Below are 144179 nucleotides of genomic sequence, written 5' to 3'. Positions count from 1 at the left end.
CCCATTAGGAAATCTGACACTGCTAAGTTTAGGAGCATGATGTTGAAACAGAGTCCAGTTGCACTTGAAGAAGCGTTTGCGTTTCGATTGGCTTCCACGATGTCTGCAGATGTTTTGATGATTACAATCAAGTTTCCCACCACCGCTGATATCATTATGATCCACAAAGCAACATAAAAGAATCTGTTTCCAATAAGTTCAGTTTGTGATGAAATACTTGAGCTTGTGACGAGGCATTCGTCTGTGAAGTCTTCACAATCAAATGTTCCATCAAAAACTTTATGATTTGGAAGAAATCTTTTGTTGTCATCGCAATAAAAATGTGTCAAAGATGAACAATTCAACTCATCGACCAAATTGTCACAATCCTTAACTAAGTTGCATCTGTAAGCATAATAAGGAAAGTAAAAAGTTAGTACGTTTTGAGTTCAATTTTTATTTATGTAAATGTAGAGAATTGGGTGATCAAGGTTTTACTGAACTTTGTTGTTGTCTTTTTTTTTCATTAACATGGATTAAGTTCTTAGTCTTTGAAATTTAACAAAAATGTGAAGGCGGAGTTTACCTAATTCCTTGCACAGACAAATACATGCACACGCGTCTGGCAAAGTCGTCTGGCAAAAAAATTAGCAAAGCAGTGACAACAAAGGAACGCATTTTACAAATATTCTGCTGATTCTTCGTATTTCATTTAACTTTTCGATTTTAATAGAACGATTTTTCTCAACCAGGAGTCCGCTGACCTCAAGGGGTCTGCAAAGTGTTTTGAGGGGGTCTGACAAATTTTTGAAACTTGCGGCATGGTGGATAAATTTCGGCATTGGTATGCTTGAATTGTGTAAATTATTAGGCTACAATGGTTTTCGCACTGCGTCGCGACACTCTGGAGCGTCGCTTGAAATTTAAAAAGGCATCACACAAAGGTTCAGTTTTCTAATTAAAAGAATAATTTTATTTCTAAATTTTATAAAGGAAACTGCTAAAACGAAACTCAATCTATTGCTTGTTTATAAAGCTATGTAGGCTATGTTCAACTTTATTCTTTTGAGGCAGCAAATTAGTGATCAATGTTTAATTTTGAAACGTAAACTTTAGTCAGCAGTGTAGGCTACTAGCACTCTCAGTTTTGCCATGACTGTGATCACAACGAAAAATGGATTACAGATGAAAAAAAAATCTTTGTGAAGATTGCAAAAAATCCAATATTGATAAAATTTGCAGAAAACATTAAATCAGCATAGGCTATAGATTACTGATTTTTGATTCTGTGTATAGGTACCAACATATAGCTTATAACATAACTTCGTCAATGTCATCAATCGTGATTGCGTCGTGACTTCAGCAAATTGTTCTGTGTCGTTTCGGAAGTTATGAAACATTTTTTTCCGTATGGAGATTCGATATATTAAAATTTCAAATATTTTTTTTTAAGTGTCCGCAACCGTTTCGAGGACACCAATAGGAGTCAACCAAGACAAAAAGGTTAAGAACCTTGGCAAAACAAAGTGCAGTTACTCACGAGTCACTGTATAGCCTTGTGGAGGACCTGTGGACAAGCAAGCAAGATTTCATTGTCAATCAGTGAATGTTTGAAATTAGGGACTTGGAATGTAAGAGGGTTAGAAAGCCGACATGTGTGATACAGGAAAGTGAAGAGTTGACCTGGATCTATTAGGAATTTCCAAAACTTTCTAGTTACAAACAGGAGAATTCGCAACCAGCATACCAACAAACTCAAAAAATTCAAGGTGATATACACCTAAGGAATCGAGCGCAGGAAAGAGCTCATGACATTTTATAATCCAATTTGTGAAAAAGTCTTTGCTGGAAAATAAATACACACCCAAGGTTTTCATGTGTTGTTAATGCAAGAATATGCCCTAAATGAGCATGCAAGCGATGAAAACAAAGAATTGATTTACGAAAATCTAAATGAAATAATAAAAAGCACTAACCGGGTTTAGGGGGGGGGGAGGCAGAGGGTGCAGGTGCCCCGAGCCCCCTTTTGAAGGGCCCAGACGTGGAAAAAATGTGATTTTGTGTTATTTTTATTTTCTTTCAGTCTTTGAAGTTTCTGCAAAACGCTATGCAGTGCTGGATTATTGCTACTGCAGACGTAGAGGTGGTTTTTCGCGCCGCCGGCGCAAAATTTTTTTTACACGGGGGCCCCCCGATCTAAAAGTGCCCCGGGCTCCCATCAGCTAAATCCGCCCGTGATCCAGCTGCGGAGCTGTTAAGCTTTTAAGCAGTGACTTAAACTTCGCGTTTGTTAGCATTTGCATCAGTGGCCTGGCTCCAGCTCTGGAGCTATTATCACTGTATTTGGTTCTGGTGTTGTATCGCATGCTCTTTAAAATGTGTATGTTTTTATTCGAAATTTTGCATTGTCTGGCTCTTGGTAAAGTTTTTGTTTTAATCATGCATGAAAAGTTTTCCAGAGCTTAGAGTTCCCAACATCTATTGCTGGTATGCAATCATCGTACACAACGAGCTATGTCAGAGTCAGCTTCTCACCTGTTGGAATAGTTCGCTTATTTTTATCATGGGAGCAGAAAAATTATATGAATCGAAAATTAATCTGACAACTTTTTATTTCACTTACCATTATGAGTAGGTCTGTCATGGCTTTTGTTTGCCACGTATAATAATTGACTTGTACATTGCCTAGGAGAATGATTGCTACAATACCTTATGCGTGGCCCTATAAATGATATTGTTATTAATATAAATTCCACATTGTATACATGACCATGCAATTACCATTTTATTCACCTGTCTCCTGTACAATGATCATGATAAACTGGTGAGGAAGAATTGTTTTCGTCACAATGCTTCAGAAGAGGACAAAACATTTCATCACTTTTGTCGAAGCAGATCACGTTTTTATCGCATGCTTCCAAGAAGGGTGGCCCACAATCAAAGCCACATTTGTCTTGCAGTTGTGGGTTTGGTTGACCATCACTCAAAAAGCATTTCCACCAATCGCAATAAGGTGATTCCTCTGAAATGGAAACACACATTGGAGGTAATTCGATGAATTTTATTTCAGTGATAAAAAATAAATTCTTTTTAAAGTTTTTCTTCCAGATAGTCTTAAAGACTGATGATAAGTTAGATATAATGTATTTTTTACATTCGAATAAAAAACAGCACTCTACCAAACGGGTTGTATCAGACGTTCACTCAAATGTTGTAATTTCATAAAATCAAAGAGTAGAAGTCCCGCATCATGTATAATAATCTTACGTTTTTCTTCGTAATAATGACCAAAACAATCGCGTTTCTTGAGACGCAAAATGAAGAGATTTTTAATTGTCAGCATTTTGTTTCAGTTTTGTGATAGAGTGAATGATAAATAAGCGACAGATGATTAATCAGATATCAAACGTTGGAATACTCAATGAAACAAAGGAATACAACTTTACTTCTTTGAAACATCATGATTGAAAACAATGGAGACTAACGATAATGTCATATAAACATTAGAATACCACAAATCTTAGTTACTGCCTAAAATTGCCCATTGGTGGTCATTTTGATTTTTATTACTGCAAAAACAAACTTTTATTACGTTGTTCCTTCTTCTGAGACTTGAACATTTCTAATGAATAGCAAATTGACTGGAACATGTTTGTATTCGCCTTTCATTGGCATGCTGATGTCGTTGGTATTACTGTAAAACGTGATTTTTTCCCTAACCAAATTTCTGTCTTGTGATTTATTTTAGATAAGTTGTAAACAATATTAGGTTAAATTTTGTTGTGCTGTCACAGCACAGTTGCACACAAACACTGCAAGAAAAGTTAACCTGATTTAACTTCAGTAGCAAAAGTAGATAACATTGTCCAGAAACATCTCACGCACATATGGGATAAAAGACTGCAATGATTTGACAGAAGGTTTATGTAACTGTGAGTTTGGTGATGTGTTTAAATATAAAGTTGTCAAGAAGGCGTTATGTATTGGCGCATCTCTAACAAGGTTGAACCATAGGCATACGAAGCCGAGCAACGTGATCAAGTTTAACATCTTCAAGTATATTAACATTTACATAAACATAAAACTACGCAACAAATTAAGTATCGAACGTTCTCGACATCACAAGATGTCCTCTTCAGGAATAATATACATACAACTTAACTACATCTGAAAAAAATACAATGGTTAACTAAATCTATAAACAGAAAAAGACAAAAACTGCACAGTACTTCTGACTAGCTCAAACTCAACGATAAGATGTTAAACTTGATCACGTTGCTCGGCTTCGTATGCCTATGGTTCAACAAGACAAACTCTATACCGAAGCTCTCTAACAAGGTGTAGACAGAAGCTCCGCTGTGAATGCAATACAGCAGAATAAACCCGAGAGTTATTTAAAGTTTTCTGTTTGATTTAAAGGTGTCAGTGTTACAATTTTATTTTCAACAACGTCATCATGATCTTGTTCACTTTGCAAAGTATCATGTTCCAACAAAGAATTTTAACTGTTTTCCTCTTCATTATGACTTCATTATGCATTTCCTGCAGAATCAGTATCATCTTTTTCTTGAGAAGCTGCAGTTGTATCAAATCGATATTAATTCCCACGTTGTTTAACGAAACAGTTTGATATACGAGATCCAGATTTTTCATAAATTTCTGCTGGGATCAATCTGTATCAGTCGGAAAGATAGGAAAATGTGGACGCCGATTCAAACATATGTGAGACAAGAGTGTGTAGTCTCACTGATCTATTCTCACTATACTAATTCGTTCCAACATGCACAAATTAGGATGGCGCCATCCGCAATCTGTGAGTGTGGCAAGAAGGAACATATCTCAGATCACACCATCAACAACTGCGCCATTTATAGTGCGCCAAATCATGCGCGCGAACAAAATGACCAATCAATCCAATGGCTCCTCAACACCTGCCCAAACATCAAGACGGAGTCCCCGCCACTGCTCAAAGGTGATAAAAAGCAGAGCTCCTCGGCTATTAAAGTGGCAAAGAAGAAAAGTTCAAATGAAAAAGAAACTACCATTTTTTTCAAGAATGTCAAAATGATAGTCTGTTGGAAAGGCATAAAGGCATATCACAGATAATATTTTGGAATACAATAGTTTGGAAAAAACTACCTTGATGGAGTTTTCTACTAACTGCCTGATTTATGAACTATTTGTCTCATACGAAAGAGTATGAAAAGTATGTAAAAAGCAGTTGCAGTTGGGTGCATTGTATGTTTGGGGTTTATTTAGGGTTTGTATGTTTACTCTAAGCACGGCTGCCATTCATTTACACTCAAAAATAAGGACAACAAGAAACAAAATTTTTTCGGTTCAACCGTCAGCAAATGTGTTGACTGTTGAATGATATACTGCCATATTTTTGTACCAGAAACAATACTTTCCAACAATTCTGTGTTTTTAAAAAACATTGTGTCCAGCTGCAGTCTAAGTTTAGTTTCACGTGCAGCAGAGATTTAACTGTCCCTTTTATAGGTATAATGAGCTGATAAGATTTAAAGTGAAAAAGAGCCAACTCGCGTACAGCTTTGTTTCGAGTTACAGATCTTCAAAAGGTATTTCCTTTTTGTCTCAGTTTTGTAAATTACAATACTTTGTAACGTCATACAACGTCACCGTTTGATCAACTCTTAAGTTTATGGAGAAACAACTGATTGAGCTTCACTTTTAGCAGCATGATCGTTGCTTACTTCACAATGTAAATATTAACGACTTGTTTTACCCTGATGCTGCGGGTTTGGTGTGGTAGTAGCGGTTTGTCACGAGCTTTCGGAACACAGTTCCCTAGTCATGTGCTATGACGATTCACCAAAAAAGGTGAAACTATAAAGCTAATCTGCTACAATATAAAAACAAACTTCATAAAATACGTCACGAAAACAGAAGGTTGTGGGCAGGGCCCACAAGAGGGGGGACAACCGGTGCATTGCACCGGGGCCCGGTGAGTTCAAGGGGGCCCGACAAAATTTCTAATGTCACGCGATAAAAAGATTGATTTCAACGATTTTGCATAAAATATTGTTTTTATATTAGTTCCGTATGTCGAATAGGGCCCCCTTTATGGGTAGCCTAGGCTATGCCCTTTTTTACAATTACAGAATTTTCAATTTTTTAAGTTTAGGGGGGCCCGACAAAATGTTTAAATTTGCGTGCTCACGTCGATTTTGCATAAAATATTGTTTTTTTTATGAATATTAGTTTTGTATTTTGAATGGGCTCCCTCATGGGTATGCCCTTTTTTAGAACAATAATATTTTTATTTTTTTGTGTTCAGAGGGCCAATAAAATGTTTAAATTTGCGTGTTAAGGTAAATTTTGTATAAAATGTTTTTTATATTTTGAAGTTGGTATTTCTTAATGTCATGAACAATAGCAATGCATTCATCCTAAGTTTGCTGCCCTAGTCTCTGCAGATTTCAAGGTCAGAAATGGTATTGTATGTTAATGTAAAGCTGTAAGCACACATATATTATGCAATGCTATGTCAGCCATGTCGGATAGTATTGCAAGTTTTATCTTCGAAATGGCTGATTTTACCCACTTGTTGCCATGGTTACAATCAGGTGTTGCCAGAGTTAGGAAGGGTTAGAGTTAGGAAAGGTTAGGGTTTTGATCTTTGCTCAGGACTAAAAAAAATATCCAAAATACAAGTTTTTGTTTTCAACAGCTATAAATTTTCCTCAAATTAGGGCAGAATTCCATATCTGACAATGCTATTGAGGCTATATTTACACTATGTAGTGTTTTAGCGTTTTATCTTTGTGTATAACTAGTGTGTACTTGTGAATTTAAAGTTATATTTACAATAGTGCATTGTTTGTGAAATAATGGAGTGTTGATACTTTAACTTAATTTATCCTTTGTAAGAACACGCACCGCAAATTTTGCTTGTGATAGGTGAGATATCACACGACATGTCGCGCTGGGGGGCCCGGCAGCAACATCTGCATCGGGGCCCGGCAGGGCTCTTGGAGGCCCTGGTTGTGGGTTTTATTCCATACAATACGATATAACGTTCCAAATGGACAACAGTATTTTACCAATAATTAACAAGGAAAAGCTTTAAGAATAATGTTTGTCAAGCCAACGATGTGCGTTTTGTATAAACAATATTTATTTTAAAGATAGCATTTTCTGTAAGAATTTGGTAAATAAATAAACTTTGCTATTCCATTGAAATTGTCAACGTCCTCAACTTACCAGGGCAGCCAACCCCACATTCATCCTCGCCACGATTGCAGTCGAAAAGTCCATCGCATTTTGTGGCGTTGATACGACCATGACCTCTCACACTAAAAGTGAAACGAGGTAGTGAATCAAACGATGTAAATAACTGAATCACAACATGAGCTCATACAAGTTAAATATATCCATGGATTGAAATGACGTCAATAAAGCTGTCTTCTGTTATAGAGGAAAGTGGAAATGTGTTATAGAAATTTCATTGCGAGATGGCATTGTTCCTAAGAAAAACATTTTAGAAGTATTTTCTTAATTGCTACTTTTCAATCATTTCCTTTTTAGTTTAAAAATTACGTGAATATCACATGTATATGCAACTGGTTAGCTCAAGACAGAAAATTAGTGTAAGGCTTTTATTTTGTTTTGAGTGGTACTATTCTAAATGTCAAACGGTGATGGCCACCAGAGGAGAAGCGATTAGTGCAACTTATCACAATAACCTCAAAACTGCTTTAGGTAGTCTGCATGAATATGAAAAATACTGTAGCCTATTTATACTGGGAACAAATAATCTGTTTCAAAACGTTGCTTATTCAGAATACACAAACTACGAATTAGTTTTGACATTAAATGATTACAAACGATCATAAAAGCATTCGACCATGTGCATGTCAATTTTCTCTAATGTGCAACATTCAGCGGCTGAGATATTAGTTATTTGTCAGGGCGGGCTTTTAAAATCCCGTCTTGTGTTTTTCGAGCGTCAACAGAACAAATGCCTGATTGGGATAAAGCAGGAGATTGATAAAGGAGAAAATGATACAAGCACCACATATCATGAATTGACGTCAGCAATTCAGCAAATGAGGTTACTTCAAATCAGCCACATATAACAAAAAGCATTTAAGCATTACCAAAAAAAAACTACTTTTTGCAACACTGACTTTATTGTTGTAGCCTACAGTAATTAAGATAAAAATAAGGACGCAAGTAGAAAATAAAGACATTTTTTGAAACAAGAAACAAGGAACGGTAGTATTTTCTTAAGACGTACAGTAAGTATAGTTCCTCAAATTAAGGAAAAATCTTAAAAATAAGGACGATAAAAAGGTGAGCCCCTAGACAGCCACTCTATCTGGCCCAGATATCGTAAGGATCTGGTTAGATTCGTACCCGATCTGGTAAGGATCTGGACCAGATGAACACCCAAACTTCAGTATTCAATTAGGTGTTCTGTGTTTTTTTATTGCAACAAAAAAGTATTCCTTAGTAAACATGTAAAAACATTTTTTGATGCAGAGTTTAGGCTCAAATCTGCTTGTTGCAAATACGTAGTAACCAGTTAGGCTACACAAATCAAATTTACCAGTTCAGTTGACACATCGGATGCTTGAAATCTAAAACAGGTGAAATACTTTTGGAAGAAGGCGACATCCTTAACAGATGGAAAGGACACACTGAAGAGTTATAGGGACCCAAAAATAATAACAAACTATTTAAATTCTCTGAACCACTTTCAGGACCAACCATTTTTAAAAGTGAAATCGCATTTGCTTTAACCCTTTGAAGGTTGGAGGGGGGGCTGTCAATTCAACTTTTTTGTATCAACAGTTGTATCTCTAAAACCTCTGAGGCTGCGAATACGAGATTTCTTGACTTTTCCTAACTTTTATTCACCTCTATTGAGCTGAAATTTTGAGCGAATAAAGGTTATAAATTGAGAGATATAAGGCATTTCTCAGCACATCCTCTGAAATATTTCATATTCTATTGTTCAAAATTTTCACACCAGCTGGATGAGCTTACGTAGAGCATCATCGACTTTATCGGGTAATCTTACTCCTAGTACTAGCCTTGTATTTAGCCGAGTTCACACTGAACTTACATTGAGAGACGCTGTTGCAACTACAATACATTGCATTGAAACCGCGTTTTTTGTCGCATGATCTTCCATTCGTTTCGTGGATTACATAATAGTATTTGATAAACGCCACCCTGCTTCTTCAGCTGGTCTACATTTGTTGATAAAGCGTAGCAGTTGCTGTTCTAGGAACCGAGGTCACAAGATCGTAATCCAAATTGGTGTGACGCGCGTTCACAAATCTCATTACTGCATGTAATTGATGAAGCATTGTTCTTTTAGTCAAGCAGCGAGCTTATGTTTGAGCGTGGGAAAAATTATTATTTTGCATGAAAAATATAGATTCAAATTGAGATTATGTAAAAAAAAATTAATCACAACATTACAATGCATGTTCTTCATTTCTCTACCAAAAAAAAATGTGTAAACTCACGCTACAATTGCTTTAATTGCAAATAATCCAAAAGTCATAAGTCACCTCAACATTTCAACGTATATGAGCATTGAGCAGTTCTAAAATTCACATAGTTTTAATTTTCGGATATGCTCAGCGTGAATAGTTTTACAAAGTGAATCCCAAATTTTGAAACCGTGCCTTAAAAAATAACAAGAGATATCACTCCTAAAGCATAAGAAGAATCGACAGCCTCCCCCCCAAACTGAGCAAGACTCCAGGAGCCCAACCTTCAAAGGGTTAAATAAAACAAAAACAAACAAAGCATTAGGCCCAGATGAAATAAGCACCGAAATGATAAAAGTACTAGATGACATTGGCATCGACGTACTCCACGCACTCTTCAACAAAATATATGACACAGGTGAAATTCCAACTTTGATATGACAAAATCTATTTGCATTACAATTCCGAAAAAAAACAGCAGGCACAAGAGAATGTTGAGAATATCGCACAATTGGTCTAATGTCCCATGTTATTAAACTACTGCTGAGAGCCATCATGTACAGAGTAAGAAGCAAATTACACCCAGAAATAAACGAATGCCAATATGGGCTTATGCCTGATAAAGGAACAAGGAATGCGGTCTTTATTCTGAAAGCCTCGCTCACAGATCAATCGAAATGCTAAAAGACCTGTAGGCTACTTGTGCTTTTGTTTGTCGTATCCTGGTAGTTGCAGATTTAAATTAAGTGGACGGGAAGGCAAGGAAGCCAATCTTCATGTCCACCTTCAGGCATGCCTTTAAGTGTCCTGCCAAAGACACAGCCGCATGCTCTTGAGAGGTGTCGAACCGGCACTCTTTCGATTGCCGTTCCAAGGTTCTCACCACTCGACTATGCAGCCGACTTGTGCTTTATCGACTATAAAAAAGCTTTTGATAAAGTTCAACACAATGAAATGTTATGCATGCTCGACCGAATCGGAAATGACGACAAAGATCTAAGAATTATCCAAAATTTACATTACGAACAATCAGCTGCTATCAAGATTAATGATGACTGTATATGCAGTGACAACACGCCCATTCAGAAAGGAGTAAGACAAGACTGTGTGCTACCACCCGACCTTTTCTCATGATACAGTGAAATAATTTTAAAACATATTGAAGATAAAAAAGGTATTAGCATTAGAGGAAACAACATAAACCACATAGTGTATGTTGATGACACCGTTTTGATAGCTCAGAAGTAAAACTGCAAAACATATTGGATATTGTGTGTACGAAGAGCAAATATTTGGCATGGAATTAAATAAAAAGAAAACTGAAACAACGGTCACAACTAGAAATGTAAATGCAAAAAAAACGAACCGTTTTTTTTTTTAAATGTGTTTTTTTTTTCAAAAAATACTTGGGCCAAAAAACCACTCGTTTTTTTTTGTTTTTTTTTATATTTTTCTGGAAAAGTTGCAAATTTTTTACAATTTGCAGCTTAGTTTCATTATAGTGCTCTTGAAAAACATTAAACTAGTAAAAATGGTTTTATGGTTGTGCTGAAATTACTAAGTGTTTGTGCTTGGCAGCAGCATAGCCAATGTTTTTTGCATAGTCCTACGTTGTTTCGCTTTCTTCTTCATTCTCAGGCGTGTTTGTGGCAGTACACCTGACAAACATTGAATTAATGCAATTTGATACATGACATAATGTAGATGAGTTAATTTCTTTTTACTTTTATGGAAGTTAGCCTACGATGTTAGTATACCGGGACTGGTCATTCTTGTACACACTCAATGGGTTGACGAAATTTTGGCAAAAACAAGATGGCAGTATTCAGAACACACATTACCTTGTTTGTGGTAATTTACTAATGCAAGCTATTGCCAATAGCTTGTTTAAACATGTTTTTTAACTGATAGCTTAGCAACGATGTATAACACTGGTCTACACGATTTTTGCTTTGTGAACTTTGAAAACTGATTTAGAGTAATTTTGGGGTGCTGAATCCGAATATGACCTCAGATTTATGCTATCACGTCAGGTTTGTGAGATATGATAACAGCATATTGTTACTTTTGTCAAAAGTGGAAGATTTGACGTTGCGTTTATTGCACATACATATTGTGCAAAATCCAGAAATCCAGGCCATGTGGTGCATAAGTAGCTGAAATACACCTACCAATTATAATTTTGATACCAATTTGTTTTCTAAACAACATTATTAACAAGGCAGTAATAACAAGCTAAAAAGGAGGCTATAAGTGTAACTGACCCCCTCCCCCGTCAATGTTTTGCATGAAACCACAAAGATTTAAGCAGGCCTATGGCAATGCTTGTTCAGTAACCATATTTAGGCTGTTTTGGCCTGTCTAACACTAACCTTTCGTTACAGCACTGCATATGTTGGTAGTAAACGCAACGCCAAATCTTCCACTTTTGACGAAAGTAGCAATTTGTTGTTATCATATTTCACAAACCTGACGTGATAGGATAAATCTGAGGTCAGATTTGGATTCAGCACCCCAAAATTACTCTAAATCAGTCTTCAAAGTTCATGGAGCAAAAAAAATTCTTTTTTTGTAGACCAGTGTAATGCTTTATAAATGTTGAAAGTGTTGAAACAGAAGTAGCCTATTCCTTTCATGTGTTGTAACTTCACTAACTTGTAAGGTCTTAGACACTTTGTCATTGATGCTTCCTGCAGATCATTTGTGACATAATGCAAGAGATCTTATCACTGATATTTTTAGCTGTCAAAAGTAAGTGCATTTGTCAGAAAAGGTTTAGGTTAATGTGTTAATGTTCCTTTCAAATGCCCACCACCCATGTTGACTATTGCTAGTAACTACCAACCCCGAATGAAGAAATTTTCCCTTTAAAGTGGAGTTTTTCATCACTGCTCAGTGTTCACATAGTCAAATATCTTGATAATACTTTTCCTGACAAGTATAAAGTTTTACCCATATTCTCGCAATGCAGGATATTACAAAACAAACATCAAAGATGAAAACTTATTTTATTTGGGAACTAGGCCTACTACTTTTTGAGATAAAAAGAAATTGACCTCTTGTCGTTACGCACCAATAAAACCATGATGCGTAACTTTAAAAATATTTTTTTTTTGGTAGAGGAAAGATTGACGAAAAGTTTGGCAAAAACAGAAAAGTGCTAAAGTCTCAAAGTCCTGTAAACTAGTTCAAATTGGATGGATTAAGTGCAACCATACTTCTTTTAAACATGTCTATGTCAGCACAATGGTGTGATTAAGGGAAAACAAACATGACGATGACATCACAAAGGAGTATTGAACCTCTTCAAGGAAAATAAAAAACATCAAAATGTTTCCATCTTTCACTACATTTAAATGTGATTTGGGCTAAGAGTTGGGACTTTAGCACTACACTGCTTTTGCCAAACTTTTCATCAATCTTTCCTCTACCCAAATAAAAAAAAAAAATTTAAAGTTACGTATCATGGTTGTATCGGTGCGTAACGACAAGAGGTTAATTTCTTTTTATCTCAAAAAGTAGTAGCCAAAACTTGTTTTAATGTTCATAAACAGATAGCCCACCCAGAAAACATGGGGTAGAGCTAAAAATTATCTAAATATGTTCAGCGGTTCTTGAGATATTGCCGTTTTACTATTGCTCCTTATCTATGAAGCCACGTAGTGGCTAAGGTTTTTTCACTTATAACTCGAGAACCGCTTGTGTGGTTTTCATCAAGTTTGCACCAAATGCACATCAACTGGAACAACCTCTTGATGTTGTACTGGAAAAGGTGTGGTGTGCTGGTTAAAAGTGCCTTTGTGAAGCAGAGAAACAGGACACTGACCAGTGACCACCTGGTCCTAACATGCCCATTAACCAAAATCCCAGGTGGCTTCGAAACTGTACACTAGTGTGGTACTGCATTTAACAACTGGCTGGACCAAATTACAGACAATACTTGAGATATGCCAACCATAGGACACTGTTACTACTATTTGAGACGATGAGAAATCTTTATGGCTCGTGTGTTGAGACTTGAGATCTACAAAATTGCAATGAAGCAATATACCAGACATATAGTCTGATTTGAAATAAGTTATACGAGTTATGAGACTGTTTGTTTGTTGAAAGAGATGCTATTGCAAAGAGTTTACCCTAATTGCTGCATATTGTGACATTTAGTGTCAAAATAGGTAAAAAACAAAAACAAATAAAAAACAAAAACAAAAACGATAAAAAACAAAGAAAACAAGCTCGTTTTTTTTAAAACAAAAAAAGTTTTTTTACATCTCTAGTCACAATAAAGAAAAAATAATCCGAAGCTCCTATCTGTAATTTATCAGTTAGCAGAGCAATTGTTAACACGTCCGAAAATTCAAATACCTCGATACTGTGGTGAATTGAGATGCAAGGAACGAAGCAAAACTCAACATAAGAACAGCCTAAGCAAAAAAAAAGCTTCTAACAAATGAAACCAGTTCTATGCAATAAAAATATCTCTTTTAAGACAAAGTTTACAATTTTAAAATGTTATACAGTATTTATCCTGTCAATCAATACAATTCTGAAACTTAGAATATCTCAACAAAAATAGCTGAAAAATTTAATGCCTTTGAGATGTCGTGCTTACGCGGAATGCAACGTATTTTAGAGCTTGCAAACAAGACAAACAAAGAAGTTTTACAATTGAACCAAACCAGATCTCTGTTTAAATATATTGAAACAAGACAATATAAATTTCTCGGCCATGCAATAAGAAAGCAAAAACTGGAGCATTTCTCTATAACTGGTAAAACTGTTGAAAAGCGGACACCAGGGAAACAAAGACAAGCTCTTCTGAAACAATTTAACAAAGCAGAAACAATCGTTTATACAACGTGTCATAGGCATACTTGGTTTAATTATGCATCCGAGGCCGTAGTTATCTGGCTCAGACAACTTCTTCTTTTTTAGTTTAGGCAAGGTAATGGAAGAAGTAATCAGTTACTTTAGTACAATAGATTTATGTTAATATCACTAATATTGTGTTTTGAATGAGAGTATTTTGTTAAAATATGCAGTTTTTCACCTAACTTGAAATCTAGATTAGCTAGAGCTATATGGTGTATTTAAGTTGGATAGGAAGTTATACATTCTGCATCTTTGATACTTAAATAAACTTTCTGCCGTTTGTGATTCATCAGATATGGACATTGGCGCCATTTCGCCCCATGGAGATAAATGAGAGGTCCTGAGCTAGGCTACCTCTAAACAATATTTTTAAAAATTATTTTACATGTGATGTTTTTTTATAACCGAATGGAACACTTTACACACCTGGCACCAACAAATCAAAAAAAGTTTTCAAGGACTACTCTAGTGTACGTGTTAAGAAGAGAATACTTACTGTATCAATAATTTCAAACATATTGTTGATGCTTTTGAAATTTTACAGAAGTTTCATCGTATATCTGATGTGCAGTTGTGGGCACGTAGAAAAAAATTAAACAAGTTGAACACAACAATAACATTTTGGTTGAGTGGGACTACACAGCACACGGCAATCTTCAGCTGATAACCGGAAAACATCACCTCACGATCTCTACTCAAGGAAATTATTGATTGCAACTTGCTAAACGTTTTTGAACATATTGTTGGTTTGAGAATTTTTTATGTATACCTCCAACGGTTGGCAAGTGGAAAATGTGGTTTTTGCACATTGAAATTTGTAAAGAACTGTTTGCGCTCCATTAGGATTCAAAACCGATTGAACAGCCTATGCATGTTGTACATCAATTCAGACGTTGCAAAATCTTTATCCTTTGATGCTGTCATCTGTAACTTTGCATTGCAAAAGGTCCGAAAAAAATTGAATTGAATGCCTTGAGTTATTTTTGTTGCCTGCATTGTGTGTTTGTTTAAAATTGTAACAACAGTTAAAATTTACAACAGTTACAATTGTACATTGTTTACAAATTTTCAAAAGAAATGCTTTGAAACATTGGTGCTTTCAGAAACGTAAGTTATTTCCAATATGCGTCAATTGACGCGTCTGGTCGCTCTAGGTAGCTAGAATTCCAAAGATGTAAGAATGCAATTCTACATGATCATTGCATAAGATTTTTTAAAAGAAAATGTTGAAGTAAATCCAATAAAATAAAAATGCGCTTTCATGCAATCATGGCAAAATCTTTTTAAAATAACTTATGTGCTATTGAACTTTTGATAACTTAATTATTGTAATAAGTGGATTTGAAAATTTGTAACAACAAAGTTTGAAAATCACTTTTGTACCCTTCACATTCAATTGTTGTATTTGGACAATCAGGAGTATTTTTGCAGCGCATTTCATCAGTTCCATTAGGACAGTCGTTAGAGCCATCACATATTTGATGAACATCAATGCATTTGGTTCCTAGCGCACATGGAACTTCGTTTTGGGAGCAATTGTTATCACGAAGCAAAGGATTACAAATCTCGCTGGTAAATTGTCTCTCACATAAACATTCATCCGATAAGTCAGCGCAATCAAACACAGTATCGCACACTTGCTGACGTTGTATAATTGTTCCATCAAGACAAGGCCAGCATTTGGAGATGTTCAAAATTGACTTCCCATCTTCATTGAACTTATAACAATCATCTGCATTGTTATAACAGACTGAAAGTCTTTTATTAAATTGTTTTGAGGTTGCCAGCATAGATTGTTGTGGAACAATGCATCGATACGGAACAGCTGTAGTATTTTGATTTCGGTGATTACTGTGGGTAAGAATACCATTGCACTTGAAACCAAATCCAATTTGTTTTTCATCAGATTTATCACGACAATCAACAAACCCATCACATAACCAAACTAAAGGAAAGCACAAAGATTCGTCATCGCAGGTAAAATGAGTGCGCCTGACTGGGTCCGGACAGTTGAGTTCATCGAAGCAATTGTAGCAATTTGCGAAACCATCACATCTCTGTTCTTTTGTAAAATGAAAATCGTAACTTCGACAAGAATTATTGAACAGACTTTCTGTGGAATTACGGCATCCATACTCATCTTTCCCATCTTCACATTCATAAGTTCCTGAACATTCCAAGTGGTTTGGAATAATTTCTCCAGTGAAGCATTTGAACCCACCAGTAGTCACCATTAAATGAACTAACACCAAACAGCTAGTTAATAACTCAAACATGATTATTCTATTCATGATCCCATAAAGAAGAATACAAGTTGACGATAATTGATGAAGCATTAACTGAATGCATTCTAGCATCATGCATGAACATTGCCATGAATAAATTATCTCGTGTGTAGTTTTTCGAAGCAAGTTTTGAGTTTATAGATTCATCAGAGCAAATGTATAAAAATATCTAATTGCAACCGATATGTTTATTTTGAACAGTGTTTTCCTATAGGCTACTTATTTTTTTCAATTTTGACTGTACTTCAACTTAGATTTTTTTTTGCGTAAATGAAAGTTTTAATCCTTTACTTGGTAGAAACAAAAATGTGATTTTATCTTATATCACGAGGCGTGATCGCAAAGCAATTTGACTGTTGTCAAATGGTTAAGTGGAGCAAAATTACAGGTTACTTGAAGTTTTTGACTCAGTCTTTATTAATATGGCATCATCAAGGCGTCAGTGCCGCAGCAAGTATTTTTAAATACACTTGTAACTTGATTTCAATTTTGGAAATTTTTCTCAATTTCTGCTCTATGTGAACTGAAACCTGTGACAATATCTCAACATAACTTTTCATTGTTTGGAAATAATAGTGCAGAAATGAAACAAAATCGTAGCAAATTGCCTTTTGAGTTTGTTATTTTTATTATTTTTAAACTTAAAGTTTTAAAATATCTCAAAAACTAAAGCCAATTTGATCAAAAAACAACATCGTTTTTGGATTCAACGCCTCAAATACACCTCAAAATCGATGAAACATTGCAGTTGACAAATCATCACGAAAAAATTACAATCCAGCCGAAAAAGCCATTTGTCTACCTTGCCATTCACAAACAGGCGAATTTCAAAGGGCGTAGGCAGTGTGGAGAAAATATCAGGCAAACAATGTTGGTCAAAAGCCAAACTGTATTCCCTTTCGATAGTTACAACTTTTTCAAAAACAATTAATTTAACCTTATAAAACATGTTTAGAAAGTCTTGAGCAACCAAAACGAACTTTGGTCTGTGCTTAGTCGTGCAAGAAAGAGCTGCAAAGATTTTGATTTCATTGACTTTAGCGAACGCTAGTAGCCTAATCGTGCATTTGAATTTCATAAAAATGCATCAACCTTAAATTATCATGAATGTTTTTTCTTTGTTATAACTGCATTCAGTGGCGTAGCGTCCAAAGCAACGGTTTTCGACCTTTTTTTAAGGCTTGAGACGAATTTAAACAAATATGAACAAGTCATAAAAGAATATTTTGCTATACAACACAACAACAAACAAAATAATTTAATGTAAGATTTGATTTTAGTTTTGACTTTCAATAAATTTTCCAAAACTAAAATAGGCTAATTTTGGAAGATGCAGTAGGCTACGTAAAAGCAGGTAAAGATGATGATTCCTTAATCGGTTGTGATATTTGGTTTCAATTTCAACTATTTTGCAAAAAAAGTGTTTCACACACGAAAGCTATGTTAAACAAAATACACAGACATTTTGCAGTAGCCTACATTGGATATCATATTGCAGTAAGATACTTTCGTGTTGGAACTCGACGACTCCAATAGTGAAGTAGATGATCACATTGAAATGCTTGTGTCAGGCTGTCAGCTTCACATCTGACTGCAAGTCTAGCAGCTCAAGTTGAAAATCATCTTGAGCCGTGGCTGCGTCTATTTCCAGACTGAGACGCTTGAAAAATGGTGTCCCACAGGGATTACTCCAGATCTACTTTTCTTTAACATCTACATCCACGACTTGCCGAGCACGGTCTCTGCAAAATACGCATAGCCTACACAGACAAACTGGCAATTCTCCACTCCATAATGTCGTGGGGAAAACCTTGAAAACGCTCTGAGCCCGGACATAAAAATTTGTTCTGCAAATCTCCAGAAATAGCGACTGAAACCCACAAAACAAAAACTGTTGAAGCAGTTTCCATCTATACAATCAAGTAGCTGGTCGTGAGCTGAATGTCCAGAACAATGGCAATCTTTGTCTTCTGCTCCATCCTAAAATACGTTTTGGATAACATTAGACAGATTGTTCACATAGGCACCGTCATCATTTGGTGTCACTGCTAAGAAGCTGCCATCGCGCGCTAAAACGCCAGCCAGTCCGGGAACGAAGGCTGAGACTTTACGTATGACAGCCCTAGCCCTTTTCTACTCTTCAGCAGAGTATACTAAGCGTGGGTGCGCATCAACTGTTTTCGCACGGACGTCGAGTTATTCCGCCCAACCATACACCAATGGGGAATGGCTTATTTCCTTTCCTGTGCTAAGGAACAGACCACACCATTCACAATTGTGCCATCGTCACGCCATCTAAAGGAGTGGAAGGTCTGTACATCTTGAATGATGAAGCCAAAGACCGGCTGCTTTCTCTAATAGCTTTCTAGTGTAGTCTGGAAACATCGTAAATGTAGAGTGGTAAAAAAATAGACCCTCAGCCAAGGGCTCCGAGAGGGGGAGAAGTCGGGCTACTTTCCCCCTTAGCATAACATTGTCAAGGAAAAACGAGTAGTTTTTCGTTTTGTCACTTTTGAGGGGGGCCATTTTTACTACTAAAATAAAAATTTATCAACCTAAAAGTAAACAAACTTTTGAATGAAATGCGTAGGCTATATAGTTACAAATATTTTTCGATCATTGTAGAAGATGCTGTTTTAGATTTTTCTCATCAAGAACAAACCATTCTCGTAGTAAGTCAGGTCATGTTAAACTGCTTCAACTTGTACAGTATGATGCTGTTAAGCGTGCTGATCTCTGTATCACTAAACGTGTTATGTTGTGCTAACTTGAAAACTAATGCTGCTTTGGCTAAGTGTGTACTACTTTTGCTTGACCAACTGTAGCCTACCTTGACATGAACAACTGCTTTAGCCAGGCATATGACAATGGATCCAACATATCTGGAAAAGTGTCCAATTAAGATTGAAGGAAGTAAGCCCTTCCTGCCTATTTTCTGCTTATGGATGTCATTGCTTGAATATAGGCTACTAGAGTTGGAGTTCATGGTGTGGAGTGTTGTCCAGATATTATATCGTTTTTAAGCAGCCTAATTGATTGACTAAGCTTAATTATGTGCAATTGCAGCCAAGCCAGATAGGAAATTCTAAAGAAAGTTATCCCATTTCCAAGCAGCCTACCTGAGCAGTTTCAAACCTGTGTTTCTCTGCATTATGTAGATTACAGTCCTAAGCGAAATTCACTCTACCAACCTATTTATGCAGCGATAAAGAACTGTTGAATGTTTTTCGGCCCCAGAAGCTCACACGACGTTGACGGATGGACAATAAGCTGATGAATTCAATGAAGTTAAAGGAAGATGTAATCAAAGTTGCAGAAAGCTGAAAAGAGTAGGCTACTCGCAAGCTTAAGTTGTTACAGGAACTATGAATTAAAAAAAAAGATTTTATTTTTTTGTGTACAGAACGCTCCAATAACCCCGCTTCACCAGCTCAATCATACAATCAAAATTTATTTTACCGTAGTCTACGCTATGCTGCAAAGCATTCGCTAACTGTTGGTATTTTATTCACAAATGTATCAAAAAACCCAATGATATTATCGATAAGCTTGAAGTCCTATGGAAATATCAATATCATCGTATGTCTGCGTGTAGGCCTAGTTGTGGGCATGTGGAACAAATTTAGACAAGTTGTAGCCTACAGCAATGACATTTTGGATGAGTTGATAGGCTACTTTTGAAAGAAAGCTACCCAGCAAACTTGAGCTGCAAACCGGAACGCATCACCCCATGATATGTACTTAAGGAAATCATTAACTGCAACTTTCGAAACACTTTTCCAAATATTTTTGTTGTTTGAAAATTTGTTACGTAAACCAGTAATCTCCAACGGTTGCGAGTTGAAAACGTGGTTTTAGCACACTGAAATTTGTAAGAATTGTTTACGCTCCATTATGACTCAAAACCGAACGACTCCGCCATGACTCAAAACCGTTTATTAATGTTGTGCATCAAATTAGACCTTGCAAAATCTCTATTATTTGATGCTGTGATCCGTAACTTTGCATTGCAAAAGGTTCGGAATGGATTGAATGCTTTGTTGAGCTATTTTCATTGCCTGCATTGTGTGTTTACAATTTTTCCTCCATCTGCTGTACAGTAGGCTATACTAAAATTACCAGTTATAACAATTTTTCGATTCACAACATGACGGGAACCAACGCAGACGCAGTGATGCAGACTTGTCAAGGGGAGGAGACCTAACCACCGACCTAAAGCGGCTCTTCCAGGATTCCACACAACAAACAGACAAGAATTTATCATCAGCAAACATAGCCTATAACTCTACTGCAATTTTTTCTAGAGAAAATATTGAGCAACAATGGCAATTTTGCTGCAAGTGTAGTCCAGTGATTTTTGTTGATTTTCATATTGAATACAGTTTTTTCATATAGATATATAATTTATTTAAAATGGAAACTTCAAAGAAATTTAATTTCACACTGAGGAAAGTAGGCAAGTTCAGCTTAAGACACATGATACAAATTCGTTACTTGTATTTTCGCTGAAAACTGTTTTCTTTGGGGCCCACTTTTCGTATTGTTTCCCGACCAGTCATGATTTCTCTAGGAGGCCCTGCCCTCAGTCCCAGAAGCTCACACAACGACAAACTGTGAAGAATTGATATTTAGAAAAATTGACAGTTTGCATATATATTTGTTTTCAAAACAAAATCTAAAAACGTTTTGACGTGATTTAGTGCACCGTTCAGCGTGTTTGAAAATCTGACTACCTCTAATGTCAGAAGTTCTTTGCTTCCTGCGTAAATCCGAGTCATCGGACGAAAAATCTGCTTCGTTTATTCTTAATTTTGAACTTTCTTAAAAGCGACACTTTATCTGTTTTGATCAAGCAACTAACTTGCGTGCATATCCTACGCTTCCCGGAAATGTCAAAAGTATTTTGGTTTCGTTTTGATAAATCACCATCGACAAGTGATCTTCACGCGACTTATTGCAAGTTAGCTTAATCGCTTTTCGCCTAGCCTAGATGACTTGAAAGACCTTAGTCATGTGTGTAAAAAGTTAATTTTGCTGAGAATCAAAAAATAGGATTTAATGCGGACAAGGTGAGCTGGTATGTTTTCTCTTCTCGTAGTTTTAAGTTACCATCTTCACCTAAACTCATGGTTTCGAATAAACTTGTTGGTTTTGAAGATACCAGTGATATTAAATATCTGGCTGTTCATATCAACTTGACATTAAAAGATGACCATGACTTAAATAGACAAACCAGACATCTTTTTGTGTTGAAAATAATCTAAGACCTAACTCGAAATAATTAATTTCCGTCAAAAATGAGTCATGTCAGCCGCGCTGCGTTTCCTTTCAGGCTATGCATGTCAGATTTAAAGTAATTTTTTTCGTGTCTCCATCAATCATTTGCATGTTGCATACAAAGATACCTTTCGTATGTTGCATGGCTTACCTCGCTATGGCCCGGTGCCCGGAAGAGGGCCCGGTACTTTACCATCTGACGGCTAAAGTGGCTGTTTTAACCTCTGATGGCAATTCCTTTAGATCGGATTATATTAAGACCTTGATAATGTTTGAAGTCGCGGGGAATCTTTTAAATCCGGGCCCCGGCCCGGGTCCAAAAGTACCACCTAAACCCTGGGTACTAAAGTACCCCTGTCAACGCCCCTGGCGGTCACTCCTGGACCGTTACACCAGCCCTGCGTCAAGAGCCTCTACAACTATGCGAAACTACTAGGACTAACCTATCAAGGCTTTGTCAGTCCGAGGATAAAGACACAAAACCAACCAACAGCATCGTCTGTTAACTGCAATATTGTGATGAATATTATTATTCATTTGCATCAGACAAGAGTGTCCACATTTGTTTCAGAAGAAAATTACACAAAACTAAAAGGCATTCAGTTGCACACAAACGGCAGCGACGCAAAAGTAGCTAGAAAACAATTTAGCGCAATCACAGGCGGATACAAGACATGCGATAGGTTCAGCAAAGCTTGACAAACCAACCTTATTATAACATGAAGGCAATGGCTTAATCACAAAGAACAAAACTCACATATATGGCACGTGGAGCATGTCCAGGGCCCGATTAACCATGAGGCACACGAGGCACAGGCCTCAGGCCCCCTGGCTTTGGGGGCCCCCAATTTTTTTACCTTAGTACCGTAGGCGTCAATACTTTTATAGGTTTCAAGCAGTGCCGTGTAAAGGGGGCCCGAACCTCGGGCCCACTATCTCAGGGGCCCACAAATAATATACTTTTGCGTTTCAGTAAAGTGTTTTTTGAGTTGCTAAAGTTCACTGCATGTACTTGTCCATTAAGAAGATGATTTAGGCCCTTATTATACTAAAACATCTCAAATTTGGGCTCTATTACACAAATTTTGGCCCTAACTACAATGAAACATCTCTAAAAACAAAGTTAAACTGCGATAACGTTAGTAACATGATCTGCAGAAATGTATTTAACATATAACAGGTTTGATGCAATTGAATATATGAATTCAAAAAGGGCCCAATTGCCACAAAGTGTTTTTGGCACAACTGTTTTGATTATTTTGGTCATTTACATTTGTGGTGAAACTTCGATAATGATTATATATATGTTTAAACATACTGGTAAGAAGCATCATACCTAAAAAGTTCACTCAGTGAGGATTCTGTGGAGAAACTATAAAGAAGTTGAAGTGCAATTGCTGTAGTTGGGCCCATTTCAAAATCAATGTAAAAATGATAGGGTATTTTTTATGTGTTTACCGATATGTTTGAAAAATTTGGCTGTTTTTTTTAAGTATCATTTAGTTTAGAAGACATTGAAAGAAATCGGAAAGCACAAATAGTGAAATAAAAAACTGGAGGGCCCTTTTTGTATTCACATAATTATTCAATTTCTTTTCATTGAAAGAAATCGGAAAGCACAAAAAGTAAAATAAAAAAAAATGGGGTTAGGCCCTTTGTGAATTTACAGATTCAATTTATTTTCACCAATAAAAGTGTTTTGTTTTAAAAAATTGTTAGGTGTAAGCAAAATAGTATTTCAGATCGTTTAATTATCATTTCATTTTTAACGTTTACATACAATAGGCTACCATAATTATAAATATCCTTGACTAGTGATGTTGCGAGCAGGAAAAACTTGTCCTGTACTTTTAGCAGAAACGTTCTTCTGTATTTACTTTTTCTGAATATATGCACATGAAATTGCTCTTATCTTCAAATACCTTATAAGCCTGGCATATCACATGCTGTACGGTACAAAACAAAAATCATTCTTAACACAAGGACATGTTTATTCTTGCCACTAACCCAGGCTACCATACCCTAAAAACTTTAATTAGACTTGAATGCCTGCATAAAATTATGAAAGCTTTGCCTTGGAATGAAATAATGTTGAATAAAAATAATTGAACACCTGATCCTCAAAACGCTTTACACTGCTTTTGTTTACAATTACAATGTTTTTACCTTGGTTGACAAAACAAGTAATGTTGCCAGATAAAAAATAAAAATGGGGAAAAACAATAATGCTACCAGATGACCAAATCTGAATGGAAATTAATAATTTCTACAGTTTTGGTTTTATCTGCGCGGTACCGGGCGGCAAAGTTCAAACAGTCAGAATTTTGTACGATGGTATTACCGCGTCGTGACCGATATGTTTGATATGTTCCATTGCCAGTATTTTTTTTATTAGAAATTGTTAACACTTTTGGCTTTCATTCCGAGCAAAGGTGTAGCTAAGAAATGATAGACCTGTGTTTGCGGTTACTTACCCTTGTGTTGTTTTCTAAACTGGTGAGAAAGTCTATTGAAACGAACCACATTTCCATGTCGGTGCAGTGAAAATATACACAATATTATAGGTCTGCTTGACGATAGAGGGCCCAAAATTATTCTGGCCCCGGAGCCCACAAAGGGTTTAACACAGCACTGGTTTCAAGGATCAATTAATAAACTCTGCTAGTTCAAATTCAAATGTAGCATATATTTTACTAGTGTTTCCATTATGAAATTGAAATGAGCTCAATTTCCAATCTGTTAGAGAGATTTTTCATCCAATAATTTTTGTAACAAGTATAAGAGTGTTCATACTTTTGGTTTGTTTTATTATCTTTATCCTGCATTGCGGGAAAGCGGACTTGAGCGCTATGCATCGGTTTACGCCTTCCGACGTACACCTGACCCACGCTGCAGCCGACTGCAATGTCTGTTTCCGGTTGTCTACTCTACTTATGACTTAAATTTGGTACTACCCATTACTCGAAATCGATCACTGGGTAGAAGCAATTATCGTAAAGTTTCTTGCCCAGAGAAACAACAGCAAGTGCGGATGGCTGGAGTCGAACATGCAGGCTCTCGACTGCGAGCCCAACGCGCTAACCACTCGGCCACTGCTGCTCAGGCATACTGTTAGAAAGTTGTAGGTAAATTGGCTAAATTAATATTTATGAAGTTATAGTTTTGCTTGAACTATTTGTTAGCCCATATTTCATCATTCGCAGAGACTACACGGTATTGCATTGAAAGCGATTGCCAACAGGGGCCCCTAAACTTAGCTGTGCCTCGGGCCCCCGTGAGCCTTAATCAGGCCCTGAGCATGTCATTGTAGTGTTTGAAATATTTTGATTTATCCAAAGTGTCAGGGGATATTAAAGCTTTAAGAGAATTGCAAGATTCATAACAACGTTGAACAAAAACAAAAAGTGATGTTTTTCAAACGTACTGTTTTGTTTGCTTCAAATATCATCTACTGGTCTGACTGGTCTTATGCAAATTCTTAATATTAGTAATAATCACATTTCCTCCATATACAAACGTATCACCAAAACAATCAAGTGACTTTTTGATGCATTTGAATGATGCAACAGCTGGTTCTTAATCAAACATTGACGTTTTAATTATTATTATTTGATATTCGAAATCGCAACATGCAACGTGATAATTTGGTGTACTATGACTACTATGGGGTCGTCGTACATTTTCCTTGGATATAAAATGTAGGTTTTCGTACCTGTTAACCGTACCTGTTAACCGTAACTTAACCGTACCTGTTACTGGCGTAGACCCTGTGGTCTCGCCCTCTGCTAATTCAGCAATTTCACATAGCAGCAGTGACGCTAGAAACCTGAGATTTCTTGACTTTCACTTTTTTTTTGCTTCAACTTTTAATCCCGATTATGTTGGTATCGGATAATTGTGAAGTTCACAACCTTTTGTCACAGCCAGTTATGAAATGCAAGAAATTTGCTGATATTCAATAGCTTGATTGACAGTTTACTATTAGCGTGCAGTTTCATTTTGTGTTTGTCGGCGGCGCTAAAATTCCATTCTATACCCAGGCAGCAAAATCCGTCATTTTTACATTGATTCAATGTCGATTTTGCTGTCTGGGTAGGGAGTCGCAATCTGACGCGATATGAGTCATTCTTTGCTGGCAGACAATAATTAGGAAGGTAATTTGTTATTTGCGCAAATTGCTTTGTAGTGCAAAAACTGCATGGAATACTGTTTGCACAGAAACGGAAAAAAAATTGTTGAAATTCTGTGTTCAACGAAAGAAGACTTTCAAAATAAAATCTGAACTGAGATAATTGACCAAGAAATGGCGAAAATAGGTCAAAAACCGAGTCTTTATCACCTTTTCTACCTAAAATACACAATCACGAATATATTTTGCGAAATAAATTGATTGAAGTGATAGATAAGGCTTTTGACCAACGGCATACTTTTTCCCGTTGTTATTTGATATAAGCCGAAGCCCGACGGAGTAATTAGCAGTAAGAGAGACGTAGATCTGATGGTCTCGGCTAGTAACTCTTGCCGCCAAAAGGAAGCAGTAACAGATACGGTTAAAGTGTGACTTTTCTCACCTATCTATTGCAAATAAAAAAGTTACATCATAGTAAATCCACCTAGAACGATTTTTAACAAAAGCATCTATTGTTCTGCAATGCGTATCATTGCGTTAATTTAGCATTTCTACGATGTCGCAACAAGCAAAAACACAACGGAACCAATGCACCTCTTTTTCATGTGTGTGCGATAAAATTAGGAATAGATGAAATCGTCAGTTTTGGTTTTGATCCAATTGGTTTTGACCAGTTACTGTGGCGATAGTAAATAATAACTACGAATATATTTTGCAAATATTTGTGCTGAATTTCCAGCTTGTTCTGAGGTTTTTATTAGTTGACTTAGCAATCTTCCGCTAATGCTAGCCTACACAAAAGCATGTCAAATCAAAGGTAAAGCCGCCCGAAAATTCGGGAGGGGTCAACAGCAGTGCTGTATTCGAGGGTATACGGCGGTATACGCAGTACGGTATACTCTCTGCTTTTTCGAGCAACTATAGTATGCCCTCTGGTTTTCTAAAAATAAATAATTTTGTATCTCTCGTCCAATTTTGATGTTGATAATTCATGTTATGGCAGAATAAAGATTAGTATTTTGCAAGTTGTTTATTATTTATCATTTTGACAAATCTGACAGTATAGCCTACCCTGTGCTTTTTTTACGAATACAGCACTGGTCAACAGGGTGTAGCGGACGCTATAAAGACTAAGCTATTTGCTCATATGAGGATGATGACACCCCTGGACTGTGGTGGTGAGCGGTGATTAAGGTACGAGACCGTCAGTCGCATCCAAAAGCCTTCACCTAATCATCAACGGTGGAACGTTTATTTCAAATAAAGCAAAAAATGTGGGAACTGGTAACACAGAAAACACAACCAGCAACTAAACCAAACGTTTTACATTGAGCCAAAATAAAAATGAATTAGAAACAGCCACTGAACAACTGAAAGAGCATGACGGCAAAGCCTCCAGCTCTCATTTGGAATGTAAAAGGCACGCGGGTCAATCAACGAATTCGAGCAATACGTGCGTGAACACGCAAAAACAACGCAATTGGAATGCAAAAAACAAAAAGGGGTTAGAAAAACCCTGCATCTCCCATCTAAAAACTTTCTGATAATTTGTTGGAGAAAATTTGGAACTTGTAGTTGGTTCGACGACCATGAAGTATTGTGGCCTTTGCCGCAGTAGGCTAATTATGGCGTTGCATAAGTCCTGCTAGGCTTCGTCTGGCCTACGCTGCACGTTTCAGGTGATGGCAACCTATTTAATTGTTTAAGTGCTTGTAACATGTACCATGTTTTTAACTGACAAATTTAAATTAATGGGACATTTGGCCGAAACTTATGAGAATTGCAATTTGCAGATGCACTTCAACTCTGCAAATTTAAAACCTAAATTCTGCTCTCAGGGAACTTAGGTCACGCTTCCTGTTAACAAATGCCACTCTCACGGAATTTAGCTCACCACAACCGTATTTCTGAAGCGACATAACTGTGTAACCGTTTTGCTTTCATAACTCTCACCATATTACTGATAAAAAGCACTGTATTATGAAATAAGCGGGGAATTGAAAGACACTCAGAGATAGACTTCCAAAGAGAACAAACTGAACGACTCTAGAACGAGTTAGGTAAAATTCACGACAGGAGAATGTCGCTTTTCTGACACCGGTCGATAAACTACATTAGTTAAAGTTAGACAAAATAATTATTTCTCAATTTCCCGAATATGAGTTTATAATTTTGACCTAACAATAAATACATTTAACTTGTTTAATTTTTGTAGGCAATCATACCCCTAGAGGCCTAGACAGAAAGCCTAAATTATCATTTTGTATAGACTCAGAGTCTCTCAATAACCAAATGGCTCAATAACAAAAAGACAGACCAATAACCAAAAAAAGTCTACATGCTCACACAAATAGTCATTCAAGAGCAATGAAGTGTATCTAAACAACAACTAAAGTAAACTATAACTCATGGAGCGTAAATGTTGTCGACTTCTCGTTCTCGAACACCCGGACTGGTTCAATACAAATAAAAAATCAAAATATTTTCAATATAGAAAACGTAGCCTACGAATGGAAACTTTCAATCTATTCTATAACTGTTTGCATGTCTTCATATGACATTACAAAATTTATGATGGTATAATGGAAGACTGTCTTCCATCCTATCATCCAAACCTTCCAATTCCATCCTTTTCCACCTTTGACATTTTCTATCTTCTATCCCAAAATCTGCCCCTGACTACTGATAGCAGCGAAAGTTTTACATGGCCAAATGCCGCATAACTTTAGTCAAAGAATTCATCTTCTTTTTTTAATAAACTTTGCTACAACTACTTACAAGTTTTTAGTCGGTTGCACATAACCAAGTGTTTCTTGAAGGATAGGCTACTGGTTATTTATTACTGGTAAGGTTTTGCAATCTATACAAGATTTACCTTGCTTTCAATTCTTTTTACAAGATAACGTAAACTAGTTTAATATAGAAAGGTTTTACAAAAGCATTTGCTTGTACTTTCTGAAACAAAATCTAAAAATAACAGATAGCCTAGGCTGCTTATAATTTAGTGCACGGTGCAGTGTATTTTAAAATATGGCTGCGTCTTATATCAGAGCTTCCCTTCTTCACGCGCAAATCCGAGTCATTGCACAAAGCATCTGCTTCGTCTATTCTTAACTTTGAACTTACTTTAAACAATATCTTAATTTCTTTGTTGTGATCAAACAAGAAAAAAACGCTTTGCTTTCAAAAACTCTATATCTTCCTACAAATCATCATTATAGCCTACTTGTTCATACTATCTAGATTTTAGTTTTCTGTTAATCAATCACCATAGAGAAGGCAAGGCAGTAACTTTCACACTGTTTCTCCGCAAGAGACATCAACCAAAATGTGAAAATAAAATCAAGATCGCGGAACCTCGTGCCCTTACATTTAACCTTTTGCTCATCAAAGGATGGTCAGATATGCCCCCTTGTAATTTTTTATTTGAAAGCCAATCTGATGGTGTAAAACTGGATAGTTAAATTTGTGAAATTAGCCTATATGTGTAAATGCACGATTTTGGTGTTTTGTTTTGGTTTTTGAATCTTTTTCCTCGGACTAACAGCCTTGATAGGTTATTCTAGGTAGTTTCGCATACTTGTACTGCAGAGGCTTTTGACGCAGGGGCGGTTACCCAGATTGGCAGAGTGAAGTTTTCCGATTGTTGAAGTGTTGTTGCCAGGAAATTATTTCATCCAATAGGTGCCGCTGAATGGAGAGCAGTCCTTAGAAATTGACACAACGCAAAAGAAGGAAGGTAGAACGAAAAAACAAATAAGCTACGGAAGGAAAAAATGCAAAAAAAATAATGGCATTGGAGATAAAGTTAGGTAGTGGATGTCGCTTCCATAACTCTTGATTTAATTATTGAAGAAGTATTTTTTGCAAGTTTTACTGAACAATTTGCAGCCTCTTTTGACGTGTTTTTTTATATTTTCCGTAAATTGTCGCATACCGTACCTTGATTCCTATAGATTTTTAACTTTTTTGAAATAATTGGGTATTTGCCTGTTGAGTATAAAGCGAATTGGAGCTTGAGCGTCGGGTGTTATATGAATGCATAGTTGATACATGTGTGGAGATAGAAAAGTTTTTGGCAGTTTTTTATTATAAACTTTGAGCAGAAATTTGCTTATTTCTAGTTTATGAGTGGAATTTACATTTAGTAGGCTATAGCCTACCATTATCTTGATAAAGTGGCATTAATTTCGTTTTCATTTCAAATGATCCTGTAATGATTTTAGTTATCTTATTTTCTAAGACGTAGATTCTATTCAAGCGTTTTGTCGGTGCGCAACTATAGGCTCTACGCATCCCCAGTTGATAATTTCATATTGCAGATGAGAGTGTAGGCTACAATGCTATAACAATTTTGAGAACTTTTCTCTGAATAAATTTTTTAAGTTTACTCAGTAGGCTACGCCTGAAGAAACGAATAGTTTTTTCGAAAAGGTTATCATTGTGCTTATTCTAGTTGAGTTTGTTATCTAATTGTGACTCCTAAATAGTGCGTATGGTCAACCTCGTTAATTATTGTTTCATTTCATTAATTTGCATATCGGAGAGTTTAGTATTTTTCTTGTTAAAAAACGTGCAATTAGTTTTACTCAAGTTGGTTGTTGTTACGGACAATCTCTGTACAAATCAAACGTCACATAAAACCGTTATGGTCTGCTTGATCTGGTGTCTTACGTCATGGAATATTTCTAAAAATGAACACAGATTTCATCATCTTTTGAAACACCTGTGAAATATTTCATCATTTTAAATCTTGAATTGCGAAATCTTGCGTAAGCCAATTACCTGGTATTGGAACTGCTTCATAATGCTTATCACTGTTACGCTTCATAATGCTTATCACTAGCTGGGTCAATCCTAAGCAGGACACACGGCCTAGCCACATTCGTCCACGAGAAGCTGAACTGGAAACTGGTTGAGCAATCCCCTTCAGACTCAGAGATCGTAAACATCTACAAGCCACCTCCCTCGCCATTCACTCCGACGGCCATCCCAGTGTACCCCCACCCCTGCCTCTATGCTGGCGATTTTAATTGCCAGCACGTCGACTGGGGATACCGCATCACCAGCCCTTCTGGTGCATGTCTGGCTAACTGGGCATCAAATAACAACTATGCCCAACTGTACAACCCCAAAGACGAAGCCAGCTTCACATCCGGGCGATGGGGCACTGGAACAAACCCAGACATGGCCTTTGCTAGCACTGGCAACGACAATCAGCTTCCGGACAGACGTGTGCTACAGAAGTTCCCTCGGTCCCAACACCGACCTTCTCTCATTACCGCAATACGGTACCGCTCAAGAAACCAATTCCGAGTGAACCAGTCAAGCGGTGGAACTTCCGTAAAACCGACTGGAATCGCTTTAGCCTCCTTAGCAACAAGTTCACAAATGAGTTACCTCCACCTAACTGTCACAATGTGGACGAGGCCTACCAGGACTTTTGCAACACCACCTTAACATGTGCCAAACAAGCCATCCCTCGAGGTCGTAGAAGTAACTACACTCCATGCTGGGATGCAGAGTGCGAGCGCCTCTACCAATCTTTTGTTAGCTTTCCAGATGGTCAAACAACACCCTTAGCCACTGTGGTGTAGCGCGTGTCGTCACGCACCACATCTCTCTTGCCGACAGCGCAGTGTGGGTTTGCCGATTGCCTGGCTTGGCTTCTCTTGGTTTCTTTCGTGTTGGTTCATTCTCTAGTTTTCAGTTAACAGTGTAGCAGTGCAATCGACAGTTTAAGTAGAGTCTTGTTTTAGTTTGTCATTTAATACTTTCTGTTAACATTCTTTAAAGCTAGTTTTCAATTGCAGGATATTCACGTTTTAAGTTTATTAAAGCCTACTTTACTGAAATGAGTTTGTTGGTTTCAATGTAGGTCATGTCAGCCACCAAGGCTTTTCTGGAAAGACTCGATGCAAAAAGAAAAGAACGCTGGACAGAGACTATCCAATCTATCGATCTCTCGCACTCAAGCCGTACAGCGTGGAGCACACTCAATAACCTTACGGGACGATCAAGACAATCACCCCGACAATGTCCCATTCCTGCTAATAAGATCGCATCGCAGGTAATAAAAAATGGGATATATAAGCCGTGTGATCGTAGCCTACCTCCGATCGGTTTGTTACCAAAGAAGTGAAAAAGCTTTGGAAGATCAACACACCCGACCAGGAGATCATTTCTAGCTCCTTCTCACGGAACGAATTTAATGCTGCCCTCAAGCACCTAAAACCAGGTAAGGCCCCTGGTCCAGATAGGATATGTCCAGAGCTCATCATGCACGCTGGTTATGTTCTAAAGTCCTGGTTATGCGATTTCCTGTCGTCCTGCCTGCGCCGCCTCAAGATTCCTAAAGTATGGTGAAGATCTCTGGTCGTCGTGATCCCTAAGCCAAACAAACCACTAGACGATGCAAAGAGCTATCGCCCCATTTCCTTGCTCTGCATCCCTTTCAAGATCCTTGAGAGACTGATCGACGCTCGTGTCGAACCAATAATTGACCACTGCTTCCCAAAGAACAAGCTGGATTCCGACACGGGAGGTCAACTGTAGACCAAGTCACACTACTAACTCAGGATATTGAGGAGAGTTTCTCGGCAAAAAAGAAAGCGGGGGCTGTCTTTATCGACCTAACAGCAGCCTATGACACTGTTTGGCACCGTGGCCTAGTCTACAAGCTACTCCGCCTACTCCCTGACAGGCACATGGTCAAAATGATCATGGAACTCATCCACAACAGGAGTTTTACCCTTACCACCGGAAGCGGAAAACCAAGTAGACTGCGGCGACTCAAAAACGATGTTCCACAGGGATCAGTCTTGGCTCCCCTCCTTTTCAATGTCTATATGCATGACCTACCATCAACAACATCTGACAAATATGCATATGCTGATGACTTGGCCATCTTGCACTCTGTGAAAGACTGGCAATCATTAGAAATGACGTTGAGCCAAGACATGACGACCATATCTGGATACCTTCACCAATGGAAACTGAAGCTCAGCGAAAGTAAAACTGTGACGGCAGCCTTCCATCTCAACAACAGGGAGGCAAAACGTGACCTGAAAGTGACCGTTAACGGCAAAATTTTGCCGCTCTGCCCAGAACCTACATACCTTGGGGTTACACTTGACAGGTCACTCACATACCGATGATACCGTCACCATTTACAGTCACTACGCAAAAAGCTGACATCTCGCGTCGCCCTGCTGAGACGTTTGGCAGGCACAACTTGGGGTGCAGGTGCTGACACCTTGCGCACTGCAACCCTGGCGTTGGTCCACTCCACTGCTGAATACTGCGCCCCTGCCTGGTGCCGCAGTGCCCACACCCGCCTCATCGACAGCCCAATCAACGACGCATTGCGAACTGTGACTGGATGCCTGCGCCCAACTCCAACAGAGTATTTACCAATCCTCGCAGGCATCCAACCTGCTGAGCTTCGCCGAAAGGGAGCCTTTATACACCTGGCTCGCCGGGCGGGGGATCCTAACCACTTGCTTCATGCAAAACTCAACATCCAACCTCAGGAATCTCCCCGGCAATTAAAGTCAAGACACCCCTTTGTGCCAGCTGCTGTTGAATTACTACATCCATTCAGCGATCATGCCATCAGCGCAGCACACTTCATGGAAGACAATTGGAATGCAGCGTGGTGTGCCACCGACACGAAACTACATCGTTTTATACCTCACCCGGTGGCGCGCCCCCCTGGTATGGACCTGCCTCGGCCGACTTGGGTCAAGCTCAACAGTATCTGAACCGGAGTCGGTCGCTTCCATTCCAACATGCACAAGTGGGGTTTGGCTCCCTCACCGGCCTGCGAATGCGGCGCGGAGGAACAAACTGCTGACCATGTCGTTCTTGAATGTCCGATCTATAAGGCACCAAATGGAACGCATGGTATAGCAACGCTGGACGAAGCTACACTCACCTGGCTCTCCATCACCTGCCCTGAAATTTGATTTGATCTAGTCTCAAACGAAAGAAGAAGAAGACTGTTACGTCACAGAAGCTGGTTAAGTGCATTTGAAATATCGCAATCAATTTGTCATTTTTAGAATTGCAGTTGGAAAGATTGGTCGCATATTAAAACTGTTTTGGCTTGTGCTTACCAACTAGACGAAATTTTCGTCTTTATCTCAGTAATTTGTGTTGTGGTGACAAGTTTTCTACTGCGTAGTGCATACGCGTTGCACTAATTTTCGACAGCCGGTGGCTATTTTTTGCTGAAATACAATTCTTGAAAAAGGACGTTTCAGAAGAGTATTTTTTCGTTTCGGTGTCATTGCATACAGACGAACTGATCCGGGAAATTTATGTTACAACTTTCCCACGAAGATATTATTGTTTACCGCTGTGACCAGTTGTCCACTGATTGTTATCAATAAGCCAAGTATATATTTTGCATAATTCTTTGTTTATCATCGGTTGGAAGTTGCTAGTAGTTTTTGAGCCTAATAAGGAACTGCATAATCAGCATAAAGTAGCCTACAGTTCTTAAGTTAGTTGCATCGAGAATATCGTTTAGGCTATTTAAACCGAAAAAAAAATGGCCAAGTAGGCTACACTGCCCTGAGAAATAGTAGGCCTGAGGAATATTTGAAAAAGAAGACTTGATTTCCCTGCCATGCAGGTATTGCTGGCTATGGGATAATGGTTATAAGAGTAGGCTACAAGCTTAATGCTTGCCTACAATTCTCCTTCCTGTCACAATCATAACTTGCAATCGTTTATTTTTTATTTCTTGAGTAAGTAGTGGGGTTAATCTGATTTTTCGTATCTTCATCTTGCGTTTGAGGCCGCCACAGATCACGTTGTTACATCCAGGCGCAGCAGCCAATGGATTGTGTATTCATCGAGCGTTGTTACAGTAGGTCTACATGTCTATCTTGTGGTCGGTATAGCCTACAGAACATTGATAAATAATGCGGTGTGGAGTTTGAAAATCTGAGCCACACGCACAAGATGGTGAATCGGCAAGGCCCCACTGGAACATGTTGCTGCTGAAACGGCCCACTCCAGTCCGCAGGCGATTGAGCTTCACCCATTCCTTCCAGGGTAGTTCTGCTCCAGATGGGGTGTTGGTATTTGGAAGGACTGTGAATTGGATTGGTCTCGCAACTTCTCTCCATTCACGGTTCCAAACTTCGGAAATGTGGAAGTTCGATTTGCAGATAGCTGCAGCATGTCGGGAGAACGGGCGTCGAGATTTCAAGCCTATAGGGGAGACCCGGGAGAGTTGAGCCGCAAGGAGGGTTGATCCACCCCCAAAAAATGCAATTTATAGTATTGAAATCTAATATTTGGGTTCCTCTGCGTGACATATGCAACATTACTGCCATTTTGACTCAATCATTTTTGTAGTTATATCTAGTATAGCTTGTTGAAGTAGCACAATGTTAAAATCAAATCTAATAGTGGATTGCTGAGTTACAAGTCTTTCATCTTATAGCCACAAAGTAGCAGCAGATAGTTTCCTTTTAAGATGTGTAATATATTGTCAATGTGATGCCTTTTTATCATGATAAGTATTATCAACTTTGCAGCGCTGTTTTAATAAAACTTTCAAGTTTTACCGAGCAAGGTGACATAAGGAGAGTTGAGCCATTGGTGTCTAGGAGAGTTGAGCCATGGCTTTTACGTAGTTTAGGTAGGCAATGGCTCAACTCTCCTCAATACTATTGGTTTACTTATTATCAAATCATTTTTTTGTTATTAGATTTATTAAAAGCTTGCAATTGACCAGAATAACGTGAATGATCAAAAGACTTGCTCACAGCAGGGGGCCAGAGGGCAATTGTGAACTCAAAACTTCCCTTTTGAAACGTGTGTGACGTCATGATAATTGGATATTAATGATAACAGTATTTATTATTATTATTGATTCAATTATTTTGCTGTCAAACAATTTCCAAAGGGGCACTTCCTTTTCTACACTAGCCTATCGCTTGGAGTGACCGCAAACGGCTGGAAAAGCGCTTGGGTTGCAATTTGAAATGGGTTAAACTACTTTTTAGACCAAAAAACTATCGGGGCCCGTCATTGATGGCGGATAATGTTACCGCAACACCACCATTTTGAATTAAATAGTGAAAAAAATAAATCTAACAAGTGACATTGTAACACTGTGTACTGAATAATATTGGATAATTTATTTTGTATTAGATCTTTTGTGTTTATATGGTTTTGGTAGGCAATGGCTCAACTCACATTGAGACTATGATCAACTCTCCTCGATCGGCGGGAGAGTTGAGCCAACTGACTTTTTTATTTCATCGACAAAATACACATATATGCAATGATGTTAGATTAGTTTCCTTTTTTGTGAATGAAGGTGAATGGTTACCCTTCAGTTTACCAAACGAATTATTTGTGTAACCTAAAAATTTCGATAGATATTTACTAAAGTAGAAAAATCGGCTCAACTCTCCTGGGTCTCCCCTACACTTAGCCTACGATCCTTCACAAGGTTAAATTCAAATGCGATTACACACCTATCGTAAAGGTGTCCTGGCATAGTTCTCGCTTGCTTTACCGATACGGTAGACTACTGAATTCTAACACAAAGTAGGCTAAATGGTCTCTCCACACACAACGGCTCCCGGAACGCGGCAGAAGCAATAATTAAGGGTGAAACATCTGGGTCTGCGGAACAGGGGTGCATTCCTAGCATTTTATTTGGGGGGGGTTCTATTAACACCTAGCTGTGTTGTTATAGACAAAGTATGTATAAGTAGGCTAATCGGTGTAGGTGAGCCAACAATCTTTACCATTTTTGAAAAGAAACACTGTTCAGTTTGTTTTTATTTCTGAACATCATATCAAAAAACAACCCTTGCTAAAACATAGTTTGAAGTAACAAAACTTGAAAACGTGGTCGAATCCGAAATAAAATTATAAGTTTGAAATTTGGCTTGGTTGCTACCCTGCAATCTCCGTTGCTTTTTCTTTACTGCGTAGGCTTACACTTGAAACTCGCATGGCATGAGCTAATTCCAATCTCTCAACTCAATTGTAGGCAGTGGCGTAACTACCCATTGGATCTTGTGGATAAATCCAGGGGCGGCACGTTGCTGGAGGGCGGCAAAATGTGATAACGTTTTAAACGAACAAGACAGTCACATTAGTTTATTCTCAAACAACTGACAATGAAATCTAAATTCTTATGAATAAGGAGAAAAATAGATGGCGAGAAATCTTGCAGAGCCTAATCGCAGTCATGAAGTGTCTTAGTAAACCAATAAATCTTCCTTTTCGTGGTCATCTGGAAGATTCTTAATTCAAGGAACTAGGGAAATTTTCTTGAAATTTTAAAACTCCTTGCAAATTACAATACAGTCATTTACGAGCACATTTTAGTACCAAACTCGCCCAAAAGAGCATGATAACATACCTTTCACCAGCTATCTAAAATCAATTAATTGAGCTTTTTGGTAAAAAGGTAGGCTATAAAAGATCTTATGTTGGAGGAGATAGACACTAAAGTAGTTCTCAATTTTACTTGACTGTACTCCTGATGACTCTCATATCGATAAAATCGTTTTTTATTGTTAAATACCTCAATATATAGTAGGCTATACCTCAAAATCGACAGCAATAACGAGGTAGGCTACAAATAAAGGAATCCTTTCTGAATTTTTTTCCACTGCAAGGAAAAAATGCAGACGAAATAACTAAGTCTATTCTCAATGAGCTTCAGCAAAATGGCTTAGACATAATGATGTGTAGAGGTCAAGCATACGACAATGCTTCCACCATGGCAGGACTCCGTACTGGAGTACAATGCCGAATAAAAAAATATTAATGTAGAGGCATTGTTTATCCTATGTGGAAACCACTCACATAGCCTTGCAGGAGTTCACGCAGTGAGATCGTCGGAAGTTTTTGAACCATTTTTTACTGTTGTGAAAAGGATTTATTTATTCTTTTCTGCTTCTACTCACAGATGGGAGGTGTTGCTTAAGTAGGCTACTATATATGCCAAATGTGGTAAAACGAGTGACTGACACACGATGAAGTGCGCACTATGAAGCTGTGAAAGCGCTTCAGCAATATTTCATTGATGTGGTGGGTGCATTAAACAAACTTTGTGATCAAAATGAAAATATTGATGCACGAGGACAAGGGGTATTTATGAGCCATAAGCTTTACCTCACTGTTGCCGATTTTATCGCAAGCTGTAAAAGAAGTTTTTTCAAAACTTAAGTTGATAAAATCTAACTTGAAATCGACTATGGGAGAAAGCAGGCGGCCTGCGCTAGCAATAGCCTACTGTTCATTGAAAGTGATTTAGTCGAGACTTTATCTATGTTGATGATTTAATTGCTGAATTTGCTTCAATGAAAGCTGGACGTATTGCATTTTGAACTTTCAATAAAAACTAAACAAACACTGCTTTAATTCTTCTGTTGTGTGGAATTTTTATCGGCTTTTATGACGGTGTTAAGGGAGAGGGGGCGGCACTTCGTGCAAAAATCCAAGGGTGGCATATTGCGTTGCTACGCCACTGATTGTAGGCTACTGATTTGCTACAATTCTAAGCACATTTGCAAAAAATTGACTGTAGGAAAGTGAGGAAATGCATCTCTTGAAATGAGAGCTTGTGTTTACAGCTTTGCAAGTTGCCAATAGGACAGTTATACTAAAATCTTATTTAGTTATTAACGAACAGTTTAAACAAATCGAAATACAGCAAAAGCATATTCCAAGTTGGTGCAAACGAAATTATACAAAACAAGCCAGGTCTTTGGTTTTATGGGCTAAGTTATAAGCACCACGACAGTCTTTGATCTTAGCCAGCAAACAGTTTTTGCACAGATCTGAGTTTATTTAATGTGGACAGCTTAGAGTGCTTATTAACCTGAATAGGCTATCCACAGCCGATCACGGCCGATCATAGCAGAAGATAATCTTTTAAAAGCGACAGATCTTCTACGAATTCCTTGGTGGTCATTTTGATGCAGAGACCTCTGAAACATGGCTCGATCCGTTTCTCTAATATTTCCCCTTTCTGAGAGGGCTGTAAAGTGTTTATACAATGCTGGGAAACTATTCCACAGAGCCTTGATAGCACGATGGGAGGACGCAGCATAATGCACACTGAAAATTTTATCTATTTTCCTAAGTTTTAAGGCACATGGATGGGAAAGGCTATTCAACGCAAGAGTGAAGGGTCACATCACACGCAGACATCTAGAATGTCAAAAGAGCCACAAAATTTGTTATGTCATTCTTGATTGCCCTATTTGCAAACGGAAAACGGAAAACGGCGATTGCTATCAACTTATATGTTCGTGTATTTTTGCAGTTCTATTGTGAGAAAGCTGTTAAAGTGTTACTTGTTCAGTCGATAAGTTGTTGTTCAGCCAGAAGAGCGGAAAAGTGAAACCTTGAACGAGCCCACCCTGAGCCCCCCCTAAATCAAGCATTTTCATATTTCGGGGGGCTGAGCTCCCCCGAGCCCCCCAGGAATGCAACCCTGCTGCAGAAGCCACATCATGGAGAGAAAATTAATAAACAACGCAAATTTCACGTCATCACAATTACAAACCAAGAGGGCAATTGACCCGCCGGAACAGATAAGTTTAAGTCCTAGAAATAACGTACGGCAGTTTTTCTTGTGAATCAGCTGATTGTAGTCATGTGACTATCATCACGTGATTGTGAGCGTTCTTCTCGAAACATTTTTGATACAAAGTATTCAAGAGAACGTTTCACCATCAGCAGCGTGGCCTAGCGGGTTGAGCGTTGGGGTTAGGATGGTAGTCATTTCGATTGCGCAAATTTGATTCCCACACCTGCCATTAGGCCTACTCTTTTTTATTCTGTAACGGAGTGCAGGAAGGATCTTATTGACTGCAATCACACAGATTCTTAAGAAAAATTTTCCTACCTTTTTTAACCGATGGGTTGTGGTGCACAGGTGGCAACTAGTTCGCGCGAAAAAACATCCAACGTTAAAGTGTCTACCGGCGTAATTTGTATGTAGCTGCAGCAGATTGGATGTTTTGACCGGTAGACACTTTACCATAAGACAATTTACCTTATGAACCAGTTGACTGCAGTTATTGTGACTCTATGGCTGAGTGCGAGAAAGGTCACACTGACTCAGGTTGTTCTAGAAATCAGCTATAGTGTTGATTCTTGCTTGGAACTTTGTTTGGTACGGTAATTAAAAGAAGAAGAAAATAATAACAAGGATTGTAATCGAACTCACATCATCGAAAATGATAACCTTCTTAACCATAACGCTCAAGCCGCTATTCCACGTTGTCGATGGCGAAAAGTTTACTTAATTTTCTTTTTATATGTAAAAACGCTCACAATATCACGTGCATCTGCTGCAGCGACCTACATGTTGCAAACAGGCGACCGACAATGCCTGACAATGGGTACGTAGAAGTACCGCACCCTGAAGATGAAGACTTGCAGTATTTTCATTTGTGCTTAGATAACCTTACAGTAGTTTATACACGTAACCATTACGCTGGCGGGCCCTTTTTTATAGAGATCAGTTCTAACTGAGCGAAAAACCCCTATTCTGTTGGTTTGGTACTGTATTTGGTATTTTTGGTCTTGTTTTTGCAAAATAACCTGGCAACGCTGCGCTGATTCGTTTGTTTTGTCTGGTCTCTTGGAAATAAACACTTTTTGAAAACAAATTCTTCTTGAGCTATGCAGATCGTATATCAGCATTCATTATGTATAGGCACCGTCGCTTGCATGGTGGTGTCAAGGTCTGTCTTGCTTTTCTGTTTGTAACAAACATGTATTTTTGTTTGAGATATGTCGAACTTTCAAACACTGTGAGAAGAATTGAAGCTAAGAGATTACATTGCAAAAAGATATTACCCCATGCAACTCGCCAAGCTAAAACCCAAAATCACACAAAAATTTTGGAAAAAATAGAAGTTAAACTTAATTATTCTCAGGTTGGTGTGATGCGTAGGCTACCCAATAGAAATGATTTTTTTAAATAAAATAAAGTAGGCTACATTCCGCCCATTACCTGTTAGTCCACCTATTTAATTCACTAAATCTAAAAGTTATGCCTAGTTACGCTTCCGACTCAAGATCAAGCGGTGCTGTTTCGACTTTTGGTGTGTGCGCTTGCCTTGAGCAACGTATTTTAGGACTACTTTCTATTCAGCAGCACCAAGTAAATGGAATAACTTTCTAGCAACAACATTTCAACAATTATCGCAAACTTACGGTAACTCTGTCAATCTCGAGGACCTAGCTATCCTCAGTGGTTCAAAGCCTCTTCGAGTATGCGAAACTGCCAGAATTAGGCTCTCAAAGAAGCTTTCCCAGTCTGGGGATAAAGATCCTATCAATTAGGATTCATGTACTGATTTGTGACCATCGACGTACGGTAGGTGTGTCCACTTAACAAATATTTTTCAATTGAAAATAATTCGACAAAAAAAAAAACAGTTGATTTATCAATAATGTTATCATACCATCTGCAAGTTTTATCCTTTACGTCAATTACGTGACTTGTTTTTTAGTTTTAAAATAACGTTTTTAGAAAAATTCCTTTTTTATAGAAAAGATAAATGAAAAATAGCATCCTGATTTTCAAGCAGCATAAAAATATAATATGTCAACAAGAAGCGCTTTTATCAGGGTCCGTTTGTTGTTGCTGTCATCGTATTATTTACCACGTGCTTTTTTACAAAACATTTTGTTCCAACATAACACAAACTTTTTAATTTTCACTGACAACATCATGATGTTTTTTTGCTTACAGAGAAAATATTATCCTTTCGTTTTCAATGAACCAAACAAGTGCAAAGATGAGAATCTACAGCCTCTACATGTCTTTCTGCTTATTGTGGTGAAGTCAACGATGTCCCAGTTTTTAAGCAGAAAAGCAATCAGACAGACTTGGGGGAATGAATCTAACATTGATGGCATTATTGTAAAAAGGTAACTAACAATATTACAATTTGTTTTGCAGTTTTATATACTGGAGAAAATATCCTCCTATCTGGAGAAAATATCCTCTATATCCTCCAAAACATTCTTTTATTTACATTCATGTTTTGGCTGAAGTTGCTTCTGTTACAAGCAATGTCAACAAAAATTTTAAAAATATGCTATAAAATATTAAATGGAAATTTTTTTGTTTTTACGTTTTGGATGACACAGATATATAAAGTTCCACCTATTTGGATCAGTACTGTCATCTCTGATATTTGGTGTTGTGGATGAAGGAATAAGGGAGGGCATGCTGAGTAAAATTTTGTATGCGGATGACCTGGTCATGACCAATGGTAGCATGAAGGGATTAGAAAAGAAGTTTGAGAAATGGAAGGAAGCATTTGAGACAGAGTAGCCTACTAAGTAAATCCCGAAAAAACAAAAGAGATAGTGAGCAGAGCAGAAAGCTTCGTTGTTAAGAGCAAAGTGGAGCCGTGTGCAATATCTGGTAAGAGAGTGACAAGAAATTCAATGCAAGGCGTGTAATAAGGAAAGGACTTGATTGATGGTCATGTTGAGAGTTACTATCATGGAGTTAAACAGTGACAAACTTCTGTTATTTGGGTGATCAAATACACAAAGGCAGTGAAGAACGGAAACGGCAATGGTAAGAGTAAAGTATGGACGAGAAAGGAGAAAAAGACGTACAAACTGGTAGATTTGCTAGAAATGAAGGAGAATAAATGACCAACTTGCAAGGGCAAATGGACGTGTGGGGCTGTGGGCATGTAACATTGTACCAAGGAGGGGAGGAAGTTTTCTTCAAAATGACTAGGCAGATTGGAAGAGGAAACGGGGACAACCAAAAAGAACACAGAGAGAAGAGGTGAAAACTGAGGCAGGACAAGGTTGGACTGAAGGGACAGAAGAAGATGGAGAATAGGAGCAATAACAATCGCTGCAACCTGAAAAAGAATCGTCCACACCCACTAGTGGGGACAAAACCGAGTTTGGATGATAATGACCTATTTGATTTATGTATGGACATTGGACACATCAGTGATGTGATTTTTATGCAACTCTAAATTTCTATGCTGGTCAACCTTGCGATAGACCAGTGTGAAAATTGATTGCCTTATTCGGTTATGCGGAATGGCCCGTTTCGGTGAGTTCGATTCGGTGAGTCCGATTCCCTATTCGGTGATTTTTTGAAATTTTTTTAAAAATTATTGGGTACTGTAGCCTAATTATCATTGCCGTTTTAGGGTTAGGAGTTAGGAACTCACCGAATCGGTCTCACCGAATTGGACTCACCGAATAGTAGCAGACCCTCGCTTATGAGCCTATTTAGATTTGAAAATTTTGTAGAAGGTTCAAGTTTAAAAATCTGGATCAAATCCATGAAGCTGAGTTTGCTATGTGAACAGTGAACACTGAACAGCCTACACTGATTTTTCTAAATGAAACTTCAGGATCTTTCTTCTTGCAAGAGGAAGCAACAAGCATACTCAGTCAAAGTTGCAGATAGAGTCGGAAGAGTTCCATGACATCATTCAGGGAGACTTCCACGATTCCTTTCGCAACCTCACAATCAAGGACATCATGTTTATGAGGTGGATGACAACGTATTGTCCGCAAGCCAAGTTTATATTCAAGGTGAGAACAGTGATACAAATGCTTGTCAAAACATGCAAGCATTAAAATATACTGTAGGTCGTTTCATGTCAATTCTACAAATGGGTTAAACAACACCATCTCTGTTTTCACGGAAACTTGCTTAAGTAAAACTCCTTGCTAGTACTTACAAGTGTTGCTTGTAAGTAAAAACTCCCAATCTAAAACTTTACCTCAGATGAACATCTATGACAGTGGTTCTTAACCTTTTGACTCTCCTCCTTTTGGACACGTTTTATTCCCCTCGATTTTGAACTATTGTAACGCTGAACCAATTTTGTTTTTGTTCATTTATTGATCATTGTACAATGTACATAGCCTACTGTATTAGTGAGATACTTGAAATTGCTTTTAAGCAACTAGATATTTAATGCGAGCTTTAGCTTCTTTAACTCATCTCTCAGCCTGTTCTTGGTCTTCACTGGGAACTACAAAATGTAGCTATACAAAGCTACATGGATCCAAGCACTGCTAGTATATTGAATGTCTTGAGACAAGTAGGCAAATAGGAAGATATCTCGAGTTTCAGTTGTTTGAAGTCTTACTTGGCTGTGGGGCATCAAGGCAAAAACTCCTCTTGTAATTCAAAAACATTTTTAATTCATTTTCTTGTTTTTACCTGTATCTAATCCGAAAATTATTTCATGATTTTTCCTACAAAGTGTCACAACTCATGGAATATTCATCTAATTAAGACAAGATTTTAGATTTAGTATATTATTGCTACCAACATCGTCTGTGTCAAGTTTCAACCAAATTAGAAATAAAGTCATTCCATTATAATTCAACAAATTTTGAAGAAATTTTACACCACCATCTCTTAGATTTTTATTATTTTTACATATTTAGTACATATTTTAGAATAATATTCATAAATGTTGGAATTTTTTTGATACCTTGTGTCGTTTTCAAGTTATCGCAATTTAAAATTTGACATTTTTGCCACTAGTGGCGCCATTGTGCGTGGGAATATTTTGGGAAAATGCTCTAACTAAAGTCACCATTTCTTGTCCAATTATGATGAACGAAGTGTCTATTCCCATGTTCTCATGGGTGAGGAATTCAATTATGCTATTAAAATATCAAAAAAACAATTGTTTGATATGAAAATCCTCATGTTATTTTTTAAAAGTTCCTCGAACTTGAAGCCCCCCCCTAGAGTGCATCAGTTGCCCCGATGTTGGAATTTTTGATCGGCCCTTGGTAATTTTGTTCCAAATAATGAAAAAACACAGGATGTGAAATATTTTGTCAATCGGAGTTGTTTAAGGGGGTCAACATCCAAGTCAAAGTTTGATGTTTAAAGCTATTTTGTGAATATCCGTCGGTCACGTTGTGGAGTTTCCCTGCAATCTGGCCATTGTACGTCACAATGGTTTATTGTCTTTGAACAATCAACAAACTAGTCGTTGTATAAAATAAACGTTGTTTGATAATTTGATTCGTTTGCTGTTTAGTTAGAGTTAGGGTTGCTTAATGGTTTGTCGAAGCTAGCTAGATAGAAGATAGATAGAAGCTAGAAGCTTGAGGATAGATAACAGCAACGTAAATTAACTTTTATGAGACAGTCTTAACTTTTACATCGATTCAGTTGAGAGAAGTGACCATAGTTGCACAAATTCAACGTTCGACAATGTTGAATCGTTGTATAAATGATGAATTTGGTATATAACTACGTTGGTGTGAACTTTTAAGTTTGCTTTGAAATATGTGCATGTCTGAGCTTAGTTAACGACTTTACTAAAACTTAATTTGGTCTATGTAACGCGTTCACAGGCCTGGAGCATAGTCAGTAGTCAAGTGCTTCACTGACGTCCAATTCTCTAATTTTAATGACATCACTTCAACATTTCCACCTCTTAGATTTGTTTTATGTACACACTGATTTACGATTTAAACAGCCTGAGAAGCTGCTCTTACACATAACCATAATATGGAAGTTACAGTGTAACTGTGTATTTATTCCATTTTTCTTTCCTTACCTTGCTGTACATACTGTGATAACGGATGCGTTAATTTTCCAAAATTTCGAGTTCACTGTCGACCCCTTTAATGAAGTTCAAATTCAATAAAATTTTGGCTATGACGTTTTTTGGTGAATAGGAACAAAACTACCAAGGGTCGAGTTGAATTTCCAATTTTTTTAAAATAAAGGGGCAACTGATGCACTCTACCCCCCACTCCCCCATGATTGCATAAATTTTTTTCTGATTGGCTCCATTTTGTAAAGTGATTGTTTATTTACCAAGAAATGAAAAATCTTTCACTGAACTTTTCTCTAAGTGCTTTTATCACATTAACTGTTAGCATTCCCATTGCAAGCTAATAATTATATTTAAGCTATTGTGAAGTTAGAAATAACAATTATGACTTCAGAGCCATTATGACTTCACAAAGACATAAAAATGATGTGATTAACCTCAATTTAAAATAAACAATATCACACCAAATCAGAAAAATCAATTTATTAAAATATAGAGCTTTTGCCACACAAGTGTGGCTTCTTCAGTATAATCTAATTCGAATAGAAACTATTAAAAATATTCAAATATAATTCTATTTGAATAAGATTGAAAATATTCAAATGTAATTCTATTTGAATATGATTATACTGAAGAAGCCACACTTGTGTGGCAAAAGCTCTATATTTTAATAAATTGATTTTTTTGATGTGGTGTGATTACTTATTTTAAATTAAGGTTAACCACATCATTTTTATGTCTTTGTGAAGTCATAATATTGTTATCCCTAACTTCACAATAGCTTAAATATAATTATTAGCTTGCAATGGGAATGCTAACAGTTAATGTGATAAAAGCACTTAGAGAAAAGTTCAGTGAAAGATTTTTCATTTCTTGGTAAATAAACAATCACTTTACAAAATGGAGCCAATCAGAAAAAAATTTATGCAATCATGGGGGAGTGGGGGGGGCTTAAAGTTTGAGGAACTTTTAAGAAATAACATGAGATTTTTCATATCAAACAATTGTTTTTTTGATATTTTAATAGCATAACTGAATTCCTCACCCATGAGAACATGGGAATAGACACTTTGTTCATCATAATTGGACAAGAAATGGTGACTTTAGAGCATTTTCCCAAAATATTCCCACGCACAATGGCGCCACTAGTGGCAAAAATGTCAAATTTTAAATTGCGATAACTTGAAAACGACACGAGGTATCAAAAAAATTCCAACAGATATGAATATTATTCTAAAATATGTACTAAATATGTAAAAATGAAGAAAATCTAAGAGATGGTGGTGTTAACCATTTGTTGAATTATAATGGAATGACTCAATAGTGTTGTTTGAATTGACATGGAATGACCCTATATTATACGCAGAGGTGGGCAGTGGCGCGCTACTTTTGTAGTGCCGCTAGTAGAGGTGCTACATTTTTCTAATGTAGCAGAGAGGCGCTACATTTCTTTCAGTCGCACTGCCGCTACCCGCTACTTTCCAATTTACAGTGAACAAAAATACCTCTTTTTGGAGTTTTAAGAAGCAATTCATGAAAAATTCAAGGCAGAAATCATTCGACTATTGCGAGAAACATCAAGCCACGTTGATACCGACAATAGTGACGACTCCGGAGATGAATTTTTTGGTGTGTTGGTGCCATCAGATGAAATAGCAGTACGTAAAGAAAACTCAATTGTACTTGAGAACTTTATTTCAGACTGAAGCAAGTCCTTAATCTTTCCCAGTACCGATTTAAAACGTTTGTTCATTAAGTATAATACCACGCACCATTCCTTCCATTGCTGCGGTGAGAGACTTTCTCCATTTAAAAAGATGTGCTGAAGCCAAAGCGGGCACAACTCAGCGACTCACAGTTTGAAATGCTCGTGTTTTTGAAAGATGCGCAACAATAAGTTTCAACTAGAACGTGTTTTCTACAACGACGTTGAAGTGGCAGTGTAAACGATTGATATCATCATTTGTTTTTAAAGCCATGTTGGCTTCACGAAGTGCTTCCTGTGTTTGAGACAAAAGTAACGGGAGAAGTAGCGGTAGCGCGCGCTACTTTTAAAACAGCGGATGCCCACCTCTGGTTATACTTATACAGTATCAGTCTTCTATTAAGCCAGTGGTGATATTTTACAGGGCAACCAGTGTGTTTATGAGTGCTTGAGGTTAATGGTGTATAAGCAAATGAATTGTAGTTGAATGTATGCTTCCACCATCATAGGTCACGTAACCACCCACCACGTCACAATTCGGTGCCACGTGTTGGTGGCCAGTTCGGAGGTACCAGAGTTTCCAATTGATTTATTTGTCAATTTCCATAAAAGGAAGTAAAGGAAGCATTTTTTACGTAGACCTATATGAAAAAGAGTCAGGTCGACAATGATTGTATTTAACTAACAATTAGTTGTAGAAACCATTCAGAATGGAAGACCGCTGTAAGAATATTGAAGAATCTTTTGTTTCTTGATTTTAAAACTTTACTTTAATTTGAAGTTTCTGCCATAATCTGTTAGGCTCGCTACGTGGTAGGCAGTTTGTTGAATGACATTACGAGCCGTGCATATCTTGCGTGGATTGCTTCCTGTGCCAGAATGCATTGTTTATTGACGCGCGTGTATGTGCTTCGTCGTCGTCGTTCGTATGAAGCAGAAAGTTTGTGGTCAGCCAAATGGAAGGACTTGGAGCCAACTTTTCGTCAGATCGTCGTGTGCGGAGGCCTGTTATTCCATTGGGAGGGGAATAGATGGGACACCCAAAGATGATGTGGTTGGCTGTTCCATCGCACTGACACGCAGCAGAGTTCCTCATGCTCTCATACAGAAACTGCAACAACTGCAGGTCACAGACAAAGAGGTCTGATATGTGTGACGCCTCCCTTGAGCATGTGCCCTTGTCATGACAGATATATTCACCGTATATCAGATATATATATAACACCGTAAGGGAAGGCATGACGCTGCTACAGCTAAATGTAGGCCTAACAACAGCCAAAATTCGGTCATTGTGTGTGCTTCAAAGACCTGCAATGCTGTTTTCATAACCACCGGGCACCGCTGTTATGCTATGCCCAGTCTACATAGCCGAGTGGTGAGAATTCTGGAACGACGTTCGAAAGGGCGCCGGTTCGACACCGCTCAAAAGCATGCGGCTGTGTCTTTAGCAGGACAATTAAAAGCATGCTTGAAGGTGGACACGATTCACGAAGATTGGCTTCCTTGCCTTTCGTCCACTTGATTTAAATCTTTAACCACTGGGCGTAAACCTGGATACTACAAAAGAAACTGCTGTTACGTTTCCATCTGAAAACAAGATTATGAGGACATTTGTCTCCCTCCTTAGTCTGAATCAGAGGTGTGAATTAGGGCCCAAAATATGAGCTTACTAGGAGCCAAAATAATTTTTTACTTTTTATGGACGGCTCTGGACAAAATTATCTCGGCTACAGGACCCAGGTGCAAACTAATTTATCAGTGTTGCACCAAAACGGAATCGGTAGCCTATCTTTTCGGCCTGTAAAGCCTTCATGATCTTTGTTGGTAATGTTCCTGTTATATAGCTTTGGTTCAAATCTTCGTGGTGTGTGCTTTGTGTGACACAGGTCATGTAGATGCCAAGTAGTCGATGTGGAATAATAATTATTCCACCTCTACTACCTGTCATCTACAATAGGCCTACATGAGCTCGTGTTTCCTACAAGCTCACCCGACCTAACCTCACATTGTTACTCATAAATATAATCTTTCTAAAAACTTTCATTTTTACCTTGGATATGATTTTGTTAACGCAGGGTGACGATGACGTGTTTGTCAATATCCATAACGTCGTTGACTACCTCCTCTCCCTCCATCCCAAGAAAGCAAAGAACTTGTTTGCGGGGAGTGTCCTCTACCCCTCCCCACGGATAGTCAACCCCTTGAGCAAGTATTATGTCTCATCCAACCTTTGGAACGAGAAGTACTATCCCCCCTACGTGTCTGGCGGGGGCTTTGTGATGTCATCACTGGTGTCGAAGAAGATATTCGAAGTGACCAAAGTGATTCCCATCATTCCCATTGATGACGCTTTCCTTGGGGTGTGCCTTAGGAAATTGCGAATCAAGCCTTCGAATCACAAGGGGTTTAAAAGTTGGGGGATAAAAAAAGGTCCGAAAGATCTTTGTGTCTACAATGAGGTGATGACATTCCACAAGTTAAACAGCGAAGAGCTCGTGCGGGTTTGGAAAGAACTCCACGACTCTGCCGCCGACTTTTCTGGGTGCGCTACTCATTTCAAAGTCGTGAGGGACAAACATAATAAACCAATAGTAACCTAGGTGCTACTTTTTAGTCTTCCCATCAGCGAAACTTGAAGTCTGTTCTTCAACGGTGTTTCTGAATTGTATCTTCAAACATAAATTACGTTTCAATGTTTTGTTTTAATATTTTACGCTTTTTGATAAAAGAATAATTTATTTTAGTCAAGAATATTATTTATATTTTTGTACGTAGCGATATAAATTATGTGACAACGTACCTTGCGTATGAATGACGCGTGTATGAACGTGGGGTTTTGTAGACAAATTTCTAAAGCGTTAAAGTATCTTCTCAGGCGCAGTTTATAATCTTTGCATGTTTCAACCTCGTGTGTACCTCAGCGCCGCTCTGTGTTCAATTACGATTTGTATTCATGAGGGATGGACTGAACTTGTGTAGGAAATTTCATTTCCACCAAAGAGCCACTTGAAGCAACGCGACTTCATTCAGCGACGAGGAATCAACCACGTCGCTCGATGCTTCTCAAATCCGTGGAAATTGTGTCAAAAGTAGCTTAGCCAGACAAAACAGTCTCCCATACCTTTCTAAACATGCCATGCAAGCTGCTTATTGCAATAATACGATGAAAAATGACGCTCTTTGAAAAAACACCAAGTCGTATTCTACCATTCCCGTACAATTTTGCATCTTCGTTCAATAGTTTTTTTATCCACTGCTGTCTCGTCGTGCTGTCCGCCCTATTTTAGTTCTTGTTGTCCGCCGTGCAAACGATGCCTTTAACAATCCTGCCACTGTGTAGCCCTAATCTTGCCTGCTTGCGATTACGTCAAACTTTTCCAACTGAATTTATATTATTTAATATTTATGCCAATATCCGGATAGTTGTCACTTAGAACAATGCACAGGGTAGGCTACCTAAGCTATAACCAGACAGCAAAATCGGTAACTTTTCGTAAAAATAACGGATTTTGCTGTCTGAGATATGCTGTGCGCGCAGTTGTTTACTCCGACACTGTTGTTTGTATGTTACCGTCGCTGCAGTAAATCAATTCTGTTTGACCACCTCCTTGTGCTGTTGGTTGAACATCTACGTCACCATAGAGGCATTGAAGAGACCAGCATGCTCGATCATTATATTGTAACTAAGCGATCGTGATATGTACAACGGAAGTGCAACAACGAAGCCTATATAATAATAATCTCGCCTGTAGTGACGGTGCATGCCGACAAGAAAACACAAAACCTCGTCAACAATACTTCACGTTGGCGACGTTATTTGAAGTCGAAATGAGAAATTCCTAACATACCGGTGGTTTCGAAGGCTGTGGACAGTGGTGAGCGCAACAGCCACTCATAATTTTACAATAGCCCAGTTAAACTTCGAACCATATCAAAAGTTAAAGGTAGAACATAGAAAAAACGAAAACATTTCCGATAGAAAATTAAATGAAGGTTTGGCCGTCAGCAACATGGCGCTACGGTTTGGTCGTTGGTCTTGGGGAAGTAGTCATTTCGATTCCCACCCCTGACATTATTCTTTTTTATTCTGCAATTACCAAACAAAGTTTCAAGCCAGGGTCACAATTGCACTATTGCTATTTGAGCATGTTATGATTGGTTGGCAGTGTCATTGGGATGTTACTGGGAATTGACCTGATTAAGTGGCTACCTAACAGGACGGATTAAGTACCGTACCACATTAAATCTAGATATCAAACGTGCTTTGATCTTTGAAGCGGGGCATCAGCAGAACTACGTGGAACAAAGCGCGACCAGCTCTGAGGACAAATGTCAATGTGACGCGACAAGTAACGGCCGAGCATTCAGGCGATGACGTAGCATGGGGTGGTAACCACAGAGATCATCGAGCGTTTACTTCTGTCATCAACAAAACTTTAATCATCATTCCCCATAACGTTCCACATGAGATGGAACGAGCTGTGCCAAGTGAACCATCCGAAGTATATTCGCTCGATGTTTGGCGCGCTCATCCATCGGGCCACACTAATAATGCAACCTGTATTGCATACGGACGATGCCGGAAAGAAGACAAAGTCTTGATTGTAAGAGCTTGGTATCAATATTCATGTCTGCGAGGAATTATCAAAAGTGTCAGTGGTCACAGCGATAATAGACTACGAAGCGCTAAACAAACATTACGACGCCCACATCTGCAACTCCGCCAGATCATCCTCCTCTTGTTTTTTCGCTGTAAAACAAAGAAGTGAAGTTAAAAACGTGAAGCTCAGAAATAGCCGGAAGCAAAATCAAACTGAGTGGAAGTTTGTGATGAAACAACAACATGAACATATGAAACAAGTGGCCCGCTGCCAATGGATGAAAAGTAACGCGCTACTCGGACAAAAGCAGTGCAGCTACCGCTACTTTTGTCTTAAACCGACACTGGAAAGCTTTATTCAAGTACCTTGTGAAGTCAAAATGACCTTGAAAACGAACGATATCACTTTTCAGTAGTAAGCACATTCATAACCACATTCGCTTACAATGCCATTCAACGTCATTACGGAAAACAAGTTCAAGGTAAATTTTAATCTTATTCTCCATAAAAAATTGGAGAGCAGCGGGTAGCGAAGGCACCACTGAAGCGAATGTAGCACCTCCCTGCTACATTAAGAAAAAAGTAGCGTCGCCACTACAATCGCTGCTCTAACAAAATAGTAGCGCGCTACTGCCCACCTATGGTAGATAGCCATAGCAAGGTTGCACTGACTGTGTTGTTAAAAACGGCCAACATCCAGTTAAGAATGTGACAATTATATTGAAGTGTAAAATTTTGACTCGAAAGCGAAGCAACGCATTGCCAAGAATTAAATGATTGAGAGCTAAAAAGTTAAGTGTTTAAAGGATCCTGGTTTTGCTTGGATGTGTACACTGTACATTTGTACAAGCACATAGCATCTGTAAAATATTCTAACTTTACACTTCCTCCAAAGTCTGGTGGTCTACATCTAGACAAGAATACACCTACACAAAGTCTTCCTTAGGGTACTTCCTTACGGCCACAAGAAGGCAGCAACACTTACTTTTGGATGGTTTGGCGGCAGGAAGAGCTGTTGTGGGGACATCAGGAAGTTGGTTGGCAGTCGGGATGTTGAGGATGCTCTCGTCCAGTTCCTCTTGCTCTAACTCTTCCAATTCTGCCATGAGTTCATCCTAATGGTGGAGAATAATAAAAACCAACTTTAGCAAAATCATCCAGTGAATCCACCATCAAGATCTACCTGTAGTGCGCTGAGTTTAGGTTATACCATCTTGCCATAAAAGCTTAGCAACTCCTCAATTAGATTCTCTGTTTTGGATATAACAAAACTACTTATAAGTTAAATGTAACTTAAAAACTTAAATGTACATTTGCTCCACGATTACCTCATCTACATCATCACTAGTGCTGATCCCAGTGGCAAGAGCGTTGGTAATCTCATCGGAAACTTCCTGTTGTTCAGTGATCTCATCCATCAGATCGGCAACATCATCAGGAGAGCTGAAAGGCAATTTTAACATATCATCCTGCTTCTATACAACTTAAGGCAAGGTATCACCACAAACTAATAAGGTTCTAATTATACAAAGGCTTCGACACTTCCAGGAGTAGTGTTGCCAGTTCCTTTCTCTTGGCCGCCTTTCCTTTAGCAACACCAATTTTTCACACCATGGGTAGTGGGTAGAGATGAATGGTGTTCATTAACAACAACTTAAGCCGGGAGTCGAACCAGGATTGCATGATTGGCAAACGAGCGCCTTATCGTCTGCGCCATCGCACCGCCTTCCGTAAAACTAATAAGATGGAATACAAAGTGAACAACTCAAGGCGGAACATGCAACACTGGTGGTTTTGCCGCTATTGCGTCCAATCGAGTTGCAAGAAAGCAATGATGGTGCATTTGTATTTTCAAAAACAAATTATTAAGTAGCCTGTATTAACTATTGTATGTTATGATTATCCACTTAACCAAAACATTTCAACAATAAACTACAAAAAGTGCTCAATGCCAAGCAAAAAATCCACGCAGAGCGAAATTTGTCCTCTCCACTTGACTATGCCCTTGGTCCTATACAGGGATGGATCCAGCCTCTAATTTTTGGGGGGGTGCTGCTGAAATCTATTTTCATTCAAGGAGGTCGATCAGTGTGGCACTGTCAAAATGTGTCTCTGCTGTATTTGGCATACTGATAAGCATTCATGTTGTTAATACAGATGTTTTTGTTGGGTGCAACCTAGTTCGTACCCTGAACAGTTCATACCCTCAGTTCGTACCCTGAACAGTTCATACCCTCAGTTCGTACCCGGAAAAGATCGAGAAAAAATTAAAAAAAGCCGAAGTCGCTGTTCGGAGTTTCCACAAACAAACTGAAAAGGTCGATTGAAAAAAATAGAACAAAGCCGAAGTCGCTGATCGCAGTTTCCGTTTTTCCGCAGTTTCCGCAAACATTTTAAAATTTCTGATAATGATCCTAAGAGTTTTCCGAACCGAAGTCACTGATCGCAGTTTCTGCAAACATTTTGAAATTTCCGGTAATGATCCTGAGTTTTTGTTTGTTTATGGAAACTGCGACCAGCGACTTCGGCTTTGTGCTACTTTTTCTCTCGGTCTTTTCAGAGGGAAAATTTTAAAATGTTTGCTGAAACTGCGATCAGCGACTTTGGCTTTTTTTAATTTTTTCTCTCAATCTTTTCAGGGTACGAACTGTTCAGGGTACGAACTAAGTTGCATCCTTTTTGTTTAATATTAATAAATAATAAAGACCTGAAAACGGAGAAAGTGTGCATGAAAAATCAAGTCTTAAAAACAAGCATGAATAAAAAACACTTATGGTATAACAAAATTCAAAAACGTGATGAAATTTTGGGAAATATTCTAAAGTTTAAAAACATGAGCAGTACAAAACACATGATTATTTCCATTGGTACACATTCCATAATCTACACAGCATCAATTCGTTACATGCTGAGATAAAATGCTATGATCTATCAAAATATAAAGTAATACTAGTAGATTTCAATACCATTAGTTTATTAAAATAATATCAGTTTGAAATTTGTGGGGGGGTGCGCACCCCCCCACACCCCCCCCCCCTTGGATCCATCCCTGGTCCTATATAATACAGTACCTTTAAGTATTACAGATTTATTATTTTTGCCTGCTTCTCAGTTCCTTCTGATGATCCAAACAAGGTGAAACATGCTGTTAAGGTTTTTAAAGTAGTAACTGGATTTGATGTAAAAACATTACAATACAATTAGATTAAGTTTAGCTTTTACTTTTCAATATAGTAGTTTCTTACAGGTTTCCATGCGCTTTTTTCAGCGCCTGAGCTCCAGTCTTCATTGTGTCAAGAACTTGTTTGTTAGACTGAGCATTCTGTAGGGCTTCCAACTGAAATTCTACGGTGGATAATGTCCCATCGATGTTTTGAAGTTGTTTTTCATATCTCTTCTTCCTCTTCAGTGCACCAATTGCCACTAATTGAACAAGAATTACTTTATTTGGTCTGCGCATGCAAAAAGGTTGCCCACCTATGTTTTAAAGGCTATTTGTGTAGTCAAAAACGTTTGCTATTGTGTTTAGTTTTTTATAACATTGTTAAATGTGCTGTTGCTAAGTTAAGTATGTTTTTGGTATTACTATACCAAAATCAATTTAAAAAAAATTATACCAAGAGGTTAGACTGTTATGCAAATGCCAGCATTTGATCAATGTAAAATAGCAGTACCGGTACCATGTTTCTGGTTAAAAACATAACATCTCTGGCTCTCTACTCAAATTGTATTATTATATATAATATAAAGGGCCAATTGCAATGAAGTTCAGCATAAAAAGGAACACAACCATATTAAGTTTTAAAAAATTGTTATAAGAACAAAAACTAATGGTACGTTGAACCCAAAGTGATGACATATCTTACATTATCTTAGTAGTACTACTAATTATTTTGCATATGATTTCCGCAAAAACTCGAATTCAAATAGAATCCACACTGATTCCGAAGTACTACCCCATCTAGGACTAGGTACACGTAAGCTACAACTTAAAGTAAAAGTATGGCAACACTTAACACATATCAAAATATCACATGCAGTAACTTACGTCTTTTATTTTTTGTTCCATGTTGCTTGGCCACTTTTATCTCATTCTCAATTTTTTTCTCAAGAAAATCTGATTTTTTTTGAAGCATCTCTGTAGTTTCACGCAACTTTTGAATGGCATCTTGTGCTGATGGCGGCTTTTCCTTTGTTCCACCAAATAATTTCATAAATCCAGACATTGCAAATATATATGCAACACTCTACTAAATACCAATTACTGCAATGAAGGTGAGTTAGTCAATGAGCCATGAAATGAAATATTTAATCAGTTATGATACCAGATGTACCACTATCCAGATTTTTTGTTGTCTAGTTCAGGCTTATGCATAGTGAATGAAAATTTAGATTACGGTAAGTGAAAGGAAGGCAATCTTCATGTCCACAAAACATTTTAGTTATACCATCAACTCCGCTTAATCGAACCATTTTTTGCTGGTTCCGAATCTAAATTGCCTTTCTGTACAATTTGCCTTGCTGAAACGGACCACCTTCTCAGGGCTGCGATTTTTGCTTTCTTGTCGAACAACCAAAAATTCTGCATTTGTTTGTCAAATAGTAATATCACGTCACAAGAGTCAGATAAGCGTTTGGCCGCAAATTACCGCACAAGTTGTGTGGATGTACGGCAGTGCCACGTGAGTTTTTAATCGCATGTTGATTGAGTGACTGCAAAGAAGTATCAAGCGCTAAGTTGTGTATATATATTATTTTTTTTGCTTCAAGAAGAGAACTGTTGTATATAAATGCAAAACTGAGAATTGCAAAAGAAAAAAGCCCTTAGGCTATACCGCTAACGTAACCTACTGGGTGATAGAGATTTTTCTTTGGCATCTTTTTAGTCTCGCAGTCTCACTTAGTACGTAAATAGTTATGTACGTACCCGGTCCCGCGTCACGCAAACACAGTTAGGAGCGAAATATGCAAGTTACCAAGAAACACAGCAATAATGAAGCAAAAAATGAAGTGCAGATAAAAGAAAACAGAACAATACCACGAGATGGCAAACAAGCCTCTTCATACATCATTGCAACAAACTAAATGCAATCACGTACGAATCACGAAACTAAATGCACACAAGAACGAATTAATTAATAACAGTGAAAGGAACAAACATTAGTATTAGTAACAAGACAAACATTAATGCCAGGGCATGCTTGCTATTAGATCTTGATTTTGCTGCCTCTGCATGACTTTAGACCGGAGATTTGCGTTATTTCTTTTTTTTAAAGATAAAAATGCCAATCGTGTTGGAACAGGCAGTCAAGTGCTTTTCGCAACAATGGTTTCGCCAGTGAAATTGGTGGGCCGCACATGCCAACAAATAGTTCATCTTGAATAGATTCGTCAGACAGCGGCCTTAATCGTGAGTCGTGCAGTGCGTAGCTGGAGCAGAAAGACTCGATGATACATTCATTGCAACAGCGCACCAGGTACTTCAAGCAGAAGTGCATGAGCTTACTTAAATCCTGGTAAAATATTTCCTTTGTGAGGACATTCCACCACAAATTTTCAATCAAAGGAAACTCTTTGGATAGGCTACTAGGCGCTGATGAAGAGTGCGGTATAGCGAAATGAGGCATTCCTGGTTAAAATCCGCACCCGCAGGCTCTAGAAGATGGCACAATGCACAAACCACAGAGCTCATCACTTGTAGGTGTTGAAGAGCGTGTTGCTGTTGCAATAAGTATCTCACAGAGTCAATTTTGTTAATTGGCTCATACAGAGAAATGCAAACTGGCATAGACGTCCACAACTAAAAGTTGCCTACTTTGGTTATAATATTTTATCTATAAAAGAAACATGTTGGGTCGAAAAGCACGAAACGTGTATGGCGAAATATTTAATGCTAGGCGTTAGAACTTCAATCAAAGCATTTTTCCGCAGTGTCCAAAATGTTCTTCTGGAAGAGAACTCCTTTCCATAAAAATAGCGGCTTTTCATCTGTATTTCTGAACATCTGGTTGGAAATTAGGCTGTTTTCTAGATGTGACAAACTTTCGTAACAAGTATCCAACAGTCATTTTAGCAGAGCAATATTGTTAATTGACTTATACGACAAAATACAAACTGGCATAGACGTTCACAATTAAAAGTAGCCGAGGTTATTTCATCTATAAAAGAAACCCGTTGTGTCGAATAGCACAAACCGTGTGTGGCGAAATATTTGATGCCAGGCATTAGAACTTCGATCAAAGCATTCTCCCGCACTGTTCAAAATGGCGGAGTTTCTCGTGTGAAGCGTCTCTTTTAGGCTTTGCCTTGAAGTACCTGGCACAAGAAAATTTACGTAAGTCGGCACTCTTATAATTGCATCACGATATGCCCCCCCTAATTGTTTCTCGACCTGACGACGTTTAGTCCTCTCTCAGTATTTTCCCTTTTTTTTCCGCAAGGCACGTCGTTTGTTGAATATTGACGGCGCATGTCGAGCGACGTCGTCAAAAAAAGCAAAAATTGCAGCCCTGCACCCTCTTACCAAAAATAGGCTTTGCAGTTAACCGGAACATTTTTTTCATTTTTACAACATGTGCAAATTGTGCACTAATGTTTTCCACATGTAGGTAAAACGTAGCAAAAGCTATTCATAAATTGAAACAAGCCATTTGAAACGTAGCATAAAATTTAAAATTTTGCACCAATTAAAGTGAAGTCGAAAACGAAACTTTTAGTTAGAAATGATGCTGATTTTGTGACTTTTGCTTTGCAATAAAACCAAATGAAATCTACCACCACACAACCTGCAACTGCTACAATTTTTCTAACTGGTTAAAAAATTTAAATTTAGATTTGTGTTTATTCTACTTTATTTTGTGTAATTTCAACAACACAGAGAGTTACAAGCAGGATTTCCAGCTGCCCTAGATTGAGCTATGGTAACAAAACGTAAACGTCATACCGTACTGCAATACGCAAAATAGAAAAATTTGTTCTTTCCGTTTAATCGGACCAGTTTGGCTTGGTTGCTATGTGGTTCGATTTAGTGAAATTTGTTCTTTTGACGTGAAATTTGATCGGACGAGTTTGGCTTGGTTCTTATGTGGTTTGATTAAGTGCATGACTGTATATATGTACATTTTGTAAAATGTGCAACTGCCAAACAAATGAGAAATGATATGTGATTATAACATAACAAAATGATTACAAACCAAAAAATGTTTACTTAGGGTTGTCTGCATTATTTTGACTTGTTAATTTTGCAGTGTAAAAAAGAACTTTTATAATCTATTGGGCTACAACTTGTTGAATTTTTTGGCTGCTTCAACAACAAAAATTCAAAAAAGTTCAAGAAACCTCAATTATACTAAGTTTGTTTCATCCTATAACACGACTTAAAGTGGATTTTGAGCTCTGACAAGTGCAGAAAATTTTGTTCATGCGGCAACACTTTGGGCAATCCTAGCCTAAACTAATCAGAGGGCAGAAGCTTTGTCAGTATAAAGATAAAGATTCAAACCAACCATAAGTAAACTGACAGGCTATAAGTATAATATGTTTTCCACCCCAATAGCTGTTTTTTGGTTTTTAAAAAAAACAAAAAAAAAACAGCTCAGTTGGTTCAGTGCCTTACTTAGGCCTATACAATAGCCTAGCCTGGCTATATTTACAATAGCGTCGTCACATAAGGAATTCTGCCCTAATTTCAGAAAAGTTTAAAGCTGTTGAAAACAAAAACTTGTATTTTGGAAATTGTTTTTAGTCCAGGGAAAAGATCAAAACCCCAATCTTATTCCTAACTGTGACCCTTACCTTAACCCTTCCTAACTTTAATCTTAACTCTGGCACTGGGTTTTTTTTTTCGCTGAGACATTTCGGTCATTTGTCCGAAATGACTTGGAAAAATTCGGTCATTTTTTATTTATTTTGTTCATTTTTAGTCATTTTTGGTCATATATAGTCAATTGACTATATATTTTTTCGGACATTTTGACCGAATTGACTATATTTTTTTCGGACATTTTGCTAAAAAATCGGTCAATGACCGATAAATGACTGAAAAAAAAAACCCAGCTCTGGCAACATTTGATTGTAACCACGGCAACAAGTGGGTAAAAATATCCACTTTCAACAAAAAAATTTCAAGATCAAGCGATGTTCGTTTGACTGTCCAGGGGTCGATCTTAACTTTTTTTTTCACTAGCTCACTGGCAAGCAAATTTTTGCAGTATTTCAGAGTGACGTCGCCAATCGCCATTTTGTAAACCAAAACTTTTCACCGGCGAATATTTTCACTAGCCAATCGGACTAGTACTGCAACATTTGTACTAGTCCGCGCAAATTTTCACTAGTCATTGGCTAGCGTTAAGATCGAACCCTGCTGTCGAAGTGTGCACTTGAGCAAAGCATTTTAGGATGGAATAACTCACAGACAATAGGCTAACACTTCAACAATCGGAAACTTTGTCAATTTTGGTAACTGACCCTGTGTCAGTGGTTTAAAACCTCTACAAATATGTGAAGCAGAAATTGAGTTTTCAATAAAGTTTTCTCAGTTTGAGGATACAAATCTCTCAATCGTTGCACGTTTTTTGTCTAAAAGAAGATCAAAAACAGTGCATATTCAATCAATTGCTGTTATTAAAATTCTTCAATAAAGTGAACTACTAAGTTCTTATTTCAATTCATAATCAAGAAGAATGAAACTTTCTACCTTTTTCACAATTACAAGAAGCCTAGGTCGAAGACGGATGCAATGCAACCTAGTTCGTACCCTGAACAGTTCGTACCCTGAAAAGATCGAGAGAAAAAATTGAAAAAAGCGGAATTCGCTGATCGCAGTTTCCGCAAATATTTACTCTAACTCCGCAATTTCCGCTCACCCCAACCATAGACTAATCTATGCTCTAACCCAAACCTTCACTGATCGCAGTTTCCGCAAACATTTTTCCGTAGTTTCCGCTAACCCTTACCTTAACTCTAACTAACCATAGAGTAGTCTATGCTCTAACCATAACCCTCGCTGACTGCAGTTTCCGCTAACATTTTTCCGCAATTTCCGCTAACCTTTACCTTAACTCTGACCATAGAGCAATCTATGCTCTAACCCTAACCCTGGCTCAGTAGCGTAGCCAGGAATTTCGAATGGGGGGGGGGGTTTGACCACACAGCTGTGGGGGGCCTCCCCCAGAAAATCTTGAAAAATTACTTTGAATTTGGTGCATTCTGAGAGCATTTTCAACAAAAATGTGGGTACGAATATTCCTGTAAAATGGTGCTGTCTGGTAGCATAGTCAAAGGATAAGATCATGTTTTCTTTGGCATTTTTCGGAAATAAAGCTAAGTCTCTGTGTTTTCTTGTTGCTAATTCCTGGCTGAGACGTTTGAATGTTTGGTATTGGCAAAACTCGCTCTTTTAATGCAATTTTGTTTAAAACTAGGCAATTTTTTATTAGACTGAAAGCATCATCCTCAATATCGTGACGTCACACGCGTGCCAAAGGGGGGGGGTTGTAACCCCCAAAACCCCCCTGGGCTACGCCACTGCCCTGGTTGATCGCAGTTTCCTGAAATATTTTTCCGCAGTTTCATTTTTTCGAAGTTTCCGCTAACCCCAACCCTCGAGTTTGTTTGCGGAAACTCCGATCAGCGAGTTCGGCTTTGTGCTATTAAAGTGCCCCTGACAGGTTGGACCCAAGTATAGTAACTTTTCTAAGCATTTTCTTGCGCAGAATTATGCTTAGCAAAATTTTTAATCTTAACCTTAAAACTCGACTGGTTAGGGCGAAATTTATACAAAACGACAGTTCCGCAGCGCCACCACAGGCGAAACTCCATATTTCACTGTTCTGGGACGACTTTGGTGGTGTTACGTCATCCTGGGTGGGCGTCGTTAGCGACGGATAAAACAAATGCTTTCTAGATGTAATTGGTGGATCACAGTTTAGTCGGAATTGGTACAAGCGGTTGCTTTTTTCGAAGATTTATTGTTTTTTGCAGTTTAATAAAACTGTACAGGATACGTTCCTACAAAACCTAAAATATACTTGAAGTGAAAAATGAAGAAATCGTACGAATCATCATTCATATTTAATTCATCATCATTCATCACTATTCATAAATAAATAAAAGTTCTTTCTCTCTCTCATAATGTGCCTTCAGTAGGCCATTGAAATCAGGTGTAACGGCAATCTGGACTTGAAAATTGTTTCGGATTCGCCAAACAATGCATGACGGCAGCACAATCCGATTGTTGCTTCCGAGAGCACCACCTTGTAGTATCCACTCCAATACATGCCTGTAAGCGACTAATTACTGATAGGCTACTGCCTGCAAGGAAATAAAATCACTTGGTTTGGTGTGCATTCTTTAGCGTTTAGGGTATTTTTAGCCTAATGTGGCACCCTTACTCTTTTGATAGGTCTCCGTTTTCTCCTTTCGGTTTATTGCTTTTTCTCCAGTTCTTCCTGCTCCTCATAAAAAAAAGTCCTCAGAACCTCAGAAGTGTGCCTCGAAATCGGTTAAATTGGTAACACAGCTAGATGCGTCTTTCTTCAGAAGTTCTTTCGTCTGTGGCACTTTATGGAAACATACACATTCATTGGGCTGGGACATAGACTCGCACTTGTGGCAAACGCACCACCTACAGTTCCCAGCACGCCACTCATTGCTGAGAAGATCCAAATCGGGTTGGTGGTGTTAACAAAATCATCTCCATTGAAGTGAAGAAAACATATACGACTAGTTTTGTATGGTCCATCCCACTTTCGAACACTTGAAGAAAACTTTGACTATTTTCATCTCAGCACCTTGTTTAGTTTGAAAGCATGAAAAGATAGCACACGTCTTTGTCACTGACTCTGTTACATAAACAGCAATTTCCAGGCATTACCTCAACCATAAATTAAGGGTACTGTCTGCGAGATACTGCTGTTACACTGCAAATGGCAATAGCCAGATTAGGACAAATAAAAATTATCGAAATTGTAGCCCTGCAAGAGTTTAGAAAAACTGCAATTTCAATTGAATTGAGATGCTGTTTGATAAAAATAAACTCAATCTATTTGATCTAAACCTGATAGTAATAATAAGTTGACTTTTTTATTTCGGTAATTCTCATTTTGCACATGCTTTAGAACAATAGAGCCCCACACATTGACGATTTGGAGCAGTCGTACCATACTTTACCAACTCACCACAGAGAAAGAATGTATCCTTCCCACCCATGGTGACGTCACAGCGAGGTTGCCGTTTTTATTTTCGCAATTAAATGAGTGCCAGATTTGCCGAAAGTGAACGAAAGTTTGCAAGCGTGTAACTTAGTAGCCTGTTGATATTTTTTACGATTTGATGGTCAGGGAAGTTTGTTAGTGTCATCTCTTTGGTATCTTAGGTAAATTTAGCAAATTTATTTTCCTGTCAGAGGAACTTTAAACTGCGATCAACGATTTCGGTTTTTTTTTTACTCTTTCTCTCGATCTTTTCAGGGTACGAACCGTTCAGGGTACGAACTAGGTTGCACCCGTCGAAGACATTGCCCCGGGATTGACGTCATCAGTTAAGTTTAACTACTATTGTGAAAACAATAGAGGGTATAAAGCGGAGTGGAACTGGTAGGCCTAAAGCGGAGTGGATTGATTGAATCTTTATCCTCGGACTGGGAAAGCTTTTTGTAGAGCTTAATCCTTGCGGTTTCGCATACTTGTAGAGGCTTTGAATCACTGACGTAGGCCCGGTCACCGAGATTGACAGAGTGAAGTTTCCGATTGTTGAAGTCTTGTTGCCTGGGAACTATTCCATCCGTTAGATGCCGCTGAATGGAGAGCAGTCCTTAACGTGCGTTGCTCAAGCGCACACCCCGAGAGTCGAACCAGCACCGCTTGATCTTGAAGCTTCTTCGTTCCAGAAGTGACGCGATATTGATCGATTTCCTTCTATTGATTGTAGGAATTACTTTCAAACTGAAAAAGCTTCTTTGAGAGTTTTGAAAACTTAATCCTGGCAATTTTGCATCAAATTTCATAGGCTTCTACCAAGATAAGTAAGTCCCTAGGCTTAAAAGATTATTAGCACCTCAAGGGGTCGTCATCATCAATTATTCAGTCGATTTTGACTCTTGGTTACTCTATAAATCTTCTCTTTCCAAAGTTCTCGATTATTCACAACCTCCTTTAGCTCTTTCATCCTCATCCCGCTGGCATTTGTCTCTATATCGAAGCATCTTGTTTTGAGACGGCCCTTTCCTCTGTTAACCAAACTAAGCATGGATGGATGGTCATTTCATTTTTGTTTGGATGCGACTCGCCGAAACGTACATAAAACAAAAACGTACAGTGTGCATCCAATGAGAGAGTGCGAAAGACCGTAGCCTACGGTAGCCCTGAAGGCATAGGAGGTCGTCGAGTCTGCACTCATTCAAATAGTTATACGAAAGAAAGTATTGCGCTTTTAAATACTGTAGCAAATTGACATAAAAAAGAAGGAAGAACAGAAAAAAAACAAATAGCCTACAGATACAGACGCAAAAAAATTAGAACAATGGACATAAAGTCAGGTAGTGGATGTTGTTTCTATAGTTCTAGATTATTGAAGAAGCGTTTTTTGCACATTTTACTGAAAATTTTGTAGCCTAGACCTTTTTTATGTTTTTTTTCTTCATATTTTGAGGTAAGCTGTCCCATACCTTGATTCCCATGCATTTTAAACTTTTTTGAAATAATTGGGTAGGCTATTTACCTGTTTAGTATAAACCGAATTGGAGCTTGAGCGTCGGGTGTTGTACGAATGAATAGCTGATAGCCTACATGTGTAAAGAAAGTTTTGAAGTTTTCCGGTAGTTTGCTATTATAAAATTTGAACATAAATTTGTTTATTTCTAGTTTAAGTAAAATTAACAGTATTTCATTTTCTTAATAGAGTGGCAGTAATTTTGCCACCACTGAATGATAGCCTATGTTTTTTTCTAGTGATTTACTTCTCCTTGTGTGGCCAAATAAGTTAGCTTCTGCTTGACTATTCTAGCTTCTAGTAATAGGGTATGTCCTGAAGGATTAAAATTTCCAAATTACAGAGAACAAGAGCGAAGCTTTTTTCCAACACATTGTGAACGAGAAGCGATCACTTTTGATCTCCACTAAATTTACTATAGCTTTCTCATTTCTGTTTGGATTTTAGGCAATCATTGTTGGAAATCACAATTGGTCATAGCATATCTACCCCAAGTCCCAAACTACTAGCTCCATTCAGGGATAACGTAAACTTCACAAAAATGTAACCTACCAATTCTCAGCAATTAAGCTGTGGAGTCAATTAGATGTTTTGGATCCGAATTCACAACCTATGGTTTGAAAAACATAAGTAGCCTCCCGTACTTGATGAAATCCTGCGTACGGTACGCCACTGCCCAAGGCCTTCAGAAATACAAAAAATACTGTAGTTTACTGAAAAAAGTGAAGACCTAAAACAATGGTCACGCTACGCTACTGCCGCCCTTTGAGTCCATGAAGAAGTTTCAATGGACTGCGCAACATTTTTGAATCCATTGACTGACAAATTGTGTAGTCGGCTAATTTGCTTTCAAATGTCACCGTTGTCTTTGCTTCGATATTTGTCGGCAATATTCGAAACCATGTGGTTTCAAATTGAACGGTTAGCAAGGCTGAGATGTGAAGTTTTGGCCCATCTCTGCAGAGCTATCGCTGAACTAACACATGAAATTTCACCAAAACTGTATATTCGCGCTACATGGCAACAAACAGTACACCAATAAATAGCCTATACAAACTGTCCAAGGTCAAGTACATGGTAGTTACAACTTACAATTTCAACGATAAGTAACAATAACCCAATAAACAGATCGAACACAACTCACTGATATATTCAACATCTGGTGCAATCTGGCAGATGCAAATATCGATATCTTAACTAACGATTAAAAAGCGTAAAGTTCTCATCTGATAAAGTCGTCGCAAAATTAGTTTCTGATCAGAGCCCGTGACAAGTCAACATGGGGATGACACCGGGATATCTAAAGAAAGAGATACGAAGGCTCAGAGCGATTGCTGATTCTCATGACACTAGAAGGGCGGTAGTTGGTACCGCGTTAAACATGCGTTTTTTTTTAAATTGCAGAAATTTTTGTAGTGCAGCTGGTACACTCAGCTACACAAGATAGTTAGCAAGTGTTATGTAGAACATATTTAAAGAATACTTGTTTGAAAAGACAGTTGAAAGGTTACCATTTAGCTGTTTTTTTTACGGCTAGGTGTAAAGCAAGTATACGGGTAGTTGAATTAACAAGTGATTATGACCATTCATTGAATATCCATACCTGGTTGTAAGCGCAATGCAGGTTGTCATAACAAAGTTTATTAAATTACGATATGTGCCAATTGCCATTTTACCATAAACAGAGATTATTTAAGATAAATAAAAGCCCTTCTATTGTCAGACGTAATAAAAGCCTTCATATCCCCTTCTCTAGATATCCCTGGGATGACAGTCCAGCAAAAGCGGCAACGACACAGGTTCGAAGTTGTTGTGAAGATTTGTCTTTTAAAATACTATTGTTACCAACATCATAGTCACACATGAATAGTGCTAGCAGCGATCTTCTTGATCGCAGTTGATGACAATTGATAAACTAAACTATATGATTCCTAATGTAATTTGTTTTCCGTCTGGCTGTATGTTTTCCACACTATTGCTTTTAATCGTTGCGTGTTTCTGGATGCTTATAGTTAGTTGTTTAGTTACGGTAGTTACTTTCAAAAACTAGATGAAATTGATGCGATGTTGTTTCACGTATTCCTTTGTGTGTGCAGAGAAAGTACAAAACAAAGACGGCTTACATAACGACGATATTGATTTTAAAAACACTTTAACCAACTCATGTGTACTTTCAAATATTCTGCGCTTGTACTAAGATTTAACTCATTATTGGATAAAAGGAAAGATTCTGTAGCGTGAATCGAACAGACAATCTCGTGACAACCGCAGCCAATCAACAAAAGCCGCCGTGGCAACGTACACGAGAGTTTCACTTTCAAAGCAACCGCTGACTTCACACTTCGGCCACCCGATATGGCCGAGATGTGTTCAGAGCAAGAATAAAGTTTCCATCCGTTCCTGTTTCAACCCCTACACATCAGCATAAACCCATAAAATGGGGTTTTCCATCTGGGATACAACTGGAAATTGGGGCCTGCTCTAAAATTTATGGATTATAATAATTTGCTTGGATAACAAGCTCAGACAAAAACAACTTCAATGGTTAGCAAGTTTAGGGTGCTGTGTCAGGGGGCGAATGATCAAACCCACCTGGACACAGGTGGGTTGTGAACACCAAAGTTGGCACAAATCGCGCGAGGACGATAACGCGACAACATGCTTCATTAATAAAATAAATTGAATTGGGAATATATTCGTCTGATGTGTAACTTTGCAACCGCAGTCGTGTCCAACCATAGTCGTGTCCAACCATAGTCGTGTACAACCCCAGTCGTGTCCAACCACAGTTGTGTCCAACCACAGTCGTGTCCAACCACAGTCGTGTCCAACCATAGTCGTGTCCAACCACAGTCGTGTCCAACCACAGTCGTGTCCAACCACAGTCGTGTCCAATGATGTGGGAACAAATGGTTTGTTGTTGACAGAAAATTGTGATAAAACGTCATCTATTAGTAAAGCTGCTTCTGGAGCGACAGAAATAAATGGAAATCCGATGGAGGTGAGCGCATGGGAGTGTCGCCGCATGGTGGGGTTAGTCTGTCTTTAAGTTGACGTAAATGTAGCGAATGAACTTGAGGGAAGCAAAGAAGGAAATGGTGCCGAGAGTGAGGAAGAAAGCGAAGCATAAGAGAAGAGAGTAACTAAAGAATTCCACAGTCTGAACCACTCCTGACATGTTGGAACGGCGGATGTAGAAAAAGGTCGCATATCTACAACAAGAAATATTCAAATTATTGTCTCTGACGCTATTTTACATTCAAGTACCTTCCCCAATGCTCATAAAAGTGCACATACGGAGAGTTGAACCCTCGCCGCTTGATCTTTCATAAACCGATTGCAATTCCACACAAACTAACAACTCACATGAAAACAAAGAATCCAGTTGATCCTGCGCTAAAGACGGACCTCCACCACCACCTGTGACGTCACAAACAGATTGAGGGTTAGGCAGTGCGTGACGTCATAATACCATTATAGTGTTGCCATAACATACGTCACCATGGTTTCTCACGGAAGACTGTTCAGTGCCAAGGTACAAAGGTGAATCTAACTGAGGTCTAGAAAAACTACTGTTTTTAAAAGTGCAATTTCAATGGTAATCAGCAGTCGATTGTAGCAAGAATTGACAGCGATAGACACCGTGTTTCGCCCATGAGGCTGGGATCTTTTAAAAAAAAAACATTAGTGGTGCGATACTGACGATACGATACATTAGTGGTGGAATTAGTGGTGCGATACTGACGAGCCCAGCCTCATGGGTGAAACACGTGTCTATCGCTGTCAATTCTTGCTACAAATCGGCTGCCGAGAAACATATTGTTGATTGGATGGTCTAAATGGCTAGCGTGGAAGCTACACCGTTATGGTTGGCGAATCGCAGCTGCTCGCTGTACTAGTGAGTGCTCAGCCTTGTGCTGATAGCCGGGAAGAACGCTCCTTTTTTCACACAGTGCAATTTCAATGTTAATTTGATGTGTGGCAGCCCCCATTCCATTCTGGTCACTCCTTAAAGCTAAGAACGCCTGCGGATAATTTCACCTGTAATCCTCACTACTCAATTGGAAGTAGGTGAGCGCAACAGCGACGCAAGCGGACACGGAGAGCTCTATGAAGAAGACAAGCATCAGAATCCCGTACAACGTGTAGACCTCGCGCCCCCACACGGTGGCGAAGATGTAGTACAGTTCCACAGATACAGCGCTAGAAATGAATGGTTAAATTTTAATGAAAATCGTTATTTTGGATCAAATTGTCAGGAAAATCTAACGGGAACATTCAAACATAGTTACAACGTAACCACTAACCAATGCAACACGATTGTGACCATCCTGTTGAGGTGATGCAACCGCGATATCCATTTGTACGTAATAAATCTGTCTTACGTCACAATGCTACTTCTACCCTAAAGACGTACCCACCATAACACACCCACCTGAATGGGAGGAACCCCCCGAATACGATGTGGCAGATGGTGTGGCGGTACCACGGTTGTGGGGGGATTTCACGGGCTATGTTCTTCGTGCGGCAGGGGGCGTCAAAATCCCCAGTCGTATTCTTGCCTATGATACCCCCGACCACGGTGAGGGGAAGTCCCACCTGAAAAATAATGTTTCCAATTTAAATTGAAAGAATACATCATATTTGTGAAGCAATACGGGAATCCCATTTCAGGCCACACTTGACCTTCTGTTTCTTTTAATGTTCATACTTATGTTTTATGTGCCCAACAACTACACATGAACTGAGGAGCTAAGTTTAAAAATAAGGACAAATCGGCAGTGCCTCACCAAGGTCCAAATGAAAGCGAGGAGGAGAATGGTGGTGAAAGGGAGAGCCTGGGTTGATCCGTTCCACCAGTGTACGGAGTTGACGATGCTCCACATGAAGAAGCAGGGAACTAAAAGAATGATGCGAGTCAACATCGCACACATAGAAATCTGTGTGACTTGCACAATCACTGGCGGCTCATCCCTAACTTTTATTGCATTGAAATTGGCCTAAGAAATATATTAGAGAGTGAAAACGAATTAACAGAACATGTCACCTGTGAAGAGTGATGAGGTGAGGACGATATTGGCCACCCAGTTGTTCCCCTGGAACTTCCTGTAATAAGAACTCGACACGTAGCCTGCTATGCATGACGTCAGCGCGTACAGCAGGATACCAGCTGTGTTTATCGAACCGTGACGATGGGTTTTGAATAATCCAAGTAGAGCCATCATGATGATGCCTGGAGGAAGATCACAAGGCAGTTGAGGAGGAAAATTTACAAAAAGATGATGGTACAGGAAGACAAAATAATGCTCGCAAGTGACTTCAATAAGTCACAAAAATCAAAATATTGAAAGATCATTTCTTTTTCAACTAAACAGGCAAATACCAGCACTTGGAGAAGACATGCCAGATAGGCATTAGGCAAACAACAACGCCATGGTGAAAAGAGCGTAATTTTGAAGTTTTATACCAGGGCTACTCAACTGGTGAACCGCGGTCCGAATCCGGACCTTCTGGATGTTGATGGTGGACCTCGGGCCTTTGGAAGAATAACCTCATTGACACGTTTTAGGGCCTCTTTAAACAAATTTATCCTGGGAGGAAGCAATTTTTTGGTAGCCTACTGATAGTTAACTTTTGTGGTTGCGTGTCAAATAACTTATTCACTGGATGGCTAAAATATTCAACTTGTCAACTGGAACTTTGTGAACATTAGATGAGTAACCCCGTTTTATATTAAAGAGTGATAACAAGTTGTATATACCTGTGCCAATAGCAAGTAACTGTGTCCCCACTCCTATGATAGAGCAAAACAAGGACTTCATCTTCGGGAATCGGAACACATCAGTGTGAATAATCTTCCACCCATTATCATCATCACTAAAATCTTCATCATCATCAGATCTGAAAACATTAATTCAAACAAGTATTACACAAAGCGTTTATGTCAACGTTTTTAACCTTGACACAAATGTGCTCAGCTACACTAACACTGTCTACTTTGTAAAGTATGGTACTGAAAGCAAGGCATATCTGCAACGGATACATCACCATTACCAGGCCTGGAAATTCACGGCGGACACGGCGGTCATGTCCGCCGTCACAGCATGTGATGTCCGCGGAAAGTACCATCTAGATCGGTCATATTTGTCCGCCGAGAAATAACACAGGAACTAGCGATACAAATCGTCATTGCATAGCACAACAATTGTTGTAAGAATATAATTTCCGCGCATTCTAGCGCGCATCTAGAAAATGTGAATACTGTATCCCTCACCCAGACAACAAAATCTATCATTCTTATATTAATTCAATGGAAACGCAGACGTTGAATCAATGCAAAAATGATAGATTTTGTGGTTTGGGTAGCTTCCATTCAAGCAGAAAAACGTTCGATTTTTACGTTGCTTTAACAATTGATGACATTGAATCAGGGTAACAAAGGTGGATTCTTCGCTAGGAATCGATGGGAGTACGGGTACTTCCACACTAATCAGCGCAACTTTGTTCAAGTTTTACGTCACAATGTCTGGCTTTGATCTCCGAGTGATACTGATAAGGCAAGGTTGGTTACAAAATTAGATTATACGAGTAGGTTATTACAGTAAGATGCAGCAAAATTTGTTAAGTTTTGGTATTACTGTAAGTAAGAAAAAGCCCAGGGAAAATTCACTTTCGCTCACATGACACGCAAAAATAAACTTAAAGAAAAAAGCCTAGTGAAACTTGCAGAAAATAGTAGCGTTAGTGTAAAAGTTTTTCCGACTGGTGCCTTGAGCAGTGTGACGCAAGAAGCCACACGACCTCGTTCGGTGGAAGTTAATCATTTATGCGGCGTATTGAGCAGCTACACGGCGCTTTGACACTTCAAGCGCACGTCGTTGGTATGGTGAAAGCCTTTCGGAGTGACTTCGCTGAAATTTTAAAAAGCCTTCTAAACCGTAGCTATAGTTCTCAAATGGCGAAAAATTTTCAAGATAAAGTGATTAAGCATGACGATCGACGCTAAAACTGGTGTGTCCGCCGTGAGACTTAATTTGTCCGCCGAGATAGCTGCTCAGACCGGACACGTTTGTCCGCCGTCAACAAAAACGAATTTCGAGGCCTGCATTACCATCACCATCACCATTAAGTTCCTTCCTCTCGTCGAGGTTTGGAGGCAATGAGGCGTCAAGTTTCTCTGTTGTGAGATTTTTCTACTGCAGTTTTGTAATTAAGTGCTGACCAGTCTTCATACCGACCAGTCTTCATACCAGACCGATGGATACAGCGTTAGCGTTACTGGTACATAAAAACACATTGTTATTAACTTATTACTATCTGTCTTGTTGTTTCGGTGGAACCACTCTATCACTACTCACTAGCCATCACATCAAATCGAAGAATCGACGTTATTACAACGTTGGTTCTTTAACGAGCTTGTTGTACAAACTTGTTGTATCTTGAGAAGTCGCTGCGTAAAATCCGAGCAAGGATGACAACCACAAACGCCATCAGAAGAGAGACAAGGATGATAGAGTTGATGATGGACAACCAGTGGATCTCCAACGTCTTCGGGAAGAAACTGAAAATAATTATATATATTTATTTAAATAAAGAATTTATTCTTAGTCACGGCTGTAGTCCTGCGATGAAGGTTAAAATCTTTCCCGATAGTGCAGTTGGATGAATTGAATCCGTACTTTGCAAACGAAGAAACGGAGTATGTTTACCTTTAAATTAGGTCTATCTCACCACACACGCAGCACCGTCTTGCGCACGCCAGTTACGGAGCAAGTTTTTAGTTGGATCAAAACAGCAACTAGATAAGCAACTTGATCAATAAAAATTTTTAAAAAGGAGCACTCAATGAATCGAATATGAAATTACAGAAATTTATTAAACTCGGCAAAGTCTAGTGCAGCAAATTTTGATTTGACATTTAGATGTTGTACCATTTTTTTGTTTGCATTAGTGATATATTTCAAAGATACTTCATTACGCTGCACCCACACAACCAGTACCACGGCAAAAAAAAACATACAAGAAAATATTTATTTTACCTGTAATCTTTAAGCAGAGAGCCACGCTTGGAAGGATCAATATTGGAAGATTTCCAAACAACGCTGTATGTGTAGGTGACTTGCAACGGTGGCTCTTTACTTAGTGAGATGGGATCATGATCATGAGTAGTGACATTTGCTGACACAATCTGAATGAAAATTTGAGAAATAACTAGGGATTAATTTGAGATTAACTAAAAATAACGTATTCTGTGTTGGTTGTACCAGGTTACATCTTCTTGAAAAAAAATTCTGATGATTTGTTTTCTTTTTCTTGGGCACTACAAGTTGACCAATATCTTATTGTGCAGTGTGCACCCTATTCTTGCATTACTGAAGTACAAGTGTCACAATGATACAAAAAAAATCTACAAGTACCGTACCATACATAATATTATATAAAATATATGAAACTCAAGAATTAAGCTTTCAAAGAGGCTTTCATCATCATCATCATAATCCATCGTCGGTTTGTTCCCCACTAGTGGGGGTGGCCGATTGTTTCCGCGCAGCAATTGTTTTAATCCCTTTTCTCCATTTCACCCTGTCCCTTGCATCTTCCTCCTTCAGTCCGACTTTTTTAAATTCATCCTTCACTTGTTGTTTCCACGTTCTTCTTGGACGACCGCGTTTCCTCTTCCCATCCACCTTTAGATCTAGTGCCTTTCTAAGAAAACTTCCTTCCTCCCTCCTTATCACATGTCCATACCATCTTACTCCATTTGCCCTTGCCAGTTGGTCTATGGTCTCTCTCATCTCTAGCATATCCAACAATTCTTCAGTCCTTTTTTCCCTTCTCGTTTTCACCCCACACATTGCTCTCACCATTGACCTTTCCGTTCTTCTCAGGATTGCCAGTTCACTCTCTCTCAATATCCATGTCTCGCTACCATATAGCATTGCAGGCCGCACACAGCTCCGATATACTTTCCCTTTCATCCTTAGTGAGAATTTTCTGCCATACAACATTTCCCCACATTCCCTGAACTTTGCCCAGCCCAATCTTGCCCTTGTTGTCACCGCTGCTTCACATCCACCACTTCCATTTATCCGATCACCCAGATAACAGAAGTCTGTCACTGTTTCGATGCCATGGCAGAACTCATCATCATGGCCTTCCACTTCATTCCTTCCTTTACTGCATTTCCCACAAACAAAACACTTCGCCAATCTTGTTGCGGCTCTCTTGACATTAGCACATCTTGCATGTACCCACTTTCCACATTCCTTGCATTGCATTGAATTTCTCATCACTCTCTTGCCACATATTCCACAGGGATCTACTTTGCTCTCAACAACTGTTCCTTCTGCTCCACTCACCATCACTTTTGTTTTTTCAAGATTCACCTTCATACCCTTGGTTTCAAATGCTTCTTTCCATTTCTCAAACTTTCTCTCCATTCCCTCCATACTATTACTTGTCAAGACCAGGTCGTCTGCATACAAAATTTCACTCAATAAGCCCTCCCTCACTCCTTCAGTTACAACGTCAACCACAATAGCAAATATCAGAGGTGACAAAACTGATCCTTGGTGTACACCAACCTTCACAAAAAACTCGTTTGAATAATTTGATCCAACTCTCACTTTTCTCAGTCTTAAATGACGTGTAACCGATGGTTTTACTTAGAACTTGCTTAGGTTTTAATTAACATTATATAGGATTTGAGTTAGGATTTCGATGCAATAAAACAACTGATACATTTAAGCATTGTACAAACTAAGTTTATACTAAGAAATATGATACCTTATCATCATTGTATGAGAATAGAAAAGTGATGTGCGTGAACAGAGACAACTCATGGACATGTGGGACAGCTAAGAAACTGTGCTCAGTAAAGCGGCCAAGAAAACTTCTTATTGGGATTTCATCAGCCACCATTTCAAAATAATACAGTTCCTCCACTGCTTCTCTCATTTGAGCAAGGTCTTTCTCATTCATTGTGACTTTACATAGCTCCTCATTGGCAACATCCTCCTTGAATTTGATGTTATAAAGGGAATACGCCATCCGATCACCATCCAACACCTCTCCAAGAGTAAGAGACTTGTGCTCAATCTTATCCGGTCGACATACCGGTAATGAATAGTAATGGTAAGTCTCATGAGGATTAAAATATGGACCAACTTTGTTCACAAACACGTCCACTTTGTCACCTTTCTGGTACGCCTTCAATGCTACTGCCACTGACAAGCAGCATATGAGCATCACACAAAGGTATCTCATTTTGAAACAGCTTAAAAATACAACAAAAGTAGAAGCCTGTAACATAGAGCCATTTGTATCAAATTTTACACAGATTGAAATTTCATGCATTGCAAAGTTATTTAGCATAGAACACACTGTGGGCCTACCTAAATTATACTCTTGTCTTAGCTTTGGAAAATCATACACATTCACATATTTGTTTGTGATGCGTTAAAAATTTTGAACTGAGAATGTTTTGTGCAAACACAAACTTGAAAGTAGTGTAGGTGTAGAGATGCTGGGTCTCTCACCTGAAATTAGGTAAATATCTGTCCAAAAACTATTCCTTAAGAAAAAATCTACTTTATGGCAGTCATGAACATTTTTATCTTTAAAATTAACATAAAATTTTTAAATTAATTTTTTAATTAGCATATAATTATAAGGTCTCATAATTATCGCTCTATTGGCGTAACTTTATATCAAAGCATGCTTGATAACTTTCCTGAGTACAATTGGATTTCCGCAAGATGATGATGTTGTTTTTGATTGTTTGTTTTTGTCATTGTTTCGTATCGCCAATTTGTATATATATAACTGTTTTGTAAGTCAATTCAATTCAATTTATTTTTCTTTGTCAGAATGCAAAAGAAATGATATTGTGAAAAAGAAATATTATACAGTAACAAAACTACCGGTAACAAAAGGAAAAGGCTCGTAGGCTAGAAGGCCTGTTGCGTTGCGCTTGAAATGGCTTTGCGCTTTGGTCATGGTAACACGTTTTAACGTTCGTGTTTAGTCACTTCGACCTTTTCTATGTTCGTGTTTAGTCACTTCGACCTTTTCTATGTTCGTGTTTAGTCACTTCGACTCTGTCAATCTTGGTGACGGGCCCTGCGTCAGTGATTCAGCTCCTCTACATTCTACAAGTATGCAAAACTGCCAGGTTTAATCTCTGCAAGAAGCTTTCCCAGTCTGAGGATAAAAATTGAATTAATTAATCAATCAAGTCTTGATAACGCCACGTTTGTTTTAATTATATATAAGCTGATGTTTAAAAAAACGTCTTCCTCTCCATAAAGCTGTGTTTTTCTTTGAGGATTTTTATCAATTTTTCAACTTCCTATACACCCTTATGGATTTGAAACTAAACTGTCTCAAAATTCCCAACTTAAATTATATTTCGTCTATTTTGTATTTCTCAACATGGGAAAAGATTTTATTTGGCAACACTTCAAGCTTCATTTCTTCTATTAGTTCATTTGATAGATCTCTGGTTTGGCAACGTTCTAGCACTCTAACGCAACCTTGTGATTCAATAACGGAAGAATTCTCAGAAAGAAGCCCTTTTTATTGTGGATCATTGCAAAATCCTGCCGGCAAAAATACAATGTCCGAGATTAATTTGGTATGAACAACAGGAAGCAGTGAGGATAAAGTTATCAAAAAATCTAATAACTTTTGAACGAACAGAACATCGTTATCATCAATTCATTTGTTGTTTTTTTTTCACTTCCTTTGATTGATTGAATTTTTATCCTCGGCTTGGTTTTGAATCGTATCCTCGGACTGACAAAGTCTTGATTGGTTATTCCTGGTAGTTTTGCATACTTATAGAGGCACTTGACGCGGGTCTGCTACTATTCGGTGAGTCCGATTTGGTGAGTTCCTAACCTCTAACCATAAAACGGCAATGATAATTAGGCTACGGTACCCGATAATTTAAAAAAAAAATGAAAAAATCCCCTATTAAGGGATTGGACTCACCGAAACGGGCCATTCCACTTGACGCAGGGTGGGTTACCGAGATCAGCAGAGTGAAGTTCTCCGATTGTTGTTGTTGCCAGGAAATTATTCCATTCACTAGGTGCCGCTGAAGGGAGAGCAGTTCTGAAATGCGTTGCTCAAGCGCACACCCAGAGCACCGCGTGGTCTTGAGCCGGGCGCATAACCACTGAGCTAACGTTGCGGACAAGAGTGATGAGCTAACACATCAGAGTTTTCTCCTCAAGACCATCAACACTTTTGATAACCCACCAAGGTCGATCAACATAGCAAAGGTCTTGTCTTTAACTGATTGTCCTGGTTTGATATCATGCACGTTGCAACGTCCGCGTTTCGTCGTTTCTACCTTTTTCTAGACCTCTGCTATGTTCGGCATATATTGTTTTTCGTTGTGAAGGTCAGAAATAACAAACTGAGCCGAAGTTACCTACGGGACGTTCCAATAAGGCTTAAAGATTTTGTGGTATTTTTTCAAATGAAAATAACCTGCACCACTCACACTAAAACGATTCTCCTATTATTGTATTTATCTAATTCTAAAGTTTCAACAATAATTTGTCGGTGACAAAGCGCAAATCTATATGCAGGATTGCCATCGACCCCAAAATAAAGACAACCTAAAAAATTAATTTTCATACGAAACGAAACAAACGTTTTTGCACAAACCACAATAGCTTAAAAAACATGAGACTGTTTTTACATACCAGACAAAACTAAATTCTTATTTTACTGTTTGGTGGCTGAAGTGGCTATTTTACCACCAGAGAGCTGAAGTGGGCCCGATACCAGGAAGGGGGCCCGGTACTTTATCATCTGAAGTGGATGTTTTACCTCTGATGGCAATTCCTTTAGATCTGATAATGGTGTAAGTCGCGGGGAATCTTTTAAATCCGGGCCCCCTAAATATTCCGGGACGGATCTAAAAGTACCACCTAGACCCCCTGTCAACACCCCTGGTGATACCACTCATTGATATATTCCCAAAAAAAGATAGAAGATTTGTAATTGTTTAAAATAAAATAAAAATAATGACTTAAATCAAAAACAAGGACATTTCTTAGAAAAAGAACAATTAATTTTTCCAAGATATTGCCATTTAAAATAAGGACAGATCTTAGAAATAAAGACGGTATGGCAACCCTGTGTATATGTGAGGGGTCACCCCGATAGCTTAGTTGGTTAAAAGCCACACTTGCTGCATGAAAAACAGTCAAGATCAAGGAAGCGGCGTTGGTTCGGCCTTCGTGGTCTGCGTTTGAACTCCATTCAGCGGCACCACGTGGATGGAATAATTTCTCAACAAAAACATTTCAACAAGCGGAACTTCACTCTGTCAATCTCGGAAACTGGCTTTGTGTCAGTAGTTAAAAGCCTCTACAAGAATGCAAGACTGCTAAGTATAACATTTCAGAGACTTTCTGAGTACGAGGAAGAAGATTCAAATATAAACCAAGCTCGGCGCGATCGCGGTAATGGATGTTTATAACAAACCTTTAAGACAATTAGGGCACCTTGGGACACAGCGGCCGGGGTTGACCAGCCCAGCATGCGGCCTCCACCAACATGATTGTCAGAATAGCGCAACAGCGTCGACTATGACACTTACAATAAACAGGCTTGACAAAACAAACCCAACTTATTCTACCAGCACCAAATAGCTTGATATGAAAAGGTTCCATGTAAGTCTAACTACAATTCCGCTGCAACGCTGATAAATTTGAATAAATGTTTTTACTTTTGCTAAATGTCGTCTATTTGAATAAGAAATCTACAATCAAAGATCCCACAAGCTGGGCTATGATCTTGAGATTTGGACAAGTTCGCGGAAGACTTTGGTCAAAACAAATGATACATAAACAAATAACCAAAGTTGCCAACAGAGGGCAGTGTGGAAACATCAAAATAAAATCTAATTAAAAAAGGGCCAGATCAACTGAAAAGTAACCAGAAAAAAAACAGTAACTTCACTAGGTTAAAATTCAAAAACATTCCTTTGCATCTTTTAAACGTTCTGGTACTGCTTCGAGGAAAATAAACGAACTGAATGAATGAGTAATTGAGTATGGTCGATTCAATGGTCGCCGAAATAATGCTTTTTAATCTCATCGATTTTTTTACACCATTTCATCGCATTGTTCGACTTATCAATGAGGTGGTATGTTCGATTCGGCGTGTGGATGTAAAATATCCGGAAAGATTTCGGCTCGGTTCTAAGTTCTTGGGACCAGGGGATCTCCCCTTTCACCTCTTTTGAATTGGGATCAATATAAAGAAGCCTTGGGCCTTCGGTAAGGAGAAACTCACGGAGCTTGATGGAAAATCCTCGCTTCTTTTCAAGTTGTCCTGAAAGTCAAAGGTTTATTTGCATTAGGCTTTCACCATTTAACGTTTAATTTGAAACAATTTAATTTTAATTTAAAAAATTTTGAAACAGTCTAAGTTTTGACTCACAAAGACATTGAATAGAGTCAAAATTTTCAGGGTTGAGAAAAACCCGGGTTTTTTTGGGTTTTATTAAAAAACGATGTAAAAAAGGTAGATTCATGCTTATTTCACCTCAAAACTACTTTTTACCAATGAAGTGCCTTTCACTCACAGTACATGCTTGCATAATTCAATAAAATAATGCACTACTACTAGAGGTGTTGCTGCTTGAATGTTGCATCATCCATTAATTTCAAGATCAAGTTGGATGTTGTATCATCCACTGATTTCTATACCAAGTTAATGCTACCTTAGTAGAAATCACATTATTGCATTATTCGCTTTAGATTTGAAGGCAAGGAGCATTTATGCCATCATGTTTAAATATTTTTTATCATTTATACTGTATATATATAATAATATATAGTAATGGATGAGCGATTGCGTGGCCATTTAGGCAAATGCTCTGAAACAGCCATGCGTTAGAATCATAGGCGCCTAACTATTTTTTTGGCCGTGGGGGGCGAAAGCGTGTTTCATCAGCAGCAACGTATTTTCAGCAAAATGTCACGCAGATGGATGACGTAATTATGTCGTCACACTAGGATTGCTTTAATTGCCACACTCAGAGTTATCGCTACGTTCGACCTACCGTTAATTCTTATAAACAAAACTCGACAAAAACACATGCCATGCGTCTGCGTTGGCTAGCGGTTGATGGACTGCGACTCTTCAAGCTAAGCACAGCATAAAGTTTAGCAACAAACTAGATTCATTAGCATGAAACAAGAGACGAAAAGGTTTACTAAAAGGTATACTGTAAATGGAATGAAAATACTAACTTGATTATACGCTTGAAAATATACCTGTTGAAAGCAAAATCATTCATGTTTACATCAATTCAACAGCACGTCACCTTGAATAAATTTAAAAGTTGCTGACATCCGTAAACAGCCCTTGAAAAATAGTTACGGAGAGACGTTTGATTAAGTTTTCGACTTGACATTGCTCCCTTTTCACTACAATATCGCAGCTTATCGCTGACCAGCTTTCAAGTTTCAATTCGCTGTAATACGCCCGTTTTCGTGTTGCAGATGAAACAAAAGATGCGCATATTCCCCGCCTTTGATCTGGTTTCCATGGCAACGGTCGTGTGTGTGCCATGCAGTTTGCGCGAGTCCGTTGTTGTGTTGATTATGCCGCGTGTGCGCAATTCGGTTTGTACCAGCCCTTGTTACGTTGGTTAGTGGTAAATTCAAGTTCATTTTCACAGCAAGCGATTCACTGCCGCGACAATTCTCTGCAGAGGTTTCGACTTTCGAAAGCGACATTGAGTCTGTTTGCAAGCGCATTAAGCTAAACCAGGGGTGGGCGAACTACGGCCGGCGGGCCGCATGCGGCCCGCGAGACCATTTTATGCGGCCCGCTGGCACTTGCAGAAACTACTACTCACCACTTATTGTTTTAATTAAACAGGTTACATGACAAAATATTATTCCCTTTACGAGTGTGTTTTTCTCATCACTTTCAGTGCGTAAACACACACACGTCAGTCGCGCATGTATTACAACATGCTCTCACGCATTGTTTGATCATAAAATACAAATACGGTAGCGGCTACGGTAGGCCTACCAGTACTTCTACTTTCCTCCAAATAGCTTTTCATTGTTATTTAAGACGCACAGTTTAATGTTTTCTACTTCGACAGGATTTTTGTTAAAAAATAAAAGATTTATATTTTTACTCTGTTAAAATAATGAGTGCTGTTAAGAAGCGAAAGATTGAAGACGAAAGTCGTGTTTTCAATAAGGAATGGACTGTTAAATACTATTTTATCGAAATTGGGAATAAAGCAGTTTGCTTGTTGTGCCGTGAGCCCGTGGCTGTTTTCAAGGAGTACAATTTAAAAAGACACAACCAAACCAAAAGTTTGTGAAAAACTGTAAACAGTTGCACAAAATCTCATTAACTTTTGTGATGATGATTGCATAGCTTTAAACGTAACTGAGTGTGAAATAAAAAAATTGTGTTTAATATGAATTATTGAATATGCGTTTATTTACACACCGGGTAAATTTTCCTACTTTGTAATGAGAGTGTGCGGCCCCCCGGCTGCAACATTTTTTCAAATGTGGCCCTCAGTACAAAAAAGTTTGCCCACCCCTGAGCTAAACACACGCTGCGTCAACGTAGCAAATTATGTTGTTTTTGGGTGCATTCAACATCTGATGACATTGAATCGACGCAAAATGGTAGATTTTTGCTATGTCCCAGGCAGCAAAATCAGTCATTTTTACATTGTCTGATCTGTTTACACGATCTGTTTACACGTCTGCAGACGTTAAATCAATGTAAAAATGACAGATTTTTTTGTCTGGGGTGGGATTGTAGCATCGCTACTCGTTCTAGTTATTATTTATCGCGAAACTGTTGCGGTTTGCATTTAAAAATGTTTTCCTGCTGCCGATCGCTGGTTCATCTATCTTATGTATCAATGCAGCATAAAAAGTTGCTCCCACGCAGAAATATGCGTGGGGGCCTGGCCCCCACGGCTTAGGCGCCTATGGTTAGAATCCAGAATCTGTAATTGGTAAATAGCCTACTTTTTAAAAATAGCCTCCTAAATTGCATTTTACATCATATATACAGACTACAGTAGAGGGGTCTGCTACTATTCGGCGAGTCCAATTCGGCTAGTCCAATTCGGCGATTTTTTGTAATTTTTTTTTAAATTATCGGGTACCGTAGCCTAATTATCATTGCCGCTTTTACATCGTTTTAATGTCGTGAAACGTTGAAATAAGATCTTAACCCTAACCTCTAACCCCAACCCCTAAAACGGCAATAATAATTAGGCTACGGTACCCGATAATTTAAAAAAAAAAATCACTGAATAGGGAACTCGCCGAAAAGGGCTCTCGCCGAATCGGACTAGCCGAATTGGACTCGTCGAATCGGACTTGCCGAAACGGGCCATTCCGACAGTAGAGTAGTACTTTCACCAGTTTAACTATAAGGCCTTCTGGCATAAATGAGTTTTAGTGCAGTATACACAAAGTGGCATTACTTGATTTTTGTGTACTGTACAATATCCACTGCGTTTTCAGTTTATTCTTGAAAATTTACTTCACAATCACATCCTTAAGTCCTAATTTAAAGTTTGTTTTAAGTGCCTTGTAGTGTTTTTGTTCATTTTTTTTAATTTTTTAATAAAAACTGCACAAATATGATGCTCTGGGTTTTTTTATGGGTTTTTTTGGGGTTTTTTAAGTGTTTTTTTTTTTAAAAACCCACCCGGGTTTTTTTGGGTTGGGTAAAATACCGACAACCCTGAAAATTTTACCATGTTGAGAATCCTGATGAATTTTACTTTTTAGATACAAAAAAGTTTTTTGATAAAAAAATTATTTCTATCAGGAGTGTCCCCTTAAAGCAGGCCTCGAAATTCACGGCGGACACCGCGGACATGTCCGCCGTCACAGCATGTAATGTCCGCGGCAAGTAACATCTAGATCGGTCATATTTGTCCGCCGAGAAATAACACAAGATCTAGCGATACAAATCGTCATTGCATAGCACGAACAATTGTTCCGAGAATATAATTTCCTGCGCATTCTAGCGCGCATCTAGAAAATGTGAATACTGTATCCCTTAGCTTTCATTCAAGGAGGAAAACTTTCGATATTTACGTTGCTTCAACGATTGATGACATTGAATCAGCGTAACAAATGTGAATTCTTCGCTAAGAATCGATGGGAGTAAGGGCGCTTCTACACGAATCAGCGCAACTTAGTTCAAGTTTTACGTCACAATGTCTGACTTTGATCTCCGAGTAATATTGATAAGGCAAGGTTGGTTACAAAATTAGATTATACGAGTAGGCTATTACAGCAAGATGCAGCAAAACTTGTTAAGTTTTGGTATTACAGTAAGAAAGAAAAGGCCCAGGGAAAATTCACTTTCGCTCACATGACACGCAAAAATAAACTTAAAGAAAAGAGCCTGTGAAACTTTGCACAGCAGAAAATAGTAGCGTTAGTATAGAAGCTTTCCGACTCGTGCCCAGAGCATTGTGACGCAAGAAGCCACACGACCTCGTTCGGTAGAAGTTAATCAGTTATGCAACGTATTGAGTAGTTACACGGCGCTTTGACTCTTCAAGCGCACGCAGTTCGTCTGATGAAAGCCTTTCAGAGTGACTTTGCTGAAATTTTTAAAAGCCTTCAAAACCATAGCTATAGTTCTCAAATGGCGAAGAATTATCAAGATAAAGTGATTAAGCATGACGATCGACGCTAAAACTGGTGTGTCCGCCGTGAGACTTAATTTGTCCGCCGAGATAGCTGCTCAGACCGGACACGTTTGTCCGCCATCAACAAAAACGAATTTCGAGGCCTGTTAAAGGCATGCCTGGAGGTGGACAGGAAGATTGGCTTCCTTGCCTTCCCGTCCGCGTATTTGTAATCTGCAAGTCGCTGCAGCAGATGGAGTGTTTTGACCGGTAAACACCTTAAAGATACGACACCTTTCCCTATGAACCAGCTGACTGCAGTCCTTGTGACCTTTCTAGCAGTCAAACGAAGAATTGGTTGTTGCTTTGAAGTTTGTTTGGTAATTTAAAAAAATAATGGCAGCGGTGGGAATCGAACCAACGTCATGATGTTCCAAACTATTCTGTAGATGCCGAGTCGCTCGTTGAATTCACTTCATATCAGAACATTTCGAGAAAGACGCTTAGAATATCACGTGATTGCTGCAGCGGCCTGCAGATTATAAATGCGCTTCCCGTCCGCTTGATCGAAATCTGCAACCACGACGTAATATCCCACATGATGAACGAACAAGATATACAAGTTAGGCAAGAGAAGTGCATAGAAAGACGAAATTAACTTTTTGGATTTCGACACGGATTGCAATCCAGGAGACCATCCCCTTTACGGGCTGTCCCATATAAACCGACCTCTAATGGCCCTACCGTGTTTGAGAATAAGCTTCCCCTCGGCGTAATAATCCCACTCGGAAGAATGTTGCCTCCTCATCCACTTCTCTCTCTCCTCCTTCGGCATGGATGCTGAGAGTCCGAACCCATTGATATCATCCGGGTCACTTGTAGATAAACTCTCTCCCTGTTAATTTACAATGATACAAAGAACTCCTGTAATGGGCTTGTCGTCATTGCGATTATAAAGGAACCATCGGTTTGAGCGATACGGTCAGCCAGCATGCGGTTCCTTACTTAGCTGCAATGCCGAGTGAAAACCAAGCCTAATATCATCAGGTTGTGGCCAGGTGGGCATCAAACCCACATCCAACAGCACAACCATGGGACGCCACACTATCCACCAAGCCAGAGAAATACAGCACTATATTGAAGTAGCACAGTGTAGCAGCTGTAAGATCAAGGCAGACAATTAAGAGCAGGGCGACTCCTAACAAGCAAACAATAAAATGAAAAGGATTTAATTGAACAAAGAAAAACGTAGCGCAGTGTCACACAGAATATGCGATGCACAGCCAGGCCTCGAAATTCACGGCGGACATGTCCGCCGTCACAACATGTGATGTCCGCGGGAAGTACCATCTATATCGGACATATTTGTCCGCCGAGAAATAACAGAGGAACTAGCGATGCAAATCGTCATTGCAAAGCACGAACAATTGTTGCGAGAATATAATTTCCCGCGCATTCTAGCGCGCATCCAAAAAATGTGAATACTGTATCCGTTAGCTTCCATTCAACCAGGAAAACTTTCGATTTTTACGTTGCTTCAACGATTGATGACATTGAATCAGCGTAACAAAGGTGAATTCTTCGCTAAGAATCGATGGGAGTACCGGTACTTCTACATGAATCAGCGCAACTTAGTTCAAGTTTTATGGCACAAACTCACAATATCTGGCTTTGATCTCTGAGTAATATTGGTAAGGCAAGGTTGGTTACAAAATTAGATTATAGGAGTAGGCTATTACAGCAAGATGCAGCAAAATTTGTTAAGCTTTGGTATTACAGTAAGAAAGAAAAAAGCCTCTGAAACTTTGCACAGCAGAAAATAGTAGCGTTAGTGTAGAAGTTTTTCGGCTCGTGCCAGAGCATTGTGACGCAAGAAGCTACGCGACCTCGTTCGGTGATTAAAACCTTTCAAAGTGACTTCGCTGAAATTTTAAAAAGCCTTCTAGACCGTAGCTATAGTTCTCAAACAGCGAAGAATTATCAAGATAAAGTGATTAAGCATGACGATCGACGCTAAAACTGGTATGTCCGCCGTGAAACTTAATTTGTCCGCCGAGATAGCTGCTCAGACCGGACACGTTTGTCCGCTGTCATCAAAAACGAATTTCGAGGCCTGACAGCCAAAGTGATCATGCAGGAAATCTTCATATCACTGAACTAAATTTTAGTAGAATATAATGATGAAAAACTCACTGTAGTCTTTCGTTCTTGAGAGGTTTGAAGCTTGAACTCAGTGACAAGGGATTGGTCAAACCCCTCGGCTAGTTCTGTTAGACTTTCGTCATCAGAACTGTTGTCTGCAAGGTGTCGCATCACGTCAGGGGCCTCGGCCATGTGCAAGTTGTCCCAATTCACCCCAGTAAAAAAAGGATGAGACATTAGCGCCTCATAACCCCCGCATGAGACGCAACCTATCCGCTGTAGAGGATCCAACTTTAACAATTTGCTAATGAGGTCTTTAGCGTCTTCATGGATGTCATCAGGAAACTCATATTTGAGATTTAAAATCTGCTGAAATGTTAAATACTCGTTGGGAGCTTGGAAAGGATACTTGCCAGTGAGCATTTGGAATATGATGCAGCCGAGCGCCCACAGGTCCGAGCTTGTACCGGCTTGTTTGTCCTTCAGTAACTCAGGGGACACATACTGAGCTGTACCAACAAATGATGATTGTCTAGGTGCCCCTGGACAGTCCCCATCGTCAGTCGGAAGCTCCTTGGCAGTCCCAAAGTCTGTTATTTGAACTTGCATTTCATCGTTAAATAAAATATTTTCTGGTTTCAAGTCGCGATGAACGATGTTCAGTGAATGTAAGTGCTTGAGAGCTGATACAATTTGAGCAGTGTAGAATCTCGCACATTCAACATCAAATTTACCTGTAAACGAAACACAAGCGCGTTTAATGGATCAGGATCAGTAAATTACTTGGGGTTCAGTAGCTATTAGTAGAGCTACTAGTTGGGTTCAAAAGGACTACTTCATTGCAACTTAATATTTATCAAATATATACATTTCTATTTGTCAATGATCACGTCACACTGCACAAAATCATCGATGAACATAAAAGTTGAAACATTTAATTTCTGTACTTGAAACCCGTCAATAATTACATTTGGAAATAATTATAATCTGAAAATTTCAGAACAATGTACGTAATGCAATTCAAAATTTTGATAGTGTAGGCAAATTGTAATATAAACTGTGTAATTGATTCAACTGTAGTACAAGTGTAGTAGTGGTACTAATATTGCAGGGGAAGATCACAGGTTCTTGTTGTAGACTTATAATGTAAGAACCTTATAGAAAACTAACCATGAAATGTAACATATTAAAGTCATCATAGTGCAGTATGACGACTCTTCTACCCAGGTAGCCAAAGCTAACAACAACAAAATATAATAAAGATTTCTAATAACCAAGTAGCTGAGACCAAGATACTCTGCAAGTTCAGAGCGCAGATTACATCTCGAGTTGCAGAGAAGCTTCTAGAAAGGCTCATGGTTTAGACAATGATCAAATGTGGAAATACAACAAAAACTACAGACCTCACCAGTACAAGATTTAATGAACATTAGATCATAAAAACATAGTCATATTTATTGAAGTTGATGGTAGATCCGGCAGTCATCAGATTAAAACTGGACAATTGCTTGGTCCAATTATGAAATTTCTTACCTAATTGTTTTATCTTTGATAGCAATTCCCCTTTTCTTGCTACGCTTAATCCAAAATAAAGTCGTTCCGTGTCTTGAAATGTAAAATATAGTTTCACAAAGAACGGATGGTTGAGTCTACTCAACACTTTCTTCTCTCGTTCCACCTATAGGCAAAATAAAAATTACTGAAAAGTTAAGCTAGTTGATTTTATCTTTTTGCAATGATGCAATAATTTTTGAAAGATTGTGAAGTTTACCAAATTTTACTAAACCTGACTGATTTAAGCATAGGTGATATGCAACTAAGCATTCTGGTACCTGTGGCACTTTCTTTTCTTTCATAATGTGACGTTTTTCTAATATTTTTATAGCATATTCTATGCCCGTTTCTTTATCACAAGCAAGTCGTACTGTTGAGTATGACCCTACTCCGAGTGTCGGGCCAAATTTGAAGTCTTCTGGTTTCTTCTTCTTGACTGGAGACTTCTTTTGTAATACTTCAACTCCTTCACCATTTGTTGCCATCGCAAATATTTCACCAGATTCAACACTCTCTGGTCGATAGACAATCAATATTATGCTAATTGGGGTGAAACACATTCAAGAATTGGAGCTGGTATACAAATCCCCCCCCCCCCTGGTAACTCATGACAAAGAGGAATTGACCAAAACATGTGGATTGAAGTGTGTGAACAGTAAAGCAAAGGTAAAGTAGTTTCACCCTATATGTTTGGTCGAGTCCTGCCTTTGTCATGACTTACCACTTGTATAGTTGTATACCTTGTATACCTATTGTGGGGGAACTTGTATACCAGCTCCCAAGAATCTTGAATCTAAACCAGAACATTAGATGCATTGCAATTCAAAGGCAAAAAAATTACCATACCGTACATCAAATATTATATATATTGCAAAAGATCACTTAAAAAAGCAAAGCATCGTTATAGCCAGGGCTTTGGAGCAGGCATAAATTGCTTCAGCTACGGAGCTCATTGATACTACTGCTCCGGCTCCATTACGTCAAAACTGAGGCTTAAGGATAAACGCTCAATTTGGAATGTCTAGCGTAGGGGAGGGCAACATACGGCCCGCGACAGGATTTTGAGCGGCCCGCAGACAGTTTCCGGTCTTTACATGATAATGTGGTCCGCGGCCACACTCTGCCACACCCCCCTACTCGGATCACAGTGATGTTTTGTATCGTACTGCTGTATGGTGGTTGAAACAACAAGAAGCAACAAAGGAACACATGGTCTTCGAGCAGTTATACTTTTTTGCTTGCTATTATTAAGTGTCTTTGTTGAAACACATCTACATGCTCTGGAGGGGCGTCACATTGATATTTTTTTGAAGGAAGTGGCTATTTTTTCACACTTAATGCCATGGTTACAATCAGGTGTTGCCAGAGTTAGGATTAAATTTAGGAAGGGTTAAGGTAAGGTTTAGAGTTTGGAATAAGATTAGGGTTTTGATTTTTGCCCAGGACTAAAAAAAATGTCCAAAATACAAGTTTCTGCTTTCAACAGCTTTAAACTTTTCTCAAATTAGGGCAGAATTCCTTATCTGGCAATAGTATTGAGGCTATTATTACACTATATAGTGTAAATATAGCCACAGCCTTTTTTGAACATCACATAGTCAATTTCACCACTCTTGTTAATTTATATAAATGATAAATATTTGTTTATCCCTACGTAATTCTGCTGAACTTGATCATATCTGTAACGTGATTGGCAGCATACAAAATGTCCGGACAGTTAACTTACTCATTTTATTTTTCGTCATTAACGTGTCTAGGACAAAAAAGATCATACTAACTAGGCCTACAGTACAACAGTCGATATAGGCCACCAGCACATCAATGAACAGGAAAGGTGACAAAAACTTAAAAGGTTTAAAACGTGCCTGAGTAGTAAATCATGTAGTAGGCTGTACTGTAGTTTTCAAGGCAAGAAAACCCAAAAAACAAACCACAAAAAACAGCATATGGTAGGCTACTGGTATATTAGTAAATGATAGCCTAATGAAAAGTGTTGGATTAAATTTGCCAGTTCCAATATTGGGTGGATGAGCGGCCATCATAAATAATACTGGGATAGAGAAAGAAAACCAGACATAAAATTAACCCATCCTCAGGCAAAAGCCTGTATTGATGTTGCCACATATTATCTTCCTTTGTATCTATACTACCATGTTTACTACAAGTCAGCAGTTGTGAAATAACGACAACTGAGCTAGCACCATTTCAGCAAGTGGCTGAAGTTGGTACGGTAAATGATGAAACTGAAAAATTAATAACTGTGCAAGCGGAAACTTAACATGTCACAAGTCAGAAAGTTTAGCAAGCGATGACCAAGAAAGTGTAACGTGAGCACGTAAATCTCAATTGCTGAGTGGTCTGACGTCCTATACTTCCGTATATCAATCATTCAATGTACCACTGTACCAACACCAACATAAAACAGCAAAAAATCTTACTGCACTGAGTTTCTGACGGAATTGTGAAAACAGAAAATTTGCTATCAAAACTAAAGTTGCCACATATTTTTTTATATTCCAGCTCAATCCCCTTCAAAAACTTATGTATATCGTGCAAAACTATCGTGTTTTACTACAGAATAAGATTATTATGTTGCTTTTGATCTGCGTTCTTTCTTCTCTGTGCTGTGCATTGAAACAAAAAATTAGTGTATATTGGGTTGAAAGTCAGGTCAGGCTTCAGAAACTTTGGCCGTATCAGTGTCTGAGACACTAAAATATGGCGAAGTAAACTCTTGGGTATGCAAAATCTTAGAGATTTTTATATTTATTTATTTGCATCAGACTCAAGATGGTCCATGGTTGTTGAGGTGTTGCGACCGTGCCATATTTTAAACTGATTGTCTTGCTTTGGTATCATGCACGTTATAACGTCCGCATTCTGTCGCTTCCACCTTTTTCTAGACCTCTGCTATGTTTGTCATTTTCTTTTTTTTTCATTGTGAAGGTCAGAAATAAAAACAAACTGAACTGAACAGTCCAAGATGGTTACAATCAAGCATAAAAAGTAGAAACATAGCAGATACTCAACTTCGAACTTTTGCGTAAGGTATGCGTATTTTGCGGAGACCGTGGCAAGTCGTTGGTGGAGATGTTAAAGGAAAGTGGAGCCTGGACTGATCCCTGTGGGCCGCCATATTTCTGAGACACCAAAATATGACGAAGGAAACTATTGGGTTAGTTTTTACTGTTGGGCATCTGGCAACACTTGTTTTGAGTATTTTAACTTGAGTTTTGTTTCACAGTGTTCTTGTTTTAACTTTCAATTCAACCAACCCAAGTAATCAGGACTAAAGGGAAATGAATATGGAAATCGAAACTCCCGAATCACCTACATGGAATGGAAGATGGAATCACATCCAGAAAGTTTTAGAAAGATCAAGCCCATTTGCACACCCTGATTTTGAGCCGAGTGCTGAAGTGAGTTTATCGAAAAAATATGTATCGCAGCTCATCTATTTTTGAATTAACCACTTGTTTATTTCTAAAAGCTAAAATGGTAACCTTATGAGATAATTCACCTTATGAGATAATTCACCTTTTCTCTCATAGTTTGGGTTTCTAAAATTACTCATAAGGATCATGAATCATTCATTGCGCCTCTATATGGTTGCATTGACATTGTCTGCTGTGTAAAAACTAAAGTGCTGAGGAGAAACACATTCTGCAATGGATACAGCGCTATATAAAAACAAGCATTACAATTATGGCTGTGGCTATATTTACATAGTGTAAATATATGCATTTCCCGCAATGCATTTACAGAGTGTAAACATAACCTCAATAGCGTTGCCAGATATGGAATTCTGCCCTAATTTGAGAAAAGTTTAAGGAAGTGGCTATTTTGCCACACTTAATGCCACACATATAGCCAAAGTTTAAAGCTGTTAAAAACAAAAACTTGTATTTTGGAAATATTAGTCCTGGGCAAATATCAAAACCCCTATCTTAACCCAGGGATATCTATAACTACGGGATTGGAAACTCTGTCCAGTGCTATAGATCAATAGGGTTATCACATTACTATGACTACAGAAAGATTAACAAAATCAAAATACCGACTAAAAGATATACGAAATTCGGTTTTACAATAATAATACAAAATGTACACTCACATTAAAACTTAATTGATGTATAAAAGTACATTTACACTGCTAGAAAAAAACGATGAATCCAAAAAGATAAATGAATGCAACGAGTCCAAAAACCGCCTACTGTTGTTCTTTAGCATTTTTCATACTGCAAATCGGATCAGAAGTAAATGAGGAGTGTTCAGCAATCAGTGTAATATGCTGTTGTATCATCAACTTGTTCACAGACCAATCCAATATGAAACCAATCCGTTTACGATGTCATCAGAACTAAAACCAACAGTCATTCTTGAAATTTTTTAAGCAGCAAACAAAATAAGCAGTGGCTATTTGACCGGCGCCGGTCTTTGAATCTGAAACACTATTTGACCGGTCATGACGTCACTATATAAGCACTTCTTTCTTTTTCTCTTTCAAAGCAAAAGACGAGAAGAGTGCCTATATAAGTTGTAAATTCAACAATTATGTTCAACTGATTGGGTGGCGCGTAGGATACGTCTCGGCCTGGTGTTCCAGAAGAGAATAAGTTCGATACTACGCGGAAGCGTTTTTTTTTTTCATTTTTAACTAAATTTTGACCCGAAGTGACTCAATCGTTAGGCTGCTGCATTTTTGTGGTCAATTTTTAATTTCAGAAGCCTACAGCCCAATTTTTTATGTCTTTTCAACTATGAGTAATAAAGTCAAGAGTTTTTTAATTTTCTTGAATTTGAGAATTTCTCTGGATAATTTTCCATTCGTCATAAGAGGATGTGACCGTGTTTGCCGAACGATGCCAAAAAGTAATGCGCCATTTGCATTTTTTTAATGAAATTTGAAAATAGATATTCATTTAGGGGGTGGAGCTATCAATCATCGAGATAATTTTATTTCCAAGTATTTTATAGCTGTCATAATTTATAGCGATATTATGAGCAGTTTAAAAAATTAAAAAAAAATTTTTGAGGGAGGCAATAGAAAGATCATATTTTATTGATTAATAAATCCCATTGTAAACCTAACAAATGTAACAATGACTTATGACAAGTAACAAATAAAACGATCGCAACAACAACAAGGAAAAAACTCGTAGCCACGTGTTGCATAATCTTCACGTAGCTTGCTTGATGTCACGCGAGTATCATGCTTGTGACAAAAACAATCATTTTTTTCGCAATACTGCATTGGTTCACCTCTTAGTTTACGTTGACTTGAAGCGAAAACCAATGATAAAAAAAAGGTTTAAACGTCCGTTCAAATTACATTTATTTGCAGTAAGTAATGTAACCTAAAAAACAAAAACAAACAGACAAAAAATCCTAACTCTGGCAACACCTGATTGTAACCAAGTGGGTACAAATAGCCACTTCCTATAATTATTATGGAAGTGGCTATTTTTCCACAATCAGGTGTTGCCAGAGTTAGGATTAAAGTTAGGAAGGGTTAAGATAAGGGTTAGAGTTTGGAATAAGATTAGGGTTTTGATCTTCCCAGGACTAAAAAAAACTTCCAAAACACAAGTTTTTGTTTTGAACAGCTTTAAATTTCTCTCAAATTAGGGCAGAATTCCTTAACTGGCAACACTATTAAGGCTATTATTACACTATATAGTGTGAATATAGCCACAGCTTAAAATATGTTGCTCAAGCGCACACTTTAAGAGTGAAACTCTTGTTCTTGAGTCAGGCACTTAACCACTGAACTAAAGAGGCTCACTTCCAATGAAATTAAATAGCCTATTTCTTTAACTCTTAAATTCTAATTTAAACTTGCCCTGACTTATAAGTATTTTGACATGACTTATGTATGATTAGGCTTGGATTTTAACAATATGAACTGACTTACAGATACTTGTCTTAGGAGTGATTTATGGGGTACCTTGACGTCTTAGCAAAACTTACAGATGGCCTGTTGCCATCTAGTATCCAACAGATTCATCCACACAGCTAGGTTGTGATGACAGTGGATTTATTGATATTGCATTTTTATAGATACTGGACTTTATGTTGAACAATTGCAAGATTCTTGTGATTGGTGCTGGCGGATTGGGCTGTGAACTCTTGAAAGATTTAACATTGGTTGGTTTCCGGCACATCCATGTAATTGACATGGACACTATCGACCTATCCAACCTCAACCGTCAGTTTCTTTTCAGGTTTAGTTTCAAATTTTTATTTTTTACCAGTGCTTCTCAATTTTTTATGAGTGCGATGCACTTAAACCTGCAATCCTGCATTGCTCATTGAACTATTGAAATTTTAGGTTACATCGAAGTCATTCTTCTATTCAACAAATTTTTTCATGTAAGCAACCATCCATGAAGTTACCATTGTCTTATTTATTGGTAAAGCAAACCAACTGGACACCAATAAAATAGTCTTGAAATTACTTTTTAAACATTGAATTTGCAACAAAAGCAGAAGTGTGATTTCAACATTTGTCAGTGGATGCAAGATATCTGCATCATTTTGCAGTTATTTCAACATTGCTGAAATGCAAATTGTCTAATTAGACCAATAGTGTTAGATATTGTTTGCAAACTTTTGAGATAGTGATGTCTGGTTTCAGACAATCGGATGTTGGCAAAGCAAAAGCAACTGTTGCTGCTAACTTTGTGAACAAAAGAGTTCGGGGAGCTGAAGTTATCCCGTATCCTTTTTTAATATTTTTTTATATTTCTATTGCTTACTGTTGTACACTTATTTCAACAACAAATCCTGCATTCTGTCTTCCTTTACTTGTTATACGGACCTGGTCCGTCGGACCAGTATGATGGCTGCACGGTACGTATCACTTTGAATGACAACCAAAGTAATGGGTTTTGTGAAGCCTATTTGGTAAAGTGTTGCATAGTTTTCCAGTACCACCAGAATATGTTTCTTAACCCAGTGGTGTGCAAATTTGCAACACTGCTGGGCCAAATATACATAACCAGCTTGATCCACGAGCCACAACTTTATTCGACATATACTATGTAGTGACTGGCAATGGCCTGAAAAAAGCAATTTTCTTGCATATAAAAATCTATATTTTTACTGGCACATTTACTTCTACACTAACTTTGAAATTGATTTAATGAGAGATGTGCATCTGCAATATTTTTCCAACCAAAATACATCATATTATACTGTATATCTCAACGTTATTCAACGCCACGGTTTACCCCACTCCTACCTACCTTAACCCTTGCATTGCCATCAGACACTGTGGAAAGATACAAGATTACGATTCTTCATTTTATAAACGTAAGTGACCAAGTCTCCATTTTTGTTCATTTTTAATATTGAAGTATTATTTTCTTTCTACATGACAATTCAATACACCAGAACTTGTCAGCGCATGCTAATAGCAAACAACCATATCATTATATTCATGGTTTGTGCCAATCAAGCCGCATTTACTGAGGTTATTTACTTACTAGCTAAAGTGCTCAGAAAAATGCTTACTTTTTATACAAAAAACTGTAATCAAAATGATTTGTTTGGTTTCGTGGTGAAAGTAACTTTAAAAATACTTACTTGGTGTTTGCAAATTTCAATGCTGGCCATATGCCATCAATGCCCATATCAAAACTGATTTTTGATGTGCTGAGACAAAATTACTAAGAACACATCTAGATAAAAGTTGTTGTGTATGTTGATAGTGATGCGTGTTTTGGAATATTGACAGTTTGACACAAATAAAAAATTACATAAATCAAAGAAAAATTATGAAGTGCGATAAATGTTGACAGATAATTTTTAATATCATGAGTTGAAACTTTAGTACGTGTATTTATGTATACCTCATCGTTTTCTACATATTCGCGCTAGCAATGAAAAATAAATCGAACTGAATTACGATTGTGAGTTTTACAGAAAAAAAAAACTTGCAAAAGTAACTCTAGATTTCAAAACAGAATGTTTTGTATGGCGTAGGTTTATAAATTTTCATTAGTTTAGTCAGAAATTCTTGTTATTCCAGACCACAAAACACAATTTATTGTCCCAGTTTATTTATTGCAATTGGTAATGCTGTTAAGCACCTGCTTCAAAATACGAGTAAGTGACCAAACGTCGTACAGCGACAATAACCTTGAAGATAGTTGCAACAATTTTTTTACAGAATTTCACATCATCGTGTGCGGGCTCGATAACATCGTAGCTAGGAGATGGATCAACGGAATGCTCGTGAGTTCGTACTAATCCCGTATATGCGACTATGCACCTGCTATCTCGTACCTGCTATCCCGTACCGTACATGCTAGTATATACCTGCTACCACATATCTATACACTATTGCACTTGCCAACCACATAATTGCAATTACACACTTGCTACATACCACATACCGGTTGTTATACATGTTTCTTATACCACTACATATTTACTACCACACTTTGTAACAAAGTCCTTAACCTACGCTGCTTGTTGTATTGCAAGCAAGTGATCGCAAGATCCAACTATGTGGTCGCAAGATAACCTGCTGGATGTTGTCGCAACTGGCAGGAAATCAAATACGGTTGCTATCAAACTGATCTTCAAGCCTCATCTCTCCAATCGTGGACTTGTTTTGCAGCTCAGTTTGCTCGAGTATGACGATGATGGGACATTAGATCAGAGCTCCATCATCCCTCTTGTTGATGGAGGAACGGAGGGATTTAAAGGGAATGTCCGTGTCATCCTCCCCGGGATGACAGCATGCATGGAGTGCACCCTCGATCTCTACCCCCCTCAGGTGGCAAGACATTGCTTCGTCGTCTGTCGCACTGAAGACGAAGAAGTGATTTAAAAAGAAAACCTCTTGATATTTTATGAAGTTACTTTTTGGAAACAAACAAAAGAGAATTTGTTCGTAGTAAACGTTTCACTAATTTGCAAATTGTACTTGGGGTCAACAGACTCTGAGATATGTATTCTGTAAATAATATTCTTGTATTTTTTTTAATAAAGTTTTTGTAGTTTTGTTCCAGTTGCCAATCAATGTTTTCTAAGAAAATGGTCAAACCACTTTACCGTAAGAAAACAACTTTTCATTCCCAGGTTAACTATCCGATGTGCACAATCGCCCATACCCCCCGCCAGCCCGAGCACTGCGTGGAGTATGTCAAGATGTTCGCTTGGGAGAAGGAAAAGCCTTTTGGAGGTGAGCACTGCATCTTGCCACTGTTAGCGCCGACGAATGATTACAAGCGTGACCGTTTAAACTTTACAGCTTGTTGCACTCTTTCGATATTGAGGTTCGCTTCTGGCTGGTATCGACCATTGGATCGTGGTTCGATTCCTGGCTCAGAAACTCGGCTTTTTCCACTTGGAGCTGCATGTTGGTCCTTGTCGAATCCTCTATAAACAGAAACAATCTCTTGATCGTGATCACAGCTTGCGTCACAATGACATGAGTCATGTCTGGTTATGTTTCAGATCTTCCAATAGACGGCGACGATCCCGAGCATATCAAGTGGATTTGCAGGGCTGCCAGAGAGAGGGCTCAGGAGTTTGGTATTCAGGTGATTAACAGGGTGTCGATGGCTTTAAAGTTTCAATTATTGGAAACTACATCCACAACAATCCTCAGCACAGCCGCAGCTGCCTATGATGTCATCTAATTGGCTTGTAACGCGTGCGCTACAAGGATCGCTGGAGTCACTTAAAGTGGCTGCTAATCTGACATCAGCCAAAGATGTTTTTTCTTGCCCTGTGGTACATGACCTTATTCATAATGTAATGTTCAAATCATACCGATGAAGGGTCGCTTTTTAAAAAATGAACATTTGCGATCTAGTTTGTTCACTTTGCGACTTTTAAGGTGATCACCTTGTTGATTTCAGGGCGTCACCTACCGACTGACGCAGGGGGTGGTGAAACACATCATTCCGGCCGTGGCTTCCACCAACGCCACCATCGCCGCCGCGTGTTCAAATGAAGTATTTAAACTCGCCACAAGGTGGGGATATTGAACACATGATATCATTTGTTCATCGCTGCCGCCGCTTCCACATTTCTTGACGTTGCAACAATTGTCGTTCCTTCCTTCAATCACATTATTGCAAACAATGGTCGCTCGATCTTCGTTCCCGCGGCCGGGTTATGACGTTCATCAGATCCAATTTACATTGGAAGAAGTTAATGGGAATTCTTTGATTAAAAACGTTACAATACAATGAACCTCGGAGCTCCATTGCCGGTGGTGGTAGAATTGCCACTTGCGGAATTTATGGACCAGATTTGTACCTAGATTCTAGTTCTTTGCGGCTCCGTTTTAATTCGCGCCAGAAGTTCTTTGCAAGTCTATGAGACTCATTATTGTTTTGTTAGACTCGTTTATAATGGAACTGATTTGAGAGACCCCAGCAGGGTCTGCTACTATTCGGTGAGTCCGATTCGGTGAGTCTGATTCGGTGAGTTCCTAACTTCTAACCCCTAACCCTAAAACGGCAATGATAATTAGGTTACGGTACCCGATAATTTAAAAAAAATCCCCCGCTAAGGGATCGGACTCACCGAATCGGGCCATTCCGACCCCAGCAAGTGCGAAGACTAATCGATCATAGTCATGTTTAGTTGCAGCATTCCTCTGAACAACTACATGGTATTCAACGACGCAGACGGAGTGTACACGTACACATTCGAAGCTGAGCGGAACGAGTCGTGTGTGGCGTGCAGCCAGAAACCCCGCACCATGCACTTCGCCCCCACCACCCAACTACGGGAGCTGATCGGCCACCTGTGCGAGGACGGGACTTTGTGAGTATCTTCCTGTTGTTGAGGGAGACACAAGCGACACGAGCTCAACGTGACGTCATCGGCCACGTTGCTTAGTTGGTTGGTTTTGAATCTGGATCCTCGGACTGACAAGGCCTTGATTGGTTATACCTGGTAGTTTCGCATACTTGTAGAGGCTCTTGAAACAGGGCCGGAGTTGCCATCATGGTAGTTTCTGTGGATCATCTAACGATGCCGCTTGCATCCACCAGGCAAATGAAAAGTCCGGGAGTCACTGCGGTGGTAGGAGGAAGGAACAAGACTCTTTACATGAAGTCAATTCCCTCGATCGAACAGGCGACCAGACCTAACCTGTCCAAGACACTAGCCGGTAAGTAGGCGTTGATTTATTTTGCTCAGTAATTTGTAGGTTGTTAGCGCCTTCACCATATAAGTTAAACTTTTGGTTTGTGATTCTACGTTGTCTAATAGGGTGGAGTAATTTTTTTTCTTATTAAAAACCAGATCTTAAAACTCGCGTTTGGGCCTAAATGCAACTTTCAAGGTGGTTTCGTCATCTACCACCTGTACCCAGGTGGCTAAATGGCCCGAAAGGCCGTAACTTTCGAAATTGGGAAAATTTTCATAATTTAAGAAGCGGTTATGCTACAAAGCTGATTTTTGGCGTAAAAGGCTCAGAGGGGCTTGTGTATATCTGCTACAATCTGCTGTGTCTTCCCTCAGATCTCGGCTTGGAATCCGGCCAGGAGATTGTCGTCGCTGACGTCACAACGCCCAATTCTCTCATATTTAAAATCCTCTTCGACACAAATGACGACAAAGAGCTCACCACGTGATGTTTGTTGCTTTACCGACCTTCTCTGTGGAATTGAAGACTGCCGCTAGACGACGCTATCGAGCTAATTGATCCCCACGTTCCAGTTTTGTTTGTTTTTTCTCCAACGAAGAGCTTGTTGTTGAGTTGGTGAATGAAAGATTTGCGTGGTCGTTGGTGTGGGTCGATTTCTGATCCGTGTTCGAGCTGGCATGGGTGTTCGATTGGGCATCGGTGTTCGAGTGGGCATCGGTGTTCGAGTGGGCATCGGTGTTCGAGTGGGCAACTGGGCATCGGTGTTTGAGTGGGCATCGGTGTTTGAGTGGGCATCGGTGTTTGAGTGGGCATCGGTGCTCGAGTGGGGATCGGTGTTCGAGTGAGCATCGGTGTTCGAGCGGGCATCGGTGTGACACCCGCCCAGAGCACACGGCCATGGCCACTTAAAGACGCTTTCTAGCCACAATCCTCCAAGCAACCAACAATGTGAGAAATATTGAGAGTTCACTCGAATATCATAATTTCATTTAAACACAATATTATGGGCACAGTTTTCACAATTTTTCTACCTAAATTGCTTATCTGTAGTCATTTTGACTTTTTCTGCTGCAAAGTAAAAACAAACTTTTATCACGTTATTTCCTTGTTTGCGACGAACATTTTCAGTGAATAACAAATTGACTGGTAATTTGTTTGGCCTTTCATTGGCTTGTTGGTGCTAGTGGTAGCCTACTACTGTAGGTACTTTAGAATGAGATTTTTTTATGCTAACCAAGTGTTTTGCGGTTTTAGACAAATTGTCCACACTCACAATCTCAGGTGTAACTTTTTATTAGCCGACTTAATGCTGCAGAACTGAAAACGCAAGAAAATTCAACCTGATTCGGTTTCTGTCCAAGATCACGCAAAAGTATCACATTATTCTGCTTGATAAAAACATGGGATGAAAACTTGTAATTATTCGACAGTGGGCTTCTGTGACCGCGCATTTGGCGATGTGTTTGAGTACACCCAATCGTAGTGCATTGGCAAGGCTACAAGCAAACTACTTTTGTACAAACTTACGTTTATACACTGAAGCTCTGCTGTAAAACAATACAGTGGGATAAACCCCAAGAGTCGTTTAAAGCCATTCCGTTCGATTTTGAGTAATTTTTATCGTGCTTTTCAATCACTTCTCGTTCCAACTGCGGTGTCCAAATAAAACAACGCGTCATTCAATTGTTCTTGATAAATTCTGACGTTGTGCTTAGAAAGACGACAACGCCATTTATGACACCGAAAGAAATGCGAGTGAGTTCATAGTAAAAAAGTAGCCAACCATACTAAATTGGCAAGTTAAACTTGAACTCGCCAATGCAGAGTGGTAGGCTACTTTTTTCATTATTTTTATCACACTACGCAATTACGTATTCTTCTGGGTCATTGTTGAAATCACGGAAAACTTTAATACAAAGTTCAGTAACGGCGTTTTATTTTATTTTGGAATTCAATTCACTTTTATTTTTCATTGCGAAGAACGTCAAAGTAAACACACGAGTTTGGCACCAACAAAACGGACGGCAAAACTAAAGATTTAAAACATGCATCTGTAAAACAGTTAAAATCACTATTTTAAATTTGCACTGCCACTAAACCTAGGAGAGAAAGAGAAAAACAACAAATTTTGGTTTTTGTAAAATTAGTATAAATATAGGCCCACGGTTTCAATTAGCATTTGCAAGGAATTAAATTAAAAGAGGGAATGTTTTATAAAAGTTATTTAAATACGTAAGAATGAATACACAAGGAACAATTTGCGATAAAAGTTACTGCTGATCTGAGTGGGCATTGTGACATATTTCCTGCTTGATTATTGGAGAAATTTTAGTCCCTCAAAACACCTTAAAAAACATAATTTGTTCACACCGACTAATTAGACTATAATACTTATAGTTCTTCCCTATGTGCAGTTTCGTTTGGCATCTCTAATTATTACCCGACTTTTCTAAAAATTTTGCTGGTTTGCCTACCTTCTTTTAGCCAATGTAAAAAAGTGATAACGTGGTCAAAATTTTTTGATAAAAAACCTTTTCTCCATACATTTTGAGACCACCTTAATAGGCACGCTTCAAGCTAAATAAAAATTTTAAGTGTTGGAAGTGAAAGTAGTTTAGGTCGGTGGTTCTCAACATTTTGTCTTGATGGACCCTGTTGAGTGTTGATGCCTTCAAAGCGGTCGCGGACCCCTAAGAAATGTTATCTGTAATTTTTGTATATCGCGAATTTACTGAACTCGCCACGCACTGATGACAATTGATAACGTTGACAAAGTTATGTTGTGAGCTTTGTGTTGACACACAAAATCAGTAATCCATATGCTGATTGTTTTTCTATTAATTTCAGGTGACTATCAATGAAGCAGCTGATCTGCCATATCAAACCAATATTTCTTTAAACAAACAAAACATAGAAAAAAGAATATCTTTTCCTATGCGCATTCTATAATTTACACCATAGTCATCACCTTCACAAGACGAAGCTCAGATACGGAAGTAGATTATCAATCTTTGTTGTTAGAGACTCCGGGGCCGAGAGTTTACCCTTTTACCACCCCGGTTCTCATTGTTTTACAAGATTGCACTGCGAGACTTTTAGAGGGAAACAGTCTTTATCAATCATCACATAGCAATCACAAATATTCTCAGCATCAATTAAATCTATAAAAGTGCAACAAATCATGGATTGTAGCAGTGGCAAAAACTCATCATCCAGATTTTTTTTGTTTTAATTTTTGTGTTGTAACATATTTACTTGTTTGTGTTTTTCGTAGGCTACAGTCATCAACAAATGCGAAACAACATTCCTTAATTTTTTGGAGACAGTTTTGGCTAAAACGACTTATTGTTCAATCATTGAAAACCTGATTAGGCCTACAAAGCATCAATACTTGAAATGCAGTGCAAATATTTACAATGGTCAACTTAGCACTTGTTGAATGTTGCTGAACTGACAATCGAAAGGTTCCAAGTTCGAAACCAGTTGGTAGCTTTAACTGTGGTGTCGGTGATCGAGACACATGTAGATGCACTTCATACGAATGAATATCAACACTGAAGTAAAAGTAGCATAGTTTCAAACAAATTGCTTAGGCAGATAATAGAATTGAAAAATATTAGTAACATGAAAAGGTAAGTAAGATGTTGCTCTATATTGCAATGCTGGAGGTTTGTACATGTGAAATTTATTACTGTACTTTTAAAACGGCGGCAATAATTATGTTTTTATTATGTTGATCCACACGATTGTGTCCTCAAACGTGCAAATTGTAAATGTCATTGTATCTAGCGTCCAACACAAAGAGTTCAAGCGGGAAAGGATTGTTGGATTCTTGTTTGGCTTCATATGAACAAACAAACTACGTCCAACACGAGCTATGTTTTGCTGCATTTATTCGTGACAGAATGTTTTGAGTGAACTCACATAAGCAAATTGAAGCCAGGGTGAAGACAATGCATGTATTTATTTACTTCATTTCACTGGAGGTTCATTCTTAAATGCTAGTGTTTTTGATTTTTCTTTTTTTGTATTGGTTGTAAGGTTCAGTCGTCCCGCATGGCTTCATCAACTGGCACACCTCCAGTTGCTTTAGATATGTGGAGCCAACTGATTCTTTCAACTAGTTCATCTATTTCAAACTGTTAGGGTTGGTGCATGGACTTCTAAATAGTAGCATCTGGACTGGAAACTCAGTGGGCAACAGGAGGCCAAACAGTTGGTACAACAGTGGGCCAACAGGGTTAGTTACTTGGCTGTAATAAAGCGTTATTAACGTTAATAACGCTAACTATTAACGTTATTATTGTTAATAACGCCATAAAGCGTTATTCATCGGTCATCAATTGTCAGTATATTTAAACAAAGTGTTTAATTTTGAATGCAGGTGATCAACATTGAAGCTCATGTGATTTGTTTCCGATAAGTCTTCTTTTGGCTTGTGCTCAACAGACGGTGTTGATGTTGCCTTGTTTCTGGCCATAAACTTATGAACTTTGCCTTTGGTCCATTTGGATGCGAATCAATGACGGAATCTCCTTTACCTTTCTTGCTAGAAACAACGAGTATATCCACGGATTCACTGCGCTGTTGATCGGAATAAGAAAAATGGCAGTTATTGGGTAAGCCATGCCCGGTATTTCAACTCCACCAAACGACAGGAAGGACATAATGCAAATAGGAATCCAACACAAGAAGTCGGTGATTACAATGCGCATGATTGTTCCCGATAAGTCTTTGCTTCTTTTAGCGTGCGCTTGAGAAACGGGGTTGATATTGCTTGGTTGGGCTGTTATAATAATAATCAGAAAAGATTGAATACTGCTTCGTGCATAAATGTAGTTTAAAGCAGTGATGAGCAACCTTTTTGTGACTGTGGACCATAAAATTTTTTTAGAAATATCTGTGGACCATAGCCTTTTTTTTATATCAGATTTATAATTGTAGCTTAAGTTTAGAAAAACAACATATTTATAAGTAATAAATTTAACCAAACAATTATAAGCAACAATATTGACCAAATATCATAAAATGTTACGTCAGTGACTGCCTTATTCTTGATGTTTGTCACACATTAAGTCATACTTACAAGTAAAAGTTTGATTCAATCTTAATCTTACTGTACCACGCTTATTAATATCAAGTCGGTTTCTTTTTTTACAAAAAATGTCATTAATCACAGAAAATCCAGCCTCAACTAGCCATGTTGTTGGAAAGGATATGATGAAAGATTGTACAATTTCGTAAATCTATGGATTGGAGTTCATTATTTCAGTATAACCAAAAACACCTTCTATTTTTATTTTTGTAATATGCTGAACATTTTCTTTCATGTCTAACAGCTCTTCACATATTTTTGGATCAATATTTTCATTTGGTTCAAAGTTTGAAAGATCAAGAACCCATTCTGGGATATCTTTTTCCAGAATGTCTTTAAACCGTCTCTGACAGTCTTCATGGAGACTTTCTAAATGGTGGTAACAAGCGTTTATACAATTTTCTGAAGGATTACTGATTTCTAAATTCTTGAATAAAAATGTGTTTTTCTTTTGAAACAGATTTTTCCAATACATCAACTTATTCATAATTTTATTCACTTGTTGATTTATTCATATCAGTTTGTATCCTCTGTGGATCCTTCTCTGGTATCATGGGCCAATCCTATAGATGTTTGCTGGTACATCCCTTCATTTTCTTTGAATTTTTATTCATGAAGCCCTTTATTTTCTGGATGGTTTTCACTAAGTCCGATTTTCTTCCTTGTATTGTCAGATTAAGTTGATTGATAGCTTCGAAAATATCACTAAGATAGATTTTTTTTTATAACAATATGGAAATAACTTTACCGAAAGCGTGTGTGTCTTGAATTATTTTATCTGTGGACCACCGAAAATTCTCTGTGGACCACTTGTGGTCCACCTGGACCACGTTGCTCTTCACTGGTTTAAACAACAAGTAGGCTAAACAAAAACCGGCATAAGCATGGCATACAACACGATGGTTATAAGTAGGAAAATTGCTTGTGAAGTTAAAACAATAATAATTAATTAATTACAACAATCAACGATAATAGTAGTAAGTCTGGGTTCGATTCCAGGCGGTTCACACCGAAAACCTTAAAACTGTATTAGGCTAATTGTTTTTTTTTTCTTACGTGAAGCAATGCAAACAAGTCGGTGATATTGTGGGTAGCCTACACTCAGTAGCGTATTTAGGGGGGAGGACAAGGGGCGATGGCCCCCCCTAATGATCAGGTAAAAAAAATATATAAGTTACAAATTTTGTAAAAAAAAGTTGTAGCAGAAGACATAATTGCTTGGATGATTCATCCTAGCGCGAGGGGGGGGGTATAGGCTACTTTTTGCGATACAATTTGCCAATATTATTCTGAGTTTCCAAATCAACTTCTAGTTTAATCTTGATTACAGTAAGTTAAAAATATTTAATTAAGCAAGCAATCGCTAGTATACACTGCATACAGTGGCGGCTCGTCTAATGGTGCTGCAGCACCACAAATAAGCTCCTGCAAGGACCTAAGTTACACATAGGCTAGGCTACGTTGAATTCTGCAATGGTGAATGTTAGAAGCTACGTAATTGTGTTGCAAGACCTGAGGGGCGATAATAGGCTTTTTCACCAACTTTTTCGCAAGGCTTGCTCAGTTTTTGGCGAAGAAATCCGAATGCCCCGGAGAGCACCTAGACAATAACATCAACTAACATTCCAGCTGAAACTGGGGAGATCTATTTTAAACAAACAGTTTTTCTTCCTTTTCTTGACAATTGCATGGCACTAATTCACGAGAGATTCAATGAGCACTGCTCGCTAGCTTTTAAAGTCAGCACATTTCTGCCGTCATTGATTCATGAAGATGAGGACTGCCGATCGACGAGATTTTCGACTTCTACCATGAAATGCTGGATGTTGAACCAATCCCCATAAACATTGGCTCGTGAAAAACACGTGAAATTCTGGGGGAACTCGTGTAATACTGGGGTACGTTTTTTTTACACCTCTTTAACACGTGATTAACACGAGATTTTTTACACATGTCATCAATTGCAATAATGCTTTATATCATATTTGAAGTAAGTTTTTCAACTCTAGAATATCAATTGATACGTTTTATGTTAATATCTTTGAAAAATTTCTGCAGTTGCATATTCACTTGTTTCTGCATACTCACGTGTTTTTAACGAGTTATACACGTGTTTTTTACACGCCAGTACCAAGTTTGTTTCATCTTGTTTTTCTCGTTTAAAATAATTTTTCAACTCTAGTAGGCTATTTGATACGTATTATGTTAATATCTTTAAAAAATTTCTCCAATTGCATACTCATTTTTTTCTGCATACTCACGTGTTTTTAACGTGTTATACACGTGTTTTTTACACGTCAGTACCAAGTTTGTTTCATCTTGTTTTTCTCGTTTAAAATAATTTTTCTACTCTAGTAGGCTATTTGATACGTTTTATGTTAATACTTTTAAAAAATTTCTCCAATTGCGTATCCATTTTTTTCTGCATACTCACGTGTTTTTAACGTGTTATACACGTGTTTTTTACACGCCAGTACCAAGTTTGTTTCATCTTGTTTTTCTCGTTTAAAGTAATTTTTCAACTCTAGTAGGCTTTTTGATACGTTTTATGTTAATATGTTTAAAAAAATTCTCCGATTGCGTATTCATTTTTTTCTGCATACTCACGTGTTTTTAACGTGTTATACACGTGTTTTTTACACGCCAGTAGCAAGTTCGTTTCATCTTGTTTTTCTCGTTTAAAGTAATTTTTAAACTCTAGTAGGCTATTTCCTATATGATGCGTTTTATGTTAATATCTTTAAAAAATCTCTGCAGTTGCATATTCACTTTTTTTTGTATACTCACGTGTTTTTAACGCGTTATACACGTGTTTTTACACGCCAGTACCAAGTTTGTTTTATCTTGTTTTTTTCGTTTAAAGTAATATTTCAACTCTAGTAGGCTATTTGATGTGTTTTACGTTAGTATCTTTAAAAAAATTCGGCAGTTGCATATTCACTTTTTTTGTATACTCACATGTTTTTATCGTGTTATACACGTGTTTTTTACACGCCAGAAGCAGGTTTGTTTCATGTTGTTTTTCTTGTTTAAAGTAATTTTTCAACTCTAGTAGGGTATTTGATGCGTTTTACGTTAATATCTTCAAAAAATCTCTGCAGTTGCATATTCACTTTTTTTTGTATACTAACGTGTTTTTAACGTGTTATACACGTGTTTTTGCACGCCAGTACCAAGTTTGTTTTATCTTGTTTTTTTCGTTTAAAGTAATATTTCAACTCTAGTAGGCTATTTGATGTGTTTTATGTTAATATCTTTAAAAAAATTCGGCAGTTGCATATTCACTTTTTTTGTATACTCACGTGTTTTTAACGTGTTATACACGTGTTTTTTTCACGCTAGTAGCAAGTTTGTTTCATGTTGTTTTTCTCGTTTAAAATAAATTTTCAACTCTAGTAGGCTATTTGTTGTGTTTTATGTTAATATCTTTACAATAGGAATTGTGCAACTCAGGAATACAGTATTATGTAATTTTCATTAAAACCGAATTTCTCCCCTTTATTTTTCGTAAACCTTATATCGCGGTTACCAGCGGTCACCTGATTAAATATCCCTGTGAGTCTGTGACATAAAAAAATGGCACAGAATTTCACTAAGTATTTGCTTATCAGCTTAGGAGAGGACTTTTTAGAGTGACTGTTAAGTAGGGTACAAGGTTTGTGTTAATTAATCTTCCATTTATATTTAGAAATCATTAACTGATTTAAATCTACCGAAAAGCGCCTGAAGATAAAAGGTTCAATCTTTCTTTTTACCAAAAGATTGTGCACGAATCGCGATGAACATACCGAAATGGTGCAGTGCTGTTCAGAAAGGTAGCGAAAAGCTGTGCCTGTTTTTTGTCATCTATCGAAGTATGGTACCTACCTACAGGCTACAGGGCTTGCTGTGTAGACAGTGCATTTATTTCTATTGTACGAATAATTTTACTCGATTGGCCTATCATTTAATGTGCAGTCTTGAGAAACAACACTGATTGAAAATGCTTTACTGTCTATGTTAAGTAAGTCCAGTCTATTTTGTGCTTCTGTAGATTAAATATATGAAGACTATGACTGAGAGCATTTTCAGTCGTAGACTTTATATCAAGAGGTGAAGTTGATCTTGTCCTAGAGAAATGGATATTTCATGATAATGATGTTTTGGAATGTTATTGGCCTGAGCTTCCGGTTACAAGGTTCGCCAGTTATGCCTACAAAATTCAGATGTCAATCCAAATTGGAAAAAGTATCATGTACGAATTATGTACAAAACAGGTAAACATTAATATTAAATAATTTATACTACCCATTAAGTTATAATACATACCGTACGGCACCTAAATAAAAGTTGGAAACAATCAGAGGTAGGGTTTTGCCAGTAGAGTACCCAATGGCCGGCTACATTATACATATATATAATTATGGTGACTTAAGAGTTAAGAGTTGGAATTCACTGGCCTTATGATTCTCTCTCACTAATTTACATTGCCAAGTGTCAAGGTTGTTTCATTCAACAATCAACATGTACCTATATGTATATAATATGTTTTCCAATATATGGAGTTTTGCAGCACAGCTGCTTGTCTTAATTAGCTGTCAATTTTTGGCAGTGGCTATTTGACCGGCTCCGGTCTTTGAATCTGAAACACTATTTGACCGGTCATGACGTCACTACATAAGCGCTTTTTTCTTTTTCTCTTTCAAAGCAACAGACGAGAAGCGCCGATATAAGTTCTAACTTCAACACGTATTCTTCAACTCAGTCCGTAGCGCGTGCGATACGTCTCCGGCTGCCAATCTAGAGGGGATGAGTTCGATACTATCCGGAAGCATTCTTTTTTTTTTATCTAAATTTTGACCTGAAGCGCATTTATGTGGTCAATTTTTAATTTGAGTAGCCTACAGTCCAAGTTACCGGTAGTTAATAGTTCTCAAGTATAGTTCTCAAGTTAGTTATATACAATACTTCTTTTAAAAGAAATGATAATGGTAAAACCATTTTTTAAAGAAGTACGGTATTGTATATAACTAACTTGAGAGAAAAATGTAGGGTCGTTCGGCAACACACGTTCACTTATGACGATCGGAAAATTACCAAGAGAAATTCTCAAATTCCAGCAAATTAAAAAAACTCTAACATTATTACTCACATTTGAAAAGACATAAAAAATGGGCTGTAGGCTACTCAAATTAAAAATTGACCACAAAAATGCACTTCGGGTCAAAATTTAGATAAAAAAAAAAGAATGCTTCCGGATAGTATCGAACTCATCCCCTCTAGATTGGCAGCCGGAGACGTATCGCACGCGCCACGGACTGAGTTGAAGAATACGTGGTGAAGTTAGAACTTATATCGGCGCTTCTCGTCTGTTGCTTTGAAAGAGAAAAAGAAAAAAGCGCTTATGTAGTGACGTCATGACCGGTCAAATAGTGTTTCAGATTCAAAGACCGGAGCCGGTCAAATAGCCACTGCCTCAATTTTTTGATATGTAATTTCCATTTAACCGCTTTAGCAGGTTGTTAGGTATTATTCCATATGCAATATGCATGAGATCTTATTCTTCAGTGTATCGTTTTTACTAAGCTTGATCACTGTTATGGGAAGATGACATGTTAACATTTTGCAACACATAATTTGGCTAAAGCACTGATAAAGTTACAACATGCTGAAAATACTTCGAGACCAGCATGTGCCCCAGTTGGAGCGCGATACATTGGACAGTCCAGAATAACATAGTCGTCAGTTTGTTTTTGTGTGCGACACTTGTAGGTGTAGAGTGAGCCAAGCATATCACTAAATATATTTTGTTTAAGCAAGGGAAGCAATAAGGCTCGCGGGGGGTTAGAGCGTGCCAAAAGCACGCATATTTTAGGGGAGTCCGGGGCGTGCTCCCCCGTAAAAAATTTGCAAAATTACACTCAAATTATGGATTATAGCGCTTTCTGGAAACACTTTCAGGGTAATAGTTGTATGAAATTTGTAGGCAGATAAACAGCTATTAACTTATTAAAGGTAGCTGTTACACACGAATGGGCAAAAACTGCGGCTAAAATTAGAGAACACAAAAAACTCAGCTACACAAAAACCCAACAGAGTAAGCGATTCTGAAATTGCTTCGACAGATTAGTTTAAAGAAGCGTAAATCGCATCAACTTTGCGCGATTTACGATTTGCAAAATTTATTGGTGTCTTTCTGTGTGTCTAAAACAAATCCTGGGGGTGTTAATAGCCAGATGTCTTGGAAAACGATTTAAATTTCTACAAATTATATTATATTTTCAACAAAGGGTTCAACTTCGGAATCCAAACTTTGAAAATTTGGGGGGGGGGGCATGGCCCCTTTTGCCCCCCTGGCTACGCTTCTGCAGTAATGATGACAAACGAAAGAAACGCCCCAGTACAGTGCCGGTCTTAGGGTATTTCGGGCCCTGTGCGGAATATGCTTTGCGGGCCCCAATGACAATGATCCAATTCAGTAGCGTAGCTAGGTATTTTGAAAGGGGAGGAGGAGGGGTGGTTTTACGGTCGGCGGGCAAAGCCTGGCAGCGTAATTGCCGAAGGCGACACCCAGCGGCGGGGGATCTGGGAGTCCTCCCCCAGAAAAATTTGAAAAATTACGTTGAATTTGGGGCATTCTTTGAGCATGGTCAACAAAAATTTGGGTATGAATATTACTGTAAAAAGGTGTGTAATTTCCATTTAACCGCTTTAGCAGATTGTTATTATTCCATATGCAATATGCATGAGATCTTATTTTCCAGTGTATTGTTTTTCCTAATCTTGATCACTGTTATCGGAAGATGACCTGTTAATATTTTGCAACAGATGATTTGGCCAAAGCACTGATAAAGTTACAACATGCTGAAAATACTTCTGATTTGGTTTCAACAGCAGCTAGTGAAGAAGAAGTAAATGATAGTAGACAACCTAAATCGAAAAGAAGAAAGCGGTATAACAATGCATTCATTTTTACCTGATATTTGTTCATTTCATTTTGATTTTAACTGCTCAAAACTAATTTTACCCTTAACTTAATTATCATACATGGGTGCATGCCAGTACTTCGCATTATAGTAACTTATTGCATTGAAGTCACAGTTACACTAACGTGGCAGTTGTATATAACGTTTTTGTAACATTGTTGTATAAATTGTATCTAATGTAAGTACATTTTGGCTTGTTACATTGTACCTGACAACACCGTGATGCAAATATAAGCTAATCCTTTAAGATACCGTACACCCATGCATTTCTACGTTTATTGCATGATGATTGGTTGTATATATGCAAAATATGTTGATGTTGACGAGATATCAGTAGGTAATGTACCAATAAGCAAGGGCAAGCATGACATCTAGCTGAAGTAACTGTTTTCAAATTATAAATGCAGGAATTGCCGGTTGTCTATGAGGATTGCTTATACAGATGAAAGCGACTCACCGGAGTCAGAAAATATCATTACTGTAAGTAAACAAATACTTTAATCACTTATTAATTATGATAATCCCAAAATTTGACGATTTTTAGATGTTGTTTTTTAGAGAAATTGAGCGGTTTCTAAAAGTAATATGATTTTAAAAAAATATTGCAATCTCATTTTTAAGGTTAATAGCACGGATTAAGGTGTTCAATCAGAACTTTTCGAACGTTGCCTAAATATGCTGTCGTCATCCAGGATTTTGAGACCAGCATGTGCCCTAGTTAGAACGTGATAGATTGGACAGTCCTGAATAACATAGTTGTCAGTTTGTTTTCGTGTGCGACACTTGAGGGTGTAGAAGGAGCCAAGCATATCACTAAATATATTTTGTTAATGTTCACTCTGACGGTCACTAAATCTTCCATAGGTTTCTACTCCTGTACGAGCAGCTGAGGTTGCTACAACCTTGCAGCAACTGCCACAAGTTCCGGAATTTCCACAATCTTCCTCTGTGAGGGCACCACAGCAATCAAGTCCAGAGCGCGAACAATCAGTCCTTGATTTTCACTTGGATGACAATCAGTTGAATGTTGCAATCGACACTACGCCTGAAGTGACCAAGAACATATCTTGTGACGAATTTGTTGCGCTGCAAAGTGAAGGTTTGCACCTGGTTAAATTAAAATCTTGAAACTTGTTCGATTAACTTCGCTCAACAATTGCTCAGCTGCATCGGTGTGATGATATAGTTTTAGCTATAATTCTTCACTTCGTTTATTTATGTTTACTCTCTTTTTTATCCTTCGTAACTCCCATCTTTACTCACAAGCAGCGCATTTTGAAAATTCAGTTTCTCGAATTTTGGAAGATCTGTTGAGTCTCTCACGTGAGCGCCCCTACAAGAGCATTGTTCTTAATTGGCAGTATTATTTACCACTCGCTTTTCTTGTTTGGCAGCTGCTTAAATCACAACTGCCCTAGCGTGGGAGCTATTCTTTTTGTATTGTCAAAGCAAAGCACCTTTGCTAACACCAAATCACGTTAAAGCAACTATTTATTTTTCACACAGTTCGACGAATTGGAATTGCTCAACTGGAAATTATGGGAATTTTAATTCTGTCAACGAATAATTGGATATAATAATGACAAACGAAAGAAGCGCACTAGCTCAACAAATAGAGGAACCCCCTTCGGACATTCCATCTTTTCCCATCAACAGCCTGGAGGATTTTGATCAGCTTGAACACAACCTGGGAAACAGCACTGTTCAAAATAAACTGGTAATTTTTTTTTTACTGTTAACATGGCTGTGGAATCGGTATCACAACTCCGACTCTCCTCATAGAATAGACATACAAGAAATACTGGTTATTTTCACCCTCTTTAAAACAGTTTTGTAATGTCGGTACTGCTGCAGATTTCTTGAAAGTTTCAACCAGCATTGACTGCAGCAAAACAACGATTCATTGATTTGCAGCAAAACAACAAAATATACATTTCCCAAAGTTTTTGACACTCTGACAATGGATAATTTTAAAATTCCTCGCAATGTAGAGCATTCCTCAATTTTATATAGGGGTAGGAGTCAGTGCAATTTTTAAAACTCCGACTCCTTTGGCTAAACTATAAACATTGTTACGGCTCTGACTCCACGGCCCTGACTGTTAACAATGAAATTTAACAGCTTGCAGTATGAGTGCGCTCTACGTTTATTCTATGGAATATAACCGTGAAGTCTAAGTTTTATATGATAAATGTTGTTTTGCAGATTTCTTATTTGAGTCGGTATTTTTCGACGGACTACAAAAAGAACGTAAAGCAACTTCTTTCTGGAGTATTTACGGATAAGCTTATGACGAAGTTTAATTGGATGGGTCAACGCGGTTCCAAGCGCCCAATTAAAGATTGCAAACTTATTTTTGTAATTTATGGTATGTAGCCTAAACTTTAGATTTTGCACGTATACCCTGCTTAATGAACGTATGTTGCAATCTATTTTTAATATATTTGATCCGTGAAGAATTCTGTATATCTATTGCTAGCCTATTGCTTTTGTGACTAAGCACTAACTCTTTTTTGCTTACAGCATCAGTTCGAACATACAGTTACACAAAAGACACAACCATGGGCGATGTTAAAGCTGTTGTGCAAGAATTCCTCAAATCAGCTGAAAAGAGAATAAGAAGACAGTCAGTTGCAAGGACATCTTCATCCAGCACGGTTCGCCCAACTGATGATGTGTGAAACAGCTGTACTGTCTTCAGTTATATCTGTGTTTTTTGGCATGTGTGATTTTGGTACCAAATAAATTGCCATATTAAACACGGGTTTGATGTGTAAAACACGGGTTTAGAAGTCGTGTAAAACACGGGTTAGAAGTCGTGTAAAAACACGGGTTGCGTTTGTGCAAACACCCGTGTAAAACACGGGTTTAGAAGTCGTGTAAAACACGGGTTAGATGCCGTGTAAAACACGGGTTTAGAAGTCGTGTAAAACACGGGTTAGATGCCGTGTAAAACACGGGTTTAGAATTCGTGTAAAACACGGGTTAGAAGTCGTGTAAAACACGGGTTTAGAAGTCGTGTAAAACACGGGTTAGATGCCGTGTAAAACACGGGTTTAGAAGTCGTGAAAAACACGGGTTGCGTTTGTGCAAACACCCGTGTAATACACGGGTGCACATCACGGGTTTTACACGAGAAACTGGGGTAAAAAAACACGTATCTTTCTCGTGTTTTTCACGAGCCAATGTTTATGGGGAAGCAATTGCTTTGCAGCTACCATTGAGTTGCGAAGATGGAGAGCTAATTGGCTTGCAGTTTCTGTGGATAAACGACCTGCGACTCTTCTGGATGCGTGTCAAGCTGCTGAACAACTCGACACTAATCCGATTACCCATAAATTATTTCGAATCTTTGCTACGCTTCCAATTACAACTGCCTCCAATGAGCCATGTTTCAGTTCACTAAAGTAGCCTACCTGAAAAATTATTACCACACGACCATGGCCGAGCCACGTTTGGATGGTCTAGCTCAGATGTATTTAAACAAGGATATTGTACTCGAGTATAATGCAGTTATTGATATAGTTTCCAAGCGCAGCCATCGCATGGAACTGTAAATTGTCGTTGCAAATCGCTGAGAATTTTTAAAAGGTATTCGAGGTCGGAAGGACTAGCTTATTGTTTATGTTCTGAAGTGATGATATCTTTTGTTGGTTCATTGATTGGAACAGTAACTTACTTCTACGGATTCGCTCTTGATTCTGGACTCCCCTACCTGACAGTATTCTGACGGTTTCATCTAACCTCCTCCCCCCGTTCTGACGCATCATATGACATTTTGGTATACCCCACCCCTATTAAAAGGGTCAAAAAATCTAATTTTAACCCAAATAGAAAAAATTTGAACCGATTAACAGCCATCCATTTTTACCAAATTTGAGCTTTCTGTGTAGGCTACTACCATTGAGACTACCCCGTCTGTACTACTCCGAGACCCCCATTGGCATCCAGCCGCCAAGTCAGCCGCTACGCGGCTGACTGACACAATGTCTTGGCACCCCCCTAAGAAACTTTCTAAATACGCCACTGCCTACATTGTAAACATGATCAAATGAAAAAAGAGACAGTTGTGTAACCAAAGCAGTTGTACGGCAACAATCAATAGCATCATTATTGCTATTACCGGCTTGGTTAGTGGTTAGTGCGTCCGCCTCTGAGTCGGTAGGTATGGGTTCGATACCCTGTCGGGTCATATCAAAAACTTTTTAAAAGTGGTACTGAATCTAATTCCTGCTTGGAACTGAGCAATGTGGTGGATTCGGGTAAATGTACTCAGTTACGCCTCTATACGGCTGCATTGACACTGTCTGCTTTGTAAAGCGCTGAGGAGCAACGCATTCTGCGATGGATACAGCGATATATAAAAACAAGCATAATTATTTTTATTTACTAGGCAGTGGCGCCGCCAGACCTTCAACATTGGGGGGGCAAAATATTGACAGTGCAAGACAATAGCATAGTCAAAAATTTTGAAAGGGGGGGTGTTGACAGCCGACGGGCGAAGCCCGATGGCGTGTTCGCCGAAGGCGACACTTAGTGGCGGGGGGTCTGGGGGGCATCCCCCAAAAAATTTTGAAAAATTACTTTCAGTTTGGTGCTTTCTGAGAGCATTTTCAACAAAATTGTGGGTATGAATATTCCTGTAAAATGGTGCTGTCCGGTGGCATAGCAAAAGGATAAGATCATGTTTTCTTCGGCATTTTTCGGAAATAAAGCTAAGTCTCTGTTTTCTTGTTGCTAATTTCAGACTGAGATATGTGAACGTTTGGTATTAGCAAAACTTGCTCTTTTAATGCAGTTTCGTTTAAAATTAGGCAAACTTTGTTTTAGAGACATAGGTTTGATTGCTTTTTTTTGCGAGATTATTACAGTTTTATTATTTATCAATTTTCTCCTTGGTTGATTCAAAAAACGATCTTATTCTGGTAAGTCACTAACTTTTATGCTCTGAAGTCAACCCAAAGTTTAGAAAATGTAACGTCATAGACGTCATACATCTTGGTGAGTGTCAAACAAAAAGCTTTGAGAGAATGAAGTTACTTTATTTCTGATATATTCAAGTTTTGTATAACGAATTGTTGTTTAGACGTTAATTTAGATCGAACAAGCAATCTCAGCAGTTACAGATGTCTTGCATCCTTGCACAGTTTGATGAGAAATTACGTCATAGGCTAAAACTTTTCTTGTAAACAATGATTAACATCCGTAAATTCAATTTGAAAGGTTGAAACCACCGAACCCCCCTCCCTTGGCTACGCCACTGGTGCAAGACAGTGGTATATTATTTAATGTCTCTTGTTTTCTACCAGGGCTGGAAAAAATGTTTAGCTTCCCGGGAATCTGTTTTTTAGAGAAAAAATTTCCCGCAGCTTACAATCACGATAATGAGAACCTTATATTTTACTGATCTCCGGAGCTGACGTAAACCTTAAAAGTTATGTCGACATATTCTTGATGCCCCCCTTATCGAAAATTGTTCTTTGTATTACCGCTTTGAAGGAGGATTACGACTATGAACAAAAGAATAAATTTTAAACTTCATTTTGAATTGATAAGACATGACGTAATGTCTTCCAACCTTAGTTATATATTTTTTCATTACGTAACGTCTTGTAGGAATAAATTGAAAATCAGTATGATCACTCAAAATGAAAGCAATGGGACTACGAATCCTCACTAAACCAATCAATCAATGGTGTTGTTGCATTGAAGATGACAACCTTATATTTTACTGATCTCCGGAGCTGACGTAAACCTTAAGGCGTAGATCTATTGACTCAGTGCAAACCCTTTGAAGGTTGGGGGGGGGGGGCTGTCAATTCAACTTTTTTGTATCAACAGTTGTATCTCTAAAACCACTGAGGTTGCGACTATGAGACTTCTTGACTTTTCCTAACTTTTATTCACCTCGTGAAGAAAGGGGCGTTCTTCCCGGCTATCAGCACAACGCCCCTTTCTTCACAATGTCCTCTGCCCTGGCGCCTGCTGGTTTTGTTGGCTCTTTTCTTTCCACAAAGATAAGAGTTAAACTGACTGGTAAAGCGGTGGTCGAATACCTTTGTGGCTTGCCCATCAATGGGACACTGTAAATCAACTCGACTTATTCGTAAAAAGGGAAACACAGATCCTTTAACTATGAAAACTGCTGTTGAAAAAGCAATACAAACCGGAAAAAATAGACCTGTAGCAAGAGAATTTGACATACCAAGCCAAACATTGAAAAACTGGTTTGACACATACAAAAGAGCCCAAGCAAATAATGATCTTAAAGGCAATCTACGTTTTCAACCTCATTAGGTAAAGGTAAAGGGGGTTCCCACACTTGATTCAAGTGTCGGGTATGAGAAGATAAGGTTCTCATTGTACTAAGCCTTCGGCACTAAGGAGAGTAGGGTGGCCAGTTCCTTTCTCTCGGCCGCCTTTACTTCAGCAACTACGCTCACCCAATTTATTACACCCTGGGTAGAGGTGAGCGGTGTTTTCAACAACCAGCTGAAGCCGGGAGTCGAACCAGGTTTGCATAATTGGAAAGCCAACGCCTTATCCGTTGCGCCATCCCACCGCATTATGGTGTCAAAAAGATTTTGAATGATGAAGTTGAGAAACATTTAGAAAACTTTAATAATGCACTACAGTAAATATAATCAATAACAAAGTGAATATCAAGTTTATAATATGCATTTACACAGATAATAAATTGTGTCCCATTGTTAGAAATTGCCTGTCCCAATGGTGGAGCCAGATTCAACAATGGGACGTTTTGAGTAACCTTGAATAACTGCACGTTATTTCTAAACTACTGGAGATAATGAAATCAAACCAAGTGTTATTTGACAAAAAATGCATTGGCATTAGTGTTGTAAAAAAGCACTGAATTTCGTTACAAAATTAAAAAAAATTAGCAAAACGCAAAATTTGTCCCATTGATGGAGGTTCTCCCCTAATGTCTTCCAACCTTATCACATTTTTTTCATTACGTAATATTTACCACCACCAAACCACTTTTGACGATCGAATTTGTTAATTTATTATTCGGTAAAATGTTTAGATGATGTCACGTCATTAGGCTACGCCGATTTGAGATATAATTTCATTCATGACGTCGTATGGATGAAAAACTTTTACAAGTTTTATACTCTGCTGAGATTAAAGAAGAAACATAAATGATAAATATTGGAGAAATTGAGTCTCCTTTACAACTTAAGAATCGAACAACTCAAAACTGCTGAAACAAAACGTTTTGTTTAAGTGAAAGAATCACTGCAAGCAACCAATGCCAAAATGCGCGCGGAAGAAGTCATGGGAGTGTGAGGTATCAAAAATTTAACAGGTTGTTATTTTTCTACATCAATGTGACGTTAGTTAAAACTTTAAAAAGTCTATATCTTTGCTTCTGTAGAAAATCTTTTTATCTACTGTACAATTTAGTCATCAAAGTTTTCCATACTTTTTTTTAAAGAGAGAGCTTTTACCTCCCCCCCCCCCCCTTTGCAACTTGAGTTGACTTACTTGAGGTTGAGATCCAAATATTAAAAAAATAATATTAATATGTATTATAGAGAAATAAAACATAGTAACTTTAGCGGGTTTAGCATACTTTATTTCACACAAAATATAACATAATTAAATAAAATAAACTCAAACGTTTTCGACACGTACGTGTGTCCTCATCAGGAATTAAATCTGAAATACATAAAATGAAAAAATCGTAAGATAAATTTGACTATGCACTGTAACTGTAACGACACTCTGGACTGAAAGCACAAACTGAACAAATGATACGAGAATGATTGCGAGTAAATTATGCGGTGGGAAACAGATCACGTGAGGTGTAGACTACAGGCATTGGACAAAACAATTAGAACACACACAAAAGGAACGATGAGCCACAGGCGAATAACTGCCGGTTGAGAGATGGATTGTTACGTTTGATTCTTAAGGCTTCCATGATCTTAGTCTGAAAATCAGATCTGCCTCGAGAGATGATTTTAAATTGGTCAGTTTCAACCGGCAGTTATTCGCCTGTGGCTCATCGTTCCTTTTGTGTGTGTTCTAATTGTTTTGTCCAATGCCTGTAGTCTACACCTCACGTGATCTGTTTCCCACCGCATAATTTACTCGCAATCATTCTCGTATCATTTGTTCAGTTTGTGCTTTCAGTCCAGAGTGTCGTTACAGTTACAGTGCATAGTCAAATTTATCTTACGATTTTTCATTTTATGTAGTGCAGATTTAATTCCTGATGAGGACACACGTACGTGTCGAAAACGTTTGAGTGTATTTTATTTAATTATGTTATATTTTGTGTGAAATAAAGTATGCTAAACCCGCTAAAGTTACTATGTTTTATTTCTCTATGGTTCAACAAAGCAAACTCTCTACCAAAGCTTTAATATGTATTAATAAAAATTTTTTTTAAAAAGATGATGCCCAAAACATTGGGGGGCAGCTGCCCCGCCTGCCCCCCTGCCGGCGCCACTGTTACTAGGGCAAACACATTACCTTGGTTCTTTTCGTAACTCGCAGAATAATAAAGTAGCATATAAACAATGAACATGTAGAAGAATGCTGCAAAATTCATTATTAAGATCCCAAACGAGAAGATGAATGCCGGTTCGTTTGAAGCTCCATAATATCTGTTGAACATGAAAATAGAAATGAAAAAACAACAAAAACAAACCAACAACAAACAATGAAATATTTTTTATATTAGTTTTTTTGATGCAATCTCATCGCACGATGTAAAATAGATCTTCCAGATGAAGCATTCCAAAGCTTATTTTTAGTGCAGGCCCTTAGGGGCAAAATTGAGCATCTTTAGGCTAAACGTGTTACACGTTGTTTTTTTGTAGTTGATGAATCTAACTTCAATTTTAGTGGGTGCCGCAACTTTTTGGGTCACGTGATCACTCCCAAATCGGAGATTCCCCCCAAATCAATTTTGAGCTCTTTTCACGGCATTTTTATGCAATTAGATACGTTATTTTTTTATATTTGGACTGACTGCCACTACAAAATACACGAGATAAAAATCACGCAATATTATGTTATTAATGACGTCATTGCGACGTCATAACATTAATTTTTGCTTGTTTTTTTCTTATTGTAGTCGCTTTTAAAAATAAAGCTTACTTTTCTAGCAACAGTATATTACAGGTACGCTGCAAAAGTCATTTCAACACAAATAGTGAATTTTGACTGTGGCGGAAAAGAGTTCAACACCCCCCTTATGAAGACGCCTTTTACCCAGTTAAGAGTTATTGATGTAACGTTAATTAATCTTACTTTGGCAATTAAAATGTTTATAGGCATTAAGTATTATTATTTCACATTTTTATGTGCTTGTTTTTGCAATGAAAGTGAAAAAACATGTTTTGTTTTTCAATGTTTGCTTGTGTAGCCTATACTAGGTCCTTCAGGGGCAGGACCGATTATACACTTTTCAAAAAAGTTTGTAACTTATAAGCTTTAACCTCACAAAAGTAATTTCGATTGTCAAGATATTTATACAGTCAATAAACATTGACCTTGGCCGTATTCTCTAAAAATTTTGTTTTATTTTGATACAAGCTGAAGAAATGAGAGCAAAAAAGAAAAAAATGTAACTGAATAAACAACAAGAAATAACCGAGACAGCTACTTTATCTGGCCCAGATCTGGTAAAAATCTGAACCAGATTAAGTGGCTGTCTGGGAAGCAACGATCGAAAACTAACAGTAATGGTAATTCATTTATAACTTGTCACGCCAGCGTCGAAGCCAGACAAGAGCATTGTCAGTAATGTTTCTTAGATCATTGTCGTCACAGGAAGCAGGGGCAGTTGGTGAGAAATCTGAGGATGTGTTTCATCGTCTGATTGTCCAAGCCACAATCATACATTGGGTCGGAAGTGTCATCTTCCATCGAAAAAGATTGGTTTTGCTTCTCCGACTCTGCAGCGGGCTCTATTCAAGCAACACTACTCTCTTCTCTCAAGGAAGGGAACTTGTTGGAGGCTTTTGGGAGGACTTGGGATAGCAGGATGTTGTGTCCCATCAAACTCGGATGACAGTTGTTTAGTTTCCAATGCAGCTTCTGCTCTTGCGTGTTTCAATGGGCTAACTTTGACGAAGCTTTTGCGTGACTTGAACTTAGTCTTAGTAGGTTTGTGTTCATAGAGAGGGTGGCGTTGGTCGGATATCTGTTCTCTTTCTGTTTTTGTTGTAACCTCTTCGGATATATGGTGGAGCTATGGTGGCTAGTCTATAGAGGTCAGTAGTTGGTGTTGAACGGGATGTGCAGTTATCATTCTATATGCTTCGTTTGGTTCAGAGTCAATCACTTTGGTATGGCTTGATCTGGACCATAGGCTACTGCATGGAGCGCACTATTCTGCAGTTAAACTAGTAGAGAGCCAGTGCTGTCTGTTTCAGTATGTGCTCATCTGCTTCCTACTTTAAGTTTCCAAGCTTTTGCAAAACGTTGTAGCGAGCAGCTAATAAAAGTAAAGGTAATGAATTTCACTTTGTGTTTGGATGTATCCAGTAAAGATTGATGGCAGATTTTCATTTTTGTATTTAAACATGATTTTTGCGATTTTATCTTTATGGGTGAGGTGTACGGGTAGTACACTGTAATGTACACAATGCTTCTGATAGAGCGGAGCTGCTGTAGTTGTTCGTTCGCTGAATGTTGTGGCTCGTATAATTCTGTGTTGCAAGACCAAGATTCGATTCAATTGTTTTTTTTGATACTGAACTACAACTGATGATTCCATAGCTAACTTAATAATGGAATGAGCCATTAGAGTTAGACTGAGTAACGCTTTGTTGTGAGAAATGCATTGCATAGCCTATATTTTTCTCGACAAAAAAACAACTTTTCACCACGAAAGATCAATTGAATGGAACGTAGCAATTAAAACCAAGAAACGAGATAAAAATCAAAATAATTATATTTTTGTGACATTTCTGTAACATACTCATAGCATAAAAAGTGTTTAAAGTATTGCCACTCACCTTGGCAAGCAAACTCCATCTGTGCTGTAATATCCAAATGATCCAAATGTGGTTTGGGAAGACTCCTCACAATAATATGGAACAACCAAAGATTTGTTGAATATATTGCAAAAAGTAGAGATGGACAAGGATATGACTTCTTCTGGAATGGCTTGTCTTTTACCAGGAAGCTTGTTTGCAGTTTCAATCAAATTTATTAGTTGCCTTTCGCTAACAGACTGTGGTATGTAAGGTTGATCTATGATTATTTCAGTTGCCAGATTGTTGGAGATTGATGGGAAAATGGGAATGACAGCAAGAAGTATTGACAAGACCCACAAGCATGCGATTATGGAACTGAGACGCCTCCAACTCATGAACTTTGCTTTGAAAGGTTTCCTAACTACATACAATCGATAGGATGACATCACAATCAACATGCAAACTGACATCTGACTTGAAACTACAGCAAGGACACCAGCGAACACACATTGATTGCTGAGTAACCAATTTAGTTTCTCCTGACAATAAGTTCCAGAAAATTGAACAGATTTTGCAGCAATGAATAAAAGATAGAAGCCCATCAGGAAATCTGACACTGCTAAGTTTAGGAGCATGATGTTGAAACAGAGACCAGTTGGACTTGAAGAAGCGTTTGCGTTTCGATTGGCTTCAACAATGTCCACAGATGTTTTAGTGATTACGATCAAGTTTCCCACCACTGCTGATATCATTATGATCCACAAAGCAGCATAGAAGAATGTGTTTCCAATAAGTTTGGTTTGTGATGAAATACTTGAGCTTGTGACAAGGCATTCGTCCGTGTAATCGTCACAATCAAAAGACCCATCGAAAACTTTATAATTTGGAAGAAATCTTTTGTTGTCGTCACAGTAAAAATGGGTCAAAGATGAACAATTTAACTCATCGATTAAATTGTCGCAATTCTTCACTAAGTTGCATCTGTAAGGTCAACGTAGTGAGCTGAAAGCAGATTCTAACCTTTGATGTACGTACAAATCGGGTGCAGGTACGATTGACTTTTAATCCTATCTGTAGCGACACGGGCTTTATGAGGACGCCCCACTCTAATAGTGAAATATTTCTCAGAAAGAAATATGCTAGAAATGTGAAATTTCTTGACTTTCAGTTTTTGTTTATTGCGAATTTTCTAAACCTAAACTGGTCATTTTTCTACCTTTCTGCCCTTCACAATAAGCATTTCGTCTCAGGTGACTAGACATTTTCGTGCAATGCTAGATATATGTAATTTAATGTAAGTGCAATATAAATGTTAGTGCAATTACTTTGAAATGTAAAAACGCCAAAAAATGCCTTATATTTATGAGCAAAAGTAATTTTTTGTTTATTTTAGCATTACTTTATGTTATAATTCAAAAATTTCAATTTTGAAGCTATTTTTGGGAAAGTAGAATAAAAACCGACTTTCTGACGTTTTTTCATCTCAAACAATTTATTCCAATAAATTTGTTGGGTTAAAATTTAATTTCTATACGCAAAATACACATGGCTATTATCTTGTAAAATATTTTGGCTCTGTGATTTTCATAGCTCCCGTTATTAACGATTAATTAGCACGGGGCTAAGATAGCCCGTGACGTGCTTTCCGCGTACGAAAACAGCTCGTATTAAGATAGGGTTAAAAAGAAGATAACGTAAGAAAAGCGGACTTCCATAAACCCGACCAGATTCGTATATGGGGTTAGGGTTAGTGCAATCCTTCGTGCAATACGCGCTATGGCAGAGTCAGGTACTAAGCTGTTAGAATGATTCGCTTATTGCTATCACAGAAGCAAAAAAGTTATACTGTATGAACTGAAAATTCATCTGAAAACTTTCTATTTCATTTGTCTATCAGCAACTTCTCATGAATTTTGTTTGCCACGTATAATTGACTTGTATATCACTTAGAGCATGATAGTTACAACATCATGGATGTGACACAATAAATGGCATTATTATTCTTATTAATTTAAAACCTAAAATTTGTCATTCACCTGTCTCCCGCACAATGATCATGATAAACTGGTGATGAAGAATTGTTTTCGTCACAATGCTTCAGAAAAGGACAAAACATTTCATCACTTTTGTCATCGCAGTACGCCTTTTTATTGCATGCATACGAGGGACGTGGCCCACAATGGTCATGAACATCACATGAGCCACGCAGTTGTGAGTTTGGTTGACCACCAAAGTATTTGCAATGGAACCAATCGCAGTAAGGTGATTCCTCTGAAATAGAAACACACAGTGGATTTATTTTGGTGCATTTTTCATCAGTAATAAAAAAATAAACTAAAGTTTTCATTTCGAATTTTCTGCAACATTTATTATGTGCTGGACAATCGATGTTTCACATTTTTAAATAGAAAATAACAATTAATTAAAATTCTTTCTTAAGACATTCACTCACGTATCATAATTTTATAAATTTACTGAACAGAAGTCTCACTTCAACTATAACAATAATAATAGTTATTTTATTTCAGCTTCGTAATATAGGAGAACAACGATATGCGACACATGATTAATCAGATATCAAACGTCAGAATACTCAATAAAACGAAGGAATTTATCTTTACTTCTTTGAAAGATCATGACCGGAAACAATGAAGACTGACGACAACATCAGATAGCACCAACCCGAGTTCATTGCAAGACAAACACGCATCAATTTATTACATGAAGTAAAAAATGTTTGCGACATTTTTTGTTTCAGAGATCTTTTCGAAAACCAGCAGCAAGAAAACTACGACTGCGACAAATTTAAGTCATGATGAATTACATTTATCTGTTCATAATATTCCAAATACACAAATAACAATTTACAGCCACGATACCGTAATTTTAAACAAATATATCTTTTAGCTAATACTACTGAAAATCAATACTAAACTACGTGTTTACAAAGCTTTCAAGACTAAATAGTTAGCCACAATGGCATTTTTGCTGCAAGTGTAATCCAGTTATTTTTGCTGATTTTCACATTGAAGGAAGTTCTTTTCATGCTGAAGAAATTAGGCTAACTTCAGCTTAAGACGAACATGCAACACAAGATACAAATTACTTGTGTTTTTGCTAAAAAATTATCTCGGGGCCTAGTTTTCGTATTGTTTCTCCACCAGTGCTGACTTCTCTCGGAGGCCCTGCCAAAATTCAGCGATACTTTTAGGTTGAAAAAAAACATAGCAACCCCCAATTTCACACCTACACAATAAATTTGCTGGTCTGCTTTAAAAAATTCACCTACCGTGATGCCAGTAAAAAAAACAACCTACCAGTAATTGTGTGACGTCATAGCATGTTAAATCCATTGTTTCATTATCAATTTATCTGTAAACAATTGTCGTTTCATCAGCATGCTGCAGCTCAATGAAGAATACAATCATCATCAATAAAATAGCAATATATGAATTAAGTATATATTGCATATCGTGAGTGGACTCATATCATCTATCAATGACGTAATATCATTAACAACACTGGATCTGCATTTTCATTTTTCAATACTTTGGAATAATCACACACTACCTTCTCCCGATATGCTGCTCTTTCCCGCTCGGATCAAACTCGCTTTGCTTTTAACACATCGATAAACATGATTTCCCGATCAACTCGATGCAACCTCCAAAGTTTCATCCCACTATTCTATATTTTTTCGGGTAACCTAGCCTCGTAATGTCTGCGCTTCGATCGCTATTAGTCCCCCAGACTCAGCTGGGAGAATCTACTCCAACGTCTGAACAGTGCACATCCGTGCTTGTTGGTTCAACGTCTACACTTTTCCAGTAGGAAAAGTATATTACCACCTACCTTTACTATTACTACCTACTTTGCCATGTATTACCACTTACCTTTTTTTACACCAATTGATTGAGCCTTCGCTCCAGATTTTATTTAATTTTCGTCTCCCAGGACAATTTAAATTTTCCTTATAGCTAAGCTTCTCTTCCTCGTGGGAGACCCCAAAGTTGATTCGCTCTGCCTACGGGCAGACCGGCTATAGGAGTCAAACGTACCTGTGTTACGGTCACGTGATAGAGACGTGGGCGCTGCCCGGCTATAAACTATTGTTGGCACCAGTCGCCGCACACGATGGGCCGCCCGGCCCGTCGTGAGCTGACCTTTTTGCGTTTGCGAAAAGCTAAGCCTGTTTTCCTGGCCCGCTCCGTCATTCTAAATTTTGCTGACAAGTCGCATGAAATTTTCGATCCACACTTTCCTTCCACAGGAACCTAGACTCCTCAGCCTGGCCAGTGGCCACGCATCCTAAGCTAGTGGATTTCTTTTCAAGGTGCATCGCCACCCCAAAATTACACCGCTTCCAGCCGCCGTGGGGTGTGGCAGGCCGGTTCTTTAAAACCTCTGACCTGGCTATGTTTATTGTGTTCTTCTCGCCGTGTCAATATTTTGCACTCGTGTGTTGTTGATCAAAATAAAACAGTTTATCACCGTTAACATTTTTTGGTGTTTGTGCATGTTTTTCCATATTTTGAGGAGGTTAGAGCAAAACTTTTGGTCTAAGTCCTCCCTCTATTTTAGGGTGCAAAAAAATGGCTTAAGCTAAAATAATATTTCAACACTTTCACCAAGTGAATCTGTTTTGCCAAATAGGTTTAAACCACTCCCCTTTACAAAAGGCTACCTTAAAAAAGCTAGCCATTATCTGAACATCAAAACTCACATGTGCTGACATGCATGTGCAAAAGCAGGAACTTGTGTATTATAAAAACAGAACTTTTCATATTCCAGTCACAATAGGCAACAATGGTGAGAACAACAATTTCTATGTCTAGTTATATGTAGAAATTGATTTTTAGTAGTCACAGTCAAATTATTTGTTTTGAGGAGTAGCGGGCCAACTGTGACAAACTCGTTCCACTCGTCAACTGTGGAATTATTTATCTTAGCCTACTTTGGGACGACATATTGGAAAGATAGCTTGTGTTTATTTTGAAAAAAATGCAATTTTGTGAACAAAGAAACGGTAAGAACAAACGACGCTAGTTCGACTCCCAAGATTTGCACTTAGGGTCGAATTTGCGACGAATTCGTCCACCAACGAAAATGCCTCTTGCGCAAGAAACTAGCTTAAATTATGACATGTATGTGTAAGGTGATAATATTTGATAGCCTTTACATTTTTTTTTTTAAAAGATCAAGCGATTATTTCAAGAAAAATTCCCTCGAAAAATAGCTGATTTCCAACACGCAAAAATCAAACGATAATCATTTTTCAAACTGGCTGATTAGCACACGTTGGCCGCTAGATGACAGAAATGAGCATCATATGATGCCCAAAGCATGGACAAATTTGTCACAAGCGACGTTTGTCACAATTTTGTCTGTCACAAGCCAGTTTTGTCAAATTTGTCACAAGCCAGTTTTTAGCGCATGGCAACTAAATTTCAAAGGCAAATCCACTGGACGAATTCGTCACATACGGCGTTAAGAGGTTAAGAATAGCATCCTCTTTTACAGTAAGAATTTAATAAACAAATTTTATTTGAATTTCTATTGCAATTATTCAATATTTTCAACTCACCTGGGCAGCCAGCTCCACATTCATCTTCACCAAAGTTGCATTCAAAAAGTCCATTGCATTTTATGACGTTGATACGACCACGAATACTCAAACTGAAAGGATACGAAGTAACGAATCAAACGATAAAACAAATGAATCACAACATGGTTTCACACATGGATAGGTAAATTTTTACAAAACACATAAAATTAAAATATGTCCCATAATAAATAAAAAAATAGACAAACAATAAATAATGTCACAAAAGCTGCGAGGTGAGTGGTGACAATATTTGAAATAAACTTCACTTTTGACGTATTTTTGTTTACATTTTGTAAACAGCCTCTTTTTACGCGTCCTTTCCTGATTTCCAGACATTTAATTTAATTGTGTACTAATTTTGTTTTAGTGTTTCGTCAACTACTGACCTATAGTAACTTTATGCAATCTGTTATTGCAAACTTGCGTCTAGAAAATTCTGCATACGTGCGTATTGTAGAGTTGCCGCTGATATTGAATAAATTGTAAAGGTGGAAGTTATTGCCAATTGTAAAATAGCTGTTGCAAGACGTTTATTGTTCAGAACTTGATTTCTTTACATGCTGGAAGTGGTGAACCATTCGTCATTTGAAGAATTTTTATCTAACATCTCACAAGTAGAACTATTCGACTATTTATTTGACTGTTTAACGTACGATATCTCAATAAACTATTTCATCAATCTTTTCAAAGCCTCTTTACGTGTAAGAGATAAAAACAGATTATGACATTTTGGGGGCTCGTTCGGGATCTAAAGATTATCATAACAAGCAATAAATATGACGGACATTGTCCAAACTGATATGATTGAAAACTTACAGAGCATAGCAGAACAAATGAGCCTAAATGGCGATAAGTCCTATTTTGTAATAAAGGAATATTGCAAAATACTGGATCAAAAAGCTCAGCGAGAAGACCTTTTGTTTAGAGAAATTAAGATAGATAGCCTACAATCTGGATATCCATGCTTTTGTTTTGCATTGCAACACATCTTTAAAAGGAGCTTATTTTTCAATGTAGTTTTGATAATTTAATTATTGTAACTTGAAAATTTTTAACAACAAAGGTTTTAGAATCACTTTCTTACCCATAACATTCAATTGTTGCAGTTGGACAATCAGGAGTATTTTTGCATCGCATTTCATCAGTTCCATTAGGACAGTCGTTAGAGCCATCACATATTTGATGAACATCAATGCATATGGTTCCAAACGCACATGGAACTTTGTTTTGAGAGCAATTGTTATCACGAAGCAAAGGATCGCAAATTTCGCTGGTAAATTGTCTCTCGCATAAACATTCGTCCGATAAGTCAGCGCAATCAAACACAGTATCGCACACTTGCTGACGTTGTATAATTGTTCCATCAAGACAAGGCCAGCATTTGGAAATGTTTAAGATTGACTTCCCATCTTCATTTAACGTGTAACAATCGTCTTCATTGTTGTAACAGACTGAAAATTTTTTATCAAATTTGCTTGACATTGGCAGCATAGATTGTTGTGGAACAATGCATCGATACGAAACTGCTGTGGAATTGTAAATTCGATAGCCGGATCCGTCGGTAGGAAAGCCATTGCACTTGAAACCAAATCCAATTTGTTTTTCATCTGCTCCATCACGACAATGAGCATACCCATCACATAACCCAGTTAAATCGAAGCACCCTGATCCGTCATCGCAGCGAAAATAGTTGCGCCTGACTGGGTCAGTGCAATTGTCTTCATCGAAGCAATTGGGGCAGTTTTGGAAACCATCACATCTCTGTTCTTTTGTGAAATGGTAATCGAGATGATGACATGAATTTTTGAACTGATTTCCCGGAAAAATACGGCATCCATATTCATCTTTCCCATCATCGCACTCGTAAGTTCCTGAACATTCTAAGTTGTCCGGAATGATTTGTCCACTGTAGCATCTATACCCACCAGCGGTTACCATCAAATTAACAAACACCAAACAATCAATTAATAACTCAAACATGATTATTCTAACTATAATCGCTCTAAGCAATAAATGAAATTATAAGTTGACGTTACTTGACTAAGCACTTCGATAAATGGATGCATTGTAGCATTAACAATTTTAAAAATAAATTTTCTCTAGTGTAGTCTCCTAAAACATGATTAAGTTTAACATCTTCAAGTTTATTACATTTACATAAACATAAAACTGTGATGCAAGCCTGACATACATTGGTATGTCAACAAGACATTTATCGACTAGAGCTGGGGAACACCTGAATTTGAATTCTATACAGAAAAGCGCAATTAAAGATCACATTTTTTCATGTACAGAATGCCAAAATAACGTTTCTATCAAGCAGTTTGAGATCATGTCCAGAGGCAGGTCTGAGTATCAAACTAAGATCTTGGAAGCCCTGTACATAAAACGTCACAATCCCCTTTTGAACAGACAATTATATGCTTGCGGCTCGTCTTTCTTGCTCTCTGTATTTTAAAATTAGTTTTTTCGCACCTTGCCTTTTTACCATATCATGTGATCTGTTTAACACCTTTTGATGCAGTTACCTTTGATTCTCGTGGAGCCTATATCGTTGAGTTTGAGCTAGTCAGAAGTACTGTGCAGTTTTTTGTCTTTTTCTGTTTACAGATTTAGTTAACCATTGTATTTTTTTTAGATGTAGTTAATTTGTATGTATATTATTCCTGAAGAGGACATCTTGTGATGTCGAAAACGTTCGATACTTAATTTGTTGCGTAGTTTTATGTTTATGTAAATGTAATAAACTTGAAGATGTTAAACTTAATCACGTTGCTCGGCTTCGTATGCCTATGGTTCAACAAGACAAACTCTCTACCGAAGCTCTATCTTCTAAAACAATTATTGAGTTTACAGGTTTATTGCAGCACAGCACAGGTTTATCGCCACCGTACAATAATAATATGCAGTTGAAACAAAGAGTTGGTTTGTAGCACATAATTGGAAAAGAGCGAGAAGAAGGTTTTTTGTTTAACCTTTTGTCATTAACAATTTTGCATGCATGATTTGGTTGTATTGTTATAAAACTCCTATCTCAACATCAAAAGCAAAACAATGTTCTTCTCCATCTATGGAATGTTCTTTTTTCAAAGATGAAATTGCCCAAGACGAGTATCGCCAGTCTTTCATAAAAAAATTGAAAGTTTGTTGGATCATCAGACAATTTTTATTATTCCTTGACCTCATCAGATTTGCAGATATCTTACACCATACGACCAACGCAAAGAAAATTAAACGTCGCCATAAACACAACTTAAATTTTCTCCACACCCAACGTTTTGGTGTCGATGTCTACTCCTGCTACATTACTAACCTATCGGACTGTCAGTTATCTGAAACTGAACTATGTGCTTTATTTCTTGGCCTTAACTTTTCCGTGCCACCCAGAAATCTCCATCGTGAAGATGTTCTTTTTGATTTTAAAATATTGCTTGGACATAAGCTGCACCATATTCTGACAACCAAAGACCACCTTTTTGAGTGATCTTTCCCACGCTTGTTATAGTACTCCCATCGGCACTGGTAACTTTTGCATGATCAAAGATTAATTATTACACTGCCATCAAATCTTTAAAAAGCAATGAAGACATTGTTGTATCCACTACGGTTATATCCAAACCAGACAAAGGCTCTGGCATTGTAATACTCAACAGAGACGGCTACATCGGCAAAATGGAATCCATTCTCCACAACAACACTAAATTCCAAAAACTAGGCCTCATCTCTGAGAATGACAACACTACCAAAATTGAATCTTGTATCCAACGGCGCCTGCTACACTTCGAAACACTGATGATCTACCACGCCAAAGTTATGATTCTTATCGGTCAGCACAAAAAGGGCACACCTCTCCGCCTTATTCTTTCGATGACAGGATCTGGATGACGACAATTCTAGGAACTTGCTTCATATATTTAATATATTTTTGTGTTGTGCCATTTGCTACTAGTGTTTACCTGTTTCAGCCCCCTTGATAAAGTCAGTCGTGGGCGACTGACTGAAGAAATTCTTAACCCGGGTGGGCATAGCGACAATTGCAGTTCGAGCCAGTCGCTCTCATTGTACGCAACACCACAATTCATGGCACATTTGATTATTCTTCCTGTTCTTCAACTTTGTCTGGACAGCGCAATTACAGCGTGTGAAGAAACCGAGGAACATAGCTTCCAATGACAATTAGAGTATGACAGAAATAATGCAGCGATAATGCGGTTACATCAGGAAACAATAGTCCAACCAATATTGACTTCTCCGGAATAGTCTGCGGCTCTGTAGGTCATTTTTGCGTTGTATCACTTCGCTTTCTTTCCTTATGAACTGCTATATTTAGTGTTGCTGTAAAACCTGGAATGCGAGCCAAACAATCAAACCATATTCTCTGCCGCGGTGCGTCAAGATCTAAATGTAGTCTTGCGTCATTTTTACGTTATCCTTCCATTGTACACCGCATCGCATCAGTCAACCTGTGATGTTGTGCTTGGAGTGTGTAGCAATGCACTTGCAATCAAGGTCTGTAGCTGCTTTCCAGTTTTTTTTTAAGCTTTGTGCAGTCACCGCATAGACATTCCTATATGGTTCTGCTTGGAATGATTCTTTCTCTTAGTTTTTGTTCAGCTATCAAACAGTTCACAGTTTAGTTTGGTAACAGTATGGACAGTAGGGTGGGGTGAAAAAGTACTAATTTTGGATTTGAGCATTCTCTCGCAGAAATTTCTTGTGGAGATTTGAGAAAACATCACACAAAAAATTTCAGCGATTTTTGACAACAGGAACCTACCCACTTTTTGCGTTGAAATTTCATAATATTTCAAAATATCCCTAAAATTTCAAAGTTTTTTTCGCATTATTTGAAGCTGATATAATATTGTAATATTTCTTTTATACCTAAAACTATTAGTTTACTTATGTGTTTTTCCCAATATGAGGCCAATAGATGCAAATTAAAGTAGGGAAATGAATCATAAAAAGTGTAAAAATCTTGGATTTTTTCTAAAAATTTACCAAAGTCAAAAATTACACTATCTAGTTTTGTATAGGCCATTAATTCCCGCATGCAATAGTTTCCTCGTCGAATAGTGCCTCGTCGAAAAGTGCCGCGTCGAACAGTCGTTTACCCTTTTGTGATTGTCTGACAATTTGATAGAGACGGTCTTCTTCTTTCGTTTGAAACTAGATCAAATTTCAGGGCAGGTGGTGGAGAGCCAGGTGAGTGTAGCTTCGTCCAGCGTTGCTATACCATGCGTTCCATTTGGTGCCTTGTAGATGAGACATTCGAGAACGACATGGTCAGCAGTTTGTTCCTCCGCTCCGCATTCGCAGGCCGATGAGGGAGCCAGATCCCACTTGTGCATGTTGGAGTGGAAGTGACCGACTCCGGTTCGGATTCTTTTGAGCTTAACCCAAGTCGGCCGAGGCAGGTCCATACAAGGGGGGCGCGACACCGGGTGGGGTATAAAACCATGTAGTTTGGTGTCGGTGGCGCACCACTCTGCTTTCCAAGTGTCTTCCATGAAGTGTGCTGCGCTGATGGCATGATCGCTGAATGGATGTAGTAATTCAACAGCAGCTGGCACAAAGGGGTGTCTTGACTTTAGTTGCTGGGGAGATTCCTGAGGTGGGACGTTGAGTTTTGCATGGAGCAAGTGGTTAGGATCCCCCGCCCGGCGAGCCAGGTGTATTATGGCTCCCATTCGGCGAAGCTCAGCAGGTTGGATGCCTGCAAGGATTGGTAAGTACTCTGTTGGAGTTGGGCGCAGGCATTCAGTCTTCAGTCACAGTTCGCAATGCGTCGTTGATTGGGCTGTCGATGAGGCGGGTGTGGGCACTGTGGCACCAGGCAGAGGCGCAGTATTCAGCAGTGGAGTTAACCAGAGCCAGGGTTGCAGTGCGCAAGGTGTCAGCACCTGCACCCCAAGTTGTGCCTGCCAGACGTCTCAGCAGGGCGACGCGAGATGTCAGCTTTTTGCGTAGTGACTGCAAACGGTATGTGAGTGACCTGTCAAGTGTAACCCCAAGGTATGTTGGTTCTGGGCAGGGCGGCAGAATTTTGCTGTTAACAGTCACTCTCAGGTCACGTTTTGCCCCCCTGTTGTTGACATGGAAGACTGCCGTCACAGTTTTACTTTCGCTGAGCTTCAGTTTCTATTGATGAAGGTATCCAGATATGGTCGTCATGTCTTGGCTCAACGTCGTTTGTAATGATTGCCAGTCTTTCGCAGAGTACAAGATGGCCAAGTCATCAGCATATGCATATTTGTCAGATGTTGTTGATGGTAGGTCGTGCGTATAGACGTTAAAAAGGAGGGGAGCCAAGACTGATTCCTGTGCGACACCGTTTTTGAGTCGCCGCAGTCTACTTGGTTTTCCGCTTCCGGTGGCAAGGGTAAAACTCCTGTTGTGGATGAGTTCCATGATCATTTTGACCATGTGCCTGTCAGGGAGTAGCTTGTAGACTAGGCCACGGTGCCAAACAGTGTCATAGGCTGCTGTTAGGTAGATAAAACAGCCCCCCTCTTTCTTTTTTGCCGAGAAGCTCTCCTCAAGTTAGTAGTGTGACTTGGTCTACAGTTAACCTCCGGTGTCGGAAACCAACTTGTTCTTTGGGAAACAGTAGGTCAATTATTGGTTCGACACGGGCGTAGATCACTAGATCAGTCTCTCAAGGATCTTGAAAGGGATGCAGAGCAAGGAAATGGGGCGATTTGCATCGTCTAGTGGTTTGTTTGGCTTAATGGCTTAGGGATTGCGACGACCAGAGATCTTCTCTATACTTTAGGAATCTTGAGGCGGCACAGGCAGGACGACAGGAAATTGCATAACCAGGACTTTAGAACATAACCAGCGTGCATGATAAGCTCTGGACATATCCTACCTGGACCAGAGGCCTTACCAGGTTTTAGGTGCTTGAGGGCAGCATTGAACTTGCTCCGTGAGAAGGAGCTAGAAATGCTCTCCTGGTCTGGTGTGTTGATCTCCCAAAGCTTTGTCACTTCTTTGGTAACAAACCGATCGGAGATATGGTTACACGGCTTATATATCCCATTTTTTATTACCTGCGATGCGATCTTATTAGCAGGAATGAGACATTGTCGGGGTGATTGTCTTGATCGTCCCATAAGGTTATTGAATGTGCTCCACGCTGTACGGCTTAAGTGCGAGAGATCGATAGATTGGATGGTCTCTGTCCAGCGTTCTTTTCTTTTTGCATCGAGTCTTTCCAGAAGAGCCTTGGCGGCTGAGCGTGTTGTTTGACCATCTGAAGAGCTAACAAAAGATTGGTAGAGGCGCTCGCACTCTGCATCCCTAACACGGAGTGTAGTTACTTCTACGACCGCAGCACACTTTGAAAATGTGATAATGGCAATGCTTGCGGATGACACCAGAAAAGTTCGAGAAAATGCAGTCATGGCAATATTGAAAATTTGCAATGGGGCAAATATTGGTGATAGATCCATTTGGAAGTTTGTTGTTCCAACGATAAATTATGAGGCCAACCATTATTCCGACATCACCGTATATTTATGTTATGAACCTATTTTCACAACCACAATTACATCTGATTACATCATCTCATATCGTGAAAGCAAAATAGAAGTGAAAAGCTATCCAAACCACTCCCAATCAGTAGAAAGAATTGTGAAAATGGTGACTGATGCATCGTACAAAGTGTGTGGGTTTGATAGAAGACATGGATTCATCCGTGCAGGTATAGCTTCCAGGAACCTGATTCCTGCTGCAGATACAAAGGCGCACTACAGCCACTACAGCGCATCAATTGAATTAGTGACTGTTGAATCCAATTGATTTTGCATGACTGTCATTTTATATTCCCAAAACTGATTTTAAAATGCAATGGTATTCAATTTTTGAAAAAAATTAAAGCAATCGAATCTCAAAACCTAAACAAAACTTGTATTAGAAGCTAGTCCAAGTCATTATTAGTGCAATGTAAAATAGTATATTGAACATAGCCAAAAAAAGTTTCTTTAAAGTTCTATGTTCATAAGCATATGTTTTGCATATTTTTCGAAAAAAAGCAGAATTTTCAACCCAAAAAGTGGGTAGGTTCCCAAGGTCAAAATTTCCTCAAATTCGGTTTCTGGTCGTTTTATGTTGTTCCACAAGAAATATCAACGAGACAAAGCAAAATTTTTGGTTCACCCCACCCTAATGGACAGTCGACTTTTTCTATTCATCTGGTGACGTGTTTGATGACAATCCTCCGTTCCTTTTGGATTAAGTTTGCCTTCGTTGAAGCTGCATTACGTTTTACCTTTCCGCTTGAAGTTGTATCACTGAAATAAACTAGTGCATGAAGAATTGAAGACTGTGAGCTCATCTGAAGACCTCGTGTTCCGAACTCCCTTGCCACCATTGTGTCAAGGGTTGTCGTCGTTACACTGACGGTTGCATATGAGCGATTGGTTTGGACCACAAGATTCTACTCCCGCTGCAAACCAAAAAGACAAAAATTTTTTGTTTTTTTTGTTTTTTTTGTTTTTTCAAAATCAAGCAAAAGTTATAAAACTACCGTAACACGAATTGCGCTGTAGGCTGGGGACTCCCCAACACTATCCAAAGTAACAATGCGACAAAAAAGACTGGACGTTGCCAAATGAAACACAGTCGCAAAGTAACGCCAGTTACGAAAAAATAATTGCGCACTTAACAGGTTAACATCATGGGGTAACTGGTAACCTAGTACAGTAAACAGAAAAACGCAAGTCATTTTATAATCAAATGGCTGGTGAACAGTCTTATTCTATATTTAATACCACTTCTGTTTGATTTAGAAATAACAGTTATGCTTAATTTGAGAATGTCACAATCAATATGTGCAGCCTAGACGGCTGGCTACATTCTTGTGCTAGCATAGGTGAACTGGTTTAATGTGCAAGTCTTGCTAGCTGTTATTGTCGATTACTGTCCTAAAGCAGGGTGGGCAAACTTTTTATCTTGAGGGCCGCATTCAAAATCTGAATTTGTTCGAGGGCCGCACTACAGTGCAATTAAGATTAGGCCTATATTATTTCTAAAATAGTCAAAACAAAAGCTTTTTTTTTAAAGTGGCCAAAGAAATATAGATTTAATATATTAGGCTACATCATATCCCTGGGCTACATCAACGATATATGTACAAAACGTTTGTCTCTCTTATTTATTTGAATACAATTCACTGTTCGAAAGTATTCTTTCACCCAAGCATTATTGCGCACCTTATTGTCAACGTGTTTTTGGAAAATGCACTCTTGTATTTTTAGAAGCATTTCCAGCTTGTATGAATATTCTGACATTTAATGAGTTGTTACGACACCATCCATGTTTACGTGTTGCAAAGTTTGACCAGAAGAATGAAGTCTTGTGACGTAACATTACCATAGTTTTAAGATGCTTCTGGTAAATACAAACAATACAGGAAGGAATGAATGTAAGAGTAGTTGAGTCCAGGGCCGGATTTAGCTGATGGGGGGTCCGGGGCACTTTTTACACGGGGGCCCACCGTGTAAAAAAAATTGTGGCGCGTGTGGCGCGAAAAAATCCCTCTACGTCTACAGTAGCATTAATCCAGCACTGCACAGCACAGCATTTTGCAGAAACTTCAAAGGCTGAAAGAAAAAAAATTCACATTTTGTCCACGTAGGAGGGCCCTTCAAAAGTCGGGGGGCCCGGGCCGGGGCACATGCACCCTCTGCCCCCCCCCCCCCCCCCCCTAAATCCGGGCCTGGTTGAGTCGATGGTAAAAGTGTTAGAGTTGGAGTCTGTGGTAAAAGTGGGGACGTAGTAATTCTACGAGCTTATGTGGTTGTTGTCGCAATTAAGATGTATCTGTTTGAACCCGACGGAGTTATTGCTATTTAGAATCTGATTGGTTTAGGCTATTTGTTGAAAGTTCTGAACCATTTATTAGTCCTTCAAAGGATTTCTATCTACAATCTCATCAGTATTCGACCTTATAATTATCTGTTTAACGTTTGATATCCCAATAAACTACGTCATCAATCTTTCCAAAGTCTCTTTTCAAGTAAGAGATAGAGTAAATCGTGACAGAAAATAACAATTATGTTTGATTTGAGAATAACAATTAAGTTTGATTTGAGAATAAGATTTATGTTTGAGAATAAACCACCTAGTTTTATTATTGTTAAATATTGAGCTTTCATTTAAATTTATTGAACCGATGTGAAGTTTATGTGGCTGGTGATTTTGGATGACGTCATCACAACAAACTTTACAGATTTATGGAAACATAAGAATTGTATTTTGAATTAAAACCTTTTCAAATTTTAGTATTAACTTGTTATGATAATTATTTCTCGTTTCTAGCACTAGTTGCAACGTTCATCAGATGAACGTTGCAACTAGTGCTAGAAACGATAATTGTCCTGATGAACGCCCAAACTTTTCAGTATTCATATGTACTAAAACACATTGAGTTTACTTTAATCTTTGTAAGGCTTTAATTAACTGGTTGTAAACTTAACTCTATGGAACATAAAATAACGATAATAAAGATGAGTTCAAACTAAACAGCATGCAAGCTTCCCAGCCACTGCACTACAATGTGAGTGGCAACTCATCGAGTAAGCAGAGTCACGCAGCAATTAATCAGCCAGAAGCAAGTAAAGGAAACACAGTAGCAATAATAGTAACGCAATAATAACGCAATTTTACGACATTCTTCCCTACAACAAAATGAGAGCATACACAGAATTACAGAAGCATAACTAGGCATTTACATATAAGGTACAACTCCATATCGATCTACTCCTTTTCGAACCCTAGTAGATCGACGCGGTTCTTGAATGAATCCTTCGGAGCTTGTCGGCTGAGGATTATTGGAGGGTTGATCTGCCGGTTCGTCTAAAGCACTTGGGTGCTCTTCGGTAGGGCCGTTGTCAACACTCGTACTTTGACCAACACTCATACCGCTGGGGAAAGTTGTTTCATTCAGAGCAGGTTCTTCTTCCATTCTCGGAGCGATGTCACGTAAAGAAACAGTTGTTTCCCGCCCACTTGGCAACCGGACCACGGCATAATTCGGTGTAGTGTGCACCACATCAACCTCGTCTACTAACGGATCGTATTTGCTGTTGCGGACATGACGTTTCAGATAAGCAGATCCTGGACTACTCAACCATGTAGGCACAGACGTTCCAAATGAAGATTTACGTTTGTAGTTGAATAAACGTTCGTGTGGGGTTTGATTGGTCGCAGTACAAAGAAGTGATCGGATTGAATGAAGAGCATCAGGAAGCACTAATTCCCACTGACGAGTATCCAATTTTCGAGACTTTAAAGCTAACTTGATTGCAGACCAAACAATTCCATTGTAACGCTCGCACTGACCATTACCGGGTGCGTTATACACAGACGTGCGGCTACATGCAATACCACGCCGCTGAAGATAAGAGGACAGTTCACGAGACATAAATGCAGTACCTCTATCAGTATGAATATAACTTGGCATACCAAATAACGAAAACAATTCATTCAAACAAGTTATCACAGTTTTTGAGTCAATATTCGAACAGGGAAACGCAAAGGGAAAACGTGAAAATTCGTCTACTATCATTAGTATATAATGATTTTTACTGGATGACGGCAATGGACCTTTGAAGTCCAAACTAAGCCTTTCAAATGGCTGGGTCGCTTTTACCAGTTCCGCATTAAGCGGTTTGTAAAATTTAGGTTTGATTTCACAACATATCTTACAACGGTTAACAACTTGTCGCACATCTTCAATGGAATAAGGCAAATTTTTCATCCGAATAAAATGATGAAGACGGGTGATACCAGGATGGCACAACGATTTGTGAATTTCAATCAACGTATTGTCAAACATGCTTGCACAAAAGGCTCGCGACAAGGCATCTGGCACATTATTGAACTTGCCTGCCCGATATACAATTTCAAAATCAAACTCACTTAATAACATACGCCAGCGCATTATCTTCTCATTTTTGATCTTTCCATAATTTTGGGAACTGTACATAAATGTTACCGACTTTTGATCAGTAATGATCGTAAAGTGGCGGACTGACAAAAAATGGGCCCATTTCCGAACTGCCTCAACTATGGCAGCGGCTTCTTTTTCCACGCTGGAATGACGGAGTTCATTCTTGTTCAACATTCTAGAAAAGAACGCCACAGGACGATTTTGTTGATTTAACGAAGCAGAAATTGCATTCTCAGATGCATCAGTTTCTATCACAAACGGCGAGGTTTCGTCAATTATCTGTAAGGCAGCAGAAGCCAAGTCGTTTTTGAGTGTATTAAAAGCTTGTTCAGCTTTACTACATAGAGGATATCTATCGGCATTGATAAGAGGCTTAATTTTTTCTGAAAATTTTGGCAACCACTGTGCATAATAAGAAAATGTACCGATAATGCGTTGAAGTTTCTTTGAGCTATTTGGCACAGGTAGATCAAGAATCCGTTTTACTCTATCGGAATCGGGTCGTAAAATGCCCTCTGAGATTTGATAGCCCAACAGTTTGATGGAATTCGTCGCAAAAATACTCTTATCCTTGTTCAAGGTGAGATTACATTCTTTCACAGCTTTTAAAAATGTGTTCAAATTAGCATCGTGCTCTTCGCGTGTGCGACCACAGACCGTAATGTCATCCAAATAAGCAAACGTACCCTTGCAGTTAAATTTTGCAATGACTTGATTAACCACACGCTGGAAACAAGGAACTGCGTTTTTCAGGCCAAATGGTACTCGCTTAAATTGATACAGTTGCCCATCCGCTTCGAATGCAGTGTACTTTTTTTCTTCAGGGAGCAACATTACTTGGTGACAAGCACTTCGCAGGTCTAGTGTGGAAAACCACTTGTACCTAGATACCTCACTAATGATGCTTTGGATTTTTGGTAACGGATATGCGTCTAGATAAGTGAATTTATTAATTGTTTGACTATAGTCCACGCACATGCGTTTTTTATGATTCTCGTTTTTTACAACTACCACTTGCGCACGCCATGGCGATGAGCTGAGCTCAATGATGTCGTCCTCCAACAGTTGAGAACTGTGATCAGAAATAAATAACTGGTCCGCTTTAGAGTAGTTACGTCTTTTAGCTGCAATAGGTCGGCAGTCGGAGGTCAGATGTTCAAATAACCGTACTGGTTTGAGACCTCGAATTGGCTTTAAGACACCGAGTTGCAAAGGTAACTCTCGTCCCAAGATTACATCCCATAACAAATCATCCATGACTGAAAAATCAACATCGGAGTATTTGCGGCCTTGTAGTTCCACCGATGCAGTACAGCAGCCTTGAGTTTCTACAGTAGCACCTTTAACAGCCAAATCAATTTTAATGTTGGTGCTTCGACAATGGTGCTTCAACATTTAATTTATAGGCTATGTCCGAAACGAGGTACGTTTTAGACTGTCGCTTGAGAAGTGGTTGACAGGGGTGCATTCCTAAAATTTTTTTTGGGGGGCTCTAACACTTAGCTGTGTTGTTATAGACAAAGTATGTATAAGTAATCGGTGTAGGTTAGCCAACAATGTTTACCTTTTTTAAAAGGAAACACTGTTCAGTATGTTGTTACTTCTGAACATCATGTCGAAAAACAACCCATGCTAAAACATAGCTTAAAGTAGGCTACAGAAAAAAGGTAGAATCAACAAAACGTGGTTGAATCCGATATAAAATTATAAGTTTGAAATTTGGCTTGGTTGCTACACTGCAATCTTTTATGCTTTTTTTTTTTACTGCATAGGCCTACACTTGAAACTCGATTTGCATGAGCTAATTCCAATCTCTTAACTCAATTGTAAACTTATTTGTATGAGCCAATCCTAAGCACACTTGCAAAAACATTGACTGCAATAGAAAAGTAAGAAAATGCAATTCTTGAGGTACTACGACAGTTTATCGAACGACAGTTCATCGAACGACAGTTTATCGAACGACAGTTTATCGAAACGACAGTTTATCGAACGACAATTCATCGAACGACAGTTTATCGAACGACAGTTTTTCGAACGACAATTTATCGAACGACACAGGGCCGTAGCCAGACCGCAAAGCAAGGGGGGCCAACTTTTTTAAAGGGGGGCCGAAAAAATTTAAATGGGCAAAATCATTATAAATGTAGCTGTTGCTCTTGAATGTTTGGATTTTGCCAGGGGGGGGGCGGATTTGTTTTTAAGGGGGCGAAGCCTCCCTGGCTCCCTGCTGGCTAGGGGCCTGGAACAACAGTTAATCGAAAACCTAACCCCTAAAACCTAACCCTAACCCCCAACCCCTAACCACTAACCACTAACCCTAACCCCTAACCGTAACCCTACCCCTTAACCCCCAATCCCTAACTCCTAACCACTAACTCCTAACTCCTAACTCCTAACCACTAACCCCTAACCCCTAACCCCTAACCTTAACCCTACCCCTTAACCCCCAACCCCTAAACCTACCCTTAACCCCTACCCCTAACCCTTAAACTCCAACTCCCAACCATTAACCCCTAATTCTATAACCTTAACTCTTAACTTCTAGCCCCTAGCCCCTAACTCCTAGCCTCTAGCCCCTTCGATGAATTGTCGTTCGATGAACTGTCGTTTCGATAAACTGTCGTTCGATGAACTGTCGTTTCGATGAACTGTCGTTTCGATAAACTGTCGTTTCGATGAATTGTCGTTCGATAACCTGTCTTTCGATAAACTGTCGTTCGATGAACTGTCGTTCGATAAATTGTCTTTCGATAAACTGTCGGGTCACGAATTCTTGAAATGAGCGCTTGTGGTTGCAGATTTGCTATATAAGAACCAATAAGCTGCCAATGTGACAGTTACACTAAAATCTCATTTAGTTATTAGCGAACAGTTTAAAAAACTCCAATTACAGCAAAAGCATATTCCAAGTTGGTGCAATAAATAGCCTGTCTGTCAGGTCTTTGGTTTTATGGGCTAAGTTAAAAGCACCACGACAGTCCTTGATTTTAGCCAGTAAACAGTTTTTGCAGAGATCTGAGTTCATTCAATGTGGGCAGCTTAGAATGCTTAACTTGAATATCCACAGCCGACCGATGAGTCTGCAACCACTTCTGAGTTGCCGCAGTGCCATTCCATAAATGAGGAGGTGGTCCATTGATGCTGATGAACAACAATGCTGAAACAAGTGATATGGTCAGCCGTGATCGTAGCCAGGGGCGCCGGAAGCGGGGGGGGCAGGGGGGGCGAATGCCCCCCCTGCCCTCAAAATTTCTGCAGATGGAGGGGCAGGGGGGGCAATGGTGCCCTTTTAAAGTCATGTAAGCTACTGCACATTTTGCAATATAACAATTTCTGCTATTCGCTTTTAGCCTAATTATAATCTTTCATTTTTGCCTCAAAATAATATTTAAGGCACAAAAGTTTGCAACACAGTACAGGCCTTAAAACTCGTTTTTTTTTCGGCAGCCATCGTGGCCTACCGGGAGCTCCTGCTCGGCGGCCAAATCTGCTTGCTTGGAGGCCAAAATACAAAATAAAAATAACGATAGCACAAGGAAATAGAATTAAACTTGCAACAATGCTAAAATAATCACTTAGCGTTGTTGAAGTCTGGAGCCTGGGCGACGTCCTACAATAGAATCGTTGCACCACGCAATAACTGCTTTATCGGGATTGTAATCCAGTACTATTCAAACGACACTCGCACGAGTGTCTCCAATGTGGCTGATTTAATAGAAGTTCGCCACTCCCCTAGAATTCTTTTTAGCAACGAAAAACAACGTTCGACATGATTGTGTTGACGATGACGGCAAGGTAATAAAATAAGTATTTCAATGATTAAAACATTAGCCTACTTGTAGGCTTTAACTGCCCTTTATCAGAGCTGACGATGCACTAGCAAGTGCGAAATATGTTTTCTATTACATCTACTGACATCTGATCCCTGTTGCCTTAGCAATTAAGGTTTTAGCTATTTCAATGATGTACATTAATTACTAAAAGAAGCATAATTTTTGCAAAATATGATCAAAAAATGTTTTTCCCATTGATGTCAACTAACTTAGTTCTTCTTTTTAACAACGGTTCAATGTCCGACAACATCGAATCGACATAAAAACGACAAAATTGCCAGCCGATGTAAATTAGCACTTCGGATTAAGACTTTGTTAAAATAAACGTCGGGAATTACAAACAAGACTTACAGCGCTGGCGATCGCAGATGGTTATATTCCATCAATAACACATATTCCCCGCACAATGCAACAGTGGCGATTATGACGCGCTGACCTAATGTTGCATCACTCTTTGATACTACGTATTTTCGACAGTTAATCCACGATCATTCTATTGCGAAATTAAATAATTGGCTAGAAGAGACTGGCGGCCAAACTTGGCCGATTGAGGAGGTAGCACCGGCGGTTCATTCAAGCACTGCTTAGCGGCCATGGCCGCAGGTTGTTTTAAGGCTTGACAGTAGGTTACATCATTATAACATAGCATGGTGCCCTGCTTTGTATACCGGATTATCATTATTGCTATACTTTATCTTAAAACTTCAAAAAAAAAAATTGGCCTTTTAGTAAACAAAAGTGCCCTTTTTTCGTGAACTTGCCCCCCAGTCAAAAATCGTTCCGGCGCCCCTGATCGTAGCGGTGTGATGACCAAGTTCATTTGTGAAAATCCACGTTCGGCTTCAGCAGAACTTATAGCAATCATGTTTAGTACGGTACTACGTTCTTGAGCAACTTCATCGTATCTGGTATATGACAAGGATTGTCAACATACAATCGAAAATCGGAGTGATGACATGAAATCTCTCCTCTATTTTTCGTAATCTCTGCTCCCCTTCTAACCATGGAACTTCGACTGCAGTGGGCCATAACTCTGGTACAATAATTTCCAAGCTCTTCACAGAATTTTCATTGTTGGTGTCCACCATCCTGCTTCCAATGTTGTCAACCAAAGCTTGAATAAACCGATTACGATCAAAAGAAGGGTAGTCTCTACGTCGAGCTTTGAACTGGTCCAATGTTGTGCCTTTAAAGGAGTAGTTTTTTGTACTTCCGGGACTCAAGGTAACGACTTCATCAAACGAATACTTTCCTTCTTGACTAGCTTTTTTTATTTGAAGTAGAGAATTAACAGTCCATTTGACATGACGATTAGCTACTACGAAGTTGATATTCCCAGTCTGGAGAGTTTCTGACAAAAGTGATAATTGGCGATTGCTATCAACTTATGTTCGTTTTTTTTTGCAGTTCTCTTGTGGGAAAGCTGTTAAAGTGTTACTTGTACAGTCGAGAAGTTGTTGCTCAGCCAGAAAAGCTGAAAAATGGAAGCTTGAACGAGCCCCCCCTACATCAAGCCTTTTCATATTTCGGGGGGCTGAGCCCCCCCACACTGTTAAAAAAATTCGTAATTTTACTGTCAAAAGAGCAGTAGAATATTACTATCTTGTCACAGTACTTGAAATTACTGGCCATTTTGTGGTATATTTACTAGACAAAGACGTTTTTTTACTC

The 144179-nt window shown here is 38.4% G+C and overlaps 6 protein-coding genes across 8 annotated transcripts; 3 read left to right on the top strand and 3 right to left on the bottom strand.

Moving 5' to 3' along the window:
- The first annotated feature begins 40659 nt into the window (after nucleotides 1–40659).
- On the top strand, nucleotides 40660–50906 carry LOC145787349 (beta-1,3-galactosyltransferase 1-like). The gene is made up of 4 exons (XM_082599074.1): nucleotides 40660–40948; nucleotides 41770–41948; nucleotides 43415–43598; nucleotides 49379–50906. Exons 1-4 carry the CDS (start codon nucleotides 40718–40720, stop codon nucleotides 49901–49903), a joined length of 1119 nt encoding a protein of 372 aa, XP_082455200.1. The 5' UTR covers nucleotides 40660–40717; the 3' UTR covers nucleotides 49904–50906.
- Nucleotides 50907–50963: 57 nt separating this feature from the next.
- On the bottom strand, nucleotides 50964–56163 carry LOC145787350 (charged multivesicular body protein 4b-like). The gene is made up of 5 exons (XM_082599075.1): nucleotides 55952–56163; nucleotides 55149–55326; nucleotides 53232–53346; nucleotides 52889–53018; nucleotides 50964–52053 (listed from the first exon to the last, which is right to left on the bottom strand). The coding sequence occupies exons 1-5, from the start codon at nucleotides 56127–56129 to the stop codon at nucleotides 52001–52003; spliced, it is 654 nt and encodes a 217-aa protein (XP_082455201.1). The 5' UTR covers nucleotides 56130–56163; the 3' UTR covers nucleotides 50964–52000.
- Nucleotides 56164–65600: 9437 nt separating this feature from the next.
- On the bottom strand, nucleotides 65601–74877 carry LOC145787981 (transmembrane 9 superfamily member 1-like). The gene is made up of 10 exons (XM_082599820.1): nucleotides 74398–74877; nucleotides 72651–72799; nucleotides 72041–72172; nucleotides 70373–70512; nucleotides 69659–69844; nucleotides 69402–69511; nucleotides 69047–69210; nucleotides 68653–68814; nucleotides 67978–68031; nucleotides 65601–67823 (listed from the first exon to the last, which is right to left on the bottom strand). Exons 1-10 carry the CDS (start codon nucleotides 74875–74877, stop codon nucleotides 67646–67648), a joined length of 1755 nt encoding a protein of 584 aa, XP_082455946.1. The 3' UTR covers nucleotides 65601–67645.
- A 2275-nt stretch (nucleotides 74878–77152) lies between these two features.
- Nucleotides 77153–87732, bottom strand: LOC145787982 (3-phosphoinositide-dependent protein kinase 1-like). Its single transcript, XM_082599822.1, has 5 exons — nucleotides 87253–87732; nucleotides 86954–87098; nucleotides 85472–86154; nucleotides 84023–84173; nucleotides 77153–78966 (listed from the first exon to the last, which is right to left on the bottom strand). Exons 1-5 carry the CDS (start codon nucleotides 87532–87534, stop codon nucleotides 78695–78697), a joined length of 1533 nt encoding a protein of 510 aa, XP_082455948.1. The 5' UTR covers nucleotides 87535–87732; the 3' UTR covers nucleotides 77153–78694.
- A 2512-nt stretch (nucleotides 87733–90244) lies between these two features.
- On the top strand, nucleotides 90245–99843 carry LOC145787096 (NEDD8-activating enzyme E1 catalytic subunit-like). Its single transcript, XM_082598817.1, has 12 exons — nucleotides 90245–90393; nucleotides 93035–93198; nucleotides 93612–93692; nucleotides 94245–94288; nucleotides 95148–95212; nucleotides 95601–95759; nucleotides 96065–96167; nucleotides 96443–96528; nucleotides 96850–96965; nucleotides 97583–97765; nucleotides 97996–98114; nucleotides 98468–99843. The coding sequence occupies exons 1-12, from the start codon at nucleotides 90274–90276 to the stop codon at nucleotides 98578–98580; spliced, it is 1353 nt and encodes a 450-aa protein (XP_082454943.1). The 5' UTR covers nucleotides 90245–90273; the 3' UTR covers nucleotides 98581–99843.
- Nucleotides 99844–106840: 6997 nt separating this feature from the next.
- LOC145787616 (uncharacterized) lies at nucleotides 106841–112937 on the top strand. Of its 3 annotated transcripts, XM_082599389.1 has the most exons (6): nucleotides 106841–107003; nucleotides 107260–107444; nucleotides 109996–110119; nucleotides 110561–110633; nucleotides 111018–111252; nucleotides 111660–111863. In XM_082599389.1, exons 2-6 carry the CDS (start codon nucleotides 107432–107434, stop codon nucleotides 111728–111730), a joined length of 516 nt encoding a protein of 171 aa, XP_082455515.1. In that variant the 5' UTR covers nucleotides 106841–107003; nucleotides 107260–107431; the 3' UTR covers nucleotides 111731–111863. The 3 variants fall into 3 exon arrangements, with proteins under 3 accessions (XP_082455515.1, XP_082455514.1, XP_082455516.1); XM_082599388.1 differs by lacking the exon at nucleotides 106841–107003 and having other exon boundaries at nucleotides 107021–107444; XM_082599390.1 differs by lacking the exons at nucleotides 106841–107003; nucleotides 107260–107444; nucleotides 109996–110119; nucleotides 110561–110633 and adding exons at nucleotides 112359–112521; nucleotides 112677–112937 and having other exon boundaries at nucleotides 111110–111252; nucleotides 111660–111870.
- Nucleotides 112938–144179: the final 31242 nt, after the last annotated feature.

Source organism: Aplidium turbinatum, chromosome 18, assembly GCF_918807975.1.
Source record: "Aplidium turbinatum chromosome 18, kaAplTurb1.1, whole genome shotgun sequence".
Lineage (NCBI taxonomy): Eukaryota > Metazoa > Chordata > Ascidiacea > Aplousobranchia > Polyclinidae > Aplidium > Aplidium turbinatum.
Note: the sequence above shows the minus strand (reverse complement) of the source record. Positions and strands in the feature narration are given on the sequence as shown.

Excerpts from the sequence above, each read along its gene's own strand:
- LOC145787349 (XM_082599074.1), top strand. The coding sequence starts at position 40,718 with ATGTATAGGCACCGTCGCTTGCATGGTGGTGTCAAGGTCTGTCTTGCT. Across the intron at positions 40,949-41,769 it reads TTAAACTTAATTATTCTCAG|AGAAAATATTATCCTTTCGT; the intron begins GTTGGTGTGATG and ends TTTTGCTTACAG. Across the intron at positions 43,599-49,378 it reads AAGCCAAGTTTATATTCAAG|GGTGACGATGACGTGTTTGT; the intron begins GTGAGAACAGTG and ends TTGTTAACGCAG.
- LOC145787350 (XM_082599075.1), bottom strand. The coding sequence starts at position 56,129 with ATGTCTGGATTTATGAAATTATTTGGTGGAACAAAGGAAAAGCCGCCA. Across the intron at positions 53,019-53,231 it reads CTAGTGATGATGTAGATGAG|GATGAACTCATGGCAGAATT; the intron begins GTAATCGTGGAG and ends CTCCACCATTAG. Across the intron at positions 52,054-52,888 it reads TGCCGCCAAACCATCCAAAA|CGAAAAAACAAGAGGAGGAT; the intron begins GTAAGTGTTGCT and ends TTTGTTTTACAG.
- LOC145787981 (XM_082599820.1), bottom strand. The coding sequence starts at position 74,877 with ATGAGATACCTTTGTGTGATGCTCATATGCTGCTTGTCAGTGGCAGTA. Across the intron at positions 72,800-74,397 it reads TCTCATACAATGATGATAAG|ATTGTGTCAGCAAATGTCAC; the intron begins GTATCATATTTC and ends ATTTTCATTCAG. Across the intron at positions 69,211-69,401 it reads TCGCTTTCATTTGGACCTTG|GTGGGACTTCCCCTCACCGT; the intron begins GTGAGGCACTGC and ends ATTATTTTTCAG.
- LOC145787982 (XM_082599822.1), bottom strand. The coding sequence starts at position 87,534 with ATGTGTTTCACCCCAATTAGCATAATATTGATTGTCTATCGACCAGAG. Across the intron at positions 87,099-87,252 it reads AAGAAAAGAAAGTGCCACAG|GTGGAACGAGAGAAGAAAGT; the intron begins GTACCAGAATGC and ends TTTTGCCTATAG. Across the intron at positions 84,174-85,471 it reads CTCAAGAACGAAAGACTACA|GGAGAGAGTTTATCTACAAG; the intron begins GTGAGTTTTTCA and ends GTAAATTAACAG.
- LOC145787096 (XM_082598817.1), top strand. The coding sequence starts at position 90,274 with ATGAATATGGAAATCGAAACTCCCGAATCACCTACATGGAATGGAAGA. Across the intron at positions 93,199-93,611 it reads AACCGTCAGTTTCTTTTCAG|ACAATCGGATGTTGGCAAAG; the intron begins GTTTAGTTTCAA and ends GTCTGGTTTCAG. Across the intron at positions 96,529-96,849 it reads CTCAGGAGTTTGGTATTCAG|GGCGTCACCTACCGACTGAC; the intron begins GTGATTAACAGG and ends TGTTGATTTCAG.
- LOC145787616 (XM_082599389.1), top strand. Across the intron at positions 110,120-110,560 it reads AAATCGAAAAGAAGAAAGCG|GAATTGCCGGTTGTCTATGA; the intron begins GTATAACAATGC and ends TTATAAATGCAG. Across the intron at positions 110,634-111,017 it reads AGTCAGAAAATATCATTACT|GTTTCTACTCCTGTACGAGC; the intron begins GTAAGTAAACAA and ends AATCTTCCATAG.